This window comes from Tauraco erythrolophus, chromosome 7 (assembly GCF_009769465.1).
Source record: "Tauraco erythrolophus isolate bTauEry1 chromosome 7, bTauEry1.pri, whole genome shotgun sequence".
In the NCBI taxonomy this organism is placed as follows: Eukaryota; Metazoa; Chordata; class Aves; order Musophagiformes; family Musophagidae; genus Tauraco; species Tauraco erythrolophus.
In genome coordinates this window covers 40,743,123-40,887,301 of record NC_141471.1, presented here as the reverse complement: position 1 = coordinate 40,887,301, position 144,179 = coordinate 40,743,123, and the positions used below count along the sequence as shown (strand labels likewise).

The 144,179-nt window shown below is 40.5% G+C and overlaps 1 protein-coding gene across 3 annotated transcripts; it reads left to right on the top strand.

Moving 5' to 3' along the window:
• The first annotated feature begins 58,809 nt into the window (after positions 1–58,809).
• On the top strand, positions 58,810–129,580 carry SATB1 (SATB homeobox 1). 3 transcript variants are annotated; one of them, XM_086614478.1, is made up of 12 exons: positions 58,810–59,020; positions 62,836–63,012; positions 63,809–63,935; positions 64,663–64,786; positions 82,748–82,859; positions 85,549–86,003; positions 94,502–94,714; positions 103,141–103,296; positions 125,281–125,484; positions 126,014–126,109; positions 127,952–127,960; positions 128,770–129,580. In XM_086614478.1, the coding sequence occupies exons 1-12, from the start codon at positions 58,810–58,812 to the stop codon at positions 129,250–129,252; spliced, it is 2,367 nt and encodes a 788-aa protein (XP_086470604.1). In that variant the 3' UTR covers positions 129,253–129,580. The 3 variants fall into 3 exon arrangements, with proteins under 3 accessions (XP_086470604.1, XP_009984518.2, XP_086470606.1); XM_009986216.2 differs by lacking the exon at positions 127,952–127,960; XM_086614480.1 differs by lacking the exons at positions 126,014–126,109; positions 127,952–127,960.
• Positions 129,581–144,179: the final 14,599 nt, after the last annotated feature.

The window sequence follows — 144,179 nt, the reverse complement described above, 5'->3', positions numbered from 1 at the left end:
AATCTTGCATCCAAAGAAAGGATGTGTTACAGAGTGGTTTTTGAAGACCGTTTTCTGACTTCTACGTTAAATCAGCATTTTTAACACAACCAAACTAGCAACGTGGCAGTGGGAAGCCCATGTTTGTGCAAGGAAGGTAAGACTGTTAAGAGAAAGTCCAAAAAATCCCCTAAATAACACCAATATGCAAAATGGTATGAAACTATAATAAAAATACAGCTATTTAAGGGAATACGACATTAGTATGACTGGATGCAGAAAGAAAACTGATACACATGCATATCAATATGATGTTTAACCTCTTGGAAATCAGTTCAACAAACAGTGTGGCTGAAACTATTAGTCTAAACCAAAGTGTTACTACTTCAAATGCACAAATAGGCAGATTCAGACTAAGGAGCTGTTTCTCTGGTCCACAGTTTCTTGCTGTACTCTATACTTCAGGGTTGCTTGAGCAAAGTGAACGGATACAGGGGGAATAGGAATGCTTAATCTCAAAGGCAGCTGTATTTTTAAAGATATTTTTTAGCACTTCGTGATGTATTTGCCTGTGTCTGGAGACTTAAATATTTAAACAGGGTGACAAAGTTCATTTCAACCTCAATGACAGCCAAACCCCCTGACATCCCCCTTTTGTAATGTGAGCAGAATTTTCTTCACAGAAATAGCCTACCTCAAAGGAGCAAGGGGGGGGGGGGGGGGGGGGGGGGGAAACACACACACCAAAACTTCTGTTCCAACTTCTAAAGCCCCAAAAGCCTTTTCAATGTCTCTCTCAGCTCTACCTACTTTGTCACCTCACCCGTTTCCTACCGATAGCCATTTATTTTTCAAACCGAGCCGCAAGCACAATGGCCGTGGAACACCAGCTGCCCGCTGCAGCCCGTAACGCCGGGGCGAGCGGAGGGGCCAGCAGCTCGCCACCGCGCCGGGGACCGGGCGCTTTGTCGGCCGATCTCCGGCTAAACCTTCCCGGGGCAGCCGCGGCTGCCTCTCGCTTTCCCGAGCGCAGCTCTCGGGTCTGCCGGAGGGGCGTGCCTGTCCCGGGCAGACCCGGGGATAAGCAAGCGCCTTCCAAATGCGACGGAACCAGACACGCGGATCTGCCCGCTCACCCGGCGCGGCCCCGGGGGTTCCGGCGGGCGCCGGGTCGCCCCGCGCGGAGCCATCTCGCGGCCCGCCGCGGGAACGGCAGGCGGCGGGCCCGGCTGCACCGCCGGCCTCCGCGCTCCCGCCGGCCCCCGCTCCTCTCTTTCCCGAGGAGATGGGATAAATCCATCCCCGTTGCGGCTTTCCTGCGCACACACGTATGCGTGTACGCGCTCGGGGCTCGCCGTCCTCCCCGGCGTACCCCGGTCTCAGATGTGCACCGTGAGTTCGGCAAGAGCCAAACAGCAGTGTGGGTGCAAGTTAACGTCGTCTTTCCTAGCCAAAACACGGAGGGGAAGGCGGAGCAGTGTCTTCCTTGGGTGGGAAAAGATGATGGTTGTCCTCAGGTAAAGTGCTTGGCTTCTATTACGGCACTGTCACTGCCAGCCTGAGAGGAGAGGCAGGGCAGAGCTCTCACAAGTCCCATCCTTGCACCATCCCTTATTTCGAATTCCCTGTCCCACCCACCGCAGGGCCGAGCACCTGCGGCCATCCCAGGCACACTGCGAGGGGGGACCACACAGCTGCGGGCTGCGTCGGCGAGGGGAAAGCTCTTCTTTGCCTTTCTGACACTGGAGGGAGAAGGGAAGGACTAGCCTTGACTTAGAAAAGACCATTCAGAGGAAAGGAGAAGATGTTTGTTAAGTGAAATATGCTGTATGCCGAGTAATACAAGGGCACGAAGACGGTAGTGTATTTTGCGTGGAGAGTTAGTAGCAGACACACTGACAAATACTAACTGTAAGGGGAAATAACACCTCTTGGATGGCTCAGTCAAAAAGAGTTTAATCTGCTGAAAGAGTTTACTTTGTTTTTTTTTTTTTGTTGTTGGTTTTTTTTTGTTTTTTTTTTTTTTTTTTACCAGGAACAGGCAGCGGGTGCGTGGAGGGGCTGAGAAGAACAGGGCAGGAAGAGAAGTGTCCGGAGCTCCCCTCTTGCTGTTTCTCTCTCGTCGCAGTGGGGGCCAGCGAGCGAACCTCAGCGCGGTGGGCGGAAAAGAAACAGAAACCAACCCGCTCCCGAGCGCACCTGAGTGCTTGCAGCCTGCTTCTTCACGTGGTGAATCGTAAAGCATAAGGAAATGGGAAAATGGGAAAATCATGCCCTGTGCTCTTTCAGAGCAGTGCAGTTCAGTACCCTGCCAGACCTGCTTTTCCAGCACCGAAGTGTAAAAGATGGCTCCCTACATACCACATAGCTAACACAGGAGTCCCCCAGACACCATGTCTTCAAGACAATAATGATTGAAGCAGCTGATTACCCACTATTTTGACATTTATGTCCATCTTGGCCTCTCCTTCCTCCTTAGCTCCTTTCTTCCATAATCAGCCAAAATGGACATGATCTTCCATACAGTAGACAAGATTTTAATTATGTCTAGTGGGAAATGTAACAGTCACTGCCTCCCCATCATACAGCCATGCCACTGGCCATGGGAGTGAGTGGGGAGCAGGAGCTGCCGACAAGGAACTTCAGCTTTCCATGCAGCCAGGGAGAAGGCAAGGAAGTTTCACCTTCCCCCTCCGCTTCCAACTTGCCTTATGAAACAGCCAGTGCGGCTAAACCAGAACAAGAGGATCTTGTTATTCCAACATATTACTTTAGAAACAAAGTGAGTCTGACATGTTCCTACTTCTCCCGTACTGCAGATGGTTTGAAGATCATACCAGTCTCTGCCCCTCCATCATGCTCGTGCGTTTGTGGAGCTGCTTAGTAAAGTAGTGACAGAATAGCCCAGCCTGAAGAAATGCTTTGAAAACAAAAAAAGAGTGATCACCCACAAAACATTTGTATCCATTGCATTGCCTCGTGGAGCTGTTGGAATAAGCAGAAAGACAGCAGTCTTCAGCCAGCTTTCCCAAGCCAAAACATCTGCTGGTCTCCACCATTGTTGTACCATCAGAGCCACCGTAAATAGGAAAAATGTTCTTATCATTCCTGTGTGTGATACAGAGATGTGGGCTTCAAGCTCCTGCTTGGTGACTCTCAAGGAGCCCTGCAAGCCCCACGGAAACTCAGCCTGCCACCTGCAGAAAGCATCTTCTCTGCCTGAGGCAGCAAGTAACCAAAAGACTGTGACACACTCTGACATAGGTAGGATGGAGCCCATAAAAGCACTGGAGCTTTTATGCCCCCTCAGGCAGGGGGTTCTGGGGAGGTTTTCTGGCTCTGAGGGATGGCGACCACCCAGGCCGGCACAGCAAGCTGGCACAGGGCAGCTGCGTCAGCGTGACACCGTGCCCAGCTCGTCAGCTCTTCTGAGATAGTTTCCTTGCTGCCCTGGGTCACGTCTTTCTCACAAAGATTTTACAGGGATGTCATAACTATACATCCTCCCATATGAACAGTTAAGAATTAGAGCTTTCCTAACCCAGCACAATTATTAACATGAGAGCAATTAGATAGAAAGATCAAATAGCTTGTTATTAAAAGACCAATGAAGAACATAAAAATCTACCAGTTGGCATAAGAAATCTTGATTCCAGAATACTAAAACCCATAATCTGTACAGTATTTAGTTCATATCATATGATTTATATGCGATGGGATGTATTTTTCAAATTACACCTGTCCTGGGCTATGTGTGAACAGTACAATTCATCACGTAGGTCTCCAGGTAAAGGGGAAGTGACACCTAGTGTGGCTGACTTTAGCCTAATCCCACGCTTTTATGATCAGACCTTAGAATATTATTTTAAGTTCAGCTAAAACATTAATTGGAGATTCTGATTTATAGCTGATTTTTTTTCCTCATTGAACTGATAAAGTAAGCTATAATGAGAACTTTCTGGATGATAGATGTCATTCTCCTGAGCAGCGCTATTAGCACTTGTCCAGTCTCAGGAATATATATTAAAGAAAAAAAACGACACACATATGGCTTAGTGTAATTATGTAACCCTTCAGAGTAAAAGAAGTATTTAAGAGAACACAGCTTCCTAAAGCTATGTTTATCTCCTTTTAATTTCTATTACTTTTTCCAAGTCTGTAAGCTTTACATATGATTTCACATTTTGTCAAATGAAGTCGATAACACTAATTTCACAGAAATAAAGGCCAACATTCATAAACTACAATAACAAGCCAATACATGCCTGCGCCTGTGAATGGGAAGGGGGATAAGAAAAAGGCCTTGTTTTGGTAGGCAAACAAATTTCCGTTTGCATTTCACAAGGGATTATCATTAGTCTTGAGCAAATTCAATGTCTGTGAACATCGTGTGTTATTCTCATGGTCCACAGGTTTTGCAGAGCTAGCTTGACTTTGCAGACTTTTCTTCGATGTAATCTAAAACATTTTTTTTTTTCCTTCGGGAATTAAGACTGTACTGTAACTTAGCAGGTAGGAAAAACTGCACAACTACCTAATGTGCCAGATATTTCTTTGGAGCACAGGTAGAAGGAATTACTAGTATTCCTTTCGAATCCTCTGTCCATACTATCTAATCCATTCTTCACACTGTGTTCATATTTGTTTTCCCATGCTGCTTTCTCCTCTGCTACTTCTCTTGTTTTATCATTAAATATTGTTCCATGTGATCATCATCTGAAAAAAAACAAGAAACTAATAGTATTTCAGGATCAGAAATGGTCTTCGAATGATCTTGTAATGAGATAAAATGAGTTCACCCATCTCTAGTTGTTTTGCATACAATATTCTCGTAATAGTGAGAAATACCTTGACAGAATCCCCTTAATTAAAACATTCAACAAACTGAGAGCCTGTGGTGGCTAGCTTTGTGGATTAACACAGTACTGTTCCTTAAACAGTGGTTAGGTTTAATTCTAGGCTAAGTTGATGTGATTTATGCTTTCTTTAGCCCAGAAGTATTTTATGCTGTCTTGGCTCTCTGTTAGTGTACTTAAACACCTTCAGATTTACTTAATTACCCAGAATCATTTTAATTCACAATCATTGACCAATGTGTGAGTTACATTCTTGTTCCTTTACATGAACCCTCCACCCTTAGTCTATTTTACTATAAAAAGCTTTGATAACGTTATGATGTGATTCACAGGATGTGCTGTTGTTACACTAACAAACTCCTAGTGAATAGTGCAAATATTAAAGAATTATTACTGTGTTGTAGGAATCAATTACAATTTCTTCTCTTTGTAAGTAATGGTGGGTTTTGCACCTCTTTTCGTAACACATTTATTTTAAAGTGAAGACATACAAAAAACTACTGGCAGAAAGATACTTTCCTATTGAAAGTTACTACAGCTCGTCTGTAGGGAGAGAGATTTTCATTTAATAAAAAAAGTCCAAAAGAAAAAGAGGTCTTGTAAATAAACAAAATAAAAAACATTTCATTTTAATATCCGTGGCCCTTAACTGTATGTCATGGTTTAACCTGTCCAGCAACTAAATGCCATGCAGCCACTAGCTCACCCTCTCCCACTTTCCCCAGGGAATGGGGAAAAGAATTAAAGGAGAAAAGGGAAGGACACTGCTGGGTTGAGATAAGAACAAAATAATAATAATAATAATAATAATAATAATAATAATAATAATAATAATAATAATAATAATAATAATAATAATAATAATAATAATAATAATAATAATAATAGCAATAATCATAGCAATAATAATAATAGCAATAATCATAGCAATAATAATAACAATAATTATAGCAATAATTATAGCAATAATAATAGCAATAATAATAGCAATAATAGCAATAATGACACCAATAACAATAATAACTATAATAATATAAAATGAAATTTAATATTGATATAATAATAATATATGAATATACGTATGTAATGATAATAATATATAAGCCAAGTGATGCGCAATGTAATTGCTCACCACTTGGTGACCAATGCCTGTTCCATCCCAGCAAGCAATCCCAAACCAGATAATTCCCGACATCACGATCCTGGATGAGCAAGAGGCCCAAAAAGAGAGTGAGAAAGAGATAGAACTCTGACAGACCAAGAGTCCGAGAGAGCCCTCAGAAGAGAGACAGAATCCAACTTCCAGGTCAGCTCTCATCTATATACTGGGCATGACGCTGCATGATATGGAATACTCCATTGGCCAATTTGGCCCTCAATCCTAAATCTAAATTCGAATCATAAGGGGACTTGTGGGCCCTTTATCCCAGCCATGCTCCCCCCAGCCTGTTGTGCTCCTGCACACTGGCAAAAATGTGGGAAGCTGAAAGGTCCTTGATGTCTCAGCACCAACTATAAACATCAATGTGCTATCAACATTCTTCTCATAGTAAATCTCATACTAAATCCAAAATGCAGAGTTCTTCTAACTGCTCTGCTAAAAAGAAAGACTAATTCTGTCCCAGCCAAAACCAGGACACCATAAATGTAAAATCTGGGGGAAACTTTCCTTAACTGGCATGAACAACGTAAATCTAGCCAGAAGCACAAGCCTGCCAAAATGTATACCAGCCACTGTTTGTAAAAGTGAAAAGAAAATTAGCACATTGAGAAAGGAAAAACACATCTTTGGTGTCAACCTTTCTGCAGACTTCTCTGTAGCTGTAACAGTTGCTCTCCCCATTTTCCAGAGAGGTGTGATGGACAACAAGGAACAGAGAGTGCCTGGAATAAGTGGTGCATCTGTTTGAAGCTGCAGGCAGCAGCTGGGCTGGGTTCAAATGAGTTCGTTGATGGTAATTCTTGAAATGACTTATTCTTGGTGGTGTACTTTGATTAACTCTTTGAAAAAAGTTACGTTTAGATTTTATGAGGCAGGAACTGACAGTCATTCTGCAATAGTGTGGAAGTTTGTAGTTTACTCAGCAAAAGCTTGCATGCTGGTGTATTTTAGAAATATTGGTCACCTCAGTACTTGAGAATCCATTTTTGCTGGATTCTCTTAGTTCTCTGGAATGGAAATAAATTGCATATTTTCAGAGTCTGAATTTCACTTATTATTCCTCGTATTCGTAGAACTATGATCTGAGCAAGTTCTCCACTGTGCAGTTAAAAACAGTTATGAACTCACAACAGGCTGTCCCTGACCCAGCAAACTCATCTGGTTGGCTGAGCACTACCAGTGTAAACCACACACTGATAAATTGGAAGGATGGGATCTTTGTCTTGAGGAACAGACACAACTGATCCAAAGCCCTCTGATGCCAAGGGAAGACCCTTACTGTCCTCAGTAGACTGTGGATCAAGCTGTATTTTCAGATATGCCAGAATGAAAGAGAGCAATTAAAAACAGATTAGAAAACTAATGGCCATTAGTACTGTAACCTTAATATAGCATATTAAACTTTTTTAGTTGCATGATGTAAAGTTGTTAAAACCACATTTCTAAGCAAATGTGTTCAGGATCAAATTTGAGTCACGATCACTGAAGAATTATAACCACTAGAAAAAACACAGGGCATAATCTTAGTCTGCAAAGAATCAAAAAGCTGCTTGCAACAGCATGTGTCAGAGAAGACCTTGTTAGCTTTACGAGGAAGAGAAGTGATGCACTCTCGTTAACAGCTCCATCACGGTCAAGTTTTTCCTTGACCTGACTGCATCTATATTCTTATTGCTACCTGTCTTCTGTATTCCTTGGGCTGTACACATTTTTGTTGGTGTTAAACTCACATTCCCCAAGGCCTGCTCTATGGATTGAAGAGCTAAGGTTCCTTACATCTCTTCCACTGTCTTATGCGCATGTAGGAAGTGAATAATGTTCTTTCCATGATATGCCACGTGCCCACATCCCTGTTTTCAGCTGGTAGCAAATGCAGATCATTTAGCACAACGTACTTCACCTGCCGCAGAAGAACATGAATCCAGTTAAGCCGCTTATATTGTGCTATGCTGGAAGTGTCAGACAGTGTATCTATCTACATCTATCTATCTATATAATGCATACCATAGCAATAGGAACCAGAACAGGTCTAGCTGGTTTTGTTGCTGTTGTGATAACATTGCTACCTTGTGAAAGTTATTATGGGAAAAATCTTTTTGGACAATTTTCATTGTGAATCACAACCACTGCGTTTGGAAAACAATTAGGTGATGTAGATGAGAATTTCTCAGCATTGTAGTGGCCAGTAATACCGTTGCAACTTTTAATTACCAACATTCATTTCCACTTACATAAGGAAGGAATCAAACAAAATGAGGGTCATACAAATAGTGAAGAAATATTCACAGTTGAGTCTAATTGTTATTTGGTTTTAAGCGAAAAGTGTGGTAGTGATACAACACAAGGAAGTCCTTGTTTTTTTAAAAAAATATTTGTTAGACTCTCCGTTGATTTAAAGAAGCTGAAAAGCTAGAGGCTCAGAAATACTTGCAGAAAGTTAAGCAAATGTGCCTGAATGTTTGCATATTTGTGAGGAGCTACTTAGTTGTCAAAATTATCAGAGAGTCTGCCTTTTAAAAGTAATGAACTGTGTGCACATTTACACGTTCTTTTCATGGAGAAATACAAAGACAGCATCATTTTCCTGTGAATCCCTATTTGCTGCAAGAAGTTTTAAGTGTCATCAGCAACTGATTAAAGTTTCTCCAATGTTTTGCAGCTTCGTTTAAATCCACCCTATAGGATCTTTAAATGTCAACAAGTTATTTATTTCTTCTATGGGGAAAAAATTTAGTGCTGTTCCTTTCTGAAAAGTTCTTTCTCTCCTGTGCTTCCCATACGCAGTGGTACTAAAAGTACTTTAGGTACACAAGTCATGTATGCAATTTAAAAGAAACAACCTACCAGGAAAAAAAGGCAGTGGAACAAGCAGCTGTTTGTATCCACTAGGTGCAAAAAATGGGATCCGTAAGGAGATCTTTTCTACTGTTTCACAGGCAGCTTGCTCTGTGATGTTCATCACTGTTGCCATACACTTTGTTGGTTGAGCCGTTCTTTTGAGTTATACTGTAAAATTTCTCCTCCAAATGTCTGTGAAGGGCAATAGTGATTAAATCAGTACCTTTGAGAGGTGGAAACCCTGAGGCCACATCAAAATTAGTCTTGGTGACCAATACCTGACGACTCAGATTAAACTATACTTTTCTGAGAACCACATTGCAAAGCAACACAAAAGCAAAGGCTTTTCTTTCCTCCTTTTTCTTATGGCTAAAAGTTAAACAGAAAAAAAATGAACTACAGTGTGATGAGCTGGCTACCTTGTGATTCATTCCCAGTAACCAGAGAAAAACTTCATCTGACCTTGTGGATGTGTGGGGAGAGCTGTGACAAAGCACGTATCACTTGTGGTAGAGACTGCATCCTGACTGCAAAAAGGTTAATGAAAGTAGAGCCCGGGCTGTAACCTGCCCTCCCCGGTTAATCCAGCTGGTCATCTTATGAAAAGGGCCCCTTGTTTCACAGTAGAAGGGATTTGGTGCAAAATTTTAGGGAGGGATGTAAGTTGTCTTTAAATGATACAAAGGAGTTGGCAGCGAAGAAATTTTCTATTTCCTCCTTCCCACTCTCCACTTCACAGCTTGCCTCCCCCTGGTTGTGCCGACACAACTAGATGTTGGGCTGTGAGATAAACCAGATCCCTGAAATGATCCAAGTAAAAATAACCCTTCTGACTGTCTTACGACTGAAGTATTACTCTTGCAGAGCTCTTGGAGACCAATTTTAATGCTTATTTTATTTAAAATAAAAAAGACCAAAATGATTAATTATCTTAAGAGAAACACTACTGTTAAGCATTATAAAGCATTGCATCATGCCTTTTTCAATTCATAGATTTTTTACAGCCAAAAGGGACTAAACATTATGAAGATGATTTCAAGTTCATGGAGGATAAATGAATCAAATTTTGAGTGAGAAGTGAAAATTGACACCCTAAACTTACAACTATATTGGCAGGATACCTAAAAATGCAAGATTGCTTATTTTAAAAAAGAGAGAGTGAGAGCTAACCTTAATAACAAGAAAACATGCAAGACCAAGTGTAAGTTTTGGAAAGATAAATTTGTTCCACTTACATATTACTGCTACTTGCTAAAGCTGTCTCTACCTAGTTTAAAAAGATTGTTGAGAAAACCTGCTAAATAATAGAAATGAAAAAGTGTGTATTTCATACATGTGAAGCAGGGAACAAAAGAATAAGCAGATTACTTAATAATCGATGTCTGTTTAAATGCTTGGCAAGGATAACTTTAAAAGCCAGTGCTCAATGTCATGCAAGAGAAGAGATGGAAGGTCGTGGGACAGCTCCTTCGATAAAATGGCAATGGCGTTTTGGTTGTTAAATTATTTGTATAACATCCGCTGCGTTGTAACTCTGTTACTTTCACAAAATGTGTATTGCGCTATTTATGCTGAAACACTTTCTTAAAGAGTTGTCTGTGAAAGACAAGGCAATCAAACGTTAGCAGAAAAAAATCATTAAAAGTTCGCCCTTATCAGTGCCCTGATAGAAAGTGAAGTCTCAGAGGGGGTTTTGGCCCTTAATCTGAATATTGCAGCTTTCTGCTTTCGGTCTAGCATAGTTTCCTGGATTAGAGAGTGCAGCTACAAAACACTTATACAAGGAAATTTCATTTTGATTCCTGCAGCTGAGGAAGCTTCAGCATCATTTTCTCATCTGCTTCTCCACTTAATTTACTTACTCAGACAACTCCACTCGAGTTGAAGCAACCTTTCACCGGCAACATTCCAACTATCCGTCTTTTGGCTTCATCGCTATCAGATGGCATGGTGTAGTATTAGCCTGCTTACATTTTAGAGCCTCTTCTCCCACACGGTAGGTAGCTGGGACTTCTTTGGCTACAGACAATTGGTGGTAGGCGAAGCTCCACCATTTTCTAGAGGAATTTTCGAAGGAGAGTGAAAGATGCTTTGTATCTTTCAAGATAGAAAATAAGCCCAGATTTACTGAACGCTTCTAGATTGCAGGAAATTTTATAAGCCTCCTAAAGCTTAGCGTAAGAGAGAAGCAGAGGAGAGCTTATCTACAATGCAATATAGTAACTAAGATGCTTCTCTGTTTAAGATTATGGTGGTTTATCCTTTTCTGGAGCAGAAATACAACTTTTGAAAATGTTAGTTCCATTTGAAAATCATTTATTGCTGAGCTCTAATAATAACTTTTTCTTTAGAGTGTTATTTTACTCTTTGCGTATTCATTAGGGTCTTGTTCTCAGCCATAACTTCTAAGACCTAATCTAACATGAACAAAATAATATTTCAATAAAAAAAAAAGTTGAACTGAGATTAGAGCACTTGTATCTTCTGCAAACTGTTTGCCTCGGTGCCAGGTAATACCTTTCTCCTTCTGACATGAATACACACATGGTTATACTAAGCTTTATGTGGCAGGTACTTTGGCAGTATTTCTTTCCCACATCCATACTTACCAAAAATCTTTACAAAATGCTAATACAATCTGAAATGTTAGGAAGAAAATATCAAATAAAGGGACAATTTAGAAAGGGTCAATTTGCATTTCTGTTTACTGGTGGACTTTATTTTTTTTAAATGTGCAATTTTAACACCTACTATCTTAATCTGGATTCCAGGCCTTATGTGGCCATTGTTATAGTCTGGAGAAAGACAAGAGGACAGTGAAAGATTGGTTGAAAAATATTTAGAACACCTTCTCCCTCGTTTGTTACATCCATGTAATTATAGGAAAGTGGTGAGTGGATACCACTTTGCCATGCACCTGAAGCATTTTTTGCTTGACGGTGCACTGATAGTTTAGTAACACAGCCCCTACTGTGACTGACAGTTGGTTTTGGACTAAATCACATAAAATTGAATAGGAGACAGTGTCTATTGGCTAGTTCAGCCAAAGTCTATTTGGCAGAGTATATTAACCTTCATGAAGCTCTGCATTAGTGCACAGCTCCATACGATGCTTCTTTCTGCAGCACAGGGTTTACCCTTAGCTTGGCTATTAAAAGTAGCTAAATTTAGGCAGTGTTGTAGAAAAGTAGAGAATCACTGAAAAAGTTTCCTTCAGCTGCAATGAAGATTACAAGTGTGCTGCACACATCAATATGGCAGATGACCTGACAGAACTGGTCATTAAAACAATTCAGTCTTCTTAGGAAAGTTGTTCCTGGGATGAAAACTCAAACCTCAGCTCACTCAAAAGAACATTATTCTGGACAGTTGTTTCTATCTTTAACACCTTGGGAAGACAAAATGAGTAAATTAATACTGTTACTTCAACACTTTTGTCTATTTTATTTAGTATTTTCCAAGAGCCAGTTCAATGCCACCCGCATCTGTAAATTACTGAAGTGGAAAGCACTTAAGTCTGTTGACTGGAAAAGGAGCAAATACTGTATTTCTACTGGAGAAGCCAAATCTGAAGGTGATCCAAGAAATTGCATTAATGTAGGCTTCAGCCAGAATCACAGATGAGGCTAGTCATCAATCACCAGGGAGAAACGAGAAAATAAAACAGAAGAGTGAGAAGAGATTGGATGGAAACATGATATAAGTCCTGCCATCTGACCTCTGGCAGCAGATCCCAACATTGATGTGAGCTCCTGTGTGAGCTTTCCAGACCAAGTTTTCACTCTTCCCAAGGGTGCCAGGACCGCAAGACTAGGGCTCCCAGCTCATCTGCTCGGAGCCCGGGGAGAGAGGAGATTGTCATACCATGTATATAGGCATCCTTTACTTCAGGCATCTAGACCAGTTGCAGTTCAAGGTAATTAAAAGCAGGAGCCCAAGATTCAATTACTTTGTTCAGAATTAAGCTTCAAGTGCTTGGAATAATTTAGGGTAGCCAAGATATCAGTCCAAGGCTCTCAGGTATAGCACAGGCACTACAGGAGAGCTGTGCCCTTCTGCTGCAGCAGCTGCAGGCTACGCAGGTGACACAAGGGTATCTCAAATGATGACACAAAGGTATCTCAAATGGTGCTAGGGTCCTGCTTTCAGGCAACTGATCTGAGAGCCTCATTTCTCTGTACAGCCCACAGGAAGATGTAGGCACCTGCATCAGCTAGTTCAGGGCGCTCAAGTTAGACAACATGACTACATTCCTCAGAAAGCATTTACAGAGGCAGGCAGCCTTGCCTGTTCACCCTTGCAAATACACATCCTCTCCTCAGTGTTAGCGACCAATCAGCCCTGCCATCAAGTCTAAGACAGATTTGAGTCTACTTTGGGGGAATGGTGCAGTCCTCTCCTTCTGCTATCACCTGTCCTTCCCCAGGAGGGAACTTTATTGAAGTGAGGCAGTGACAAAACTGCCTGATGCTGAGCCCACAGCTTCGCACTGTCTTAATCCAGGCTGCTGACTCTCACCTCTTCTTCTTGGCCTCTCTTCTGATGCCTGAACAATTCACACAGGGTGGAGGAGAGATTTGTGTAGAGATGTGGGGAAAATTCCACACTTGAAAAAATACCAGGATGGTGAAAAGGGGAGATCTGTTGTACATGGGCTCTGGCAGGTTCAAATGTTCAATTTGAATGAAGCAAAATCAGGTCTTGTGTGGGTGTCTATCTTCCAGGTGAGTGCCCTAATAACCCCTAGGTTACTGACTTCTCCAAAGTCACCTTAGAACACTTGTTTCATCCTGATATAAAGAGGGAAATTTCTGAGTTTTTGGCAGGATAGTAAAACCACCCAGCTACAGTCTCAAGGCATGCACCCGCTCTCCATGGGAGGTGAGCAATCACGTTCCACGCTGTTCCCTCAGGTACTGGCCCCGCTCCACAGACTGCTAAGGAGGGATAATAGGTCTGTGGCCCCACCTCCTTCCTTTGCCTTTTTGACATCCTGCTCCCCAAATCTGAGTGACAACAAAGGCTAGTGCCGTAGTTCTCGGGCTGCCTAGGACACCCACAAGGCAGCCTGTCAGGTCCTGCACGGATGCCAAGGCTCGGCTGGGAGCAGATCCTCCACAAAACAAACAGCTCTGGAGACTCAAAAGCACTCGCTTTCGTTTCCAGCCACTGGCAGCATCGCCCTGGGTTACCTGAATTACTCCAGGGTCCAAAGTTTCCTTCCTACCCTGCCATTCCTCTCCTGCACGACACGTCCTCTACAGGTACCGGCCAAACCTCACCTGTTGGAGGGGTAGGAAGGAGGGGGAAATTGAACAGACATTGAGAAGGCTCATGCAAAGCGGAAAGATAATGACTGCTCCAGCCAGGGCTGGCAATCGCTGCACAAACTTCCCCGCGCAGCACTGCCAATGTAGCTCGCTCCTGACTGCGACACACCTGCTTGCTGAGAGCTGTGCTTCTCCGTGCCAGGGCTGCCCACCGCACTGACTGCCTGCCGCTGCGCCGCTCCGCGCGCCGGAACAATACGTGCGGCGGAGGGGAATCGAGCAACCCTGTTCACTCCACTTTTACATGCAAAGAGCCGAATTTAGACCTAGGGCTCTCAGCCTTGGTGTAATAACCCACTCTTTCACGTCCTTACCGCGGGTATGCATGCTCTGTACCAAAGCAGGAAGTCACGCTTTTCTGTCTGTAGAATCCTCTGCGTGATCTGCAGAACATCGCTGAGCTTGTTTTAGGAGAATTCATGGCTGGAAAATGATTTTCAGTGAATGTTTTATTAATCAACACATGCCAAATCATATCTGCAGGAAAAAAAAATAAAAATACTAAAAGAAACCCAAACAAAAATAATAGAACAATTATTGCTTGAACATTCTGATTGCCTATAAATTATAACTCTATTCAGCTCCATGACAATTTATGTTTTCATTTATGAAACCATTCTTGTTATTAACTTTCAATCTTGTTTACTGGGGAAAGTAGGAATACACCAAGCGGGCAAATCATTTTAAACCGTGTCTTGAAAACCTAGGGTTATGGTACATGGGACACATTTATTACTACTGTTTTAGAGCATATGATAAGTTTAAAATGGGGCCCTATTTCAAAAGACAGCGGTTGGTTAGGACAAGGCAACTTACCATGACCGCAGTTCCTAATGTAAAAGTGTCAATGTGCTTGGTATATTCATAATGTGTTTATTCTCATTACAGTTTTCAATTTGTCAGTGTTTTACTGGCATGCAACCACAGAGCATAGACTGCTATTGCTGGTTAACCTTGTTATTGCAGACAAGTTACAAGTCCTGACAAGAGTTTGATAACTGTGCCTACTTATTTTAAGCCATACATGAGGAAAGGGTAGGAGGTTCAAAGTAAGTTATGCTTTCCTGTGTGAGTCCCCATATGATCACTCAAAGTTACTGTAAATATAAAAGCACAAGTGCCTGATTGCCATTTTGTCACTATGACACTAGACAAGAAGATAATAAAAAAGAGAGAATCAAACATGAGGCTGAAGCTACAAAAGTGGAAAACCCTGGAGCCTCAGTCCTCTAAAGCAAATGTGTGGATTTAGTCACCTGTACAGGTGTTTGCAGGATGGAGGACTCATTCACTTGCAGATAATCTCCTGGAATCTATATCTCAGAAGAAACGATGACCAAACAGGTAAAGAGTGGAAATTACTATTTCTTATGGAAAAAATATGCTTTTCTCCTCCTCCTCCTCCTCCTCCTCCTCCTCTTCCTCTTGACATGTTTACTGCCTATTCATCTGCCTCAGCCCCTTGTTGTATCCTGTTGTAGACCAATTATAAACTTGCTGGGTCAGAATAATCTTTTTCCTATTAATTTAACAAAAACAAAACAGCTTGCAAAAAAAAACATCACCCAGCCCTGATTCTTGACTGAGGCCACAGATCACTGCTGGAATGTAAAAATAATCTTACTATTTGACCAAATGCCTCACAGTAGTTAAACAGTAAATATATAGTGGTGGAAAAAAAAAATAATTAAAAGTTTAGGCAGTTCCTGGCTGTGATTTCACAGATCTTGGTAAATCAGACAACGGTCTTACAGCTTCCCAAAAAGAGACACCTAAATAAAATTGTTTTGATATTCAGAGGCGTTGGCCGTGTGCTGTTCTTTAGAAGTGAGGATTTTGGACATGCAGCTCTACAATTAAAAGATTCATCTCCTATTTACATTTTGCCATCTAAATTAGAAAGCCACCAGAGACTGCCAAAAAAAAAAAAAAAATCATTGGAATAAAAAACATGAAAAAAGGTAAAAAAAAAAATAAAGCAAAAGTCATCGATCTTTAACAAGCATCTGCCAGTGGCCATTTGCACATCAATTCTGATTGTTGTCCTGCTGTGGAGAGAAATGGTGCTGCCCTGTGTATACCTTTGGTTTGAGCAGAACTTCCTTATCATTAAGGTCCATTAGTGTTCATTAGTGTCCTACAATATGAGCAGCCGACATATGGGAGGCAGAGCAGAGAGAGGCAGGATTCTGTTCCCAAACAGCATCTGATGCAGCTTGGAAATCCTGCTTCTTCAGCCTAGGAGCACGCTGTCTTTGAAAAGGCAGCATCTTACACATTGTTTCACCTCGATGGAGGTCCATTTTGCCAGAAAGTTAAAAAAAAAAAAAAAAATAGCAGCTAAACTCAGAAAGCTGTGGAGCTGCTGTAAAATTAAGAAAATCCTTTTCTCATTCATCTTTTAATGTTGCCTCAAATTAGATGGAGAGGAAAGATACGTTACTGGCTTCACCTTCACCCTTCTCCACCCTATCATTTAACCACAGAAAAGACTGATTTATAACAACGGTGACTTCTGTACTATCAAACATTTACAAGTTTTTCAGTCTGCAATTTTACCTCACATGAATAGATACAGTAGACTTAACAGGCTTCGAAAAGTTAGAACCATTTAATGAACTACTTCTAATGTGACTACACTTCTGAGAACGTGCAATACTTTCAAATGTGTTTCCAAGTGAAATAATACTTCTGAAATTTATTATAACATATATTTTTTTCCTGAAAATACAGTAAAATAATGCTTTAATTATTCTTAAGTATTTGAAAGCTGGATATTTTCTTCTTTGAAGCTTATTTTGACCCAAAATTAAAAAAAAAAAAGCAAAACTATCTGTTTCTGCATTTGTTTTTGCAGTCCTATGGATGTTCAGTGTTTATATACTCCACTTCGGAGTAGAAATGTCCTACATCATTTCACAAAACCTCAAGATGGAACACCTTTTCTTCTAAATAAATGTTTATTTAGAAAAACCTCTTAAGTACAAGCTCTCTGGTGCCATTTTTGCCACCCTGGTAAATGTTTATAGATTAGTCACAAGCCGCTGAACAAAAGCTTTGGATTGGGAGCCTGACTGAAGCACTGATAGCAACAGGCAAATTCATGTTTCACTTGCTGACCTTGTATCTGCTACTTTAATGGGAAAATCAAATGCTTTTCATTATTACATTCAATTTCTGTCCTATATTTCAAGCCGTGTCTAAACTCTGCTTCTTGAGGCTCATGCTGATGTGTAAACAGAGCGTTTCTTTATGAATCATAGAGAGATGACAGCACCATGGGTCTTGGGTAAAGTTCACACACTTGATGAACCTAAACCTTAAGGGACTTTTTGTTGGGTCTGTGAGAGCGAAATGGCACATTTAAATCGATTCTGTTTATATCCACTGCACAAAAGAGACTTATTTTTATATTCTGATACACCTCAGTATCAGGAGGTGAAACGTCAGGAGTAATAAGGAATAAAAGGGGTCACGGACATTCCACCAAAACAAATATACTTCATTATACACGAGATGCCCTCCCAGGGTTAATCACATTTTTAGCTCAGTGGCTGACAGTCCGTAGGGACTGTGGTGTCTCCACACAGCTGTGTTCCATAGGCGGCCTGTGGAATTGTCAGTGGGCCAGTAGATTTACATGGCAACACACTTTTTCAGAAAAAGATCGGAGTTTAATTAAGGTTGTTGGGTGTTTGTTTTTTTTCAAATGAAGTGACAAGGAGAACTTAAGAACGGACCTGAATAGCATGAGGCTCATTGCCACATGGTTCCTGCCCGCCTGTTTCACTCCAGTCATTGCCCACTTTGAAAATGCAGGCTGAGTCTTAGCCTGTTTCATCTCAGGATCAAAACAGAGTTCGGACCAACAAGGTTCTCTGAAAGAAAAAGAAAAAAATAATATAGTCTCAGTTGCAATCCTCATATTGCTCTTCAGGAGACCAAGATCATTCCATACATACCAATCCTGATCTGCTCAATGCAACTGGAGAGCCAGAGAGATCAGGCTGATTGCTTTGCACATCTCTGCAAATGAATGTTGGGGACAGGAATCCCAACAGAAGTTGCATTCACAAAATGAGCCCCCTACAAAAATGCAGGGAATATGCTGGAAGGAAAAGCCCTTTCCCTCAGTCATGCAAGGTAAAACCACAGCAGGTATTATCTTGCAGGTCTGTGCACTACCCGGACTATTCAGGTGTCAGAATGATATACTTCCCTTACTTATAGCAGAGAGAAAAGAAACAAGCTTTAAAACAAAGAAAAGCATTTATTCCATTTTTTTTTCCAGGTTTTAGATTTGGAAAGATGTGGCAGAGAAACCCTAAAGCTAGGGGAAAACAGGACGAGGGAAATTATGGCTAAATAATTAATGTTCTTACTATTACAGTCATGACTGATGGACTGAGGGCAGGCTCCTCATAATAAGGTGAGGTATATAGGACACGACAGAGAAGGGTTCGAGTGGACAGTAATACAAGTGTTACAGAGTAAAAAGGTAAGTTATATTCCTATGAGTATGCTACCTGCTGACATGGTTTTAAACAGCACTGCTCTCACTTAAAATGTGTTAAAGCACAGTAATTAGCCTGGGTTGTAGCATAGCTCGTTTTCCTAGTGTTAATGATCAGGATTGCAGGAAGAAAAACTATGAAAAACAGTTAAACTAAGTGCAAGCCAATATGGGAATACCTCCACGGTTTGTGGACAGACTGCCCTATTTATTGCAAAGGCATTAACTGTGACATCCTCTCATGGTGTTTGAAAGGGTAACAAGACTACCCTTAGCAAATCACAGTTAAGAAAGTGTGCAAGAACAGGCTGATTATCAGAATTAGCACAAATATTTTATTTTCCTGACAGAAAATAGTTGAAAGTAATAAGAACAAGTATCTGGTGCCAAAAAAAGGAATATCACTCCAGCATGGAATTCATCCGCCAGCTCTCAGATTTGAGCCCAAACATTACTGACGATTCTTTAAAAAAAAAGTTCAGTAACATATTTTTAAAAAATTCAAATGCTTCTGCAGTTACTGTTTGCATCCGGATCACAAAGAAGTATCAGAACGCGGAGGGAAAGGGCTGGCAGTCCTGCTGAGCAAGATGAAAACACAACAAGAGCTGGAAGACTCACGAAAACAAACAACCCCTCCCAACCCTGGTTTTTGGTGGATGTTTTTTTTCCACATTTCCCCAAACAAGAAATTAGGAGGAGTGTTCATATATTGAGGAAATTATCCCTACAACATTTGAGAGATTCTTTTCAATACTGATTATTGGAATGTTATTTTTTCCTACTTGCTGAGGGCATCATCTCAAACTCACTGAAATCAAAGGCACATTAAGGCAACCTCCTCCTGCCTCCCCGTTTTCTGAGGCAGGAAGGATCTGTGGTGGCAGGAGACAAGCCAGTTCCCAGCGGTGCCTGCTCTGGCTGCGGGGGCAAGCGAGGGTCCCAGGAGGTTGCACAGACATCTCCACCTTCCTGTTACAGGGGTCACAGACATCCACATCCCAGCTGTGCATCTCGCTGAGCCCTGGCCCAGCTGGGGCAGGCGGGTAGCTGCTCATCACCCTCCTCTGCAGAGAGGAGACATGGGGGTAGATGCCTGAGCCGCTCCCAGGGCGAGATCTGAGCAAGGAGCAGGGCTGGGGCTCTGGAGACAGGCAGAGGCACAGGTGTCCGCAGCCGGAGTGCCGGAGGGAGGGTCACCTCGCCAGCGCGGACCCAGATGGCACTGCACATGGCTCTCCCCTTGCCGAAGCCGTGTCCACTGAGGCAGCACCTAAGGTCACGGCGAGGCTTGGCAGAGACCTGACAGAGCTCCCTCTCCCCTCGCGGTTGCTTGGATTTTGAAGAGCGGTGGGTTTGCAGACGGCAATCTGCTCTCTGCTCTCCCCCGATCCGGGGAGGGATACCTGATGACCTTCCAGAAGACAGCGCCCACCAGCCTTTGCCTGGGGATGGCCGACCTGCCTGCTTCAGGTGAAAAATAAAAATCAAAACAAAACACAGCAGCTCTCGACAGCTAGGTGCTGCGCACCCGGCACGGCGTTAGCATCGATGCTCATCACGGGGCCTTCGCCTGCAGATACATTGCCTGGTCAGCCTGTTTTGATGCTCCCAACTGAACTAGCACTTCCTATCTCGTGTTTAAACATCTTGTTCCTCCTCCCCGCCTTCCCCAGCCACGCCAGTTGCTTCATACTGCAACATGTGTGCATACTGGTGGGCCACACATATGGGACCAAGGGTTTTGCAAGGGATACCGCAGCAACTGTGGGAGTTGGGGCAAGCCCAACGGTACATCCCACAGTGCCCCAGGGATGAGACTGGGACATTTCAAGGGTACTGTAAGGGCACCTCTGTGACGAGGATATGACAGGAATTAGAGAAGATGATCCTGTCTGGGTCACCCATAGTTAAGGAAGCCTTGAGAGGGACATAAAGTGACAGGAGAGTCAAACTCTTGTCCAGGGCCACAAACTCTGGGAGTTTTGTGACTTACACATAGATTTTGTGGGGCTTTTCTACGGGTTCCAAGAGCATGAAAACATGACTCAAATATAATGAATATGGTTACAAATATACATCACTCAACCTGAAGCAAGAGGGAGGGTGGACTGTACTATGCATCTCAATAAAGTATTAATATAATAGGAGGTGTACCAGCTCAGCTAATAAAACATTACTCGTTCTCACTGTTGAGTTTAATTTGTTGTTGAGGCACACACTAAAGGTCAAGCATTTCAGCTCATTTAAGGAGTTATGACCCAGCACCTTAAGAGGGCTACTGTATTCCAAAAGGCTGAACATTGCTGTTAATCACAGCTTCCCAGAAGGGAATACCATAAAATTGTTTAGTAAACAGTGCATCTGCATTGAATAAAGACAAAAGCACAATTTGAAATATTTGAAAGTAACTTTTAAATGAAAAGAAAAGGTGTGATTTCTTATTACACATTTCCACAAAAGCCTTTTCTTCCGCTATTAAGGTGTACCTTCCTGGGATAAATGTGTGGTTTACAGCATCTACATTACAATGTATAACTTTTAGTACTCACACTTTATGCTGTAATACATGCACAGACGCATTTTTTTTTTCTCCTCGATCTTCTTTTGGATATGATTTCTTAAGGCTTGTCTACACGGGGGAAGTTAAGCAGCATAGCAATTCTAGGATAACTACTCTGTGATAGCTCCCTGTGGACACTTCATTGCAATAAAAAAAAAGACTTTATTTGGGAATAATTACTCTGCATTGTGAGTGGAATAATTATTCTAGAATAAAAATCAGCCTAATTCCAAGATAAAGTGTATATACCCGTGTATATTTTGTTCGTTTGTTTGGGGTTTGGGGTTTGGTTTTTTACCCCAGATTATGAATACTGTACGAGAATAGCTCGAACATTGTCTTTTTCCTTGAAATAGTTATGTTAGGCCATTTTTCTTAAAGTTATGATTAAATAAAATATCTGTCACATGGATTCTTGTCAGTTTGAAATGCAATTTTTCTCAGTCCAAAATATTTATGTTGGCAACCAGTAACAGGCTGATGGGTCTTTCCTTGACGTGGTTCTTCCCATTCCTCAGCATATTCTTCAGATAGGAAATCTATAGCTGGAAGCCAAAGTGTTATGGATTCGATCTTGTGGGATCATGCTAACAGTGTTGTGTCTCTCTTTTCTCCCTAAATGCAACTTGTTATTTAGTTTAAGCAGTTCAATAATAGACAAAGATCAGAGAAGACCATGATGGTTTGCCTGTTAAGCAAAGCTGAACTAGCTCTCCACCTGGCCAAGACACAGGCCAACCACAGGCATCTCTCCTAGTCTCTTATCACTGATCTTCCTCCAAGTTCATTCAAGCATCCCTTGCCTCCTATATTTATGACCTCTCCTGCCTTTGTGTTTTAACTGGCTCTGCTCTCAGGCTGGGGGTGGAGTGAAATGTGTAAAACCACCTGCCCATGATGCTGTGTTTCCATTCAGCTTCAGGAAAGGTTTATTCAGTAATTAAAAACTCTCTTTTGCCTTTAGATGTGTCTAAGTATTTCTAGCAGAAACATAAGTCAAGCAAACAAATCCATTCCTCATTCATCTTGCTGGCCCGCCTTTCCCTTTTAAAGATATGTAATTCTGTTTGAAGGTGATCTTCAGGGTCCTTAGTCCTTTCATAATATGGCTTTTCATTTCCCTCCTTTCCCTTTAACATTCTCAAGGAGATCTGTGAGTGAAAGCTGTTTCAGATACAGAATATGTTCATGATGCTAATAGTGTTTAATGCATAGTCCAGTGAAGATATTTAAAGCACCACATGAACCATAAGGAGTTAAATTCAACTGGCTTCAATATGAATCAGCTTTATGTGCAGACAAATTGCCAGGCAAAGAGCAAACTGCAAATGTTGCTCCTGATTCTGTGTACACCAGCATTTTTGGTAATTTTTAAACATTCTATATTATCTTTTAAACAACAGATGGTGTTAATAAAATTATAAACCACACCCCATAAAATGCCAAACAGCGATAGCATTTACCACGGAAATAATACAAGGTATAATATTTCCACATTTATGAAAAGCTGAGCATGAAAAACATTCACATTGCAAAAGATAAGACCCAAAATACTCTTTTTCATTTCTTGTTAATGCAGCTTCAGCATTTTAATTAGTATCAATTACTGCGAATAGAGTTTTGGATGTGTTTTAACTTGTTTGAAAGTTTCAAAAAACAAAGTTTTTATTTGTTTTGTATTAGTCTCTCTCACTGCAAGTTCAGATGTGCAATGTGAAAAAAAAAAAAAATCTGCTTTAAGAAATAGAGTTTGCTTTGAATCATTTAAAATGAAAGAGATGGACGACATGTTAAGTTTTCTGTGAGCTGTGAGTATTAAATTACTTAATAAAGAAAAGCTAAATTTGGCAACGCTAAGTAAGTAATCAGAAAATAATAAAAACACTCTTAAATAGGGGACAAGTCAAAGCTCTACCAAGGGCCAATTCTTATTCCAGGAAAACTCACATTAACTTTGATTGAAGTGAGAGCTTTTGTATTTCCACAGATGGAAAAGCATACCGACTACTTCATGTAGAGATCTTATTCTACTGACATTTTTCAAAAGTTTATAAACTAGATGGAAACAGACTGGCTTTCCCTTTCAGACTAAGCTCGCAGTCTGAATATCACTCCACGAGAACACTACAGTAGTTTCTCAACTACGGTATGGAGACATATGGACAAAACAAGTGTCTTCTATACGCGCAGGAGAATGCCACCAAGCCTGTCATCACTTGGGTCATTCAGCACTTCCTCTGCCTATTTTGAGCCCAGCCTGCTGCCTTATCACATTATGCTGGAGGGAGTATCTGCTTCTTCTCTCCTCCATCTATCTTTTTGATATTCACAAGGCATTCCTCTTACCCCCTCGAGAAGCCCAAGAATCACGGCAGCTCAGCTACTTATCTTCAAGAAATGAAAGCAAAGTGTGTTTGCTGGAGAGCCAGGCAAGAAGTCTGGTATCGAGAATCTGAGCATAGCCAGACTGCAGCACAATGAAGCGTGAACCCAGTCAGACTCTGCACTTAATTATGGAAAGTAGTGATTATGCGGGATGAAAGTCCCGTCTCAGCTAACTGCTGCCAAGTCTACCTGTCTTAAGGTGTTCCAGCAAGGTGTGTGGCTAAATCTTCATAGCTGCACCCTCCTTTCACAGTCTCCTGTGGCATGTGTGCGTCTTCATTTTATAGTCTTCAGGGCTAGTCCTCCGAGTGCAGTTTGTATGAGTCAAGAGACTCACGCTGGCGTTACCGAGATCAGAATCTAGCCATTTGTATGTCTGAGCACATATTCTCCTTGAAACAAGTTTGTGGTAGTATATTCAGGAATGTTTCGCACTCGGGTTCAGATCTGGTTCCAGCTGGAGTTCCCTTGTAATGTTCCAAATCTCATTAAGTTAATGAGAGGGTTTTTTTTCCAGCAATTTCAACGGGATTCCCTGTTTCTGTGCCCACATCCTCAGCTCAGCCTTGCACATGGGAAGCCAGGGCGAGTGTTGGGAATGAGAGGCCAGGCTCCATCCCTGCCACTCCCTTTGCAGCAAGGCACTGAACAAGGCTGTCAGGGCAGACGTGCCAGAGGTGACCCATAGCCGCTCTCGCCTGCCTCCCTCACGCCTTGCCTTTCCCTGTTCCCCAGTTTCTCTGTGTTCTGGCACGGTCAGAGGTTTGGATTTAGGAACTGCAGCTAAGAAAGTTGCAAGAAAAATTAAACAGGAATTGTGCGTGTTACCAAGCTTGGGTAGAGCACACTGACGTTACAGTGATGGGTAACGGTGTGACCCCACCTTCAGGTCAAGTTCAGTCCTTCAACGTGTGCTCTTTTCCTTTCCAAGTATATTATCAAATTGACCTGTCACATCCGGCTGCCTTGCTGACTGTCCCAAAAATAAAAGAGATTGCAGACAGAAGAGATTGCCCTCAGATGAACTGAGGGATGGCTGGAAACCTTGCACAGCTGGTGACAAAGCTGACTTATTTTCATGGAAAGAAGACTGCAGCAATCAAGACGGTCAAACCAGTACCTTTAATGAGAACCCGATTCACCCACACAAACAAGTTGTATGGACTCAGAGATACGTATCTTCTCATATCCAAATCATATACTTCCTATTAGCACTACAATTATTACAGACTCACTAACAGAAGACAATCTTCCTAAATATTTATTTAGTGTTGATAGAATTGCTTACAAAACCTCTCTCTCATTCTGAGAATCTTTTACAAGACTCCCTTGTTCCCAAGTTCATTATAGCTACTTATATTATTACTGTAAATCTTTCTAATGCCTCAAATGTTTGGCTCTGAAGAACATTTTTATAATGAGGGTGGGGCAATGCAAAACTTTTCCTCTCCTAATTCATTGCTAAATTGTATTTGCAAGTTCAAATGCCAGAGTGATGAAATCACAATATTATTCATTGGATTTTGTTTGATTATTTGGTAGTGTTGTAGGGAACGTATCTATAAAACGACATGAAAAGCAAAGCAACAGAGCTTTAGGGGTTTTCCGGAACTTCTCTTCCGCACGCATCAATTTTACTGTATGACTGTCCTGAAAGATTTATGCTTTGTGTTTTGAGGGCCAGGTTTTAAACAGCTTCACAGAATAAAAATATTAAAATTTAAATGCAACTTTAAAAATGTGTGCTGGACCTTTGGGCCTTCTGAAGAGGTCAAGTTCAAGACACTTATAAAAAGACCATTCCCAGAGAGACTGCATGGGAAAGCCTATTAACATTACTGCTTTCCCTTTATTTCCCCTTTGATCATAAAATAAGGTTATGGGTGGCAAAAGCTGTAATGGTGGGAAGATCCCAAATAGGATAGTATGATTTAATCTACTGAATATAAAAAAAAAATCAAACCACCAACAACAATATGGTGGGTTATCAAGCAAGACTATGACTACAAAGTGCCTTGCTAAGGAGAAACAAAACAAAAAACCAAAAACCAAATGAAAAAAGCCCTGTACAAGTCCATAATAGGAATTAATTTTTTTTAAAAAAAAAAGGAAGAAGAAAGACTATTTTCGTTCCACTTCTTCTTTAATTAGATCTCATTTTGTTCACATGACAAAAGCCATAACTACTATTATTTAAAGAGTTCCTAAATCCTGAGTAAAAATAAACAAGTTCCATGTCTAGCATAAGAAATAACAAAGGACAATTATCTGTTTATGCTAGGGACATGCCTCAAAATCTCCATATTCCATATGGAGAATATCGAAACTCTCTTTTTCCTACTTCTGCAGGCCTAATTCTGACAGTGACTGATTTAAGGGAAGAGAGGGTAAATATACAAGTCTTCCTGAGCACTCCTGGGCTCATTTTCATCCAAACAAACTGGCTTTTGACTTGTTATATATATTTTATTCTAAAAGCTGGGGGCTTTTTCTCAATTTTACTCTGTGAGGTAAAATTTGGAAAATATGCTGTATGAACTGTCTTCCATCCCTGCTAAGGCCATTTTTTACTACGTGGGTATCAAAAGGTCCCTAGCACAAAATAGACTCAAGCTCATTGATTTTAAATAGTATCATATAAATAAAAACAAAATTTGGCTCTGAACACCTCTAGCAGAAAACTCTGTTATTGTCATGAATATCTTAAGTGTAATCGTTTTTCTTTTAATTAACATTCTAAAGAGAAGAGGAAGTTGGAAATCCAGATAAATCTGTTATGAGTCAATTAAGAAGCCAGGATTAGCATATGCAATCAAGATGGGTGCAGCAAGATTTCATGGAAGAGTTCATGAGGAAGCACCAGGGTGTATCATTTGCATGGGCAACCTCCTTGATTTGTGTTCTTCTCAACCTCAGTATTGTTGACTTGACTCACTGCATGAATATTGCCAAGCAGTAGCAAACCACGATTTCATTTTCCAGCTTGCACGGATACGGCTTACCTTGACATGCAGTTTTAAAAAAGACAAATCGATTGGACTATGACAAACAGTAGTGGTCCTTTTCTTCTTTCTGCAGATATCTTTTTTTATAAAATGTCTTTCTAAACCCCAGTTGTATAAATATCATCAGGAGATACTGCACACTGTCCTACTCTTCCTTGATCAGATAGATAATATTGAATACCCCTCTGGAATTAAAAGTGGGATACTTCACACATAGGTCACGTGAGCAAATGAAGTCTTTGTCAGGGGGTGATTGATTAGTGGAAGATATACGACGAGTTGATGAATTCACACTAGTTACTATCATGAGGAGTATTTATATTCTAAAGCCAATGTCAAGTTTACAAGATAATGTAGCTTTTTCTGTGTGTGGTAAAGCAAAAAAATACATGAGCTTTATGGGTACAAAGCCTGAATCCTTCAACATTTTTGAGCTGATGATTACAGAGTTGGATCATCATGGAGAATCTTCCAAGTCCACTATCCATGTTGTATCTTTTCTACAAATAAACTGAAGGTGTGAGTCTCCTGGGATGAAAATCTGGAGTTTTCCTAACTTCACAAAAAGAATTCAAAGGTTTTAAAGTCTGATACTCAATGGAAATAAAAATAAATTAGTATATATCTGTGATCTCAATTGTCCTGAAAAAATCCGTCCATGGCACTGCGGAACAATACAAACTTAGCACAGCTGCTGAAGGACAGCGACTACTGAACTCATTTCTAACATATGGCATGATTTTGCTTGTATCTACAAATTGATGAAAACTAAACAGTTGTTCATAAATCTCAAGCCTCAGTTACCACAGTTCATAGGAAGCCATCCACCTAATGCCGGTTAAGAAGACTATTTGTTTTGGAATGACTAGAACAAGAGTATAGAACATGAAGAAATAAGAAAAACTGAATTTCAGTCACCAAAGATAAAGCTGTGTTAGGAGAAGCTCATGTCTGCCCTTGCTGAAATTCATATTCAGCAGTCACGATAGGCTTTGCACAACACTTTTCCTCATATTGACCAAAATTTACATTGATATCAGTTTAACACAAGATGTGATCCCTTCAAGTTCCACAAAGCAAATTATACTACTTCACAAACTTACTTTCTTAATTCAAAGTTTCCTGAAAAAAATTACAATACTGTTTTTTTGTGAGTTTTTAAAAATATGCTGCACAACTGGAACTATTTCAATATGAAAGATGGCATGGCCCTGACATTGCAGTAAAGACTGATCACTGTAATCATGGCAATCATAAGCCCTTATTTTAAGACAGAAACTTCAAAGTATTAAAAGAAAAAGTCTACTGGACCTTTTTCTCTTCCTGAATGTTGTTCCATTATATTTCTCTAGATCATAGTTAATCTAAAAGGAAAAAAAGAGAAAGGAACCCTGTACATCAGAAATGCTCTACATGGACTACCTTTTTAGAGTGTGTAAATACATTAGAATATATCAATGTATATGAACAAATTAGGGTAGAAGGGTGTGTTTCAGAGGCTTTTCAATGTGGCACACTATTAAAATCTGTCTGAGATCTGTTTGGAGAAAGCAACAATTATATTTCTTATTAAAGAATACGCAATTACAGTCCTCTTTACACTTCCTGCTTCCTTCAACAATGAAGACCTGTCTGTACTGAAGATTATAAAGTCCTGCACTGTTTCACTAGGTCACCAGACTAAACAGGCCAATCCACTTTCACGGCAATTTATTCCAGATTTTCTCTTTTGGGCCAACTTCTTTCCTAGTAAAACTTGGCCTAGCTGGAGATTTACAACTTTGTCACTGCAGGAGAATTAGCCCCTGTAAAATTAAATAGAATGCTGTTTAAACTTAAAACACCAAAAACTTTTGTGAGGTCCCTAATGTGTCATTCTTATGTCTATTGTCTTTAAAACCTTTGTCAGACACTGAAAAATACCATCTTCAGAATTCCCAGTTTTCCACAAAAGTTATCACAGCCACAGCTGGTGCAAACTCTTTATGTGCTTAACCACTATTTTAGTTCCTTTTTGTTTATGATATTTGTCTGTCATCAGATAAACCAGAAAGTCTACAGTTCAGATTTCTCAGGATCATAAATGATTTGATTAAACTACAGATGTTAATTAAGACCCAAATCTGTATCTTCATGCATAGCCAGAATAACCAGCTTGTTAGCTAGGGAAAGCCCATGATATTTAGAATATTCCATATTGTAGGATGCAGATCACAAGTGGAAGGGTTCCAGGGCAGCTTTGTAACCTCCTCTTCAGTTGTATCAAGCAGGTTTGGGGAAGAAAACACACCATGGGACAGACTGTCCAAACTGCGTCCATACATGGCAAAAGCAGTTACGCCGTGGCAGGGGAATTCCATGCACTAGACTGCTGTCGTATTGTTACCTTTTTTTTGAGGAATATATTGTCCCCTGATTTGGGAAGTTTGCAAGTAGATAAAATGAAATTGTTTTAAAAGGAGAAATAAGCATTGAATATCATTACACTTTTCCTAAAAAAAAAAGGTCAAAATTTTAGCATGTATTTTCATTTTCATTTAGTTAAATTCCATAAAAACATAATTCCAACCTTGTATCCCACAGGACTCAAACCAATATGAGTGTCTAGCCATGCTAGCCATTACAGCTTCTAATGGGAAACACTTAGAGTGAGAATTTTCATTATAAGTAATATGCAATCCAACAGTTTCCTGTGCTGTCCTTTGTGATACAAAGTAAAAATGGACCAGAAACTCTACTGAGAGAACAGTTACCAGCAGATACTAAGTATTGGTGTTAATATGAAACCAACTGTTATGAATAAACAAATACTGATTTATATGGCTTATGGCCTAATCCTATAAAGGATTCTGGTGCTCCAAAAACTGTTGTCCTCCAAAAACATAGAATTTTTCAGCCTATGGTTCCCTACCAGGTGTCCCGAATGATTTTTTAAAAGGGCCAGTTTCCTGCGGTGTACACGGAGAGACACCTGAGCAGACTGGAACACAGCCAGCACTGTGTGTCTTGACCTCAACATAAACTGATTAGAATTAACCAAGGGAAAAACGAGGTTTGTCCCAAATCTAAAACCCTGCCTCCCTCTAAAGCCAGGGCTCTACATGAAGGTTACCTCTAAAGACAGGGTTCTATCCAGAACTGTCTGAGAAACGCCTCCATCCACTCCGTATCTGCACCCTGGTTCTTTTTATCAAAATAGATTCCTGTGATCTTTCCTTCAAAACTTATGTTTTATTAAAACATAGCTGGAGGAGAAGCCGGCTTCCCATCTCCCTCTATATAACGACTCTGTGATTAGAGCACTCATGCAGTCACGGGATTCATCTCTCCTGCCCTGAAAGGCCCCAATTCACAACTCCTCTCACCCCAGGGATGACTCTGACCATCAGGCTGATGGTTATTTTAGAAAAGGCAGTCTCGACCCTTCTGCTGAAACAGTACCCTTGAGCAGAAATTCAAGATTCCTTAGATCGTAATCTAATGTTTAGATTATTCCCAGGGCTGGGGCACACGCTGAGTTTTCTGGGTATTATTTCTGTTTCGCTATGTCAAACTGTTGTGAAATACACACAACGCCCTCTCAAAAAAAAGTCCCAGGTGTAAGTACCGTCATCACCACTGTGACCTTGTTGCATTTTGTCAAGAAGCCAGTTGTGTCAGGGAGTCTTGGGCATGCTCTAGTTGCGGCCAAGAGGTCAAGCTGACCAGGATACCTGAGTGGAGGAATCTCATGGTCCTGGGGTCCAGAGGACTTGGGCATGAGCATTCCTGAAAGGCTGCTCGGGAGTCCCAGGTGGAAAAGGAACTAACTCCAAGGCATCAATCATGAGAGGCAAATGTAGAGCTTTGAGGTTTAGGCAACTGCTTAGCAGAGGTTTTCTGAATCACACCTGTTCGTTCACATGCTTAAATTCCACCCGAGCCCCACATTTCACACCATCCAGACCCTCTTATTGACCGAAACACAAGTATTGACAGACACATCTTTGTACTCCCCAAAATATCTTTTTATTTATGAAAAAAAAAAGCAGCAGTTGCCAAGGACAGTTCACATTGAAAGCACCAAGTTGTTACCTTCACAGCATAATCCTTGTCACAGCTCAGTTGACAGACTGATTATTCAAAGTATGGTGCCCCTATGGTTGGGAATCATATCGCAAGGCTTAGACCTTTACACTAAAACTGCCCTGTCCGTAGATAAATCCCGAAGGAAGAATTGTGCTAAACCCTATTTTCACTTCACAATATTCCTGAGGTGAAAATATAACTTTGCAGAAGTACAATCTTTATTGTAATATTGTGACTGATGTCTTCCACTCCATGACAGAAACATTAGCGGAAGTAAGGCCTTACTAACTAGATGCGGTAAACTCCACACCAAAGACACGTTGCTTTAAAACTTCCTTATTCTGGGCATGTTCTGTTTAGGCCTTTACAGAATCTCTATGTTTCTAACAAGAAGATGTACTTGTGTCTCTAAACAGCTCAGTGGCGAAGTGTTTGTTTATCACACATAGCAGGAAAAGTCTTTCTACTTATCAGGAATACAAGAGAAAAACGTGATTTTTCTCTTATTTCTTCTGTTTTCATAAGCCTATTTACTGAGATATAGTGGCACACCTTGTAACTCCTAGTTAGGCATTCAGAATAGCAACATGACTATAAGTTAAATATAATTTGTGAAATATATGCCATATTTGATAAAAAATGCATGTAGTCAGAATCATATGATGATTTAATTTGCATAAATGTAAAACCTGAATTTATTATACACAACCTATATTTGTAAAAGTAGACAGTCACCTGGTTTCTCTCCACTGGTTTAATCTGGCAGTCCCTCACTAGAGGCAACAGAATTTTTAAAAGCAGCCAAGACAAACCAGACACCAAGGGGAAGAATAGAACAGACAGTGTGCAGGAAAGGTGGTTCACACAAATATTAATACAACTCCTTCAATCCTTTCAAAAATGATAATTTTAGACTGACAAAAGACGAAGAGGGCAGTCAGGCAAAACAGAAGTGAGTCTGATGTCATTTATGCACCTGCAACAAGTTGATCTCCTCTTCCGTAAAGCAGAAGTTTTAAGAGGAAATCTACAGGATGCATTTTAAGTAATCAAAAGATCATCTGTAACAGAGATGCGAAGGAAAAAGTAGTTACTATCTTGGAGAGAAGATGAATGGACTGGAGTACTGTGTAGCATCAGGGCCTAGAAATATGAACCTTCAATGAATGATTGGGGGAAACTTAACCCAGTCTGGAGATGGTCAGATGAATTCGTTGTTATTGACATGAAGCCCATTTAAGTGAGGAAATTTTCAGGAGAGACATTCAAGTCGTGAGGTGGCATAGGCCTAAGCTCAGGAGATTGGTGTTCAATCAACAAAAAGTGAAAAAATCAAAAGACTGCAGAAATATACTGAAAGCAGCAGCCACATTCAGAAAAAGTCATCTGAGTGTCTTCCACTGGGCCATCAGCCAGATAAAACACCAGACAAGGTTATAGTACAGCTGACAATGGCCACTTGCATTTAATATATGCACAGAAGGCCACTCCAACATGGTTGTATTTGTTTACCACCATTTTCATCTATGACAGATAACGATAATACTGGTTGGAACATAGTTACCTAAACCAAGTCGTAACATTTCACCAAGGTGCTGAGACAGCTATGTGTAGATAGTAAGCAGGGTTTTTTTTGCTGTGTTTCACAAGTACTAACATATAAATAGATTAGAAAACTTAGGCTGTTGTTTTTGTATGTTGAGTGAAAAAAAGACTCAAACATTATTTTCAGTTTTTGATGTGCTTAGCTTAAAGCAAACCATGAAGAAAGAAAGCAATCATAAAAAGTGCTAGGTGGCATGTAGTGTTTTTCACTGCTATAGCATTAACCATATACTGCAAGCTGGAAACAAACCATACTTGATATGCTATGTATTACTTGGGAATGACGTAAGTATCTGAGCATTACTGAGAGGTCTGCTGTTCATCTGTAATTTCAGGCAGAAGATGGCCTTCTCTATCAACAACGGGTCAACATAACTCTCAAGTATGTACATGTTCATGCAGCGTTTCTTCTTAGTAACGAACATTTCATTTCAAGCCCCAGCTAACACCAGACATAGAAAAAAAAACCTACATGTATTTACTTGGTTCCTGGATCTATGTGGATGGTTTTAACCCCATTCCACTCCTCGCTCCACTTCACTTCCCACCCCTCTCTACATCTATGTGGATGGTTTTAACCCCATTCCACTCCTCGCTCCACTTCACTTCCCACCCCTCTCTACTCATGTCTAAACATAAAGATATTTACATGTCTGAAAGGAACTGGAAAGCATCTGTGATATTTCCCAGAGGATCTGATAGCTCTTCTCACACAAAAGTATATTTCCACATCATTATGTCACAGTAGCACTTCAGTAAGGGGCATGTCAGGAAGAGCCTCTGACATAGTTTCAATTAGCAGATTCATCACTTTCACTATACCTCACTTGAAAGAGAAAGATTTGAACAGAAATATTTTCAGTTAATATCATTCACTTGAATCAGTTATGTCCGTAGTCCTTATAGGGTGGGTCATCAATAAGATGGTCTTTGGATAAATGTACTTTTACACATTGTTCAAAGTCCCTAAAACTTGTGGGAGTTTGAAATTATGTGGATTTCTGGGGCTCCTTGGCAGGTTCTAAATCCACAAATTCATGCGTGGATTATTGTGATTCATATGCCACTTTCATTTTTGGCAGGTAATGCTAGTGGTATTGGAGAACGATTATCTGAATGAGATCTGCACCCACTTCTCTCACATCAGGACTCTAAAAAAGCTCAGAAAGGAGCTGTCAGCATAAATACATAAAAATATATGTGACCACTTATTCTGTATAGCGTTTCCAGCCATAAGGGATGAGCAGGATGAGCTGGACTTTCCTATAGTTCCTGTAGAAGGTTGGGCAAGCAAATATCTAGGGGTGGACATTCAGGAAGAGGAAATATCTACATGTCAGTAATAGGAAAGTTATATTGTACGCCTGCTTTTTAGGCATGCCATCTACTCTCAGTCATACCATAACGTAGCTTTGATGACATGCCACAGCTAAAGGGCAGGCAATATATGTCTTGCTTCATTGACATGAATGACACAACTTGGTAAAACTCACTGCTTAATGATATAAATCGTAACTCTCAAACACAGTATATGGTTGTCTCATATGTTTTTCAAATTTTAGACCCAAGCTAAGTATTTTGATACCGAATGCACTGAAGGAGCATTATGGTGAAAACCGATGCACAGTAGGTAAGCAATAGCACCTTATCTACACTAATGCTGGACTTCTCATTGTATTGTGTTGGCCTGTAACTATACCGCAACATCCACTGCATATTGTTTACAATAACCTAATAATGAGCAATTCTGTTCCCATTACTGCTCACAATCTCATATTACATGTTCCTTATTTCCAAAGTAAACTGCCCTATGTAGTTGAAAGACATGATCATGCTTTTTAAAGAGCTGGATAAATCTTTGAAAAGGATAAATCTTTGAAAAGGAAATGAGATCTAAAAAAAGGGTGTGTATTTTGAATAATATACAAAATTGATGAAAAATAAGGTTTATACTACATTTCTTTTTTAAAGAAGTATTTTCCATGGCGCGCTTGAGGATCTTGGTCTAAATTCAGTTCCAGTCCTGGATCTACTTTCAAATCCATGTGCGGCCTCGGGCAAATGTGTTAATTTTCCTGTTTCAGTTTCCCTGCCTTTAAAGTGGGGATAACGCGACTAACCCAAATAGCTTAGCTGCGATTTATAAGAATGAGTAACTCAATTATCAGATTTCTGAGACATGAAACACAATTATTATTAGGATTCACTGACCAGCCAGTCAGAAGAGGGTAATACAAATAAAGGAGATGGGCCTTCGACAATAGAAGGATGCTGGGAGGGCAGCCAGTCCGTCTGAGAAGCTGTGCGAGGGGGCAGCTCTAGGGAGCGGATAGTTGGACTTGTAAAAGTGAGAATGCCCCCTTTGTACTGACTTTCTATTTATTACCCCATGTACCTAAAAAACATAAAAAGCTAAGTCCTCTCTGAGAAATGAATTGGTCCAAAGCACTACAACAAATCGGCTGCAGGCAAATAAATTTCTATCTGTGTAAGAGAGCTAGATGTTATTTTCTAGTGGAAATGTCAGAATTGATTAAAGACTTAGCATTTCTATTTCAAATCAGAGAGTAGTGGATGATACATCTTAAAGGGAGAAAAAGTCAGAGGCCTAATAACATGGAGATAATGGGGTGAATTAATTTCTGGTGTTGCTGTTGATACTCAACACATCGAGTCCAAATTTACACCATTCTACATAGTATAAATGGGAGTGCCTTTTAGTAACTATGACAAAAAATACTCTCTCCCCACTGGCAAGGTCAATATTATTAATTATTATTCCCATTATTAACCTTTGGGCTTGTATCCTGCATGGATTAATGATTATTCAATAACTGTGCGACAAGGTTGCACTTTCTAATAGCGATTAATAGAAGGACATGCCACTGGTTAACTAGGAAAAGCATTGACGTATCAACATCACGGTCTTGGTCTTGTTTCTGAGATACGCAAAGGTATCTACAGGAATTGAACCTGTCAATTCCCAGAGCTGAAAGAGGAAATCTTCCTTAAAGTCAAAACACACAAAAAACGGAGACTGGGCTGACATCCAGGGTCCCCTCTCTTCTCAGTCCCCTAGGGAGTAAGAAACAGCCTCGGCTTCCAGGGAAACCTGCACTCATTGCCAGGTTCACTCTCCAGGAGCTCGACTTCCAAATCCTGCATCAGCGAAGATGGGAAAGAAGGTCTTAAAAACAAAAGAGAGAGCAAGTCCCTCCCCAAGGAGAAGTTACATGCATAAAGACAATTCTCAAACAGCGTCTTTGAGGAGCACATGGTGCCAGGTGAAACACCAGGCGGGAGAACCGAAGCGGGGCTGCCAGGCGACGGCGGGCGGGCAGGCAGCGACCCCGGGGGACACCTGCCCTGCCCCCGGGCATCCCCGTCCCGCGGAGGCCGGCAGCGCGGCCGCGGAGCTGCCGCCTCAGCTGCCTGAGATCGCGGCTGGCCGCGGGGCGCTGCCCGCCCGGGAGGGGCCGCCGCTGGGCGCAGGGAGTAGCGGCGGGGGGGGGGACGGGGTGGGGGGGACGGAGCGCGGGGTCAGGTGTGGAAATAAAGGAGCAGGGGAAGGATGGAGAGAGGGGGAAAGCGGGGAGCCGGCCGGGTTGCGCGAGGAATGCAACCTGGGGGCGGAGAGGGGTTCTGGTCCCCCTCGCTGGGCGGGGGGGAGCGCGGCAGAGACGGACACACACACACATTCCCCCCCCCCGCCCCGGTACTTCCACCAAGTCAGCCCCACCGCCACGCGGGGCCGGGAGCGGGCGGAGAGGAGGAGACGCCGCGCACATACACACAGAGACACGCAGCCGCCGCGCTCCAGCCGCCGCTCGGTGTGTCCCCCTCCAACCCCCGCAGCCCCCCGCCACCGCGCAGGCAGGAGGCAGCAGGCGCGGAGCGGGCGGCGGCGCAGGGCGCGGAGCTCCCCCCGGCCGCAACCGGCCTCCCGCCGCCGCGCTGCCCCGACGGCACCGCCGCCCCCTCCCCGGGGGCAGCGCGTACCTCCCCGCCCGAAGGGGCCGTACGAGGCAGCGGGCGGGGGGGGCGCAGGCAGGCACACACACACACACACGCACACACACGCACACGCACACACCCGCACAGACAGAGGCAGGGCTGCCCCACGCCGGTACCTTGCTGCCCTGGTGTTTTCCGTCCGGGCTCCTCCTTGCTGAGGCAGCTCGGGAGCGGAGCCGAGCGGGCGGGTGCGTGTGTGTGTGCGTGTGTGTGTGCGTGAGTGCGTGCGTGTGTGTGTGTGTGCGAGAGCGAGCGAGCGAGAGCGAGAGAGACTCTCCCCCCTCCCCCTCCCCCTCCTCCTCCTCGCTCTCCTTCCTTTAAACGCCCACTCCTGATGGGTGAAAAGACAACTTGAACTTCAGTGCAATTAACTTCGCCGGCGCCTCGGAAGCCGGAGGTGTCGCCGGCCTCGCCCGCCGCGCTCCCATGAGTGAGTCGGTCCCTCTCCTTCGGCGTCGCTCCTCGGGGACGGGGAGGGGGGACGGGGCCGTGCCGGGGGCACCCGCCGTGGTGATTTATCAAGGCCGGCGGTGTAGACTCGGGAGGGCGGGCGGAGGGGAGACACGGGGCGAGGGGCTCCGCTTGGCGCTGCCGTTGCCGGAGCCTCCCGGCCGGCACGGGCTCACACCTGCCGCCGCGCCGCCGGCGGCCGCCGTCCCCGCTCCGTTCCCCTGCCAGCCGCCGCCTCACCCGCCGCCGATACGGGGCGAGCGGGTGGGGGGGCGGGGGAGCAGAGGGAAAAAAAAAAAAAAAAACAACTAAAAGTTTGGCAAACTTCTTCCCCGGCCCTGCGCGCTTCCCGGCAGCGGCGGGCGCTTGGCGACGGGGCGGCGACAGCCCCGACGGCGGGGGGCGAGGGGCGCAGCGCCGGGTCGGAGCGGGCGTGGGGGGCGCGGGGTTGGGGGGGAAGGGGGGGGTCGTGGGGTGGCGCTTCGGCGGGGCGCAGGGATTGCGCGGGCGGGCGAGCGGCGGGCGATCGTCCCGCCGGGGACACCTCCGTGGCGGTGGGTGGCACGTACCCCCCGCCCGCCCGCGGCACGGCCCGGCGCTGCCGCTGTCACGGGGAGCCGTGCCAGGAACTCGCCTCTCGTGCTCCAGGATTTTATTTTTGATTTTTCCGCTCCGTCTCCGAACCCGCCGCCCGAGGTTTTGCTCGAACCGCCGTCCTTTTGTCGCCGGCTCCGCTCGGTGCCCGGGGGAGCGCTCCTGACAGGCACCTGCCCGGTCCGGAGTTTCCCTCTGCCAGTCTCCAGGCTCCTCTGACCGCGAAAGAAACTTCGCTAAAATGCAAGTTTGATGAAATACTTTGCACTAGCTCCTGAGCTGAGATGAATTTAAACTGAGGAAAGCTCTCCGCTGGCTTTAGTCAGTCCAACTGAGCGCAGCGCTTCTGTGAAAATAACTCACAAATTCAGATCCAGAGACTCCGGGGCGTGTGATCCGGTAGTGCCCTTTCATTCTGGTCCATGCTACTTAGGTGGGAGTGAGCAGCCGTCCCTTATTTCGACTTTATATTATTTTGGTACAGTGCATTCGTATATTTGTCTGCTGTAGTCTGCTGGCAAACATTAGCATTCAAGCTTACATTTTTGACAAATGTGCAGACAGGAATAGCATGAATAGGCTTCTTAAATATTAACAACCTAAGCATCTGTTGTGAAACAAATTTAATATATTTACTCTGTTTTTCTCACATTGTTAGAAAAGGTTACAATAAGTGTAAAATTTCAGCTGTAGTTAGCACAAGGAATGCTTGGATATTTCACTATCTCTTCAAGCATTTAACACAATCACCAGATAGAAATGTGTCAAATCAGGCGCACTATTCAAAAACAACTCGAAACAGTAAGCGTAGAGTGTAAAAACGTGAATGTAGGATGTTCTCTGCAATTTGTATCTTCTAATTACTCTGCAGCACTGTTTGTAGAATTTTAGAGTGCTCTTTTCAGTCCCATATTCCTATATGCTCTTTAATACATTTATACATACACTCATTTTCTAATTCCTATTCTATTTGAGATTGTTATTGGCGTTACCTTGCTTTTCAAGTCGAAGCGATGGTTTGCACAGAAATGTCTAGTAACGTAGAGTAGGTAACAAAACGAGCAGGCAGAAAATGTAACGTGTTCACGTATAAGCATGCGTCTAAACAGATAGCACACACACATAATAAGGCGATAGAAGAGAAATTAAAAACGCTGGCTAGTATGCTATGTATGCCCACTCTTGAATACAAACAGCTAGTGGAAAAGAAACAACTGACTCCAAGGAATTCCTCCGTCCCTGGAATAAAACTATTCTGAGTAGAACAAGAGCACAGAAGAGTGAAGTCTCCAGAAGGACCGTAGAGTTATTTCAGGAATCAGTGCATTCCTTCCCTTTTTCCCACAAGTTCAAATATGTAATAAATAAGTCCTTTGTATGCAAAAGAGTTTACTGGAACAAAAAAATATTTAAATGGATTGCTTTTTGTGCGTACACTTTGAAAAACTGGCCATTTCCTTTTTATAGGCTTTGTTCTTAATACTTTAAATAGGAAAGTAACTCTCGCAGTTTCTCCTCTCCTGTTATTTTAGCGATATGCGTGAATCCTGACCTGCTGCGGTGCGCTCCCGAGAAAGGTGTGTAACTCACTAATTGGACGTAATGCTTTGGCAGAATGAGAAGCAGAGAGGGTCTGCCGCCATAGCCCGGGTTTGTACGGGAGCAGGGCACCTTTTTGGTTTGCAGCGTAGGCCCAGCGGGTCAGCTGATGAGCACCTGCCCTCTCTTGCTCTGCTTCCCAAGGCAGGGCAGGCAGTGCCAGCCCTGCCTGCAGCCCTGCCAGCATCCCACGAGCACCACCACGTTCAGTCGTGCCGGCAACGCGGGCGCATCCACCTCTTCAGCACAAAAACCTCTTTAGAGTAGGAAAGTCCTGAATAAGCACTAACTCACCCTACGTTTCAGGTTTGGGATAGAGAGTGGTTTAAACGTGTGCAGCTGCCGGTTAGAGGATGATCAGCTCAAGTCTGATATTCTTGGAAAAAAAAAACCCACCAAACCTTTTAATTGTGTCAACTACTCAATTTTTGGAATTATTGTCACCTTTTTATTGCCACCTATTTTTTAATCTAAGCATTGTCGGATAAATTCCAAGTCCTTCTTAAGGTTTCCAGCTGTATCTGGAAAAAAAAAATCAAGGAGATGGTTATTTTATTAATCAAATCGTTTCCAATATATAGAAAAAATATATTGAAAGTAGATTTCTGATTTAAAACTGGAGGAAATATGACTTCTGAAACGTTTTAGTCATATTTCTAGGAACTACACTATTTTAGCATAGATACTACTGAAGCATTTTATTGCCTTCTTGTATATAACTGCCATTCCTCTCTCTAGATATATTTAATATATATCCAGTGAAGCCACAAACTTTCCTTCTACAACAGTTTAAACACATCTGGAACATTTTACTTTCTTATAATTTATGTTAATAGATGTAGAGTGTATATACAATCTTCTCAGAAATCATTGCTTTTTCCAAAGGGGAATTTTTTTACTTTCAGTCAGGGAATATATTTATAAGAACAAAATAACTCAAAGTATAGGCAATTCTATATATCATTTTATTTTCTGTTATATTAGGTTGATTATATAAAGCTTTCATTTAGAGCAATGGGATGATGAAATTACAGAGGAGTGATTGGCTTTTGTTTTTTCAAATGGTTCAAGTTGAGGGCTGCAAAAATGAGTGTTTTTGGGAAAGTTCTTTGAGTACATAATATTTTTCATAGAATTCTGACAAATTAATTTAATAGAAAAGCCACAAGTCTCTTCACACGGGAGGCTATATTTTCAGGTAAAATGGAAGTTCTGCTTTTGCCATTATAGGCATCAGGCTTCAGTAATCTGCTCCTCTTGTGGAATGAACACTTTCTACTTAAAGCTATCATGCACCTACTGTTTATTTACGCTGCATTAAACTGACAGCACGGCAATCAGAGGAAAAATATGACTTACTTTCCTGAAGTAAACACCAGTTTATAGGTTAGTGCATGTATTTATATTCCTGTCACCACTAAATAATGGCTATCTCCATTTTAATATCTACCTGTGATGTTAACCAGGGCAGCTGGCCCTTCCTTGTTTAAAACGAGGGGAAAAAAAGGAAGGAGGGATGAGGAAGAAAAGAAAGTTTTGTTATCATTCTGCTCCAAGAGGAACTTAATAAAAAAGTGATTCGATATTTCTTTCTGTGGCATGTAGAAGCCAGTTTTAAAGACATAGTAATCAGTTTTACTTGGTGTATTTGAATTGCATCTCAAACAGGGAAAACAGAATTCCTTAACAGTATTTGTCTATCCAAGTCACTGAAATTGTATATTCAGGCAACGGCAGATTAAGGGCAGAAGCATTTTATTAATAACTGAAAGCACATATGTGTGTGTGATGAAAAATGTTCTGCAAATCTGTCACTATGCAATCAAGTGCATTTTTTAAACTTTAGTTGTCACAAAGTTGCTACTGATTCTAAAAAAAAAAAAAAAAGTAAAACAGTTTGACGGTTAAAGAGTAACTTACAGTTCTTATTGCTTGTTATACTGAAATTTTACAACTTTATAAAAGTCCATGTCAGAAAACCCTATTGATGTTACTTTTAATCTTGGACTCATGCATTTGAGTAGTTGGCATTTGACCTGAAGATAACTGCAGTCAGAACAACCCAGAGTTCGCAGAAAGCTTCCCTAAATGCTCCGTTGGAGGATTCCATTAATAACTTCTACCTGAGAGGTCCATTTTTTCCTCAGATTCTGAAATTATTATATTTAAAATTAAGTTAGCTTGTATGTCAGTTCCCATGTGAGCAGTATCATGAACTCTCAACAGCGGTGACCACAACTTGTAACTGTTACTTCAAAAAGGATGTACTATAATGTTCCCTTTAAAAATGTAGGTGTTTTCGAACATTTGCCATCCTGTGGCATCTAAGCTTACCACAGTTATCACCAACACTTCATTACTTAATTGATATCTGTTTTATTGCTTTGCAAATGTCGACTCTCTAATGGTTTCTGCACTGCATTATTCTCAGTAGGTATAAATCTTGATAGAGATTATTTTTTTGAGAGACTTGCCAGTACTGATCTCCTTCATATGTTTTGATCTAGTCCTTGTGCCCTGTAGCAGCTGTAATATACACTTAATCTGTGTAGTCTGGTGCAGTGTAGTAGCAATGGCATAGTAATAGTAAAGTACAGTAGTAGAGCATAGTAACACACCGCAGGCACCGTCTGAATTGTAAATTCCTCCTTTTAAACTTGCTGGGCCTGACTTTTCTCCCATGCACGCTGGTGTATCACTGCAGAGGCTGGTAGACCTTTGTCTTTACAGTTGTGGTAGGGGATCAGTGTTAGGTGTTCAGACAGGCTGAGGAACGCACTAACGCTTAGTAGATATGCCAAGGTCACCTTTCAGCTATCCATCTGGAATGCCAATAGGCAGCAATCTCTTTGGAGATCGGTTTTCCTGTGAGACTGTGTGCATGTGTGTATGCTGGGTTAGAGTAGGCTGTAGAAGGGCTCCTTTCACCGGAGCGTAGGCTAGCTCCTCTCTCTGAGCTCTTGTAAAGCATTGCTGGAAACACGTCTCCACAGCTGTAGGTTCATAAGAGTCAGCTCTTGCCACCTCGTGCTCTTCTCTTGTGAACTGCAGGTTAAATGACAGGCAGAGGAGTCTGCCGGCCTGCGGACGGACCTCAGTCACCCCAGCTGCACCTGGGTGCAGAGCATCAGGATGGGCCACATCTATCAGCTGTGTTGGCCTTGCATAACTCCCCGCGACTATCTGCTCTATCTCTTTCCCTTGGCACATTATGACATGATATGACCTGAGGAGATGAGGGAGGTGCTTTAAACCTCGAGTGCATCTCATCTTCCCAGGATCCTGCTCTGACAGGATTTATTTGGCCAGCAGCAATCATTTGTGTGTCGTTCCACTTGCTGCTCACTAGAAGAAGTGGTGATACACTGGGATCATATATACCTGGAGGATTGTCTCGTAATCTTTTCTGGTGTCTAGAGTCCTGGTTCTGGTTTTGGCCCTGACAAAAATGTGTGATCTTGGGTAAATAAACTGACCATGCCATGTTTGCAATCTTTAACGCCGTAAGCCTGAGTTTGAAAATGCTCAGCACTCACGACTTCATGTGAAAGAGGAGGAAGCTGCAGCACACAATCCCTCTATAAATGCGGCCTTAATATGCCCCTGGTTTATCTACCTGGCTATAAAAATAGTAATATATATGTTTCATAGAACACTGAAGGATTAATTAATTCTTTATATCTGTAAATCGGTCCTAGAGTGGAAAACATTGTACAGCGCAAGTGCAAAGAATCGCTGCTCTGAGCTCAAACCCACATGCAAAGGTACGACAAAGGTATTTCCTTTTCGGTAACTGCACTTAGAGTACGTGTCTGTTTGTAACAGCCAGGTAATTAAAAACATTTGCAATGAACAGGATGAAAATTCTAAATATTATACACGCCCTATATTCCCAATTCTAATGCGTTAAATAAAAGACAGAAAGAGAGGAGGGGAGAGAGTGAGCGAGAGAGTGTACGTGCACGCAAACTCACAGAAGAACCGAAGGCAAAAAATGAAGTGGAGAGAAATTGCAGAGTGAGTTTTAAAATGTTTATAATCAAAGACTGAATTAATATTTTTGTGGAGAGCTGTATTAGAAAGATTTAAAATCATTAACGCTTTTCAGCATAGGTGGCCTTCCTTGATAAATGTATGAAGTCTCAAGAATAATTAAAGGCATCTTAAAACTTAAAAAACGACAGTTTTAGCTTCTAAGGATTCATTGTAATATAATAATACTGTGTGCTTTTTAGTGTTACTTCTGCACTAGACATTTAATTACAGTCTTTGTGAGGCAAGTTATCTGTATAGTAACCAGTGCATAAAAAGAATGATATATACTTTTACATACAAGCTCTTGCTTGCCAGCTTTCTTTTTAAGATTATAGATTAAGATCTCCAATCCAGAATGTTCATGTCTTCAATGAAAATGACTTAATTTTACACAATTTTCGGGAGGAATGAGGCATTTACTGTAATAGTATTTCTTCCGTACTTACTCTTCTTTTTGCAATAATACTTGAACTGTTGTTTAGCAGGGTTTTTTCTTCTGTGCAAGGGCCCAAACTCAGCTATTCTTTGCCAGTTCAAAGGATAGATTTTATAATACCAAATGGAAAAGTGTGTTTAAGTTGTGTATTGAGAAGAAAGATTCAAAAAAATCTAAGAGTAGTTTGGTGGGTTTTTCACATGTACAGCTTAACATTTAGAGGTGGTTTGGAGATTACCTTTCCCATGTCAGATACTGAATGTTGTCTGAAACATGTTCTGGATAATGTAAATTTATGGGAATTGTAACTTGGTCCACACATTGCTGTGGAAAATTGAGTACACTTGCAAGAAAGATCAGGTGCATAAAATGAGAGTTTTTCTTTGGATACATTTCCAGATGCCTGTAATTGTGCAGCTTGTGAAAGGTGCTCCTCCACATACTGAACTTCCACAGTTCCCCGTGTTTTGCGCTGTGGTCATGGCAGGATGAGGCACAACGGGAACTGCATCCAACCATTTCAGAGCAGAGCTTTTCAGTCGATATATGTATATCCTCTTTCAGGTTTTGTTTTTCGCTTCTTAACTAGCAGTACTGAGAAGGAATGGCACAATATTGGTGTTGAGACCATAGTTTTGGTATGCTTTGTAAGAAAATCTCACAGTAAAATCAGTCAATCAATCAAAATCAATCTGTCCCAATGACTGTATTTGATTGACTTCATTTTTCTTTCTTTTTTCCTTCACTTGACTCGCTGAATACCATAATCCTTTTGGCCATTCCTGAAAACCTATAATTTTTTTAAGATAAAGGATGTAATAATTTTATAGTAACATTTTTATATTTGAAACTTGTGATTCCACTACTTTCTTTACTTGAACTGTATGTCCTACAATAAACTGACTTCTGCGTTGCCACTTAAAATGATAATTATAATACTTATAAGTCTAGTTATTATTTTCTAAGCATTCCAGAAGAATTTTATAAATACCATGCAAGAAAAGTGAACCAGTAGAGTTTTTTTATATGTGTGGCATGATGACAGATATGCCTTGAGAAGCATTATACTGTCTGATAAATTGCATTTTCAAGCAGTATTTCACATAGGTTCTGTCCCTTTAAAAATGCAGTCTCCTCTATTTGCCCTATTAATTGTTGATATGTTGCCATCCACGAGACAAAAATTAGAGCTGTAATTAAATAATCATGTGATGCTCCTTAGTGCCAGTGAGAGCAAACTCATTTTTCCAGGCCCTGATGGTCACTGATTATTGTATTACTACTGGCTTGCTTTATTTTTTTTTAATGGCTCTATATTGCTGGGTTACCTAACCACTGCCCTTCTTTTCAAAATTAAAGGAATTGAAGAACATTAAGTCACTTAATTGGCCAGTGGTCTACAGGGACACAAAGTAGTCATACCTTCTCTGCTTTTTGGTCACTCAATTGGTTCTACTGGGAGAACTACATCAGTGGTGTGGTTGCGTGCCATTTAATTTACACTGGTGTTTTGGCTGGGATGGATGCATATAGGGAATGCCAGGAGAATTACAAAAGGAGCAGGGTATTAAAATTCAGAAATGATTAAAATTGAAATAAAAGGATGCTGCTTCTTTGCCAGTACTCTGGCAGTCATAATGACACATAGAGATTAGTTTCCACCTTCATCTTTTCCTTCTTTCTCATTTCCTCTTGTTTATTGTTGACACATTTTCCTTATGTCTCTGCTTCTCAGTGCTTTTTTTCACTGTTACATATTCCTACTTTTTCTCTTTCCTTAAGCATGGAGAAGCTTACTTAACCTTATTATAACAATAACAGAATAGGTTATTAATATTTAATATGCACATGATTAAAATTTCCCTCTTAAACATAGGTCAGCTCTATTATTAACTGACATGTTATTTTTCATTAAAAAATTTTTATTCTGCCCTTACGGTTTCTCAAACACCCTTTACTTTGGTGGTGATTTAACACATAATGTTTAGAAAACTGTGTTAGGCTAGTGAAAAAAAAGAACTTACCAGTCATGGATAATCAATTATGCATGAATTCAGATATAACAGATGGAAACTGGTGAGTTAAAGTTTCTCTTTAGCTTCATGATTTTTTTGTTTTGTTTTTGTGACACCTGTCTCTTATGTATAGATAAACATCTAACATAGCATACTGCTTTTCATGCATCTTTGTGTTTTTTGCTTTTGGGGTTTGGGCTTTTTTTGTTTCTTTTTGGTTTTGTCGGTGTGGCATAAACTCATTTTCCCCTGTTTCTAACTCACTGTTTTTAATTTGTTTGTCTGCTAGCATTTCTATACTACCTCCCTTTTCTAGGGCTAAATTGTCCTGTGATGAGGCCAGCATTTAATCTTCTAATAAATTATACAATGTCATTTAACCTTAAAATTATGTCAGCACGATATTTTATTTTGTGTGAGTTCACTTCTGCCTTCAGCTGCTCATGGCCTATAGTGTTATGACATTAAAGCAACAGGGTAGACTGTGGCTGTGCATATATATTCATATATGCGGATACGCACATTCTTGTGATTGTGATACTTATATAGGCGTTCCCTCCAAAGGCATTAATTAAATTTCTTTCAATCATTTGACAATGAAGCAGATTGCCTTACTGCTTTTTATTAAAAAGTTCAGTATGGACTAGGCATAATATTTCTTTTGGTCATGGAAAGATTTTCACAGACTTAAATCAAGCAAAAAAGACCATAACCCCTTGTGAAATGCCCACAGCAACAACCAATTGGTATTAAGTACAAGAAGAGCCAGATATTTTTGCTCTCTCTTTCCACAAAAAAAAAACCCCAAAACCTGCAAGAGCTTTGAGCATGGGCCTGGATATGAGATGACAGGGTTTTTGTGTACTTCATTCATGGCAGTGTGTTGGGGGGATTCTTGTATTTTAAGGTATCCCATGTTCAGAAACACGGGGGTAAATTGATTTGGATGTTACTTTTCTATGATTGCAATGAATTGGAGTATTTCTTCAGCTGGCTCCACCCACCTTTGAAGTGGCACATTTTCAGATGTGACATGGAGAGATTTTCCATCTGTATACCTATAAAAGAAAATTAGTTGAGAGAATGCACCACATCTTTTTCATGAGCGGAATATTTCAAAATTTCTCATGAACACGATACCAACATTTCTGAAGAAAAAAATCTAATATAGGAAGGAGTTTGTAGTATAACCTGCCAGAAACAAATTATATAGAAGAGATCCTAAGGAAATGAACATGGACGCCGTGAAAATAATTAGTTTCAAATGTTGTTTCTCCTATCACAGCTGAAGCTCTGCTAGGAAACTTCATCTGCATGCCTCAGTTTCTTCTTACTCAGCTTTTCCCCTGATTTCTTTTTTTTTTATTTAATGCAGGAACTAATTTTTACACCCTTATTCAGGCATTTCCTTCTAGTGCTTGCATAAGTATAAATGAACTATCATAAATATTAACCTTATTTTGCTCTAAAAATACTGTATTCTAGTGAGTTCCCAACTGCTGCTGTCTGTCTCAGTTTATTTCCATTGTAGCCACTTAGCAGGAAATCTAAAAATATAGCATTTTTAGCAAATAAATACATTAAATACTTGAATAATTTTTTGTTAATTTCTCCCCTTTTTTTGCTGTTTTTCTAAATCAGGACAAGTATTTTGAACATTTACAGGGTACTTGGAGTAACATTTTGAAGTGACTTGGTTTTGCCTTATGTTGTTCGCATTTAAACTAAGCGTACTCTGACACATTTATAAATGACCTTTATCTTAGTGACACTGCATATGCTAAACCTTTTTTATGTTAGCCCTGAATATCAACATCTACTTTGTTCCTTAAAAAGAGCTGTCAATAACAACAGCTAATTGTTCCTGAAAAAAAAACTGTGAAAAACTCATTCATTTAGTCTTTGCTATTGTGGAATCACCTGAGTTAGAGACTGGAACAAGCCGTAGAAGAAAAAGCGAATTCGGCCAAAAACCACCAACTTTCAATTTGTTTTACACCAAAACCACACATTTTGCATATATTTTATGTACAATGAATATTGACTCCTGTCAAGTTTGGCCATAATTAGATGCACAGTTTTACTTAAAAGGTTTTGAACCTTAGAAAAAGTGTAGCAGAACCTGGGCAGAGTTCTAAGTTAACAATGAAACTGGAAACAGGACATTTCATGTGGTTTTGGGTTTCATAATGAAAGTTTGACATAGTTCAAGTCATCAATCAGTTCTAACCATTTCCTTAGACTTAAACTGTTCCATGTTTTCAATTGTTATCAGTAGATTTTATTCATACTATCAGGTCAAAGAAAAAGATGATTGCGTGTCCTATTGATGAAGTATTCCTATGTAACAAGTCACTGCGGTTTGAGCTCAACAGCGCGAGCATCTAAGCTTTAGCTAAAAATGCCTGAATAATCCTTCTGTAGTGCTAACCGCAATGGTTCAGACTGTTTTCTACCATAACATGCAGCTTTGCTTGGGCTGTGTGAAATTCCATCCTCACTCAGAACTGTTGGATTAAACTTCTGCATTGCTAAAGGCAACCGTTTTTTGACTAGGAGGGAAATGCAGTGGTGGGAAGAAGTCAGGACAGGGAAGAGAAGCGAAATCGGTCAACAGCGTTGTAAAATATTTTGGAGATAATTTGGTGTTACTTTCCTTTTAACAAGCAAAAATAACTGGACTCTCCTGATTTGTATGTCTGGGGATCATGGTTTACGTACTATTAAATTAATAGAGTATTCAGACACATCCCTAAAATAACTGCTTATCAACCAACTCTTCTTTCAGGTAACAATTATATGCCCATCTCATGCCTAGGAGTTATCTAGTGCTGTGATTAGGGTTTTAACAGAAACCACTCTTTTTTGATCTCCCCATATCCTACAGTTAACATCTTCACATGATAGGTCTAAAAATTATACCTCTGGGGAGAAAACTGTGAAATAAGTGACCTGCTGAACTTACATTTGTGACATAGGTAACTTGGCTGATCTTAAGATGCCAGCTTTTCTCCTTTCTTCCAGCTGCCTAATTGCATTAAATATTATTATATAAAGTTCTATTACATTTTTTTGTTTGTTCTTTTTTTATGGAAGCAGTTGGCTGTAGCTGCTACATGGAAATTACGAGCATGACTCATCAAGGATCTAGTGTACTGTTACGGATGGAAGAGGATATGGTCCACAAAACGTTGGTTTTGGGGTTTTTTTTAAGTTGAAGCTCTTTATTTGAAGCAGTTCTGAAATGCATAGTCATAGAAATATTGGCTTGTAGTAAATAACATATAGATAGCGTTTGTGGAAGTTGCAATGCTGGTACACTTAGGAAGTGAACTCAGCTTGTCTACATAGCAGGTAGAGACTGTGCAACTACAGGGTAAGATTTATGTGATTGATCCATTAATATTCATTGTGATATTTCATGGGAAAGTAGACACCTGTCTATTACAATTTCAACCAGCTAGGATTTCTCGTGGCAACCAGAGGTGAAAGACTCTCTGTTCTCATTAGTGGTCTTATTCACCCTTCATTTCATCATGCCAAACAGTTTTGTTGGGTTTTACTCTATAATTTTCTTCCAGCATTTTGCCTCTCTGACTCATTTGGCACCAAGGGGTGAACTGAAACAACTGTCAGGGCCACATCAGCAAGTGTATGTATTTACTTCAGTTGTACAAGCATCCAAGTCAAAATAGACATACATCTATGAAAGGAACTTATGCAAAATGGTGTGGTAGTTCGACTAAAAGCAACTTGTTTCATCCAAAACCACGTTCTGCATATTCTTATTCAACACTATTTTTAAATGAAGATCTGTGATTGAAATACACTGCAGAAAATGTTTGCAGGAGTAAACGAGTCTCGTCACAGAGGCAATCAATAGGGAGATGTCTGTTTGTATATGATTTTACATATCTGCAAGCTAGCTGAAACATCCAGCTACAAAATACTGCACCATGGGACACCGTGTAGATATCTGATACTTTCCAAGGGATTTGGGGTCCGTAAACTAATGAATGCACTACATGTAGATATATATGTAGGTTTTTCACCTCTGATGAATACCGTAAGGATAATTTACTTCACTTAATAAGCAATTAAGTGCAGTTCAATACAGCTGACTATTGTAAGTTAAATATTCATTTTACGTAACTGTTTCAGGACATCGTGTGTGAGAGAACACAAACGAGCAGAAATTGCTCATGCAAAATGTGAGAGGGGACGACAGCTTGTGTGCGATGCCTTTCAGTGCTATGAATTTCATTTCATAGCACTTTTGCTTTTTGACAGGCATCCTATCCAGGCTGGGGCAGGTTGCAGTCAAAAAAATCTAGGTTGGTATATAACTTTTGAGTTCAGCGTGGGGGATGTCGCGGAACGCTGTGATTCACATCGGTGCGCATCGGATTCTTGGGTCGTATGTAAATCGAGATTGCCGCAGTCAGGTTGGTTAAAGTGCGTGAGCGGTGTCAGGCAAGTGCTGCCGTTCAGGGCGAAAGGGAGGGGAAGTCGGTCTGAGGCAACTGAAAAACAGTTTCAACCCGAGGTACAAAACTTGCAGGGCCGCGGGACCGCGTCCGCGCCGCAGCACCGGCTGTGCCGAGGCTTGCACAGCCGGACGTGGGGAAGGACGGTAGGGCCCATCCTTCCCCTTAACCTACGCTTCTGGCTAACCCGTGCGGCAGTTACCGCAGTTAACGCGGGAGCCGTCTGCATTTGGGCCACAGATGTTTACCTTCAGAAAGCCACAGATTGGTATTTTCACTGCCTTGCTCTCCAGCAGTTACCGTTAGCCGCAGATGTGCACACATCAGCCCTTGCAGTGGGGGAAAATGCGTTCAAATCCTCACCGGAGTGAGTTTCCCGGCAGCCCCGCTGCCGCGGCACAGCTCCGCATCACCTCCAGCACGGGCTGGGGCTTACGACTTACCCAAAAGGCCGCAGAGTTGTCAGAAGTACGTATGTATAAAACCCAATCGGCCTGATCTCTCCAAAGAAATCTGATAAAAGAGAACACACAGCCATGCTGGTTTTGCTCTGCTGCCAGGTCATTTCTGTTTGCGTTGCACAAGAGCCAAGCCTCAAGATTTGGGCCCATATTTCCTAATTTATTTTGAACAAGAAAAGATCTGGGATAGAGACCTTAGGAGGCACCGAGGCAGCATGCCACACTGGAGAATTTGTTTTGTTCCGCAGCTACTGAGACTGCTGCTCGAGAGTTAATTCACCGTGGAGTTGAAAAAATGCAGTCCAACTTTTTAAGGATTTGTCTTACTTCAACACAACCTAGTGCAAAATGCATTTACATATCATAAACACAGTGCAACAACTTTGTTAAGGATTAGTAAGCTTTATTAAGCATATATTTGTCTGCTATATGTTGACAAGAAGCTATGAAAAATATGACGTTACCATTGCCACATGTTTAAGTGATTGCCTGCATATGTATCCATGACAATATCTATTCATCTTCTGTTCTTTATATATGTTTTTATTATAGACATCTTTATTCTAGTGGAACATTTTAATATCAAAGTTGACACACTGAAGTGCAAATTGGAATAGGTCAAATGAAAATCAGATATCTGTATCTTGAATTTATTCCAAGTACTTTGGTATTGATAAGAGAAATCTGATTGTTGACTATATGTCAAGACGTAGCAGCCTTCAGTAATTCGTGCTTTCTGCTCAAAGCAAGGGTTCCACGCTCAGCCTTCCAAGCCTGCGGTAAATACTTTACCAGGCATAAGCAATGTACGGGAATTAGATTAATCCATGTTGTAGGGAGTTTATAAGGTTTAGTACATATATGCAGTTTCAAGAAGAAAGTTATTTTCCATAATCATTTATCTCAAGCATAGGAAGCATATGCGTGATTATATAATTAACAGAGTATTTGTTTGTCAGTGTTTGGTTAGTGTGCATAATAATATCATTATTAGGCCTTCTGTGCTCCTGTATTATCGGATTGTTATCTCCCTGCTCCTTTAATTCAATGCCTCTGCTCTTCAGATTAATCACTTTGTTTTAATCTGAACATTTTAAGGTGTTTTTTTGACCATGAAGGGAACGGTTTGTGAAGCAAAAGTTGGTTTAGAACAGATTTTAACCTTTTTCTTTTTTTCATTGTTATTGTCGTATCTGATAATCTTTTTTTTTTTCAAGGTGGTGTTTTAGTCCCAAATCTTGTTCCAAATCATATTTTAAAATATCTGCTCTATTTTAATCAGCTCTGCATCTCTCAAATTATCTTCGCTGTCCTCTTCCTCTATCACACTGCAGGCAGCATACTGCCAGCTGAAACTCTCTCATCCTTCATGATTTTCTTCTGTAGCGGTCAGTCTTGCTCTCTGCTAAAGTCTACTGTATCAGGCTTTCCTGAAAAGGATGAAAAATGATACAATGTCGATATTTTCAATTTTCCCTGCAAAGTTTGAATGCAACTAGTTAACACCAGTTTTCCTCCAAGTATTAAAACTTACTGGCAAATAATAATTCTCTATTTTTTTATCTTCTTTTTTTTTTTTGAGGGATTGTATAATAGTAAATCTTGTTGGAAAAGGATTGGTTTCTGAATTAACAACCTGCTAGACACTTATCCCTTGATCATATGTTATGGAAGATGTCATCTATATTTTCCCTTGTTTTTCTTTGTGATACATGTTTCTTGTTTGTTTGGGTTTTTTGTTGTTTTTTTTTTTGTGGGTTTTTTTTCCCCTTTTCAGCATTCTCGGTAACAATCTTAGCAACCTTTTTAAGGACATGCAACATATATACAACTTTCCGTGTTTCCTATGTGTTCCACCTGCACTTGCTCCACTTTGACTCACAGTATTATGTAACAGTGCAATCATTTTTGAGCATTGCATTTCTTTGCTTCTGAGATTATAATCTATTTTGTGCATTGCTGAAGATTATAAATATTTCATGTATTTCACCCTATTACCGCTTTCTTTTTCCTGCATGCCCTGTGTGCTGTTTGTGCTTATTTTGGTAAACGTCTGCTTGTTTTACCTAGTCCTGACGCATTCGGTCTTGTTTTATAGTAAGTAATATACGAGTGGCGATAATTCTGCTCTTCATAGATTTATTGATTTGCCTTTTCTTTGTTGCGGGGCCACGCTATTTTGTGTACTGCAGGATTGGTATTAGCCTCCCCACTTCCCTACTTTTGCTGCTGCTTCAAGTTTGTATGTGCAGTTCGGTATGTTTTGGTTTTTTTTGTTGTGTGTCTGTTTGGTTTTTTTAAAGTTACCTACCCTGGACATTTTGGCTACCTATCTCCCTGTGCAACAATTCATGTTTGCTTTGGCTGATGATGCAACTTTCCTTTTAGACACAGTATATTCAAACACTGCATTTTATCAATAAAGAAGCTTAATTTTTCTCTTATCTCGTAGCTTGTACAAACTTGTTGCTTTCAAGTTTGTCTAGTTGGGTTACTTTTTTTTTTCCCAAGTGCATTGTGGGAAAAAAAGTTATGTCTGTCTCGCAGTTTTTCATATCGTCAATATGTTCCCACCTTTTAGTTTTCACCTTTCGGGTGGCTTTCGCTCCCGGTCTGCAGACGCGACACGGGGACGGTTTTGTAACGTCCCGCATGATGGCGGGGCCGCAGTGATTCGCCGTGACGGGCACGGAGGGATCGACTACTGTTACCTCGGGTTCGCTGTCGGAGGCTTTGCCCAGCCACGGCGCCCACCGCCTCACCCTCGTCGCCTGGGTGATGCCCCCTCCTGAACAGGGACCGTGTCCCCCAGCCTCTGCCGCCTGTTAAAAACGTGCCCGGTGCTTCTCCTTCCCCTCTGCTGGTATCGGGGGGGGGGGGGGGAGAGGAGGAGGAAAAACTTCTCTCTCCCCACGGACCCTGCCGGCTCCCCGGGGGCTGCCCCCGCCGCGCGCGCCGGCTGACCACCCCCCCCCCCCCCTCCTCCTCCTCCTCCTCCTCCTCCTCCTCCTCTTCCTCTTCAGCGCGCACACGCCGCACCGCAGCGCGCGGCCGCCGCCGCTGTGCACCTGCCCGCCGCGGCCCGGCCCGCGCAGCCCCCGCGCGGAGGGGCGGGAGCTGCGCTGGCGCGGCGCGCTCGGCAGCGCCGGCAGGATATTGTTCAGCCTTCACCCCCGCCCCTCCTCCTCCTCCTCCTCCTCCTCTTCTTCTCCCCCCTCCTTCGTCCCCCCCCCGTTCTCCCCACACCACGCACCCGCCGGCTCCCCCCTCCGCCGCAGGCCCCCATCTGCCATGTGCGTGCGTGCGCGCAGGGGGCGCGCGGCCGGCGCTGTCTGCGCGGCGCTGCTCGGCTCGGCGCGGCGGGCATTGTGCGCGGCGCAGGCAGGGCCGCCTCACCCGCACCCAGCTGGCTGCAAATTCGTGCGCGCCCGGAAGCCGCACGCCCTCTTCCCCCGGCCCCCCCGCTCACCTACCGGCGGCGGCCGCCCCCCCGGCCCGGCCCGGCGCCCCCTCCCCGCTAATCACTGCAGTCCCCCTCTGCCACCTCTCTTCTCCCGAACCGCCCCCCCCCAACCCCGCCGCCGCCTCCCCTCCCCCACGCCTCTCTCCTTCACCACCACCACCTCCTCCTCCTCCTCCTCCTCCTCCTCTGCCACTTTCTCTCTCTCTCTCCCAGGACGTGTCGGATGATCCGGGGCCGCCGGGGAAGGGCTCCGGGCAGCAGCAGGGAGGCTGCGTCCTCCTCCCGTCTAGGGCTGTAAAAAAAAAAAAAAAAAAAAAAAAAAAAAAGCCGGTGGCCTCGGTGTTATTTTGTATTAAAATGAGGAGGAGGAAGAAGAAGCAGCGGCAGCGGCGGCAGCGAGCGGTAGCAGAGAGGAGGAGAGGAGGCTCTGAGCAGGGGACGGCGGCGGCAGCAGCAGGAGGAGGAGTAGTGATGAGTCAACTAATAATTTAATGGGGACAGAAACAGAGAGAGGGGGAGAGAGAGAAAGGGGGGGGGGGGGGGGGGGGGGGGGGAAGAGAAGAGCAAGGCAGCTCCGTCCGGGGACACACACACATACATACACACACACACACACACACACACATACATACATATATCCATCCATGTAACATCCAGCAACAACCACCAAACCGGCCTAAATAACAACCATAGTCAGCCAGCCAGGGGAAACGAGAATTAAAAAAAAAAAACAGAGAAAGAGACAAAAAAACAAAGCCTACCATTATTATTCTTTCTCAATTATAATTATTTTTTTTGCTGGCTTGGTTTTTGTTGTTGTTGGCTTTTTGCAATCTTTATATTTTATATTTTTTTACCCCTTCTTGTGAGTAACTTCTCGGAGTTCCCAGATTTTTTTTTTTCTTTGCAGAAGCAGAACCAGTTTTTTGTTGCTTTTTTCTTCTTTTTTTTTTTTTTTTAAGAGAGAGGGTTGTTTGTTGTTTTTTTTTTAAATTACAATTTCTCCCGGTTTTGGACTCGGAGGGAGTGAAACCTCGTCACTTTTTGTAGTGGTGGTGGTGTGCCTTGTTGTGTGCGTGTTTCCTTCCTCCTCTCTGTTCTTTTTCTCTCTCCCCTCCTCTCGCTCCCTCTCTCCCCCCTCACTCGCACAACAGCCCCCGGTAAATGAGAGGAGACAGGTCCTCTCTGCTTTTTTTTTTTTTTTTTTCCCCTCCCCGGACCGCAAAGGCGAGACTAAAAGTGGCATTTTAGTGCCTTTTCCTGCAATTTTCTCTACACTTTTTTTTTTTTTTTTTTATCTCCAGTAGCGATCTCTGGGGCTGAGGTTTCCGCAGAAAGTTTGGGGGCTGTTACGGTGTGTATTTTTGCGGAGGGGGAGGGGAGCGGGCTCCTTCTGTGTGTGCTGCTCCTCTGGGTGCCTATTGGAGAATAATAGTGTGACAACCTAGAAGTAGACTTTCTGCTCTTCACACTGGATAGAAAAGCTGCCTTTTTTTTTTGCTTTGCCTTTTTTTTTTTTTAATAACCCCCTTTCTCACTTGCTCCTGTACGCATTGGTTTTATTTTTGAAAGGATAGCTAGACTTCAGTCACCCTCCACCTCAATTTAAACCTGCTACTTTATTTTTTAATGATGATTATTGTGATTATTATGAATTCCTCGTTTTGAGCGTTACACTTGTCTGATCAATTTGATCTTCAGCTCCTTCCTCCGTTGCTAAACCTCGAAAACTGACTCTCTCAAAAGATATTTAATCTGTATTTTTTTTTTTGTCCATTGCCGGTTTTGCTCATGGCTACTCCGTTTCTCGCTATCTATTTTTGCCCCTCCCCGCCTAGAGGAAAATAGCAACAAGAAAAAAAGAAAGAATAAGAGAATATTAGGGGAAGTAGTCCTCAGGTCTGCTGCCCCCCCCTCTCCCCCCCCTCCAAAAAGGGGGGGGACCTAGCAAACATCAGTCTTGAACTTCTTCCTCTTCAAGAGCTCGGGCTGCAAAGGAAACCTCCTTTGTTTTTGTTGTTTATATGCTGTCAAGTTTTGAAGTGGTGAGTTTCGGGTCGGTTTTGCTAATTTCACTCAGAAAACTGCAGTGTTTCTGTTTCTAGATAAGTACTTTGCTTCTTTGTCTCTTTAAAAGGTCACAGGGAAAGCTTGGCCTGGATTGTGAGAGCCATATGGAACGGATAAGTGCGGAGCCTCTCTCAAATGTGATTATGGGTTTTTATGGGGGAGGGAGGGAAGAGGAGGGGAAAGGCATGGGGAGGGGGCTGGTTCGGGAGGAGAGAAAGAAATAATATCATACCGGCGGTGTTGCATCGCGACAAAAGGAGATACCGCACCGACTCTCATTCAGAAATTGCGCGGTGTGCCCGTACGTGTGTGCTGTCTCTGGGAAACTGTGCCTTGAAATTGTGCTCGTCTCTCGATGCCTGTGATGAAAACTTGTAGTTGTGAAAGATGCCTAAATGCGAAACCCGGGGAAACTCTTTGGCCTGGAACCGGCGGAGACGATAGTTCTTCCCTGCAACCCTCTCTCTCCCTGGGCAGGCCACGCTGGTTGTTGCTCATCACTATTCCAAACTGAGGTTTCAGTGAACTTTAGCCTTGGGCATGGAGTTTAAATGAGTAAATTAGGTGTTTTATGTGCATGTAATTTTGCTTTGTAACATAAAGCTTTTTACAAGATGACTAAGCGGTGAAAGGATGCCGATGGGTGGGTATTCTCAGGCCAAGCGAAAATGACCCATTTGGTGTTCTGGTTGTAGTCAGTGCATTAACTAAACTGCGATCTATCACTTTTATTCACTGTACATGATGTAGTGCGATTCTGACTCATGATGACTAGATACTTTTTGTAGCAAAGAACCTCGGTGCCTTAGAGTACTTCTGAAGTTGCCAAAAGTGACAAGGATTTTCTTGTTCCAGGCTTTTTTGTTTTGTTTTGTTTTACTCTTCCCCCTCCCTTTTTTTTTCTCCCCTTTTTTGTTAATCCTCTTACTCTTGAGGGAGACCAGTCTCAGAAAAGCAGCCCTATAGAATGTTAGTGTCGTCAGAAACATCGGAAGATGTTAACGGTTTCAGTCTGTAATTCTTTGCTTAGGCTGCAGTTAACACAGTTAAAAAAAAAAAAAATCTTTTCGGAAAGTGGCTAAAATAGGCACGTTTACTGTTAATGAGACACACGACCTAAACCAGATGGGATCAAGACGAATGGTAAACCTTAGCCTGTCACCTTACAGCATAAGGAAAAATAACGATTTTCTGAACTTCAGCTATTCAGTGGCATTCTTGAGGTTGCTTGTAAACGTTCAGATTAATATATTACCTCTTTCTTCACCGTGTTGGGAAAAGCAGCATGGTGTTCAAACAAGAAAAAAATAGTTTACAGGTTTGTCATTGGCATATATACCAACAACATAGGAGTATATAAAAAAATCCCAAGATACTTAGGCTTTAATAGCTTTCCTATGAAATGTGCAGAAAATGTATTGAATTACTAGGCAACTGAAAGAAAGTAGCAAGTATCAGATTCACGCCAGTCTTTCTAAATAGACTTCCTCAGTATTAGTATTTGTACTTGCTAATGTAAATACTAGTTCATAAATTAATGTCTAGTCACCTGTCCTTAGTGATTATGTTATATACATAACATAATTGTCAGTGTAGTCACACCTTTCTCACGCAGAGAAAGGTAGGGTAAAATACCTAACAATCACGACAGCACTGATGAATGAAATGATAATCAGAAAGATGTCTCTGTTCTCAGCAACTGATTTTTTTTTATTACTATTTTTTTTTAAATATACTTGGCAAAACAGATTCTGATGAGTGACAAAAATCCTCAAAACTTACTCCGTTATTTTCTAGGCTTGGGAGATTTTTAGTGATTTAACTGAAATTGTTATTCATGGACGGAGGTTTCAAAAGTTTATAAAAAGGGAAATATAAGCATGCTAATGTACACCTTTTCTTAATTCGCTGTTGAAATTACTTCTGTTTTCTGGTTTCAAATAGCTGTGCCAGAGGTAATTTAGCATCACCCAGGGTTTTGGTGTGGTGTTGTTTTTTTTTTTATGTTTAAGGGCTTCAAAAGTACTGTAGATATTGTGGCTTTTTTTCCCAGCATTATGTTTGGTGAGATGATGCCTTCTCCTCTCAGTTATTTTTCTTAATTCAATAAACTACCCAATTTAACACTTAAAGCTTAAGATCTGAAAAATTTCATATGCATATTTTGAATTTCGCAAAAGTTGATAAACTCTTTGTATAGTATTGGTTAGGAAACTCAAAAGCAACTGTCTCCTGCCACTGCTTTCCAAAGTTAAATGTGAAATTCTCTTCTAACTTTTATTTTTAAGGGGGGAGGAACTGTAAATGGACAATATTCTCCCTCTCTAATAAATCTGTTGCTCCCTCAACTAAAGTTTAACAATCTCTATATTGTTGTGCATCCGTTTTTTTAATTAAGTAGATCAAGAAATGTTTCACTGGAATCTTTTTCTTTCTCTCTTAACACAATAAAAACATGCGGGATTAATAACAAACCTTTCTGTGAGATTTGTTACAATAGCTGTGTTGGAGCACGTACCTTGACAATCATCATCATTTATATGAGTCTTAGTCTCTCTCAGATTTAGTAGAATATCTCTGAAGATTTTTTTTTTGAAGGGCTACTCTAGTTGACTTTAAAGAAATAATTCCACCAGATTATGATGCGATCTCTCTGTAAACTGGGGTATGAGGTCATTTTTGGATAATAAGTTTGTTTCTTTTAAAAGAGGAATCTTCTTTCTAGTTAAAATAGTTACTTATTCTTCTTTATGAGCTTACGATACATCTCTCTCTCTGTACATGTGCAGGCTGTGTACGTATACATATGCGCACACGTGTACAACATATATATTTTTTTTTTCTGAATCATGGCAGGTGATCTTTAGAGGCGGGACTGAGTATGGATCATTTGAACGAGGCAACTCAGGGGAAAGAACATTCAGAAATGTCTAACAATGTAAGCGATCCGAAGGGTCCACCAGCCAAAATTGCGCGCTTGGAACAGAATGGGAGCCCATTAGGAAGAGGAAGACTTGGAAGTACAGGAACTAAAATGCAAGGAGTGCCTTTAAAACACTCTGGACACCTGATGAAAACTAATATTAGAAAAGGTAACACTTTTGATAATTCTGCATTTGAGAAATATGATTTATAATATTTGGGGGGGAAAGCATACTTTTGCAGACTCTACTTCATTTATATTTCAGGATTAAATCTCCATTCTAAAATACTATATATTCCCAACTCTGATATAAATCACATTTGGGAAAAGTAAGCTTCATGCTTGGGTGGAGCATCTTGCTTTACAGGGTGGAGTCTGGTTTTTGTTAAGGTAAAGGCTAGCTGCCCTGATTAAAGCAAATTCTTACATTGAAATAGAAGTAATATGATGCATTAATTCTTTGAGTAAGTGTTGGGCTAAGAAATGCAAAAATACGTAAGAGTAAAGACCGAACCCCCAAACCAAATTCTCGCCTTTCATCTTAATGATGGTCCAAGGTTGGAAGGGCAGCAGTATTTCCATAACAGTTGCAAGTTGGTTTAGAGGAGAGTGTAAATCTTTAGGTATCACATTGGAAAAGTCATTTATGATGTCAATCTTTGCAGTTTATTTTCTTAAGTACAATTCATTATTGAACAATGAACAACTTGGGTGTCATATTTTTCAGTGGCTGGTTTGCTGTAATTAGACATTTACACAAGGAAAAGGCACATTTAGAATCATTGATGTTTGTATATGGATGGCTTTTGTTTGCATCGAAAATACTTTTAATGGACAATAATCTATAAATTTTGCTTATCAAAATGTGTAAGTCTTTTTATCACGTCCTTCAGACTTGCTAATTCAAATCAAAATATGCTGCAAGTAATTTTGCATTTGTTTTAAAATAGTCTCTACTTTTCTCAGGATAATCAGTGTATGTCTATAATCCAGATTTTTCTTGCATTTGCTAAGCAAAGTGCAAAATGCAACCAGGACTATTAAACGCAGAAAGTTAGAAGGCAAGGGAATTTCATTGTGTCTGATGCATAACATTTATCGTACAATCATTTATTTTTTTCCTCGGTTTGGCGAAAACAAAGAATATATTGATCTTGAAATGAACAGACACAGCAGTCCGTATTGTTAGATCTTTATCTATTAAAAATGGAAAAACAGCACTTCAGCAAATTCTTTGGCCTCTGCTCATGATTACCCTATTTATTGATTGTTTGCCAAGAATGTATGCATCTTAAGAAAGCCAGGGTAAGAGCATTAAAAATATAATTTATTACGGCTTTTCAAGCAGAGTGCATTAATATTGTACAGTGAAGCAGTGGGGCTGTATAAAAAGGACTTTCTGACGCCTGCAAACATATAAGTTCCATAAATTCCTAAATAGGAGATTTCAGCTGTCTCTGGTATTATGTGATATTTGCACAGCAAACTTTAATGCCAGGACAGTTTTAGACAAGGATTCTACAGACTTCACTGCTCCTTATGGCAGACGTGCTGTTTACACAGACTCGTAAACCTTCAGCAAAAACTCTAACACTGCCTTCAGGTTTAAATCATGCTGTATTTTTAGCAGCGAGCGCTGACCAATGCTCTCCCCTTTAATACTAGAAGGTTATGAAGTTGCTGCACTTGGAGGTCTTGCCAAGTACTAGCAGGAGCGATCAGCCAGCTGAGATGGTGCTCTCCTGTATAACATTTTTCACATTAACAGAAGGACACTAGTGACAGTTTGCTAAAAGATTTAGTGGCTTGATTTGTAGTCAGATGATACCTGTGTCACACTGCCAGAATCCACCTCTGATAATCTACGCTGTACATCAAAATTTGGCCAGGAGGTTCTCCCGTGTTGTTTAAAGTACCACATTTTTCGGAACGCTGTAACTCACGGGACCATGTACCTGGCAAAAAGTGTGCTGACGTGCAGCGAAGTACCTGAGCATTGCTAGTTTTGTGTCTGAGCATAGCTTAATTTGTAGGAACTGATAAGGGAAAAAACAAATACGCTTTAGCTGGTTTTGAGTGTATCTGCGCTATTTGTTAAAATGAAGCTTTGTTTACATTTTATCTTCAGGTACTAGCAGTGAAACTACTTACGAATTTCGAGCCCTTACTCTGAGTCAGACAGCAGTAGGTCAAACATAAATTGTGAGAGCCTGGAAGGGGAAAGAAAAAAAAAAAAAAAGCCCACTACCTTTTTACAGATGAAGCATGTGTGTGTTTTAGAAAGCTGTCCACGGTTTAATTAAAAGCAATGAAGAAATCACCAATTTGCATGTACTGCTTTTGCTTTGGTCTTCTCTCCCTTCCTGACCAGTCTCGCTTAGATTTAAAAAAAAAAAAAAAAAACACAAGACAAAAAGAGAAAAAAGCTCCTTCCTGCACTACATAAATATTGGCAAGCTTTTAGTCTTGTCTTTCATGCTGAGCCTATTGGGCAAACTGGAGTGAGTTTGTGAGCTTTTCCAAGTGAGCCTGAAGGGTTTTGTTTGCCAGAGATTGACTCTCTGGTGAACAGATGTAGTTTAAATATACGTGCTTAAGAGGTATCTTTTTTATCATGACTTCTTGCTATACATTAGAACACAAATCAAGAGACGTGGTCTTAAAGTGTGTGTCTATTGTCAAGAGTAAATCATCTTTTTCGACTAAGGTATGCCTGGTGCACCTTAGCAGGTTAGGAGGTTTCCGTAAGTCTAGAGGGCAGTGGTTATAGAGGCATTAACATTGTAGGACTAATTGGAGTTCCTGGGTGCCCTGTTAAAATAACCCTTGTCATCATTTATGCTAAAGATGATACCCCTCTGGCAGGCTGCCATAAGACAGTTCTGTACATCTGCTTTTAACCCTTTTGCTTTCTCTCATTAAGAGATCCTAACCTGTGCTGCTGGAGACAGTGGGACAGGACCGGGGCCTAAAACTGCGGGTCCGAGGTTATCGTGTCATCCGTGCCCGTCTGGGAAGCAGGGAGGGATTTTCACCAAGTCTAGAAATCTGATTGCTGGGAGAGACTTTGTCCTTAAAACAGCTCAGGTCATTTGTTACTTCTCTGTCTGTTGTCAAAAGAGAGGAATAAAATATTTAAAAAAAAAAAAATAAAAAGCAAAAGAAAAAGCCAAAGGAAAGGGAAAAAGGTTGTTTGCTTCATATTCTCACAGCGTAGGGAAGGGTTTGTCGTATGATGCTATGAAACTAGAAATTAGTAATTTCAGGCATACCAAAATAGCAATGAATACCAGAAATGTGGAACGTGAAGTGCGGGAGGCAACAACAACAAAAAAGCCCAAACCGCAGGTACACTTCTTAAAACGGTGTTGAAATCATGATTTGTTTCTTAAAGATGCGAGTGAAAGTAGTGCTCAAGTGCACTCAATACATGAAGCACGAATTAGTGTTAACTTTTGCCTTGTTTCCTTGTGTACTCTTTTCAGAGCGAATGTATAACACGCAAGGTGATTTGTTGTTGATGTTGAAGGCAATTAAATATTTTTGGCAGGACTAAGAAAGTTTTAACGTTAACGAACAAAATTATGTAGCTGGTACTAAAATGGCTTACAGTGAAGACATCTGCAGTATGTATTTAGGTTCTCATGCTGCCTGCTACTCACAACAAATCAGGCAGGACAGAGAGAATCAACTTCTCTTCAGTCAACCTTGTTATTTCTATAGAAGGTAATTCTTTAATCTGTATCTGATCAAGCGAGATAAATTTGCATTTCTGCTTTTCAGAGACGTATGTTTTGCAGAACTTTCTATTTTTTGGGGAGGGTGAGGAGAAAGGACTCAGGGAATATGTTTATCAAATATTTGTGATGATTCTTGATGCCTCCTCTGCCTGTTCGTACAGGTTTTATTTACATAACACTGTATAGACCCACCTATTCTACTATAACTCAAGTTTAATACGTTAAATTTAATTTTTTTTAATAGGAAGTATGCTTCCAGTTTTCTGTGTAGTGGAACATTATGAAAATGCCATTGAGTATGATTCTAAGGAGGAGCATGCAGAATTTGTGTTGGTGAGGAAGGATATGCTTTTCAACCAACTGATTGAAATGGCATTACTATCACTTGGATATTCTCACAGCTCTGCAGCCCAAGCAAAAGGTAAATAAGATTACGAAATTGTATGATAAATTATGTTTGTTTGTGGGATCTTGGGGGAGGGGCAGAATTTCTTTCAGGAGTGCAATGCAGGTTTTACTTCTAGACTTCTTGCAGATTCTGTCTCTATTTTTTTTTCTTAATATATTTTTGTGTAGTTAGTGCACATCTTGTTCATGGGGAATGTGGAGGTAGATTCTTCTTTTTTTCTTTAAAGAAAAAAAAAAAAGACTTCAACTGAATCATTAGTATGCTTATTGACCTTAATAATCTGCTCCACTGAGGATCCACAAGGAAGTGTAAAGCATATTTGAGCAGATGGACTGTTGAGAGTCAACTTGCATTTATGACTGAATATCCAGCTCTGTTTCTTTTATTTTATTCCTGATGGTTTTATAGACTGCAAGTATTTTTTTTTGCGTACTCAGTCCTTGCATTACAAAATCCTTTCTAATTTGCTAAGAATAATGCTATTATATCATGTCCTGTTGAATTCATGGGAACTTAGGAAAATATACTTCTATACATATTAAAAAATCTCTACTGTAATGCATTTGTATAATTTCATAGCATAGATAAAGCGTATCCTTGGTGGTGTGTGGGTGGGGGCTTTCTGGGGGTATGTTCTTTTGTTTTGCCAGATTTAAGAGGCTAGAAACAAAGGTGGTGATCTTGTTAAAATCAGATATTTCTTTTGCCCCTAGGAATTAACAGGTAAATTACTTTTTTTTTTTTTAATTTTATTTTTTCCTGCCCTTCTTGCCCACTCCCCTCCCCTCAAAAAATAAAAATCCCACAGGGCTTATCCAGGTTGGGAAGTGGAATCCAGTTCCACTCTCCTATGTGACAGATGCCCCTGATGCTACAGTAGCAGACATGCTGCAAGACGTGTATCATGTGGTCACACTGAAAATCCAGTTACACAGGTAAGTTGCATACCAGTTCTGGGACGTGAACTGTTACTTGTCTGCTCTTACTGTTAATATTGCTTGTATTTAATTCCCACTGTGCTGTGTGCTCAAAGTACAAAGGCTTATCTAATTCCTTTTTAGTTTCTCTAATTCTTCTTTAACTTATGGTATACTATTGCAGAGAACTTTTATAGCTCTGATACATAGATTTTCTTTGGATATCTCATTAAAACTATATTGCATTTTAGTCAATTAAATGATGCATTACAAGAAGGCATTTTACATAAAGTTTACTTAAGAGAAAAATATTTTTGCATATCATGAACAGTACCATCTGTGTGCATTTTGTAAAAGAATGACTTGCTCACACTTATTGTTGCTGTCTAGGTTCTTAAATTTCACGGTAACAAAAAAGAAAAAAAACGGTTAATATATTAATGCTTTTCATGATCAGTCGTGAGAAAGCATTACACCTTAAATTGTTTTACCAAGCGCATCAGAGCAGGAAGGTAGAAGTAACATGAAAAAATAGTCGCCACATGCAGCTGATGTATAATTCATGCATCAATACAGCAGATGTGTTGTATAAAGTAATTAACTAATCGGAACAATCAGGAGACCGAGAGCAATCTCCAGATGCATCTGCTTGATGCGCAAAATGAAATCTGTCTGTCTTAAAGGAATGTTCTGCAGCAGGATGCAATCTTGTAATAATCCCTTTTCTAATCTGTGTTTCAAATAGTTGCCCTAAACTAGAAGACTTGCCTCCTGAACAATGGTCTCACACAACAGTAAGAAATGCTCTGAAGGACTTACTGAAGGATATGAACCAGAGTTCATTGGCCAAGGAATGTCCCCTTTCACAGGTACTTAGCATAACATGTAATAAATAATAAAGCACTATAGGCAACGCTGATGTGAGATTTGAGATTTCTACAGACCGTAGCAAGTAGTACCCGTGGAGCGAATCTGCCAAAAATGCAAATTCATTTGACCACTTCATGATCTTTATAAATACGCCTGATTCATTTTGAACATAGTCTTGCAATGTTTCCCATGGGGAGTCATGAAAGGTTGTTTACACCAAACTAAAATTGTCTCACAGCAAACTGGATTTTAACTGGTTTTTCTCTTCAGTCTTTGAACTGCTTTGATGTAACTACTTTTTTCAAGCACGTGTGTTCAGGATGTTAAAAGGCTCTTTACTTACTGCTGTCAAACGTACTATTGAATCTGAATGCTTGTTAGATAACCTACAGTAGTTTTAAATGCTAATTCATAAAATGAGACAGTCTTTGGCATGCTATATAAGGAGGGAATAAAGAATAAAGCTCTTTGGATGATGTGTTGTTGTTGCAAACAACCAAAGGAAAATCAACCATTTATTAGTTCTAATCAAAATATACCTAAACAAGAATGAAACCTCAGTTTATGCATTACTGAATATTGAACTGACGCTTTCCTCAAGCCTCAGTCGTATTATTCTCTTTTGCCATTCTTTTTGTCATTCTTTTGTCAAATTATTGTGAAGGTGCAACTTATTCTTCTATGCAGTACAGTGTTCAATGATGCTGTGGTGGGAACGTCGTATTTATTTTTACCTTTTAAATTTTAAAGTGTAATTTGTTGTGGTGCAGCAGAGACAAATTCAGTATACAAATAAATGATGCTAATTGTGGTAGGGAGGGGAAAAAGGAAATTAAGGAAGTCAAGGTATTTTTATGGGGATTTTATTTCTCTTGCTCAGAATATAGGAGTCCTTGTCTCCGAAAGACTTCAGTTAATCTATAGAGGACTACTCTCTTTCTCTGTCTGTCTTTCCAGCGGATGTATTAGCAGGCTGTTTTCCCATCGCTTTTTCTCCCCTATGGTTAGATTGTTTTCAGTGATGTGACTGCAATATAAGAAGTTTTGAAGTGGAAATAATCAAAATTATCTTCACTGGTTGCAAACCGTTCTGGTAATATATGTCTGCGAAGTTATCTTGTACATACCTACTATAAAAGCATGTGAGCTTTTGCACTGCTGCTTTATAGAGGCTGCAGATAATTTGGGATTTTTCTCCATTTTAATCTAATAGTGCTAGTTTTTACTTGAATAGTAAACTCTATCGAGATGAAATATTTCATTTCTATTTGGACACAGTGTTTCATATAGCAGCTTCTGTATATATGTAAATGATGTAATGATAAAACAGAAAAAAGTTTTTAAAAGGAATACTTCACTAGAGATGGTATCATGCTACTGGAGACAATTCAATGATTACACTCTTTCTATAAGTTGTTTTTAAACCATACTGAATTTTTATATACTAATCTTAATGGAAAAAAAAAAGTCTTGCTAGTAACAGCTCTTGGAGTTAGCACTCTGAGATGTCTCCAGATTACTGAACTCTGATTTGGGACTGTTTGTTTACTGTTTTGCACCTCTTTATTTGTAAAAGGATATACTTAAAGCCATGAGCTTCTTTCTGTTGCTAAAAGCATGCTTGTTACTTTTGTCATTTCTATCTTCACCAGCGCTGCGGTAGTTAGGTTGCAAGAATTTAAACAGCTTCTGCTTTTTTTTTCTTTCTTCTCTAAAGACCAAATCACGTTAAGCTTAAAATATATTTATTTATTCTTAACTTGTGGAAAAACAAGCTGTTACAGCGATTGATTGAGAGCCCATCAGTCAGTCTAAATCTTCCTGTTTCCCTTTGGAAGCTTGAGGGAGGACACTTGATCTGGTGGTGTCCTTTTCACATGTCTAAATTGATCTGAATGCTTCTTGTATTTGCCTAATGTATAATTAATTGTATATCACTCCTATGGAAAGGACACTGATTTAAGAGCACCTGTGTTTTGTTAAACGTTTGGAGAATTGCCCCGCAGAGGTATGCTGCTGCAACAGAGGTGAGAAGAGCAAGGCAGAGGTCAGGAGGCAATGTTTCCTTGGAGGGTCCATCAAAACGCCAGGATGGGGAGACTCTTCTGAGAGCAGAGAAGTGGTCTCTTCTGTTATATACTTCCACAGGCATAGGTAATGCCATATGAAGTGCTTCATCACAAATGCATACTAATGCAGTGACACCGTACCATAACTTATTAACACTGTTATGGATGTAATTTATTAACCACAGAAAAATGACTCAAAGTGGAAATGAGAGTAGTTATCGTTTTCTGTCACTGTCATTAGCAGTGCTCTGTTTTGTGTAGGTATGGAAGGATTTGTTGTAAAGTATTCAAGTTGCTATGCTCAGTGCGTAGCATCTCTGAAGCCCCGTTTAAGCATGGAAAACTGAGAATCATCATCCTCACTTAGAATTTACTGTATTTTCCTTATTAATCTTGCGTTTTGTTGTTTAAAAAATTGCTCGTATTTATTCAGAATACTGACAATCTGTGTACTGCAAAAAAACCCAAGTGAACTATTATAATAGTGCAGATATATTGAATGGCTTGAAAATAGATAAGCAAACAAACTTTTAGATCCAGTTTGTCTTAATTGTAGAGTCCTAAAAACTTAACAGCATAATCTATTTGAGTGGGTTTTCTTTTTTTTTCTCCCCCCTTCTAATTTTTTTTTCCATTTGCTTTCTTGTCCAACTAAAACCTTGGGACATACAGGTATGGACTCTTCATGCCTTCCTTAGCAAAATACCACTGTGACTCTTGCTCTCATTAGGACAGTTGAATACATGGTCTCTTTTGAAGCTACTGTAATTGTCTCACTCTGTGACTGCTGTGGCCACCGCCAAAGGCCAGGTTTATCTCTCGCTATGTGAGCCTACATCCCAGGGGATCCCCATTGACATGACTTGAAGTCCTCAGGATGGACCAGAGCAAATGCATGTCTCTCAAATACTGTGGAATTGCAAGCATCTATCCAGAGGTTTAGTCTCAAATTTTTGGTATCAAGCAGGCAAGGTAAAAGGAGGCTGCAAATTTTGCATGGAAGAGCCAAGTCTGTTTTGAATTATGTGCTGCAGTGTGTATTTTTGTGCTTTAACTTGGGTTTGCAGATTTTATTGCTAGAGACTAGCAGCGTACGCAGATGCCAGCTGAAAGACTTCTCGCGTTTGATACGTAATACCATTTCTGCTTCATCTTTAGACCTCTTTTGATGGGGAAGACAACTTGGAATTTAATCTAGGGCTCAATTTTGGGCCATCTTGTGCATTCCATTAAATCGGAGCCTTGTGAGTGGCCTAGATCTCGTTTCCCTCCTGTTTGGGCTCTTTAGTCTCCAAAGGGTTGTAAAGAAATTGTTCTACCATCAGTTCTTATTTCCAACCCCTTGCACAGAAGCTCTACTCTACGTCAGTCTGTTGGGAGCTGTTCTAAAGTGATCAGGCAGGCAGGCCTGTTGCATTTATTTATTTAATGTTCGTCCTTCCATCCCTTTACTCAGCCTTAGTCCTAGCATTTTCATGCTTCATTTTCACAGTTTGCTCTGTTTTGATTTTTAGTGCAGAAGTCTTTTATTGCTTCCATAGTTAAAATAACTCAAATACTACAGACTGTATTTATACTGTTATTAATAAGGGTTAATTTTGGTTTGTCCCTATCAAATTATCATCTCTCTCTCTCTCTCTCTGTGTATATATATAGTTAGATAAACTTTTATGAGGGCGAGGAGAGCAACATGGGCTATTGGCCCAAGAAAAGGCTAGAAATTCTTTTGATAATTCTGGAACAAAACTCACTGTGTGCTTTTTGAACATTTAGATGTACCCCTTATCTTGAGTTCCTGTAACCTTTTCCAAGAAAGGAAGATAACAAGTCACCTACCAAACGAAGAGATTGTAGAGATTAACCAGTATCTGGGCACTGCTTTGAAAATATGGTAGTGATCAAATGACATTGAGTTTCCCACTGGTGTTATCTCACCTGAATTTTTTCTACAAAAAGATTTTCTAAATGACTGTTGTTAGTATTCACAAACAGGCTTGGGTTTTTCAATTTTTTTTTTTTTTATTTTGCACTTTATCAAACCATTGCAAAAGCACTTCTAAAGCAAGATAATTCATTCTTTCTCTTCCCTCATACTATAGCTAGCCTAACTCTCAGGGCAACCAATGGCCAGTGCATTATAGATGAGAAAATCCAGGCCTGATGTATAGTAGAATCTCAGATCTCATGGTTCATAATGTGTTAAAATATTTTGTAGGGGATATGCAATATTTCCATGGACTATATCCAGAGTCTGTGATACTTACAGACATAGTAATTTACGTGCATGGTATTACTATTTTGAATTTTTTTGAAGATATTTGTATGCACCCCCACCCCACCTCTCCCCCGAAGTCTGTAATGTCTTTTACATAATCTTACTCTTGATGATAAGGGAATCACATTTTTTCAGTTAGAGGGATATAAGCTTGCACACGTATGAACACATAGAGCAAGTGCTGATATGATACCGAAGTCTGAATAGTTTTGCACTTGTGATAAGTATAGCTATCCTGACGGCGTTTTGATCAAACTCCCATGCTGTCATGAATGATTGTCTGCATCTGACATGGGCACAATGTAGATCATATACTTTCCTTTTTGTTCAGATATCCTGCCCTGAATTTGCATGCTGTTTTATGCGGGTGTCATGCAGACTCTATATGATCTGGCAGAGATGCCAGACAAAAAGCTTGCTTGGAACATCGGTGTTTCTCAGCTCACCTGATCTGAAGGCACTTGGCCATCCTAGCAACTAAGCAGTGTAACAGAAATTCTCTCACATTTCCTCGCTGCTGTTCTGACCCCCACCTCCCTCCAAAACCCCAACCAAAAAAAGTTACATTTGCTGAAATGAAAATTTTCAGACCTATAAATAACCAAGGAGTCAGCTATTAAGAGTTGCCAAAATACATACTTTCTATGAGCAATTTTTAATTCATACTTTACAAAACTGGAAAGTGTTTTTTGCCCTCCGCTTTCAGTTTTACCTGCCTAGACCTGAGATCAAGTCGTTGGATTTCTTTGTTGCTTGTGATTCTCTTCTCTCTTTTTCTCCTCCTCCTCCCCTCCCCCAATAATTAATAACCTGAGTAAGAAACGCAGCAAATTTTTCTACTTTAGAAGTTACTGTACGTTAGATTTTAAAGATGTCATTAATTATTTCAGGGAAGTAAATCCTTGAGGGCCTGGGCTCAGGTTTTGGCAGGCAGGGCCTTTCAACCCACCCCTCAGTTGCTCAAGAGCATTCGCTCTGTCATCTCTCAAGCTGACGTGGTATCTGGGTTTTTAAAACATTTTCAATTAACTGCTGAAATTTGTGCCCCTAATTTTTAGTCATCCTGGTGGAATGGGCAGTACAGAGCTGAGTGCTGATGGGATGGGGAAGATAACATACATGTGTTGGGAGAGCTATGTGAGGACATACGCAAGATGCTCAACCTTTTAATTGCTTGATCTTTTGATCACTGATTTATGTTCTTTAGATGCATCTAAACACTCTCAGCATTAAAACTATGCCAGTCTATATATTAAAGGACAAAATATATAGCTATTTTTTTCTGCCTCTTCGTTAGAATTAACTATAATGAGGATGTCAAAGTCCCTTTCCAAGATGGTTATGGGGTCTGGACTTGCTGTAGGGAGGAGAGGAACATACCTTGTTTCTCAAATAAATGCAGTTTCTGACTTCAGAGGACTCTGTAACATGTCAGCGTGTCCCTTGGTATCTGTGCTCTCATAAGGTCTTGTGTTTCTGCTTCTGAAAAAGTGGAGGAGTCCAATAGAGGGATGGTGCTAGTGCTGATTTTTTTCCTTTTTTTTTTTTTTTTCCTTTTTCCTCCCGCCCCCCCCAATCCTAAAGTCTGCTGTATAGAGATATAAGCAGCTGTCTTCCGCCAGGCTCTCCTGTGAACAAAGTACAAAATTCATGCTTTTTAAGGGAATAACAATTTTGAGACTTTGCTCCTCGCTTTGTGTGCTAACAACTTGGGATTGTATCTCAGCAATTTCAAGAACTGTGTCGTGTGAACGATTATCTGCATCATACGGACTTCAAGTTTTAGGGAAGTGACAGAATAAAAAAGGAACACAGCGCGTTTTCTTATGATATATTTTCCTTCTAAAATGTGCACATGTTGTAAAACTGAGCCCTACTCGACTTCTGTTTTCACTCAGTGGTCCTGAGAATGGTATATAGAATAACTTACATTTTAAATATTTGCAGTGATGCTGTTCTTTTTATATTTTTACTTATATATATATAAATGCCTTTTTTTTTTCTTTTTACATTTAGTGGGTTAAGAGGCAGTCAAGTAATGCACTGCTACAAAATTCTGTATTCATTCATTCATGTTTCTCGCATTCTTCTTAATGCAGTCATGGCCGAGTGCGAACCCTGATTTATATTTTTTTTCCAAAACTTTATTAGAGAGTTAACAAGCCACTCCTCCAGTGTTCTTTAAAGCAAGATTGCAAATAAGTCTTTTTTTTTTTCCTTCTTATTGGCAAATTGTTGACTGTAGAGTACTGCACAAGTATAAACAACATGAGAGATCCTTTAACATAACATGAGAGAGCCTTTAGTCGCTTTGCTCCCTAGCTTTGGAACTCATTGCCAATTGAAGTAAGGAAAGCTCTGGCTGTTGGGACTTTTAAATCTAGACTTAAAAGTTATTTGTTCTGTTTAGCATTTTTAAAATGATTCTATTAGGAATTGTATGTGCTTCAGTTTTAATTTTAACTCATAATGATTGTAAAGCACCCTGGGATGCTTGCATGAAGGGCGCTACAGAAACCCAAGATTGTATTGTACTGTGTTGTAACGTATTGTATTATTACATGGTACTGGAGTTGGACCACGGACAATTCATATAGAAAGCATTTGAATACTTAGTAAAGATAAGGAGAGTGTGTGTGTGGGGGTGCTGTCTCTTCTTGCTTCTTTTCCCCCTTTTCTGCCAGTTATTTTATTAAACTAAATTAACATGGCAGTTATTCCCTAAGAAACGCCAGCGTAATTTACTGCTGCAAAGGGGCTCAAAATGTAAACCAGATGATAAACTAAAAATAAAAAAGTCCACATTAAGATTTAATTGCACTTCCCTTTCTATATTACGTTCTTATGTAAAATACATTACAAAACAGTACTTTCTTTATCACTTCCTTCACTTTTAACTGAATTTCATTAACAATAAAGAAATATATTGTCTCTATTTCAGTAATGTCACTTGACAGTTAATCTCTTAACTTGATGTACATGTCTTTAAGATTTTTTTTTTTTTTTTTCATAAGGAATATGATAGCACTGACTGGAGCCAAGTATTGCACAATCATGTGATTTGCAAGTTTCCCAGCTCGCAGCTTTGCCAGTGCAGGTCAATTCACACCTGCCACACTTATGCCATTCTGGTCCTCATGTTGCTTTTCCTCGGTGATTGTCAGAGGTAGAGAGAGTTGTGCGTGTGGCTCCTTCCTTCCCCCCTCCCTCCCTGCTCCAAATGTGTGGTAAACCTTGTGCATTGGAAGTGTCTGCTCAGGAATTAAATGGAGTTTAATTTCTGTCCATTAGGAAGCTGCTATCCACATCGCCAATTAAGCCTTCTATTTAAAGGGCGAGTTGATACGTATGTCTACATCTTAATCACTGCTGCGACTGGTTTGCAGGGACCTTCCCTGACTGGTTCAGTTATTACTAGGAGTGGTGGGAGGCACAGGGATCAACGTGGTTATAAAACCTACCCGAAAGCTGAGCAAACTCTGTAGGTGCTGTAGCGTTGCTGTCAGCAGATTTAAAGCTGAGGTACGTCTGCGTTAGGGGACGCAGGGGTGTAGGCATAAAGATGTGTCGAGAGAAAATTACTTGAATTCGTAACAATTTTTCAGCTGACAGGGTTGAAAGCAAAGCAAGATTCGCTTATTGAGAGGCAACGCTAAGAGACAAGCAACCCTCACCTTGTCAGACCACACTCTTTGCATGTGGTCACTGTGACCGTGACTTAGAAGAAAAAAGATACGTTTCTCAGACTCTGAGCAAAACTCTCAAAGCTTTCTCCCTTCCTCCCACTTTTTTTTTTTTTTTCAATTAGTAATTGGGTCCTTCCTTTTTATTTCCAAGAAACGTGGTAGGAAAACCTAAGATGAGGGTGAGCTTTATCTCTCTTTCCTTGGACGCTTCTTTAAGAACAGCACAACTAGTATCAGATTCCCCTGGTGCCTTGCAGCAGTGATCAGACGACAGGTTTTTCAGGACAGCAGCAATCTCAGACCTGCCTCACTTCAAGCCATGGAATAGAACACTCAAAAGGAAAAAGTTTTATTTCCCAGGGGTGCGAACAGATGAAAAGTTTTCCTCATATACACCTGTCTCTTAATTATTTTTATTTTATTTTTTAAGTACTAAGATTTCCTACACTGAGAGTTGTAGTTCTTTCGTAAGCTTGCGCTGGGAGAGGGGGGAAGCTCTGCTAAAGCATAACCTGTGTCTGGCTGTGCCACCTTTTCAAAGGATTTGGTATTTTTAGTATACTGCCGTGGGAAAGGATGGGTTTCGTGATGATGAAAAACTGAGGCATGTGCAAAGGACATTAGTGTCAATGGCCTTTCTAGGGATGCAGAGCAGATTTCAGCTCCCTGAGTTTACCTAGTGTGTTTATATTTGAATTGCAGAGGGTTATGTATGTATGTATATATATGTATTCACATATATATATACGCATCACAATAAAATCTCACCAACGTATACTTGCCAGCTAGTATGTCCCCAAGCTCTTAGAGATGTGTTCCTTATTGTACACTTTTGTAAGGAGGAACTTTATGTACTAAACCTAGTCTAGATATATTTGTTTAATTTATATATTTTAATATAAGGGGTAACTAAGAAAAATTTTTGAATAATTAGACCCTCAAAGTGCGTGTGTATATACCACATATAGTGGAACTAGCTGGAACATGTATCTTTCAAGATACCATCATTGAATCTTGCATCTTTTTATGAATTTTTCAGAGCATCTATACTTTTCACAAACTCTTGTCAGAGAAAGGCAGCAACACAGAGGCGAAACTAGTATCTTGGCTAACATAGCTGCTTAAAATGCCACCTGCGTGTGATTTTACTTAGCAGAAGTTAAGAATCCGTAGCAAATTTCATACTATAACTCATTTTTCTCCTGGCACATTTTTACATTTTTCTCAGGACAGAAAGTAGTTTGTTCTGTGCTTTTAGCAGCATAAACATCCTCATGGAATTTGGGTCTATATGATTAGGAATAATCAGATGTACAGGTGGCTCATAAAGAGGCACATGGCCTGAAACAATAAATCTGACACTTAACCATTTAAACAAAGGATAGGCAAGGGATGTTACATTTGGCACTAGAGGGATATTTAAGCAAGCAATCAGAGGCATGAGAGATGCACTGACTAGGAGCGGAAATCAATGAAGTTCAAACTAAAAGCTAGTCATACTTTTTTTTAAAAAAAAAAAAAAGTACATATCTAGAGGAAGATTACCATGGGATGTGGTGAAAAAGCCAGCACAAGAAGTCTTCAGATCAATATCAGATGTTTGCTTTAGCTCAGCCATAGGTAACTGGGCTGAATTCAGAAAATGATAGATGAACTTTAGGGTCCTTTTTTAATGTAGAGACCAAATAGATGCTCAAAATGGTCCATTTTGGTTTTAAAAATCTGTGAAAACTTATGTAGAAAAAGGAAAAGAGATCAAAGAAAAGGCTTATCCTAAACACCAAAAGAAATTCAGCAAGACAACTGTTAGTGCTACTGAGTCTGATGACTTCTTGTCTGGACATTGTGCCTTAGGGCTCAGCTTCATGCCAGACATCTGATGCTTTGCCTAGCAGAACAGTGGAATCCGAGAAGAGACTTACTGAAAATCACGTCCTATTTCCCAGCAAGGAAATCTTCCTTAACGTGGTGGATAACACTAAGCAATTTTGAAGAGCCTTTTACAAAAATTATAGTGAAAACAACCATTGCAGCTGGTTGAAGATAGAACAATTATCAACATCTCTATCAGGAGAATGTATATACTTCATTTTTGTGGAAAAGTTTTATGTGCCCAAAGCTGAATTTAATGCATTAATACATCTAAAATGTCTCCTATCGCACAAAGCATTTGCGTTGGGATAGTGTGTGGAAGCATGTGCATTAGCATTATGGATTAGCATTTCTAGATAGGAAACAACTCAGAAGCATTCTGACCTAGCTGGAACACAGTGGTTGGAAATCAAAGCAATCTACCTGAGAAGGAAGGCTGAAGGTGTCTCTTATTCTGGAGTTTCACCAGATCAGTCTGTGAGATCTCCAAGGCCCAGCTACCCCAGCCTTTATTCCTATACAAGAAATGCTGTTTTTTCCTGTCCACGTCCTTTGCGCAGGATCTGGATTGTCCCCCTGGGCTCCAGCTTCCTCTAGTCTTCTGCCTTGCATCCCGAGGAGAAGAGGTGAGCATAGGTGCACCAGCTTCACGTCGTGCGTTGCCTACCATAGGAGCAGCAGCAGCCTAGAGAGAGGCTGAGGACCTTGTCTCCATATTTCGGGACTGGGAAGGAGGGATGGAACTTACCCTGCAGTAGCTCAGCTCTGGTCCTGTGGACTTGAAGTCCAGCCACAGTTGGAGCACGACTTCTTGGTTTAGCTTCATCCAGCAGAAATTCTGCCTCTGCACCCCGAGATAGCTTTGTGGTGGGCACGAAAGTAGGAGCAGCAGGGAGAGCCCTTGAAAAGGTGCATTCCCAATTTGAGCTAAAAGAGCAGTTTAAAGCAACCTAGTTACTTCATAACAGCTTTTTCAAGCAGATTCCATACTAAAATGGATAGTGCCTTCTTTACCTGTGGAGCTATCAGGTTTCAGACCTCTTCTGGCAAAGGCACTTGCAGAATCAAAATCTTAGGGGTAATAATTCACTTCTCAAAATATAGAACCATTTTCATTCCATGAAGTAAACCAAGAATTAGCTTATTAAATACTGATTATTTTGCATTTATATTTTATCAAGATTGATTTTAAGAAGGGTTTACCCAGAACTTTTACTACTAAGTACCTGCCATTTGCAAATGGTGTGCATTAAAATTCAGGATTCTTAAAAAGATTCATGTTGGACATCTGACAACAAAGACAAAAAAACACATTATGTCTCCTTATCTTTTACAGGTTGAGGTTGTGATTTCTTTTCTTTTTTTTTTTTTTTTTGTTTAAAGTCTAAGGCACTATGCCATAAAGCTTGTAAAGCAGTTATGAAGTTCTTCATATCTGAATTAACATTTCCCACCTACCTATCTTTTTCTCTTTTAAGCTTTTAACCTTTGTAGATATAAGACTAGTCTCTTGGGAAGCAGCTTTTTATTTGAGCTTTATTTATATCCGTCAGTGGGAGATGCTCGGAAAACATTGGTAAAATGCTGCTCTGTCATGCAGCAACTGGGAATTTACGTTACAAAATGGTTAAAATAGTGCAAGGATCAGTTCCTTCAGATGCTGAATCCTCATTTCTGATTTTCAAAATCTTGTCATCTGTGGGTATATTTCTATACATATATAAATATATATGCGTATATATGATTGGGATTATTTTTGTTTCATATCTTCCCTCATTACATTTAATGTAGCTTTATGTTTACATTAATATGTACATTTATAATACTTAAAATAAGGCAGAAAAGGAGGAGGAGATAATTTAGGCTTTACAAGGATAGGAGAAAGGAGGAAAGACATGCTCATGTATTGGAAGAAAAGCTTGTGCCATCATTTTAAATCTGCCTTTACGCAGTTTTAACTTATATGACCAGCATTTGCCATGCAGATCCTTCCTTCTCCTGACCCTGGCAACAGTATGGAGGTCAGATAGCCATCCAAGTGCAATGCCAAAGGCACAAACAAAAGTTGTTTTTTTTTCTTCTCTGTCCATCTGTGGGTTTTTCCCTTATCCTACGTGTTTTATAGGGCATATGACAACAAATTCCATTGTATTACTTGTTATAGTTCAAGGTAATGGACCAAGGAATTTAACATAATTCTTCATACACAATTAAACTGTCCATTTCACGATTCCTTGTCCAAAAAACAGCTAGTGGCTGGATATATTTGGTCTGCTTTTATTCGGAGTGGCAGATGATAATTCTCTGCCGTACCGGAACACTAGGAACAACGTTTGCCCTGGTTGGGTTTGTGCAGTACGTGGGCTGGCGTAGGCTCAGGCAGGCTAAAATCTTTTGATTTGGGGATAATCTAGTGTTATCCGGTTGAGGCTTGAATGTTCCCTTCTCATTTGAAAAACGTTAACGTAGAGCCTCCTGAGAAATAAGCACTCCTAAGAGTTCGGCTTGTATTAAAACTGATGCTTGCAATTTTCATGCAAACAAAAGGCACTGATAGTGGCTAGGATTGGGGAAACAAAGTTCCTCTGTCCTTTATGAAAAGATCCTCCCCCCACCCCCCCAAATCTTTAAGTTCTGTTCTGTTCTGCAACTTTATCACTATTCAAACTAGGTCTAGGGACAAAGGCTCATAGCTTTTCTCTTTTTCTTTTTTTTTTTTTTTTTTTCTTTTTTTTTTTTTTAAAAGGCGTATTAGGGTTGCAGCATTGGAACATGCTACCCTGCTGGTAGGCATGTAAAGTGGAGGATTTATGGAAGAGAAAATAGAAGAGAGCCTGAAAAGTTTGGCTTTAAAAAATGGAGCCAGTAGTTTGACAGATTGTTCAGTAAATGTTCATTTTATTGAGAATTATAAAAAAGGTGCTTAACGTCTCTGTGCCATTAATATAATACATTAAAAGGTTACTGTCAAGATTAGTGTTTCAGCTCTGAAAATTGACTGTAGGGTTTATGGGCAGCACTGTTCATATTCTGCTTGGAAGATGAGGTATCTTCTACTTATCACTTGACAAAACCATTATGCTGTTACAAGGCTTTATACTGAAAAACTTGATAAATAGTAAAACATAAATAAAATCTCATTTGAAAAGCAGAAAGCTGTTTGTCTTATAGCCAGATTTAGCAGATGCGGGTTTGAATGTAAAACAGTTGTGAAAATAGCCAGTGTCAAACTAGTGCAAAATTAAACTTGTGGGGTGTTCTGTTTTCAGTGTCTGTTATTGTTGAAGTACTCCATTTCAAAAGCATGCATTCCTTCCTACAGAAAAAAAATCAGATTCCTTAGTGGAAATTAATTAGCATTCAGAAACCAGATAGCATGTTTTTGGGTATTCATGAGATCTCTGTTTGAAAAAATGTTTTTAACTTGTAGAAATGTGTTGCAACACACAGATGGGAAGAAAAAGAAAAAAAAAATCTCTTTAGCAAGCACTGTGTGTAAAAGGAATATTACATTTTGCACGCTCCTGATTACCCTGTGTAAACAGTTTTTGACATCTGTCTTTATAGTTTTCTAGGAGAGGAAGACTTTGTTAAAAGAACCATTTTTATACGGCAGTCACCATTTCAGTCTTGCTTTACCTGTATTATGAAAGCAGATGGTCTGCATGTCTTTTGAATATTTATAACTATCAAAAACAATCTCTTGCTATTCACCCTTAGGCTTATGAGATGTCAGGACTGTTCTGGTTGAAAAAAAATCATCTTGGGTGTTTACAGAAAGAGGATTACATTAAGCTGAAATGACTATACATTTTCCAGTTTAATATTTGTCCATCAGCTGTTTAATCGTATTTAGATAATTGTGTAAATAAGTTGTTGCAGCCCTTGCCCCTTCCACTGAGCAGGCTCGAAGCTTTAAACACTGATGAATGAGTCACAGAAAAGCTCGAATTTTTTTTTTTTCCTAGTTAAACAACCTGGAAGGCCTAAATAAGTTTTGGTTACAATGCTCCTTTTGAGGGAGGTGTTTCATTTGCAAAGGCATCCCCAATATCTAATTCAGCTGAGTTGTTTTAGGAAGCTGCTGTGTCTGTTGCTCTCTGCTAAGTCTGTTAGCATGTATTTGTTCTGTGTAAATACCGCAGCCCAACTACCCCTTCATGAGGCATGAAAACAACGTCATCCTGCCCATATAAAAATAATTTTAAGGTTATTTAGGGAAAGTTTTGGGACTGTGGGGGTTAAAAGCTTTTTTGACTGGAAGCTGAGCAATCACTGATAACAGATTTTGCTGTGGTTGGTTGATTTGGCAGAAAAGCATGAACAGTTTTGGTTTAGATGATTGAATTAACCTGATTAACATTGTTTTTGTTGTTTTGCGAAAAGGACAACAGTAGACTTTTAGCAATGGTCGAACAATAGTTCACCTGGTTGGAGAGCAGCGTTAGAGGCAATGGCTCAGAAATGCTTCCCTTGTAGCATCTGTGGTGGTGGCCGTGGCCACCAGCCACCATGAGAGGCTTGGGTCGTCCCCGTGTCTTGCAAGATGCACCATGCGTTAGATTCTGGCACCATACGAAAGGTGTCTGATGCTACTGTTATATCGGGTTTTATCTGATGGTCGTATCGAAAGAGTTCTGCTTGAGATTGAAGAGATTTCCCCAGGAAGTTCCTCAACTTCTTTGAGAAATGATGGTGTCTGGCTTTCAAATCTCTGGTGTTTAATCTTCCTGAGAGAATGGGATTTGGTTCAAACTACGCTGGGTGAACCTCAGCTGAACTTCAGAACGAATTCTACCCCTACCTCCACACAGTTGTTGGATGCCTAATTATAATTAACTTATTTGGCTAAAAAAAGAGCACTTGGGCTGTAGCAGATGGTATCATTCCAGAATAGTGGGATTTCTGTGAAGGTGGCACCATTTCAGATGAGATCTCCCGATTCTCAAACAGGACTGCAAGTGATGTGGTTGAGGGGGAGGAGGGATGGAGAGAGGGGAAAGAGGGAAATTTGGGATCTTGAAGCCTCACAACTTACTTTCAAGGATAGACTTCTAGGAGATATGTTAAGACTGGGGATCTGTGACTGTTTTTTGCCTTCTATCTATTTTCTTTGAAACGTGTGAAAAAGAAATCAGATTATGAGTGATGCATTTGAATATTTGTGTGACATATTTACATTCGTCATCGTTGTACATGGAAAGTGTCTGCTTCTGTGCCTCACAGATAAGGAATGCCTATGTACAGTAGTACCTGAATATGATGTGCTTCAAATAAACAATCATTCTAATTTTTATTATTGGTAAGTATAAACCAAGACATGGGGAGCTCCTCACGTGTAGTGACCCCAGAAATAAGAAAAAAATCAGTATGCCTCTAGTCTAGATCATGGATCTCTGAAGATCACCTACTCATAGGGTTAATCTTCAGTTTTAGGCCCTAAGCATAGTGGACATTTGTATATGTAGATTACCATTAAAACATACAGGAATTCTACAGCAATAAGAGTTATACAGGAATTTCTATAACAAAGTGCATCTCTCTGCACTGATGTGACTGCAAGTTTGATGACAACGTAATAAATAAAGCATAGAAACAATGAAGTTCAATGTTGTCAAGTTATTTTCTGAGTTAACAAGGTAGTAATATTTTATCTGGCTTGTAAAATTTTGCCTTCAGTGAATTAGTAAATAAATCATTGATTCCTCCTGATGAGGATTCTTAGTGTAGGTAATATCACTTGAATGTTTGTATGAAGTGTTCTCGAAGAAAAAGCAGGATAATCTTGATTTTAAAATGTGTTGATAATATCTGCGGTGGTTTTTTGGTTTGTTTGTTTGTTTTTTTACCTACTTTGAAGAACTGGAGTAATACCCCAATATTAGCCATCAGAGTCTAAAATTCACATTGTGTCAAAGCAGCTAAAATTCCTAGCAGTGTTATTTTAAAAGACCAGTCCCCTATTTGGTTGTAAAACAAAGTAACTGCATTAAATTCATTCCTGAAGAGGCAAGGGATGCCACAAATGTCACAAACTGCCATCTCATTGGCATATCTTCTTTGTAAAATCACATGGGAGGCATGACTAGGAAATCCTAGACAAATACCTTCATCAATAATAGGTAATTTACTGAAATCATTATTAATATACATGTTTTCATACTAGAGTTATTTAGGCAGGAGAAGACATCTGAAAGGGGCAAAGTAAAATGAGAGAAAGACACCTTGAAGTCTAAATGACATCCACAAAATATGCACAAGCTAATATGGGATGATGGCCCGTTACATGTGCAGTTCCCCATTTTGCACATGCAGATCTGCAGGTTTTGCATGTGCAGTAGCTGTGCAGTCGTATAATCTACCAGTTCAGATCCAAATGACTTTTTGAATCACACCTTCTGTGTCATGTGCCCATGTTTAAAATGGTTTAATCTGTAAAAAAGATTAAACAATAATTTTGTACCTATTAGACATTAATGATACTGCTATTATATTGGGAATTGAAATTGGGTTCAACTGAGCTTGGTTCAGGTCATGCAGACTGGAGTTGCAGTAGTCTATTAAGATTTCATTCCCCTTTTATACCACTGACAAAAGTCTTCTAGCTAATTTCAGAAATGCCAGATTAATATCAAGGAATGGTAAGAATTTTGGTGATTCAGAGAAACATTAAAATAGCTGCCTTGTGAGTAGAGGGTATCCACATTTGGCATAAATAATGTTGCCTCACTCTAGCAGTTCTGAGCCTCCACACATAGCTTGTTACTGAGTAATATGTTAGAAAATGGTTATAATGAACTTCACTAAAATCAATAATCAAGGTACTTTTACTCAGAACCTGAACTAGCCTTGTGAAAGAAGACTTATAGTAATATTTATTGCATTTTTACTCCAAACTTTCTTCCAGTGACTATTGCAGTTTGTGTAACAAAGGGTTGATGCTGTGCATCGATTTTACGACAACACAAATATAGCTAAATGTTACATGCTGAATAGCAAAGAAACATGATAATCAGGGCTTTGTCTTCTTGACTGTCATTGTTTTCTCAATACACTGGACGATTCCTGTAGTTAAGCTAAAAGTAAATACTTTCTACATAGAAATCTAAAGGGTGGCAAAGTTCAGTCTATCGAAATTACATTTGCTAATTTTGTTGTTCATACATCATACACTGAGTATAATTTTCAAGTTGGAGCATTATCTCATTTTGCAAGGCTTAGTCTTAATTGATTTTGTAAAAGAATTTACTGGAACTGAAAGTTTTATGCATTGTGAATTCCACTATTTTAAAATTGGTCAAAACTGAGCAGAAGGTAAATTTATCACTGTAGCTATCTGATACCTCGAGAACCTTTGAGAAAAAATCATCTCTATCATCCTTTGGTCTATTTTACAGCTAATATCCAGTTACAGAATTAGACATGACAATAAGAGCTTTTCATAAGCCTGTTTCTGTGAGTCACTTAAAATATTCTGTTTAAGAAAAGCAAGTCTGGGTTCATTTTAGGTTATTACATACATATTTATTCTACTACAAACCCCCTTATTTTATCTTACTGATAAGTCATTCAGACAAACTTTCATCCTACAGTTTTCTGGGGTCTGCCTTGTGATAAGTGGCACAAAGGGAATGGACATGGGTAACTTGGGGGGCATTGCTTGCATTTTCGAAGTCAGTGTAGGATTTGTATGCCTGTGAACTGTGAGGATATGTGGAGGGTCAATCAAATTTAAAAGTAGAAATAGTACGAACAAAATGCACTTTTGAGATTAGCATCTTCAGTCCAGAACCTATCCCATTGCCTGATGTTTCTTGGTCGATAACTTTGTTCTTCCCTTAGTACATCTGCTTTTTTTGCTCCCTATTACAGTATGCCTTGGTTTGTTTTTATGCTCAATTAAGGAGTTTTTAAAAGGCTTTGGACAATAGGATTAAAAATGCAATATGATTCTCATACTCTAAAAATACAGTGGTTTCAACAATTGAAATAATTTGTGCTTTGACTTGTACTGCTCTGTATTACAGATTTTTTTTTTCCTCTCCCCTTTTCACACAGAGTATGATTTCTTCCATTGTGAACAGCACTTACTATGCAAATGTCTCAGCAGCAAAATGTCAGGAATTTGGAAGGTGGTATAAACATTTCAAGAAGGCAAAAGATATGATGGGTAAGCAAAAAAAAAAAAAAAAATTTTGCCGTGATGGTGGATACATACCATTATGTGTCACGTTGAGGTCTGTCACAGTCATATAAGAAGCCAGGTCCCTTCATGGTAAGTTTAGGATGCTTTTGATGAGTAGATGTAGAAAGTACATATATAGTGAAAGAATTCATTTAAATAAATATTTGCTATTGAAACAGCCAAACTGACTTGGGTTGCCAGAGATGTAAAGCTGTCATTCTGTAAATCTAAAGATCTTCCACCGCCCAGAATAATTGTTTAAAAAACCTGTTCCTGGAACTGTGAGGGACTGATTTTTTTAATGTATGCATTTTTTCTTGCTCTGGCTAATGTATATTTAAAGAAACAGACTTCTATAACAATCACTGCCTTCCAGTAAGAATGCTATAATTTTATAAATTCATATCTTTCTCTAATTTTGGGACCCTGATTTCAATTCATTTTAACAAATAGTTGCTGTGACAATTGTTTGCTTGTTGTAGTAAGCACAAGTAAATTACTGGAGAAAAAAAATCCATCAGTAGGACATATTAATTCTGTAATACCTTTTATCTTTCTGTGTTGTCCCTTTTAAAACTATTTTTTAAACCTGTTAACATAATTTTGAACACTTTGTCAGAAAATTTCTATGTAGTTTTCAAGAGAATGAAGAAATGGGACCTCAATTTGTTTTGAATTTTGAGCTTGACTTACCTTTCAGTATTTGAAGCAAAATCATTCATCTACCAAAACGGGTTCCTTGCCTTTTATAGCTTAAGGCTGTAATGAAGACAATGCATCACTTTTGTGATAATTGCTTGAATTACTATTCAAGTGAATGGCCCACTTGGGTTGATCTCCACTTTCTGCTAGTGAAAAAAGGCAGCTTCTTTCCTCTCTCTACGTTGTACCTTCTGCGCAACACCGAACCCTTCTGAGACCACCGCAGTCGGTGGTAAGACTTCACTTGGTCTCACATGGTCCATGTACGAGGCAGCAGAGCACCTGGGTGGCGGAGTGACCTTTCCGCAGCATCCTCTCCCACCTCCATTGCTGCAGAGCTCCTGCATGGGGCCACCCCTGGAAAATTTGCCTTACATGACCTGCAAAAACAGGTTCACCATCCATTCATTCGGGGGCAATGAAGCCAGTGCATAGGAAAGATGCGCGTGTGTGTGTGTGTATTCCTGTGTAACCTAACGCTGGGGAGAGAGACCGTGCTGCCCCCAAAGCCTCATGGATGAGGAGCAGCGGGTGCTCTGCTGGGGGACTGATCCAGGCTATGGGCACCAGACCTCTCTGCCAAACAACACGCTTTCTATTTTTTGTTTGTTTGTTTGGGTTTTGTTTGGTTGGTTTTTGTTTGTTTGTTTTTGTGTTTGGTTTGTGTTTTATTTTTCTGACCATGATAGGACCGAGGGGGAAGCCAAGGCTGCGGGTGGGAATCCAGGTGCCAGTTTCTTCTTCCAGCTCTCATCCTTGTGGAGGAAAGGGTGTTCTTGCACTGAATTACTGTTATTGAAGATCATAATTACTACAAAAAGCTCAGACACTGCCCTTTTTAAAAAAAAAGTGCTTTACTTGTATAAGAAAAAAACTACTACAACACTTTTGTGAAGATACTGGAGTTTTGATTTTTAAATAAAGCATATTTTCTTAAAGCTATTTCCAGACCAGCATTGCTAAAGCTCTAGAACTGACATTGTTCAAAACGAAAAAGTTACATACATTGATAAAAAGGAAACTCCTTTACATCAGCCTAGAGTTATTTTATATTGTCTTATCATACACAAGAGGGGAGCTGGAAGCACTCTTGTAGTTTAAAAAACTGTCTTGTTAATTAAAAAGGAGGGTGTGTCAAGGCAGATGAGTTAATATAAGAAAAAAAAATCAACCATGTTGCAAGTCACTGAAAAAAACCATGCATACATGGTTGCAAGATAAAGCAGCCCATCTGTGTAATTTACATAAATTATACTAGTTCCTAGCAGTCCCGTACAATTGATGCAGCATCTAGAAATCCACACCCCACGCTGCTTGTTACAGATTTCCAGTGGCTGGGAACTGCAGGCGTCGCGAAGGGGACACCACGGGTGGAACAAAACTAGTCACCGGGCGCTTCTCTCTCTCTGCTCGGGGTGCGCTTTTCCGTGACAGCCCTCCTTACCCTTTGCGCAGATGCACTCACCGCTTCACCTGCATCTTCTGCAGTGCACGGAGTGGTTTCCCATCTCTCGTCTTTGCCCCCTCTCTAGTTGCTTGCTACTGTGCCCGGAGCCCCCCGCATCCATCGTGGGGGGGATGCGCTCTGCGGCCGCGTGCTTGCGGTTCACTTGTGTTGCACCTTCGCCAAATTCTCAGAACGTTACTCCTTTGCCATGCGTGGTTTCCAGCACACGGTTTTGCCTCTGATGTTCTGCTGGTTTCTCCAAGGACCCAGTGATGATGACAAGCAGTTTGTTGGATGTTTTTTTTTTTAAATATATTCACTACACCATTATTTGTAGGTAAATCTTGAAGGCAAATAGCCCAGCAGTGATGTTATGGGCCTGCTGATCGAGGCCGGAGAGTACAGTAAGCTTGAACCTGAATGCACCGTTTTGTATTTCTTTTTATTAGCATGTCTTACGAGGAGTGTGAAGTTTGTGATTTTCAGTCTTACGTTGGCTTTCTCAATGTTTCTTTTCCACCGTAGTTGAGATGGATAGCCTTTCTGAACTATCCCAGCAAGGTGCCAACCATGTCAACTTCGGTCAGCAGCCGGTCCCAGGGAACACAGCCGAACAGCCTCCGTCCCCTGTTCAGCTTTCTCATGGTAGTCAACCATCAGTTCGGACCCCGCTTCCAAACCTGCACCCTGGACTTGTATCTACTCCCATTAGCCCTCAGCTGGTTAATCAGCAGCTGGTAATGGCCCAGTTGCTGAACCAGCAGTATGCAGTGAACAGACTTCTAGCCCAGCAGTCCTTAAACCAACAGTACTTGAACCACCCTCCTCCTGTCAGTAGATCCATGAACAAGCCGTTGGAGCAGCAGGTCTCAACAAACACAGAGGTGTCTTCCGAAATCTACCAGTGGGTCCGTGATGAACTGAAACGAGCAGGAATCTCACAGGCAGTATTTGCACGTGTGGCTTTTAACCGAACTCAGGTGAGTTGTCTATTTTCCTTATTTTTTTTTAATCTAAAAATTAATCCCTTCTTTCTCTCTATTTGATAATTATCACCTTTTAAGTTTCTCTCCTCATTTCTGCCTTGTCACTTAGCTCCTGTGAAGGAACCACGCTTCCTTGCAGGACCGGTGTCCAAGTTGCTACAGTACAGAAATCTTTGGTGATTGGTTTGTGGAAACATCCGCTGTTCTTACAAGCACCTTGATTCCTCTTCAGATGTGATGGTGCATGAATGGCCTTCATGAAAGGAAATGAATGTCTTTATGCAGAACCATTCACAAAGTCACCCAACAGGTTGCCTTATGTGTTGCAAAGGTATACCGGTACTGACCACGTGCACACACTGAACAACTGGTCTTCTTTCACAGGTGTACCTGACATAGTCTTTTATTCTTGTTTGCTTTTATTTTTATTATTTTCTAGTGAAAGTCTTAATAACATCTTTTCAGGCTTCTGAAAAGATTAAAAAATAAAAGCTTTATTTTTTGATCATCTACTCTTTTCATATATTTTTATAGTTTGTTGCAAAACCAGTAGTTGCTGAGATTGCCAGTGTCCACGTCAGAACATATACTTCAGCTCTTCGATGCAGAAAAAACTAGCCCTAGCAAAGCTGATAAGTAACACTAAAATGTGTTATTTTTTACACCTGTTTTAGAAGCTAACCCTGTTATAATTTATTCTGCTCTATGAATTTAACTTAATGCCATGTTGCATGGAGTTTAATCAAGCAGAAATTATGGAAGAAATGTCAGTATATCCAATGCAAATAAAAAGATCTCAAAATTTTAGAAATCCGTTTTAACAGAAAATAAAATAGGATTTTTTTTTTTTAATAGGAAATATTTTAAAAAGACGTAGTTAAATTTGCTTTGGAATCCACATTTTAAAACTTAAGGAACAAGTATTTGTCCATTGTAGAATATAGTGATAAAATAATAATTTGGACTTCTCTTGAAATGTTGATGTTTCTCCCTGCATAGCTTAGAGAATAAAAATTTTGTTTCAAATGCACTGATACTAGGCTTGAATTTGTATTTGTAATTGTTCTGAATTATTATTGCCTTAAAAATTCTTACATCATCCTTTAGATAAAAGTAAGTAGAGTCATGGAGTGAATTGTCTGTAGAACTTGTGTGTGTCTTTCCTCTAAATAGCAGAGGAGATTTGCAAGATCTGAGTCTTTCATCTCAAATTTCATGGGATACATGAACTCATACAAGGATTACTTATGTAAGTCAGGTTCAGGCAGTGTCAGTTTTTAGATTTACAAATAAGTGACACAGAGTTTCATTTAATGCAATGTTTAGTGTTTTAACTATTGATACTATAAAGGATTGAAATAATAATAATAATAATAATAATAATAATAATAATAATAATAATAATAATAATAATAACTCTAAGTTGCTGCGGTTTGCAACTGCCATCTTACCTGGGAAAAAAAAACGAGCAAATAATTCAGAAAATAAATAGTTTATGAGATACTTCTTTCTCAGACTTGCCTAAAAGCAGCTTGGTTTCTCTCAGCTTCCTCCCCCCTCCAAAGTCATTTGTTCCTTTTTTGTCAGCTAGTTTTGTGTACAGCTTTTTGTCTCTATCATTGGTGCATGAACAGCATTCGTTACCTGAAATACAAGGACAGCTGGTTCTGACTGGACGTTGAATTTATACGACACAGTATAAGAAGATGCTCTTGAGATATGACGAATGCAACTGTAGAACCAGATTTCTAGTGCAGATACTGTATATATTTTTCGTACTACAAATGTTATTAAATATTTGTTTGAAGTTCAATTCTTCCACAGACATTGTGGTTAACCAGCTTGGTAATATGTGGTCAAAGTGACCCAAAACTGGGAGGAGACCTCAAAATGAACGTTGAAAACAAATCATGTGAAGAGATATGAAATAGATATGTAATATACTTTGTCAATTTTTAACCAAATCTACTTGAAAGTACGCAGAGTACTATCCCTATATCCTACAAATCGCGTTAGCTAGTCAAATTAGTATTTGTGGTTAGTTACATAATATTTTGCAATATTTGTTATGTATTGTGGCGAACTTAGGGAACAGAAAGGGAGAATACTTGGAGCCTAGGCAGTATTAGCCTCAGTATTGCCAAGAAGTATCTCAACATACTTTTAATATGAAGCAAATCCCCACTGAAGTCGTAGGTACTGAAGGAGTTTGTTGTAGGTACATTTAACTTTGCAAACCTGAAAATTGTTAGTTGTACCCACAGTAAAAGCTAATGTCCAAGTATAAATACAGGTAGAGATACCTGTGATTCTTATAAGAAAGCATTTAAATTTGTTTTGCTTGCTGTACTTCTGAATTTATCTCAGATTATTCAAGGATACATCACATTTAACTAAAATTAGGGCAGCACTTTAATAACTGCTGATATTTAGATGTTATTTTCTAATATCAATGTAATATCTTTTGTCTTTTTTTTTTTTCTAGAACAAGCAAAAATGCTTGTTTAAATTCAGCTACTGTTTTCTGAGATAAAAAGCTAATTCAGGCTTACCACTGACATTTTTGAAACTGTCATAAGCATATTTGAGCCGTGTCCAGGGACCATATCATGCCATCGGTTTCAGAAGGCAGAAGATCTCACTGAAATCAGTTAGGAGTTCTGCACAAAAAAACCCTGATGTCAAGATACGGTCTCAGATGAGGGGAGAGGTTTGCTTTCAGCGTGACAGTTAAGGAAGGATGTGAACTATAAACTGAGAGTAATTTAGCATAATGTTTTGGCAATAAAAATGGACTTTGGTTAAATGGGCTGAAGGTGTTGACACCTCTTGTTTTACAGACTTGTACTCTGCAATATGGATACAGAATTTTGTGGGTTTTTGGATGAGAAGAGGGGGTTCTATCAGCTTCATGTGATAGTTCAACACTTGTCCCTAATTTCCAGTTTTTGATTTAGGAGAAAAATGTGGACTAGAAATATTTTTGCTTCCTCCCAGCCCAAAAGAATTTGGTAAAATTATTTCTGAAAACTAGGGTGTCTTTTTTTTTTTTTTTTAAATTATCATGTATTTGTAAGGCAGAAAAGAATCCTCAGCTGCACCTCAGCAAATTGAGAGAATGTCCTTAATATCTTCTTGGATAACTTCCCCCCTACCTTTAACTTCAAATTGGTAGTTTCAAAAATGCGTACTTCTCAGGAACGTGCCTTGCAAAGTTTAATCAAAGACTAGCCCAGATAACTACAACTTGAATGAAAATGAACATCTATACAGACACAATAGAACAGTTGTTGTAGGGAGCAGAAGTGGTTTCAGAGGGTGGAGTGCCTCTCCCCATGAGAAATTTGCCAGTGGTCCTTCTAGGAAGGCCTCAGAGCACAGTGGGGTCTGAAGTTTTATTTGTCCTTCAGCAGTTGCGATTCCAGCTCACTGGCTGCAAAGAAACAGATTGAATCCTGTTAGCATCTCTTTGTAGTGTACCGTGGAAAAGTTTGTTGAGTCAGGATTTGCGCTAGCTCGTCTGAGTTGCACCTCAAGCACGGCCACCAAATTTGCCTACCGGTCTCTCTGTTTGCAAGGGTAATTTTGGTAAATTGAGCTGCTTATGTTTCAGTTGCCGTTTGACCAAATTAATAAACATAATGTTTTTTCCAGCTGATGTCAGGGCACTGTGCAGTCACCTCCGCTCTCTTGAAAGAGAGAGTTCAGTTTTTTCCTGTGCTTTACTGGCCAGAAAATGGCATTTGTGACCAGCTCGCTGGCCCAGGTGGCCCGCAGCAGCCGCGGGGTGATGGTGCTGATGCATCGGGGCAGCCCCCCAAAATGCTGTGCCCTGCACCAGCCTCTGCCCCAGCCTCCCGGCAGCAGAGAGGCTTAGCCTGCTCCTCAAAATTTGCAGTTCCACTGGGAGACTCTTTGCTCTGTTTTGTTCTTGAGAGAGCTGGAGCGGAGCATCAGCGTTTGCTCGGCTGAACCACCTTTGGAGCTCTAACGAAATAAACAAACTCCTCTCCCATTTCTGCCCTGTGTTTGTAAATGTAAACATGACTCAGGAAACGGGAAGCTTGGGTTCCCCCAAGCAAAGCCGACGTTTGACTGGAAGGTGTAGCTGGACCTGGTGCATGGCAGGGTGACGCGTACACGCTGCGCGAGCGTGGAATTGGGTTGGTCATGGTTGTGGTTGGAACTGCAACTCGGAGCCGCCCATCTCCGTCCCTGCCTGTGGACACCCTCAGCCTCGACATTTGCTGCGTGAACTTGGGTGCTGCTGTGCGGAGGTGACCTCTCAGCTTTGTCTTTGCAAAAGGAGGGGCAGTGCTTTTTGCTGCTTTTGCCATGTCTGACTATTGTTAATTTTTCTTCTTCCCACCAGTGACAGTTTTTCATCTCAAGGTTTTTGAGTACTTCTCGGTGTTTCTGGCAGATACCTTTTCTCTCCCCCTGCTTTCTGCTTCACCCCCATGCTTGTTTAAAATATTAACTGCCAGGATACATTGCCATTTGTTCGTGTATAATGCCTTTTCTCATATGTGAAAACTTCTGTGTATTTAGGACTGTGATCATGCTAATTCTGAGTAATTGCTATTTCGAGGGAGAACGCTTGGATGCAGTAAACGGCTCCATGTAATTTTAAAACAAAATCTAAGTTTAAACAAACCACCTTCTCAGGCACCTTTTTTTTTTTTCTTCCACTTTGTCTTTGGCACGCTTTATTTTCCAGTAAAATGAAAAATGAAGATGGATTATTCAAAATTGATAACAGTAATGGACCATCATGTAATGTTTTATTGAATTTGAGTTCTGTAAATTATGTGGTAGAGAGAAATTTGCCTGCTTAAGTATAACAGAAATTGCCACTATATTCATATAATTCTTCGTAGTGTAATTTAAGAAAAAGCACACTATCCATATCACTATTGAATAAAAGGTAAAAAGGTGCTATTACACTATCATGACAGCTCTCCTCTTGCTACTAAGCGACATAGATAAATGTGTCTGCTTATAACTTACTTGGCAGGGATCCAGGCTTGTGGGTGGAGCTTGTGAATAATTTTCCACCTGGACATGGGATGGGAGCACCCTGCAATGGAGAGGGATAGCGTTCAGGGATCTTCTGCGTGTTTTGGGGAGGTTTGGGCAAATTACATTTTTCTTTCTGGAGCTTTGAAGTTCTATCAGGCTGATAAAATCTATTTGAATCAGTGATTATGTTCAAAGAGGAGACAAACTGGGGGCCAGACAGTCAGTGTTTTTGTTCATATTGGCAGACACTTTTGTTTATCTCCATTTTTAAAGAATTCATAATTAGCTTTTGAAAGCCCTGATAATATTTATTGAACATTTTTGTGCAATTAGTAATGAATCATACTTGTGATGACATGTAAACTTTTTTTTTTTCAATGAGACCTGGTAACATTTTAAGAAAATACATTTCCAATGCAAAAAGAATACAAAGAAGGAACAGTGAGGAGGACTCTGAGCCTAACAGTGTTTATGCAAAACAGCATTTAGCCTTTATGCAACCTGAAGAACAATATCAGGAGATCACACCGAGACCTGTATCTTGCCAAACCAGTTCAAGCCTGGTGAAATGAACAGTAAATCTCTGCATGTCAGCATGGGGCAGGATGTGAGAACTAATATTTTCTTTCTAGGATTTTCCTGTTTTACATCTTGGCTAACAATCTTTAGCTGAAGTTTTGTGCTCAGAAAATTGAAGCAGTTAGCAATGAGGTAATATTTGAAGCAGGCAAATTATATTGTAAGACTCTGCCTGCACCTCATACTACACCTTATTTTTCATGTTATTTCCTCACATATTCTGACCTTTAGATTCAAAGCCCCTAGAAGCAAACACCTCCTCCTTGCTTTCTCCTCGCTCTCTCATCTCCTGTCCTCTCTCTGCATCTCTGTGTCTTCTGCTCTGCTTCCAGCTCATGCAGAGTCATGTATATGTATACTTAATGGCATTTCTGATCACCAAGAGGTGTTCTGCAGCAATGATTATACTGACAAGCGCAGGAAAAATACAAAAACCAATTTTCTTTGTTTACTTATTTCACTGAGGGGGGGGAAAGTTATACAAGAAAAACAGTCTTTTCTGCTTTTTTTAGCTGCCCACTATGTGGCAAAGGATTATAAGAGCAAATATTTTCTATTATGGGCTAAAGTATTTTTCAAGGACATTTCCTGTGGCTGACAGTGGGCTGACTGTCAGTAAGGAGTCTTCTGCCAATGACCAGTCCACTTGAGTTTAGTTTTTCTTTCTTCTTTGTAATCCTTGTGCGGTTGTTTTCAGCACGGTACCAGTCAAAAATCACATGTGTTTACACCTTCGTCATACATCCTGTGCTCTACAGACAGCTTTGCCTTGTCTCCAATGGCACAAAATCATTGTTCTTCCTCCCTTGGAGGATGGGTTGCGTAACCCTAGTCCTGACAAACGGTAGTAACTGTGGCTTTGAGTACTTAGAAGTAAAAAAAAAAAAAAAAAGAAAAAAGAAAGACAATAATTTAATTTCCATATTTTCTAATAAGTAAATTTATTATTAGACTAATCATTGAGAAAATTTTTAAAACTTAAACTCTACTCAAATGCCTCTTCTGTCTGTAACTCATTTATTTACCTTCTGAGTAGTTTCCGTCTGGATAGCAGAAAAGAGGAGGGATGAAGAATAGTGGTAAGAAAGTATCCCCTAGGATTATTATGGGTTTTTTTAATTATTCCTCCAAATAGTTTTTCATGCTTAGTGCTGGAAAGGCTGTTTGTGTTTTCCATCCCATTTCTCTCGTACGTGTGCTGGCACAGACAGGGCCATGAGGACCACACTGGCCTCATGACAGTGGTTAACACCTCTGTCCTCATCACCCCTGAGAAATGGAGGAGTGACGGGGCACGTACTGGATGGGCTCTGACCCTGCCTAAGCACAGCTGCCTGAGAGCAGTTGCTTTGCAGCAGCACCTTTGTAAGGGGCTCTCCCAATAGGAGAGAGGAGACATCTTCCATAGGTGCTGTGAGCATCAGACTTCCCTACAGAGGAGGCAGATGCTTGAGCCGTAGCTTTCTGTTGTACTCCCTTAGGAATGGATATCTTCAGGCAGGATTGCCTCTCTTAGTTTTAGCTTTTTATTGCCTGCCTCCCTCCCTCCCTCCCTCCCTCCCTCCGTTCACCCCTCCATTATCCCAAATAGCTTACGACAGTTCTTTAGGAAAAGAAACATTGGATTGTGCTATTTCTTTAAAATCACATCCATGTTCCCTTGTTACACTAGCAATAAAAGTCTCTCATACCAACCCTCTACTTGTCCCAGTGTGGCAATGGCATTTATTCTTTAAAGAAGTTCACATTTGCTTTTCAAAAGTTAGTTTTCTTACCACCACCTTGTTACTTCAAGACTGTAGAGTGTTTTGTGTGCCTGACGTATTTAAAAGGAGAATTTGTCAGGGGGGAGATTTCAAGAACCTGTTGACATTAAAGTTCCAGTTGCACTCACAGGTTCATAAATATTTCATCTTTTAGAGTAATTAGGTGTCCCAGGCTGCCAGGCCTGCTCCATTGCTGAGAAGCGATATGAAATGATTACGTAGGAAACCTGATGTGGTCTGTATAAACTGCTGGCGGTGTGCTGTGGTCTGCAGCCTGCCCTTCTCTGCCTCCCTGCTGCCAATGCCCTCTCTGCTCTTCCCCTCTCATTCCCCAGCGCTCGTTCTTGTCTGTCAGTGCTGGACTCTGAAAGTGGTCAAAGGAAAGCAATGGTAAATGAACTTAGGAAATGGGACCTGCACAGCAGGTGCTCACATAAATAGTCCAGGTGATGGACTGGGTGAGGGTTAGAGTTGTTCTGGTGAGGTGGGAAGAAGAGGAGGCTGAAGGAGGGGGAGCATCCAACAGCAGGTTTCCTCACTTGTTGTTAAACTCTGATATACAAGTCTCAAAACAAAGTGTTGTCTTATAAAAAAATATGAACCTGAGTCAGTTAATCAATACTTTAAGAATGTTACGAGTTTATTGTCTCAGATTAGTTGTGAAATGTCACTTCCTTTCAAAGAGCTGTTTAATTTGCTAGAAATGTGGAAAGCTATTTTTTTAGGTTGGCTATGTGTCTTTTCTGGGAAGCCTGAAAACACCTCGGTGCCATACTTCTGGACTATCTGTATCACTTTTTCTTAACGTCTTGTGATTGTCTGTCGACTGTCAAAGATTTCATGGCAAGTTAAGCCAGAAAAAGGAAAGAGACCTCTCAGGCAGATTCAGTTTATGTTGCATGTGCAAACATGCTTAGTATAATTAAGGGTACAATTGAGGCTCCCTTCTCTGCTACCTAAAATGCCATATTCCTGTGTGGAGGGAATAGTGCATTTGCTGCTCTCCTCCTCAGCCTAGTGGAAAGAAGAAAGAGGATCGATAAGCAATGGCTTTGCTGAGCATGGTTTTACAGGTGCTAACCTTGGCTAGGTCTCCAGCGTATTTTTTTTCTTCCCTCCCTGTAGGGCTTGCTCTCAGAAATCCTCCGAAAGGAAGAGGATCCCAAGACTGCCTCGCAGTCCTTGCTGGTAAACCTTCGGGCTATGCAGAACTTCTTGCAGCTGCCAGAAGCCGAACGAGATCGAATTTACCAGGACGAAAGGGAAAGGAGCTTGAACGCAGCCTCTGCCATGGGCCCCGCACCTCTCATCAGCACACCGCCTAGCCGACCGCCGCAAGTAAACCCCTCCTCTCTCTCCCAAGATTTGCTCCTTGTGTTTTCTCCCTGTCCTGCCAGGCGATACCTGTCTTAAAAAGAAGGAGGCTTTTACTGTTGCGTTTTTTAGATGCTCACAGAATCATTATTTGCACTAAATATCACAAATTAAATTTAAGAAATATAATGGATGATAGTAGCAGTTTATTACTACCTGTTTTCTAGTTTTAAGATAAATTCTACCTATTGTGGCCCCTACAGAGTTTTTTGCTTATTTTATTGAGATACAAGTTTTACAGGGCCTAGAAGATGCTGACTTCTGGCTGTCTTTTTTGTTTCCTCGTATAATTCTCAGGTATTGTTTTTAATGTTAGATGTTCAAATAGGGATTTTGAAGGATTTGGACCACTAAATTGAGTGGGAATGAAAGCAGAAGTATGAGTATGTCATATTGCCTTAAAAATTATCTTCCAGAAAATGAACAGGTAAAACTAAAGGGATGGGGGAAAGAAGACTCCATCCCAAAATGCTGGGCACACTTTCATGAGGTCGAGCTACTGACAAATGGATAACATAACAGACTTGCTATATCCATTGCTCTGAAAGATTTGGATGTGTTCATTAAAGCTTCATTTAGTATTTATTCAAATGAAACTCTTCTTGATTTCTGTAAAATCTAGTGGAACCATTGGTTTAATTCTCAAAAAATTGTAAAGTTTGATAGAGTGGGATCCAGATATTCAATAGTGTAGTCTTTGTGTCTATCAAGGAAACTCTGATGCTGGTTCAGGGTACATGAGAAATACAGATGTGAGCCATAGGAATGTATAGGGTTTCCCCAAAGAAGAAACATGGTTGTGAATGAAACAATTAAAAAACTTGTACCTTTTCTGAAATACTCTGCATTGCTCTGGCTCAAGGTTGTACCTATGCAAGGACAAAACAAATTGATTTGAAGATATGTGGGAACCATGCTGTATACACAGTCTAGATTTGCTGTACAAGCAAGCCTTTGGGATTGTGGGAATTTTGTGATAGTTGCATATATAAAGACAGAGCAGTTTTTTGCTCACCAGGCTTAGGCTTGTGCCTATGGTTATATTCCATGCTCATTCTGAATGCTATAAATTCCTCAAGATTATTTTTCTAGTTTTCCTGCAGCTAAGGATCACACTATGGTAACGAATAACAAACTTGTAGGAAAACGGAAGACAGAAGATAATTTTGAGCTGCTGCAGTACTTTTCACAAGAAGAGAAAAAAATTTTAGCAGAAAGAACAGACTGTGCTGATGGTCTAGTTTTGTTATCAGTAACTGAGTTTAGTCTGCGAAATCCACTATAGATACTCTTCAAGATAAAGGATGAGAATCTATTTACATAGCAATGCTTTAGTGGGAAATAGTTAAATATAGATAACTGTGTTTAAAATAACATTTGAGTTTGTTTTAATATCTGTACCTGCTCCCACAGCCCAGGTAATTCAGAGCAAAGGCTAACCCTCCTTCTTAACTTATCTCTGCCAAGGTAATGTCTCACTCTGTCTCAAGTGGTCTTGGGCAATTTCACAGCTAAAGAACAGAGTTAATTACAGGACCTTCCAGAAGGATGTCAAGTCAGAGGTAGTCCTTGTACTGGTTTTAATTCACACTTTTAACTGTATAAATCCCTTGCAACCAGAAAGAAAGTGAGACTTAGGAGTTTTCTTAAATGACGAAACATACTGCAACATACTGCAAGTCCAAATTTAGGGGTCAGAGTGGGGGGGATCTGTCTGTATCTGCTGTGATCTTGTTCATAATTACATTTCATTTTTTTAGTGAGTATCAGGAGTATAGTTAACCTAATGGCGACAGTTCAAAGTGGAAATAGCATACAGTTTGTTTTGATCCTTCTCAAAAGGATCAAATAAATTAACAAGGAAACCTTATAGACTAATACTTGAGGTCTACAGAACGAAAAGTTATTTTTCTGATTGGTTTATTGTTCTCTGTCATTCAGCAAAACATAGGCACTTTACCTAGTTGATAGATCAAGGATGCAGAAACCTCTGAGTTGGGTTTCTGTGCAACCTTTTTTACTTGTTGCCGGAATTACCCACCTATAAAGACGCGTAGCACTTGCCACCAACTACTAAGTGTTCAGAGCCCTGAGTTTGAAAATTGAAATATCCGTGTTGGTAACATAAGTACAATACTTAATGCTAGAAACCGTAATGAAATTGTTCTAGTTGTTGCACTGGCAAGTTTAACTTTAGAAATTGTAGCAGAAATAAATTATAGTCAGGATACTGCAAAATTATTAATGCAGACTAATACTCTGATACCCTCCAAAATGTCCACAGTTTATTGAATATTTGATACTAAGGAAATAAAACTACTAGTGTCCTTACTACTAAATTTATTATAAGCAATTATTTAAAGTTCACTTTACAGGAATACAGCATAATATTTTTCTAGCTTCTGTGAGCTTCTTGGATAACTATTGAAAGACAAAACAGACCACTTATCCTGACAACAGAAGTTACACAAGAGCCAACATATTTAATATTAAATCTTTAGACCAGCGTAACATTTGAAACAATTAAACTATGAAACCATGAAAAATAGGAGCTAATATGCCACACATGAAGGTTTATTTTGCAATTGCAAGTTATCAGTTTCGGAAGGATGTGAAAATAAACATCCCGAAAAGGATCTATTTTGCATTTTTGTGTTGCCAACTGGTGGCCAGACAGTAGAGCAGACTTAACCATTTAGTAGCTGAGCTTGTTCTGTGTGAATTTTGCATACTGTTGTGTGCAAAAACAGAAAGCGTGACCTTGGAGGTCTGATAGGATAGTAGGAACTCAGCAAGCATAAACCCTGGTGCCTGAGCTAGAAGGAACTGTGTTGAATTTATCTCATTTTTACAGCATTCTTACTAGTTGCTACTTGAGCTAATGTATCTGGATTGTTTCCAGTTCCTTTTTGAAATCCTTTAAGAAGCTCTTTGTCCCCCTTACTTCTTCCTTTCTCTCTGACTTAAACAAAAGAGCAAAATCTTACTTTTTTTCTTTCTTTTTTTTTAATTGAAATCATTAGCCTCTAATGCATGAGCTTTTGGGATGCGTGTATAGCCCTCTAAACTGGTCAAGTTGTAAAAGTCTGCCACTGTCTTCCACACTGGCAGACTGAGCGCAAAGAGACAGCATACACAATTTTTCCTTGGACGTTGTTCATCCTGCCACCTCCTGGGGTAGAAGCCTGTATGTCAGGCTCTTTCCTGGGGCAGTGGGGTTTATAAACATTAGCATCTCCATCAGATATGTACTGCATGAAGACAGAGTTTAACCTCTCCAACCCAGAAGGAAGAAGAAAAGGTCCTTTCTTGTTCTGTTTCTTTTATTAATTTTTTTTTCCCTCTTCAACACCTTCGTCTTGCACATCACCCCACTGAAGTCCTTTCTGGGTATCCCTAAGTCAAGTTCAGAGGATGAGTCTATTACACATTGTATGGGAACAAGAGAATGTGAGGATACTTCAGAGGATGCTGAGTTTGAAGCTATGTTCAGAGTGGAATGAGTTCCCTAGGGAGGTGGTAGGGATGGCCTCTCCCTCTTTTCAGGGCACTTCAAGGTGTGGGGGGAAGTGGACTCCCTCCTCCTTAGTACAACTTGAGGGGAGGACAGTGACAGGTGACCAAGTCACAGATTTTCTTCTTCAAAATATTGTGATTAAAACTTGTTAGCCATCCTGCAGTTATGAACAGTTCCTTCTAAGGACAAGTAATCTCCATTTCAGGAAGGCTGAGGAAGAAATCCTTCTTGCCACCCATATTCCCCAAAGAAAATTTGTGCTTGAGGCCCATCACTATTCTGTGTAAAAGCAGAGTACATGTAACGTCAAGAGCAGAAGGTAATTTTAATAAGGCAATGTTTGAAGAAGTATCCACGAACCTTGCGTGAGTCATGGTTCTGGGTACTCAATTGACAAAAACCTTCATTTTCATAAATATAATCCTGGCCTCCCTCTGTTTACAAAGATAATTTACAGCTCCTTCATGCTAAAGCAGTTTCAACTTGAGTCCCAGAGATAGGATGTCACTCTTGAAAGACTGGTCTTGAGGAGGACACTGCTTTTCTGGTGTTTGAGGACCAGTGAACCTCCATTGCAAGGAATTCTGGATGACACCAGCTCCTGTGAAACTTGATGATGGAGCTGTGGAGTTCAAACACATGCACACACCATACGTCACCACCAGCAAAATTTTTATTTTTCATTCTGCAAAATCTGAGATTTAGGTTGATAGTCTTTGTGCCAAGTTGAATTTTAATGAAAGTAAAAATGAACAAAATAATAAACGCAACCCTCTTACTCCCCCATGAAAGCCACCATGGAGGAGAGTTAATGGAAACCCGGACACTTAACTATAACTGCACTTCCAGGCGCCACTGTAATAATGGAGTAGTAAACCTTGTCCTGATAAAAGCTATTCTGAAAGCAACAGCATTTATTGTACCTCCTGTGCTATTTGCAGATCAGAACTGAAAAGTAGTTTGTTTTGCCTGGAATGAACTACTTTATGAATTTTAATGTACGATGTAATATTAAAAGCTAAACCAGGATTAAAGAAGATTTTTGTTCCCAAGCTAAAACAGTACTTATGAGAATGTGTTATAAAAGATTTTTTTGTTTCAGTTTCGATGGGGAAGAAGTGAGCTTCCATGTTTGTGAAAACTTGTTCAGATTGATTATTCCTTCTACAACAACCTGTCTTTTGTTTAGGAAAGTTGAATTAATCCAGAACTTAGTGCTACTGTAATCAGTCTTATTTGATAAGAAGCTATATCTGGGCAGGCCAGGAGGAGATGGATGTGTTATTTTTCTTTCAAGTACTTTTAAAAGACTAAATTGATTGGTGATAGGAAGATGGCCTAATGAATTTCTGATTCTCATTGTGTTTAATTTGTAAAATAATGCTCCTCTTTTCAGTTGGTGCTTGCAAAATTTGGTTACTGTTAAAAAAAAATTTAGCTGATCTATGGTTTCTTTCCGAAACCAAAAATGTGGCTATAAATGTGGGTGGAGTGGGAGGTTGTGCTTAAGTGTGGATGAGATAAGAGATTATGTTTTGTTTTATTTTTCTCTCCAAAATGAATACTTTTTCCACCTCCTCTCCCAAGTCCTGAAGTTGCATCGTAGAGGGCTTTTTTGTTTTCTGTTGGATTTTTTTGAGGAGGAGGGTGTTTTTTCAACCCAACCTCAAACAGACTCTGTCTTGAGCTCAATTCTAAATTCAACACAACAGCCTAGATGCTTGCTATGTATAAATTATGAAACAGTTTTATGTATGGATATTCTCCAAGAGGTTAATTAGCATTATTGCATGGAATTCATCAGACCAGAACAGACCAATGGTCCATCTAGTCCAGCCACAGTCTATACCTGATCTTTGAAGAGAAATTATTAAGAAGCGGAGGAAGAATTTTTATACTTGGCCAATGATGTAAATTGGAGAGGGAGAGGGTATGGCTGTGAACAGTGACTCTTGATAATCCCCAAACCCATCGTTTTATAACTTTAAGACTTTTATTCTTCTGAAGCTCTTTGGGCAAATATGGCTTTTTGATAAAGATATTAGTGTTTTCTATTGTTCACTTCCTAATTCAATATCAACAGAAGCCAATAGAAGTTTGTTTGTTTGTTTGTTTTAACTTCAGTGACATATTAGATTCTACTGAGTTTGTTGTGCCTGTATAAACATAGATGTAATTTGTCAACTAGACTGAGGATTTTCAGAAATTCCCCTGGGTTAAATGCATATCTGTATTAAATTGGGCTGAAAAGCACAGACCAAGATGCACAGGTTAAATTATGTCTCCAATGTGGTGTGTGAGTCTTGTTTTTTGATGATCTGGGTGTTCACATCTCAGTTAAGTGGTCTATGAAGTACTACTAAAATGTGAAGCTGTCTTTTGAAGCTAAATAGCAATCAAAAAGTCAGTGTGCTTACAGGAGAGAGAAATTTCAATCAGGATCACAAGAACAAAGTGTTTCCTTCCCAAAAGATACCGTGGACTTGTGAAGGCCAGCTGAGTACCTTCGTCTTCTCATCTTCCCCTCAGGACCCTCAAAGATTAGTTACAAGTTAGAAGTATTTCTTTGGGAGGGACTGAAATAACTTTGCCAGAATTTAAACCTGAGGTCCAAGAAAGTTTGTTGACAAAGCTATTGCTTTTTTATTTTCTAATTTAGCTTAGCCTGATTTTTATGTGCAACATGCAAGCAGAGAAGGCTGTCTCCATTTGTACATTTCACATCCCCATTGGTTGTTAGTTATCTTATAGGGAGTCCTTTTCAGTTAAAGGTTATAAAATTGCCACTGATTTTGTAATTTTCAAATTATTTCACCGTATGGTGTTCAGGAGATGCACCTGCGGCCCCGTGCTGATTTGCCCAGAGAGAGGCATGTGTTTTCCTGCTCTGAGGTGGGAAGAAGTCAGGTTTGTGGTGCTGCTCCTCACACTGCCCACTGCCAGGTGCCTCGAATGTTTCTGAGCAGCTGTTGACCCAGGCTTGGCCATCCTCTGCTGCAGTGTTGCCTGTAAAACGTCACGCTGCAGAAAAGGAAATGCCTCGCTCCCCAGGTCACGGATGCAAAATACCAGTTGTTTTCTGATTAAAGCAAGTCACGTGATAAACTATATGCCGGGTTCTGGAATTTTTGTTCATTTCCCTTTTCATTTAGGACTCCTGTTTTCAGACACCAGAAAGTGCTAATGCCTGCCAGGAGGAGGCAGGTGGAAGTGCATGTGGACGCCTTGTTTCTGCTGGGGTTCTGCCCCTTGCAGCTAATGGGCATGTGTTAGCACAGCTCCTGAAGAGGCTGATAGACAAATCAGACTCAGCAATGCACTCCCAGTTTCTGGGCTAGATTATTTTATCTTAAAAGCACTATGGAGGGTAGTTAACACAAACTGAGCGTGACATTTCTAGGAAAAAATGGGCTGATGATTTGCCTAAAGTACATGTCTCACCCAAACCCTTTGACTCGTATATGGTGAGACTCGTGACATATGAAAGCTCATAGAGAGTGAGATTAGAAGATGAATTATAATGTTGTCATGATTTCCCTTTGAACCTCAAGGGACTTTAGAGCTCAGGAAGATGCTGACTTGCATGGGATTAAACTGATAGTGAAAGTGTGGTTTTAAACACATACTTATGAGTAGGCTGAATCACCCTCTGGAAGTGTCAAGCTCTGTCCATTAGATTTAGAGGCAACTTGAATGACTAACTTAGACTAGATATGTAACTTGTGAATGACTGAATGAATTCAACTCTCAATGACCTCAATATGAACCAGCAGGTTTGAATTGAAATCTAAAGGTTTGGTTTTGCATTGTCACCTTGTGGATTCTTGGCAGAAATCCAGTCTTTCCTTTCCTCTGGTCCACTTTAGGATTAGTGGTCCATTAGGTCCACTCATCTTGGGCAATCGTTGCAAAAGTAGCTGCTGAAGAAGGACGTTATCCTTAACTATTGAGAACATTGTAGAATAAACTGAGTACCTGCTATTTTTTGTAACTCTCAACTGATATTGCAGAAACTGCACTGTAACCTTGCTGAGATGATTCTTGGTGTTGAAACATCACTTCCATCATTTCCAGAGGATGAAGGAAAGGATAGTCTTCTGCACATCATGTCACTACTGATGTATTTTTTGTTGTTTTCCTTAAATGGTGCAGATGCAGCATAGAGGTGGTAGTGTAATTATTCTGTTTTGTTTTCATGTTTTGTTTTTCTTTTTTAACCTGAACTGCAAGAAGAATAAATATTTGATGTATGTAAGTGAAATCCAACTAGAATTAATAGTTTTAAGAAAGCCCTATCTTGATTCATGAATGAGTGGTTAAAATATGCATTGTTCTAAATTGTTGCTTTTTAAAAGCAGCTTAAGACTTAAACTAAGAAGATAATATTTTAAAAAGTTAAATCTAAAGCCACAACTTCTCTACATTATTATACATTTGAGTGTACCAGACATAAGGCATGAATCAAGATGTATCTGTCAGGTTTCTATTTCATTACAGATTCCTTTTATGCTGCATTTACAATTTTTACTTAATTTGTGTGGGGCAAAGAAATCATGTAAGGATTCACAAGTCTCTACAAGACTGTTTGACAGGTTTCCACCTAATTTGTTTTGTGACATTGAAATTCACAGTGGTCAGTTACTGATAACTCGTGTTTCAGATGCACTCACCTGTTACAATATGCTGAATTTTCTTGTTTCCCAGTTGCCTGAACCACAGATAACTTATAATGTTATATCTCTGAAAAGCTGAAAGAATATCAGAGCAAGATTGAATAAAAGGAATAAAAGGGAAAGGGGAACTACTTAGGGAGGGAAAGAAAGGAAAATAACTTTTTCATAATGAAAAATGTCTCATAAAATATATTTTCTAGGTCAAAACTGCCACTATCGCTACAGAGAGGAATGGAAAAACAGAAAATAATTCCATGAACATTAATGCTTCCATTTACGATGAGATTCAGCAGGAAATGAAGAGAGCTAAGGTGTCTCAAGCACTGTTTGCGAAGGTTGCGGCAACCAAAAGCCAGGTAAAGTTCCCAGGGCACAACGGCCTCCCTGTCCTATGTGATTATTTCCCCCCACCGGTTTTGATCTGTTTCTGTGTGAGTTGCAGCAAGCGGCCGGGTTAGCACACCAACCCAGTAGCCAGCTCAGAGCTCCATGCTGAGTCCCAAGGTAACGTCTGGTTGCCCTTGACTGGGCAGGGTTGAGCAGCAGCTTCCCGAGACACATCCCTCCCTTTTCGCTGCCAGCGAGATGCCTTCGCCTATGGGTCTTGCATGGCTTAGGAAGCATCGGGTTCATCAGTTCTTAGCTTGCGTGGACGTGGCAAAAGCTATGGGCGAGCTCTATGTATTGCTGCCAAATTCATCTCAAGACTTTGGTGTTTTGCAATTACAAGCGCCCTAATGAGGAACGCTGGGGTTTTGGTTCTTGTGAAAATATTTAGTCAGACCCACTGGTGAGGCTGTGCATAGGAGGTGTGGCAGCACTGTCCACGTCAAAAACAAAAACACCCAACAAATTACAGTTATACAAGTTACGTCTGATAAAACATGTGTGATCTTTGTGGAATACGATGGCTACTTGGTTGCCTGTGCGTGTGCAGACATATATTGCAGATTCAGTTTTAAGCCTTTGTTGTGTGGTTTCCTATTCTGTTTTCTTCAACTGAAGAATTTCTGTCAGGTTTAGTGGCAAGAGAGGGAAATCAGCAAGCACTTGTTGGGTGTGATTATCATAAGTGACATGTCTTCTGAGAAAGATTACTGGAGTATGCAAAAGCATTGATTTAAGTGAGAATGTACTCAGGGAGTAAAGGAAAAGCATATAGAAAAATGGGAAAGACTAGAACCATGGTTATACCAACGCTTGAAAGAAATGGTAAAGGCACTAATGCTTGCAGTGTTGAATTTTCACATTAGATTAAATTTAAAGTCCACTTAGTCACTATTCCTTTACTTTTCTGAAACGACTTCATAGAAAGATACAACGTCTTCCAGGGAAAGCTGGTCTAATCAGTTAGACCAATGTTTCCTGGGCCGTCAGCATTTTAGTGCTGCTTTTCTTTTCAACGGTCTTTAACTTTTGTCTTTTGTGTTTTCGCATTTTGGAGCTTTCTGTACAGAAAGGATGTCATCTTTTAAGTTATATGCTGTAAGGAGCGTTTAAAGGGATATTTTGGAAATGTTATATCAAAATGATTAAACTCAAGCTGTGGACTGTAAAAATTATAGCTTTATAGGCCACATGCCTGCCTACCCTTCAATCACTGTCAAAGTGATAATTTCTACAATAATATGTTTCTTTTATTGTGGGATTCTAAACACCAAGTGCTGTTTAAACATTAAACTGAATTGTTTATGTTAGTGCTGTACTCAGTGTGTCATACATCAGGCCACTATAATCTCCCATGGAATGTAAAAATTCTGTCATGAATCATGGCTTGTATATCAGAAATTACTGTAATTTTGATTGGAAATTACAGGGGTCTTGAAATGTTTCTAATTATGATAGAATGTTACAGCAGCTTCCAACCTGTGTGCTCCTCAGATGTCTTTATTTACATGTCAAGACTTGGGGTTAGAGAACTGTCCGTTTTCTACACCTTCCCCTTTCCATTGTAGCTCTCTGCAAAACTAAGGTATGAAGCCAATCTATTAGTCCACGTAATTTTGATCTGAACTGATTTGTGTGATGGTATATTTATTTAAGTACGCGGTCTTAAAATTTCTATGTGGGACAGCTCTTCCAATGCTGACTAAAAGAGACAGGTAATCAAAGTGACGCACAAAAGCTTCCAAAGGATGCGGTGCAGTTCTTCCTTAGAGTATTGGTACAAAAGTTAGATTCTTGTGCAAACTTTACTGCCAAGTATGGAAAACAAACAACACCTAACATGTAGTTCTTTTCCCTTTTAATGTGGAGATTGTGCCTGTATTCTCACAGGTTATTTTTCTCCCCAGTTTAAGCAATGCAATGTTAATTTATGTGTTAAGCAACTTTTCAGGTCTGAGGTTGGCCAAAATGTCGTTTGTAATAGAAAGCTGCTTCACAGAAGTAACTTCTTAGGTAAACTGGATGTGTTGCGTCTTCTATAACCGTTGACTACTAATCAGCCAATTAATAAGCTTTAAATATGTAGCAAAGTCACGTATATTAAAGGAGATATCTGTATCATAAAAAATTCTGCATTGGAACTTGTCAACAGTGCAGAGGAATATTTCTTGGGGCAAAGAAATCTCCCTTGCACAAAAAAGAGGCTTATTCAAACATGTTCTTTAAAAGAACCGCTGTTGAGAGAGGACCGCTGTTGAGAGAGGACCATTGTTGTTGGTTTTTCTTAATTTGGGGATATTGGTTTCCTGCTCAGAACTGGAAAACCTGGGATACTCACTTCCAGTTATAGTGAAAAGTCTGGAGGACCTGGAGGACACATATTAGAAAATGATGCGTTCGTTAACAGTTTAGTTTTTAAAATTTCTAAAATTGAACATTGCAGCTCTTATCTTATTTTGGATATCAAAACTTGATTAACTCCTGGAGGTAGTCTGGAGTTATGGTATAAAACAGTATGTGAGCTGAAACAGCTCTGCCAGTGGACAAAGATAGGCGTTTGCTGGAGGGCCTTTTTATTTTTTTAATTTTTTTTTTAAGGAGTTGATTTGGATCAACATTAGATTGGGTGCCTAAGCAGCCAGCATCTGCAAGGTGGCTGGGCTTGCCTGAGCCAAGAGACTGCAGATAATGTTCTGCTGACTGGAGCACTTTGTACAGAAGAGCTATTAAACGATGTGCTACAGAAGTTTCTATTTAGGTAGCGTCGAGGTAAAAATCGAGCATCTTCCCTTGCGCTGTGTTAGTGCCTTTGGCAAAGTTACCAGATTGATGGAGGACCATATATGGACCTGATGCTCAACAAAGCAGCTGGCTACAGGGGCTCGGTGCAGCAGATGTCATAGAGCAGGGCAAGGCAGGGGTGACGGGAGCAGGAAGAGATTGCAGTGATATTAGTGAGACCGTGCTCTGGCTTAGGTGAGTGATGATTTGCGTACTTGTAGTTTCACGGTGCACCTTGCTGGCGGCTTGTTGGCCTTCCCAAAGAAAAGGGACTATCTGGCACGTGGGTTTGAACGAGTTTGAGGACTTAGCTAGAAGATTCCTTCAAATTTTGAATTCTTTTCCTGTGTAAGAATGTATGCGTTCTGTACGTTTTTTAAAATTTCTGTGGTTTTAAGGATCAGTATATTACCTGCAGAATAATTCAAATTCTGTTAAATTCAAAATATATATCTTAAAACTTACTATGGTTATACTGAGGAGCTGAGGAAGATACTGTAATTCAAATTGCTTGAATACATCGTATCATTGGGGAGTTTTAGAATTGTCATTGGCAAAACACCTAACCTCAGTATTTAAAATCTTAGACTTTTATTGCAAGTTGTCTGCCTAATAGGTCTACGTGTTTTTTTTGTTAGGTTACGTTGAAAAGAGAGCTTCAGAAAAATACATGTAAACAGAAGACAGAAAGGTTTACCAAGTGCTTTGTGTCTGCTCCCAGGTTGTTTTTTAGTGGTTGAATGGCGATACTAACAATATTGTTTAATACAATTTAATCAGCACACCTGAATAAGTCAAAATTAAAAGAATCCACAGATATATAAATTTGTGTGGTATGTGTTACTTTTACAATTTAATCATATTGTGCTTTTATTAAATTTATAACCTGACAGCCTGATTCAAGTAATTATGAAAGCACATTCTTAATTTCGTTATTTTTTTTTAAAAAAAAGTTGATTTGTGTAATGATCATTAAGGCATCATGGTTCAGTAACTGTGCATTGGTTACAATGTTTTCATGTGGGAGCCAGGGATGAGGGTTTTTTCTTGATGGTGACAGATGCTGAAATCTAATTTTATTCCATAAAAACAAACAAACAAACAAAAAAATCCCCCAAACCTAAAAGCCCCAAGAGATAAGGCAGATAGAGACTTGTAGGGCTGCTGTATGTTTTCTGTTTTGAGAAGTTACGTTTATGTTAATGGCTTATCCTGAAGTGCTGCAGCCTCCATGTGCTAGTTTGAAGTAGGGAGGAAGCAAAACTTTGCTGAAAATCAGCTTACATTTCTAAAGCTTTCTCAAATTCAGGAAATAACGGTTTGCAAAAACTGAAGTAATATCAACTTCCATACCTCTGAGAGTCCCATGTGCTACAATGCAAGGCCATTAGCCTGTGTTATTATACCTAAATAAGTTTACTTTATAGTAGAATAAGTAGGTAAAATCGATAATTTTCTGCAGCATCAAACCTGCTGGTTGCTGCGTGTGGCCAGGTGGTGCCGAACGCCCCCCCTTATCACCCAACCACAACGCTTGTATGTTGAAGGCGAGACACTTGGCTCTCACAGAGTCACGCTCCGATTTTAATTTTGGTATAAAACTAATGGAGTACTACCCATACCTCCAGAAACCTCATCTAATTACAGAGAGTTTAGACCCGTTACGTCTGAGCTGTTGCACTGTGTTGCCCAATTTCCTGTCCTCCTGTCCCCATCCTTCACTTTGGTTAGGCAGTTAGCCCCTTGGAAATGAGTAGTTCTGCATGCAAAGCATGGAGGTGAAATCAGTGGTTCAGACTATTGCTAGAGACTCCATCCTAAGCTGTCGGGCAAGTATTTTGTGCAGTGATGTTTTATTAGAAGTGTTCGACTTTCTGCCTTAGTGTGCACCTGGAGCATCCTCCTCTGAAAGGCTGCGTGGGAAGCGCACCGGGTAGGCATTAGGCAGAGCGTCTAACGCTCATGAGTAGATGGGAAGGAGTTAAATGGGAAGGGAATGCTAAACATTGGCACTAAAATTGCTTTTGGCATGCAAATACCATGCTTTTCCTGACATAAATATTTTCAGAATAGGCCATTAGAGTTCAGGTATATAAAACCCTGCTTTTACTGGAAATTTTAATGTTGTAGTAAACCCAGAGATTTATAGTGAAAAATTGATGTCTGTTATCTCACTTTTATCTTTTTAACCAGCAGTTTTATAAATGCTGTATCTTTGATCTGGCTTTTTCCATCTAGAGACTAAGCTATATACTCTAATAGGAAAGTCATTTTTAAACAGCTTCCCACACTGAACAAGCACGGTATTGTGGATCTGGCACGAAGATGTAACATGCCATTACCGCAGATATAGAATGATCTATTCAACAATTTTCCAGTGGGGGGAAAAGAAACCTTTTTATCACCAACAGTAACCCTCTGGTGACAATGTGGCTTTGAGAGGGGAGTCTTAAAATTTATTCCCAAAGCTGGTTCCTGGGGCACTGCACCTCAGACTGCCCTGACGGGGTCCAGCCTGGGGGGCAGGCGGAGGCTCAGTCCTTTGCCCGTCACCCCACGTCTCCGTCAAGTTGTCTCCCGCCTTTGTCTCCCTCAAAGCAGCTGAGTCACTTCCTGGGTTTAAATCTTGGCTTAAAAACCTTCTTTCCCCCCTTCCTCGGCATACAATGGATTGTCTGTGGAGCGGGGAGGAATACTACATGGGGAGATGCGAGGTGGAAACGAAACATGCTCTGAGATCTGCTGTCATTTCAGGGATCCACCTGGAAATAAACCCCTCGCCCTCACAGGAAAGCGAGATACAGTAGTTAGAAAACATTAGCTGCAGAAGTACATCACACAACAGCCTCTGTTTTTTTAAATTTTATTTTATTTTCCTCCCCCTTTCCACCCACTGGCCTCGGGTGTCAGCGTGGACGGGAGAGGAAGAGTGTGAACTGAGAAAGCAAGGCAGGCATCTGCGCACGAGTAAGAATTGCCCCATAAAGCGGCGTGTCATTCAGGGAAACTGTGAAACTTGGCAGATAGAACTGATTTGTTTCTTTCACAAAATATCGTGTTGCAGAGATGTAGTGTGTTCTGTCTCGCCTGGGTTGGAGGGAAAGATTTTCGGGTTTCTATTGTGGGAACAAAACGAACTCTTAGAGTGCTCCAGGTCCTTCCTTTGCCCCATGTCTTAATTTCTTTTACAACATCTCAGAAATAAAGGTTAAAACCTCAGGAAATGTTGTTAGGATTTTTTTTAAAAATTAATTCTCAGAAAAATGGTAGAAAAATTGAGTTCAGTTAACTCGCTTATCGCTCGATCTGAGTAGACCTGGAGATGGGCCAGCATTGATCTTGGCCATATCCCACATTATTGGTATGACCTTGGTGGAGTGGGTTGACTTCAGTGAGTCTGGGGTTCCCGCTAGTAAAAAGTAGGCAGCAACTTCTTGAATCAACCAAGATGCACTGAAGAGGAACCACCTTAAAATCTCCGAGGTGGATCCTATCAACGCGCAATGGCCCATGGAAATCTGCAGAGAGGGGGGGAAAAAAAAAGAAAAAGCATTAAAACCTGAAATAGTTCAAGTCAAAGAAAAAGGTACAAAATGGAAAATACTTAACTGGTAAGAGGATTATGTTGACCTCTTCAAACAGCTCCTGGGGGCCAGGCAGCCCTTTAAACACGTACAGCGAAGGCTGAGTCTGTTGACACACCAACGGAAAAGCGTACTTCCCGAGCGTGTGTTACACGTGGGGTCAGATTGGCTCTGGCTGGAGATTCCCAGCCAGGCGGGTGGCAGCGGGAGCTGTTCAGACGCCACTTACAATCCGCATAGAGGCCGTTTAAAGAACTGGTAGCAGCTTCAGGAAACGCTGTATCTTTGAGCCCTGAGGAGAGCTTCCCTGGAGGGACGCGGCACACACCTGCCCTGCCTTGGTTGGGAATTAATGCCTAATGCTATTGGCCTGCAGCGCATCCTCGGGAGGCGCTGGGGCCAGGACCGCCGGGCGCCAGGCAGGATGTGGCCCCGCAGGTGGCCAGAAACAGCAAAGGGGGGTTCTTTGGATGATTTTTGTCTGGTGGAGGGAGCATGAATGTGTGGGAGAAGCTAGGAGAAGTGCAAGTTTAAGTCATTAAATGTACAAATGAAAAAAGGAGAGCCAAGTAGAGAAGGCTCTTTACAAAATACAAAATTCTGTTAAAGCAGCAAGACGGCACAGCATAAGGAATGTTTGGTACATGTTATTGAAACCGAAAAATCAGAGTATGGAATGAATTATAATTTAGCATGATCCATAATTTTACAGTTTTCATTTTGAATTATTTATCTTATATGATTTGATTAAAGATAAAACTGACTGACAAGATCTCGAACATCTCTGCGTGTCTTAATGACAAATGAAAAAAGTCCACATTATAACTTCACTATTTTAAAATTTTTATTTGTATTGTTTCTGTATAGCTCCCTTGTATTTTCAAAGCGTATTTCAGATACGCATTGTGTACACGCGATTCCATAACCCATCAGGCTTCAGTGTTGCCTCAGTACCTCTGATTCAGTAAATCAGATCATAGGCAGCATGCTGTCATATAATAAGGTGTCTGATCCTTATTACCAGTTTGTTGATGCACAGACTCCTTCAAATTGACCATTGCAACACATGGTTTCCCCTGAAACTAGCTGTGATAATTAGCGTGGCTCTAATGAGACAGAATGTCACTGATCTTGTGCTGAACTGTCGAGTATCGACGCTACGGATGGGAACTGTCAAAGCTTGCCATCTGTGACAGAGCTTGGCATATTCCATTTGCAAGGTAGAGCATGCTCAATAGACTGTTTTTAAACAAATGGTCCATTTCTTGATTAGGGCTCTGTGTTCTGTTACTGTGGAAGACTTTATATCATAGTTAAACTTTTTTCTTTTTTTCCCTCTTTTTCTTGCTGGGGTAAGCTCATTAGGAAATGAAAACGTTACTAATTCTCAAAGCGGTGCCTTCAATATTCTGTTAGCTTTTTGGGGAGAGGTGGGGGGTTGCTGATCACATATTTATTTTTCTTCTTCTTCCTCCTCCCCCCATTATCTTAATGTAGTTCTTCTAAGGCTGGCACTTCCAGAAGGCTTTTATCTCTTTTTTTTTTTTTTTAAGCAGCGAGGGATAGGGACGGCGTAGTTTTGAAGGATAGAGGAACAAAAATTAAAAAGTCTTAGATGACGCGCAGCAGGAGCATGTGAGCCTGGGATGAAAGATTGAGTCGGTCAGGAGAGTCGGGCGCCTGGGCTCCCGAGACCGGCCCTGCAAAACGCCGTGCAAAAAGTCCAGCGCTGCTTATCATTCCAAAATATGCTTTGTTGCTTTTTATTTCCTCCTTCTCTGGCAGACCACACAGGGCTTGTTCTGAAGAACATTTTCACTAATCTGATCAGGCAGCCAAATACGCCGGGAAAACTGCTTTAATGATCCCACTAATTACCTCAAGTCAATATGAACTGTATTATTAGACTGAGGGAAAATATTCCATTAGGTCTCCCCCTTGGGAGTTTCTCCGCTTTGTGATGTCACCGAAGCCTTCGCCCTCTCGCTTGTAATTAATTTTATTTACACACGCAGGCACGCACAAGGTCACACCTGCACAACCGGAGCTGGCCAGGGAGCTAGTGGCACTCAGGCTTAATCAGATCTGTCATAATTACCATTCTGCATGTTTCTGACACACGCTGTGAAATATTTCAATTTAACTGCCGCTACCAGCACAACCAGATGTAGTGTGAGTGTGGCTGCATTGGAAATATTATTCCTCAGGATAAACTCTCTCCTCCTCCTTTTTCCTCCCACCCCCTCTCCCTTTTACAGCTAATGTGGCACAGAAGCTGATGTATCCTGTAAATCTTGAATGCAGTGCTAGATTGATAACAGCAGATTAGACAGTTTAACCACAAACAGCTTGTTCATTTTTCACAAATGAAAACCACATGTGGTGTAACTAAAATTTCAGGCTCCTTTTTTTTTTTTCTTTCCCCCTCCTCTTTGGTTGTTGTTTCCTTTTGTGTGTGCATGTGTGTGCGCGTGTGTTAAGGTCTGCCTTTTGCTGTAAAGGAGTGAAATAAAAGCCTAAACATATAGGAGGAAAGAGATGCTGCCGTCTTTGGAGATTATTTCTCCATGACCTTTATTAAAAACCTTCCTTGCTTTGGCAAAGAAATATGATACCGCACGGGGGTTTTGTCTCTCAGTCTGAGACTTTCTAATCTCTGGGTTTTATGCCCACTTATTAAAGAAGTCATCCTACTGTGCTGTTTTTCAAAATGACATGCCAGCAAACACCTTGCTGTAAGAAGAGCTTCTAAGCAAAAATGTGGTCTTCACTGCTACCTGAATTTAGCAGAAATAAAATTTTCTGCCAAAGTTTTTCACCATGAATTTTGTCTCTTTGAAAACTCTTCCCTTTACCTCTTCCTTTGGGGAAAAGGTACTTTTTAAAAAAGAATCTTCAAAGTGTCTAGAATTTTGGCAAATGGAAAATCGATTATTTATTTTTTTATTAAAACATTCCAGTATTTCATATGAAAACAGATTATGGTTAGTTTCCGGGAAACTAAACGTTATCTGTAAATTGTTTTCCTTTTTTTTATAAACCCATTTTTTCAGTTAAATTGTTGAGTTTGCCCTAATTAAGTAGCCTTCAATACTTAGTAAGGTGGGTTTTTTTTTTTTGATCACTGTTGGCTACTTTTCCTACACAGAGAAAAAATTAATGCAATTTTGATAGAAAGTTTTAATTATAAGGTTCTATAACAATTCTTACAGCAAGGAAAAGAATATAGGTGTGCAGAATGCAACTGAGCAGATTCCCCAGGTATTGTCAGGCGAGAGGAGTGGTGCAGTGCATCTGATAGAAATTCATCAAATCTAATCTGTAATAAGACTTCCAGGGGAGGTTTAAAAAAAAAAAAAAGTAGCTTTGGTAAGAGATTGTTTTATCTGTTGCCAGTGATTTGTGATGCAGTGGCAATATTGAAAGTGCAGGAGACGGGGAACTAAGACTCAGTGTTCAAAGTCAGTCAGAAGAAGGTGAGCAGGACAGTTTTAAAGAGCTAGTGAAGGCACAGTTTGTAGCAGAAAAGTCGGCCACATAGATTGCCCCCTAGACTGCTGCAGAGAGGGTTAAAGACCGATGCTGGTGCCACTGGCCCAGCAGTTACTGACTGTGTTACTAGTCCCCCAGAGCTGATCTGGAGTAGGTCACCGTAGGTGTGCTGTCACTGTTCCTTCCTGCAACGCGGTGCCACCTCCGTTACGGAATTCTCTGGGGTCCATGCAGACCACGAACAAAGGGGAAGGCTTGTCCTGGAGGGGCAGCCGAAGGCCTGGAGGTCTGTGGCTGCAGCGGTCTCAAAACTGAGTCTGCAGCAAGGCGAAGAGGAGGACAGGAGGGCCATGTTGGAAGAGATAATGCTGAAATGAACCATCAGGATTATTGAAAAGGTCCGGAAATCCAGTTCTTATTTCTTCACAAAAATATTCGAAAAATGTCGTGCAGTTGGGAAGCACTGGATTGCCAAAAGAAAAAAAGCGCAGCATCCTCTCCCACCTCCTTTGAGTCTTTTATTTTTAGTTTTTCTTTCTTAGGTAGAGGTGTTTCAGTTCCTACACTCCAGATGCGTGAATCGGCTCTTCCCCAGGCAGCACCTGCTGTCTGCCTGACAAGAGGTGCTGTTTCTGGCAGGATGGATTTTCTTAATCTCTCTTCCTGCTTTCCATATCCTCACCTTCTGTTTTGTTTTCCTCTTGCCGCCTTCACTAATTCCTCTCGTTACAGCTCTCTTCTTAGCCCTCCTCTGACTTTTTCCCACCCTGTTCCTCTCCCGTGTATCCCCTCACCATCCACTCTCGCTCCATCCGCCTCTATCCTGTCCTACCGCTGTCCCCCGTGTGCCAGAGCTGCGCCTGGGACATTCCACCCCAGGTGCATCCCCACGCACCCCGGTGCTTTGCACGAGCATCCCCTCGTGCGTGGGGCGTAGCGTGGGCTCCCCGCACCCTCAGGCTTTGCTGGGTGCTGGGGAGCCAAGGGCTGGCTGCCGGCGCCGCTGGCTTTGTGGGTGAAACATCATTCCGTTCCCCGCCTGGCAACTCAGGTTTAGCTGGGAAAAGAGCCACGTTCTTGATTTCTCAGGTTGCTTGTGCCTGTTGTGGGCAGAACACCGGTTCGGGAGGCTTTAGATTCAGTGTATCAGTGTTTTAACGTGAAAAAAAAAAAAAGCACTGTTTAAAAAAAAAAAAAAAAAGAAAGCAGAGAAAGTCTGAGTGAGCCGTAAGAGAGTTAATGACGTACGGAAATGAAAACAAAGCTGTAGTGCCAGAGCCGAGAGGGAGGCTGAGGAGTCAGCGCAGCCCGTGGTTCCCGGCAGCGGGGGAAGCGGGGCACCGGGTAAACAGCGCAGGAAACAAAAGCGAGCTCAGCCCGTAACTAAACAGGAAACGGCGGGGTGAAATTCCTCCTGAAAAAAAACGAGGGCTGCTGAATGTGTCACTGCAAAGAATAAAGGCATCTTCTGCGCACACAAACGTGCAGCAACGGTCCAAGAAGCGGTTTGTTAAAGGAGCAACCGATTGCAGTGCAGGTGAGGGGTTGTTGGGCGAAGGAAGGAGTAGGAAATAATAGATAAGCGTTTTTCCCCTGAATGTTAAACTGAATGATTCAGAACATACAGCACCTGAAAGAATGTTACAGGATTTCTAGGTGCAAGGTGAGAAAGGAGACGATGTTTTATTCCAGATAATTTTTAATCTCACCATTCCTAATGATTTCTTATTGTGGCCATTTTTTTTTTATTTTCCTCAAATTTAATCTCCAACTCAAACTTCAGATTTTTGGTTATGAATTACCCCAAACTGTTGGCATGTAATGAATAGACTAGTGCAAGCACACAGCTAGCTAAGTGGGGAAAAATTCCCATTTGCAAATATTTATCTCATTCCAAATCTGCCAAATTTTATCTGAATCCACATTGTTATTCAGCGGTCATCTTGTTTTTATTCCTGTACGGTGTCACGTTTGCTTACTTCAGGATGGCATTTGAGAAGCAAGTGAGAATAGTTTTCAGGATCTTTGTGAAGATCACTTTGGACTTCGTGGTCCTTAGCAGAATTCCGCGAAGTTTTGGACCTCAACCGAGCAAGATTTGCACACGTAGCAGTTATGTCTGAGGGTTTACTTAGGCGACTGGGTATTTTGCTGAGCCTGATGCTTAGCATCTCTAGTATATGTAACATGCAAAAGAAAGCTCTACAGATAGAAGAACTTTCCACTGTTTATATAAACCCAGTTCTTTTTTTAAAAAGCTATGAAGGGCTTAAATGAGATTCTTTTTATTTTTGCTTTGGGACGACTAGTTTGCTTCACCTCTAAGAAATCGCTTGCTATTCTTACTGAATATGAGGAGAGAGCCTAACTAAAGGGATTGATCCTTTTTGCCTGGGGAAAGGGGACAGGACAGACGGCTCATGGCATGAAGAAGCGTGGCTGATTTAAGGGCAGAAGCTGCTGCCGAAGCTGCCCCCTGCCCCTCCAAGTGGCTGCTGCCACCTGGAAATAGGGCTGGGGCTTGGCTTGGCTGGCACTTTTCTTGGCCAGTGTGGAAAAGTCTAACGCTAAGCACTGCTCTCTCTAGGAGCTCTTCCCTTGTGCCTGTTCTTGTCCCCAGCCTGGTGGCAAACTACTGGAAAACAGTCTTGTGTTGATTCCCACCCTTGGCCAGCCAGGAGGAAGAAATGCGATCTCTCCAGCTTCCCTTTTGATCCAGCTTTCCTATTCTTTTAAGTCTATGCCTCAAGCAACTGTGCTACAAATAAGGGTATTTTGGCTTTCTAAGGGCTTCGGTGCTTTTTTTTTTCCAATGAGTGAGATAGATGCTTCTGACTGCTCCTTTCTCATTTGGCGGGAGGTGTTTGTCTTCCACAGGTGTGAATTTTAAAGATTTTTTTAAACTGCATGGAGGTAATGGGTGTTATTAATTCTCTTACTGTTTCCGTGGTTAACAAAATCTGGAGGAAAGTTAGGGAAAAGTTTCTTTTCAATTTCCTCAAGACTCCCCTCACCCTTGGCATTATCAGAGCTTTACGTGTTCTTTACTACAGAACTGAGATCCACAGAAGCCAGCTGAGCTGCAAGAGAAAACTTAAAAGAAATTTTCTTGGAATATTTAAATGTCCAATTCAAATCTAGATGGAAACATTTAGTTAGACTGTAAAAATATGAAGGGATGTTTGAGAACGGATTTGAACTGTGTATGTTTTGGAATGATGTCGCGTGTTGGAACATCTTGTCAGCTGAACTGAATTTACAATGAAGTCCAAATATCTATGAGCCTATGATTTCTCGATGTGTGGTAGATCTTCTTGTGATCCAAAATGAATTCTGGAAATAAAAAGCTTACGACAAGAAGACACAGATTTAAGTTACTCCCTCTGGGAAATTATAATTTAAAAAAATAATCTGACAATGTGATATATATACATATAAGTAATTATGAAAGTGATGCTTTGGCCCTATGGCCTTTTTACTAGAGGTCTTTCCCTCAAAGCAAATGTTAAATCTCTGTAAGCAACGTAATAATTAACATTTGCTCTTCACTTGTAAATTGATAGCAGTAAGAAAGATTTTTAAAATTGCCAAGCTCTTTGTATTAAATACACTTCTCTAACTAAACTGCAGATATAGCTGCCATAAAAAAATTGATTACATGTTGAAGAATAAATAAATATGGGCTATTAAGGGTCATGGTTGGATTTAGGGTTGTATTTACTTTCAAGGGAAGCATCGGTATTGCAGTGAAATCAGTACTTCTCTCTACTTAAATAAAAGATAAAGGGCCATATATTACCAGTCACCCTCTGTGAAACCCACTGACCCATTTTATATGCGTGTACTATAAAAAGTAATGTACCAGACTAAGACTGACTTATTTAATAATTAGCAGTTGTTTTTTCTTGTTTAGATTTTTTTTTTTATTAAGGCCATTTTGTCACCCGTGTCTCGCGGTTACAATGCCACTTGAATCGTGTGCATGAAAGAGGAAGGATCTGGAGTAGAGGAAGGCAGAATAAACCTGCACCCACTGTTTTTTGAATCTATTACTTTTTTCCCTTCTTTTTACATATGAATGTAGTTGCATTTTATGTAAGATTTTCAAAGGCATGCATATTATATTTTTGATTAGGGCTTGTGCCTATCTATCATTTCTAGGCTATTGAAGGCAATACTGTAAAAAGGATACATTTGAACAAGGGAAAGGAAAGGTGGAGGAGGCTGTGAGCAGAGAGGCCAAGCTTGGGAGAAGCCCTTCCTTTAGATTATTCAATGCCCTTTGTACTCAACTAAAAAGTGATGATACTTGTGTTTTCAGTCAGTTTTAGAGTTACGGGTTAGGTTTTTTCTTTCCATGAGTGGTGGTACATCTCAGGTGCTCATACACAGGGACAGGGAACATACCCACCAGTTTTGATATAGCCTCAGACCTTAATCCGACAAGTTTTTCAGTAGCACCGGCTCTTAGCCACTCACTGTGGCTCCGGGTAGAGGGAGAGGTCTGATACGGCAGACGAGATTGCAGGAGCAGGGCCACAGCTCTCCAGGCCGTTTTGGTTTTGTACTTGTTTGCTGCTTGTCATTGAATTTTACACATTGCTTTAGCAAGTTTCCTTTTCCTATTTATTCGTTTGGATGTTTACAAGAATAGAAATATGTATTTAATTTTTAAGTGCTGCAGCTGGAGAGGAGAAAAAGCAGAGGGAAGAAGAGATGTTAGGAATCCTTTCCCCCTACAGTGTCACCAGAAAAATTGAAATTAAATACTATCAGTACCACAGCTAGCTGTTTGGTCATTAATTTTTTTTCACAACTCAGAGAAGAGGTGGAGGTAACATCCAGACAGATGGTGCAGCTGAATAATAGGTTGGATAAGAAATTTAAGGAAATGGCATAATCTGTTTCAGTATTCTTCAAAGGAAGTTTTTCCTGCTAGTGAAGTTTAACTTTCTTCTGAAAAGCCCGATGAGGTTGTGGGGTTTTCAGTTTGTTTGTTTTGCTAAATCTCATCTATTACAATGGCAGATACAGATTTACTTAAAATTCACATCTGGCTTCCCCTTTCAATGTTCTAGTAATGAAAGCCAGTGAAATAGATAAACCAGGAATATCTGGAGATAAAGGACAGCTTCAGGTTTCAAACTTTCACTGATTTAGGGGGATGCTCAAAGGCAAAGCCTGAAACTTAAGGCTGATTAGTGTAAATAAAATACTAAGGCAAGCATCTTTCTGGGGACATTTATTATCACTTTAGGCCACGTCTCAAGAAGAGGCATTTGTATTCTGGTATTTCTAGTCATTTTCTGCAACAGGCTGAAAACCAACTTTTGGTTCTTGAATTAAAGATACACAGTTTTGTGAGCAAAATAGGGAAATCCCAAAGTATTGAACACTCCCAGCAGTTTTTAAAATTGCTCAAGAGTATGTGCCTCACAAGTCAGTTCTTAAAATTACTTGAAAATGTAAGCTAAACTGAAAAGATTTTCACTAACAAATGTGTTGTCTGGTATCAAAAACTACTAAGTCTGGTAGATTATTAGTTTTCCTAAAATTTTATAAAAATATCCAGTAGCCCTTCTTTTAATAGTCTTCAGTTTAGGTCTATTCATCTTTGCATGGGAGATAACCAGGACAATTTATGTATTTTAGGAAAGATAAAGCTGCAGTCAAAATAAATTTTCCTGCAGTCAGGAAATTCCAGAAGAACATTTAAGGCTAAAAAGGACTACTGTCATCATCTAGGCTTGTTCCCATGTCTGAACCCACAGGTATTTCACCCAGAAAGAAGTCAGATTTATGTAATCTCAGCCTGAAAATGAATTTTGAATTAAATGCTCTGTTCTTACCCTGTGGTGGGTATTGCTTACTGTATTTTTCCAGATAATGCAAATGTAACACAAACTATGTTTCCCAGGTAAATTAAAGCAGCATCCGTTGTTTCTTATGTGTCATAATTGTTTGTGCTCAAGTGACATTTGTTTATTTTGCTCCTCGATGCCGTATGCATGAGCTTACTGACTCAGAACCCCCTGAATTTTTGATCCTGTTGAACACTCTGAGAAATCTCGGTTGAAGGGTTTAATGTGTTTTCCAGTCAATGTGTAGGGGAAATTTGGCCTTCTCAATTTAAATGCTGGAGATCCTTTCATTGCATTATGGAAGAATCTTCTCTAAGCAGAGATTATTCTTAAGAACTTCATAACATTTAAAGGTTAATATGTTAGGTAAAGAACAATATCTTAAGACAAACATTTTTATTACAGGACATGAAGGGATAGTTCTGATTAAATTACATGATTATTTGAATGGGAAAGAAGACAAAGTGCATCATTTCTTGCCCTCAACTTTAATGCCTTTAATCAAATAATGACCTTCTGGAAATAGTTAATTTTAAGCATTTGGAAAGATCAATACCACTTTGCCACCAAAAAATGGCCCAGATGATGAAATTTGATGTATTTAAAGTACCATTTCACCCTTTTAACCTAGTAAATAATTTAAAATGCTTTCAGTACTCCTTTGCTACCATTATGTATCTCGTTCAAAGTATTATGACTTTTCCAAAAGCAACCTTTCTGTACAATGAGCAGCTTACAAGTTTAATGCTAAAAACTAAGACTATATGCATATACTGTAGTGGTGATGTCAGACTTTTTCTTCTCTTTTATATGTGGATTCTGTTTTGAAGAGAAATGAAAATATCTATGATGAATGCAGACATTTGGAACAAAAAATATTTTTTGTATGGCTTTTAAAGGGGAAAAAGTCAGTATTTAAAGTTTAGTTCATGAGTTCTTTTCCTTTGTTTTGTTTATAAGCTTTTGTGTTAAAGGTGAAGGATTTGGGTTGCTTAGACAATTAAGAGACCATTTTATCAAGTGTAATTTCATATCTGTGTTCTATAAACTGTAGTGCCTTCAGCATTGTAAATAAAAAAAATTGCCCTCTATTAGCATGTTTGTGGGCAGATTAAAAACAGTCTTCATTAGCATAAGTAACACTTACAGATTCTTTTAAAAGTAGAAAATTATTTGCTGAATGATAAATTGCTAGCTTTATAGTTAGTTGCTGAAAATGTGCTCATTCAAAATGCCTACTTTAGTTTAGTCTACAATATTCAATTTTTTTTAGTTAGAAGTACTGTTTAATGGATTATGTACTTAGTCTTTGTTCACAGTAGATGCTGAAATGCTATTCGCACTTTCCGCTAAAATGTTTGTATAAAATACCTCCCTATTTAGACTGATTTCTTTTAACACCATATATTTTTATTATACTATATGCACCAGAGAATGATACAAAATAATCTTAGATACACTATACCAAAGAAACACTGTTCATATCTTAGCATCGATACTCTAAAATGTTTTGCCGCCTTACGTTCAAATTACAGCTCTTCTGAAAAAGGCTGTAGTCTTTGTTAATTATTCTGTAAGAAATATTCATCATTCGGCGAATTATTATTGCTATAACAAATTCACCAACAAAAGAGTTCAGTTGTTCCACCTGGAAGCCCTTTCTTCCCAGATTAGGTGTGTTTCTTGCTGATTCAGAAAGCTTTGCCCAGAGAACATGTTTCATGATTGCAATGCTGCCCTCTGTGATCTAGTTAGGGTTGGTATTTACACCTAAAGTGCAGATTTCAAGTATCTTTTTTTTTCTTTTAATAAGAAAGATACCAGAATGCAAGAATAGTTTGTTAGAAACTGTGTGAAAGAGCAGAAGGTTTTATTTAAACACAGCACGGGTCAGACTGAAGAAAATAGCATTTGGATACATAGATAAAATACGTAGATGCTTCCTTTAAAATAAACATGCTCATGGGTCTTGCAGAGTCTAATGTTTGGCAGTTATCCTCTTTGCGCTTTTCCTGCAATGGTTTGGCAGTTCGGCTTTCACAGGTTTTTTTTCTGCTAATGTCTTATGTTTCTTTACTAAATCCCCATCAGAAAACTAGACAGAAGACTCTTATTTATTTTAAATATCTTAGATTTAACATCTTTTTTTTTTTTCACCATTTTCTTGCTTACTGTAGCAAGACCTTTGCAGATGGTACTTGGTTACTTGAAAGTGCATAACAGTATTTTCTTTGTAGCAGATGGATTTAAGACTTTTAGTTCCCAATAAATGTAGGTTTACAATACATAACTTTACAGGATTTGTGTTGTATATAACAGGTTTGAACATATTATCTCAGAATTCATCTGCATGGCATTTTCAGCTTATCCAGGGCCCATGCCAGTATTTTAAGTAATAGGGAGAGCATAGTGATTGATAGCAGCTAAAGGCGTGATTTTGAATAGAAACAAAGGTTTTAGAACAGAAGGTGTCAAATTAAACTTTGTCAGTTTGAAAAGTAGTAACATCCTGAAAGTTCTCCAAACATATTTACATGTGGCTAATGTTTATATTTTGCTTTGTACTCTCTTTATATTCAGTGTTGCCTGGCAAATTTACTCTGTTTTAAAATCGAGGTTGTTCCTAATGTCATTGCAGAGTTTTGGGGGGTTTGCCTTGCTGCATGGATATATGAGCTTAATTCTTTTATGGCTGTTTTTTTAACAATGTACTATATATGCTGTATAAGCCAGTTGTGATCTAATCTGCGTCATTAATATTTCCATATTATTTTGTGGTCCTTTCCACTTCCTGTAAAACTATAAAGACCAAAAAAAAAAAACAACCAACAGTGGCCCAAGCCCTTCTTCGGCATAAATTGTTTGATCTAAACAGAAATTGCTCTAGACTTAAATGAGTGTAAGAGGTGAAGAATCAGCCCTGTTACGTTCATTTGTAAATTGAACTGCATTAACTACAGCAGTTCATACTTCTTTAGATCAAATGGAAGCAAAACGTACAAATTTTACAGAACTTAAAATTCATGGTTAGAAAAAGCCTGTATTATTACTTTTCCTAAAATTTACAAAAACATTTCATACGTTCTCATTTAGCTGACTTTTATGAATGAGCTTTATGTTGTATACAGAACTCTGAACCTGAAACCAAACAAAAATATTTATGGTTTTGTTTGTTTGTTTTGAACCAAAAAGAAGCATATTGATATAAAGTTTTTAGTCTCTTAACAAAGTAAACCCCACAGCCTCTGCCATTCACTGTCTCTTCTGAGAACATTTGTGAGACCAACTTTCAGAAATAAACCATGAAGACCAAAAAATTTTTTCTATCCTTGTGATTTTAGAAGAATTAGGTTGGTTGCTTCCATATTGCCCATCATATGTTTCATCAGAGTACATCTACTTCTTTAAAAATGTGACGAACCCAGTGGAAAAGAGACATTTTGGTAGAATAGCAGTCTATTCTGTGTACTGTGTCAGAAGCATCTGATTTCAGTATCTCAAAATCACTGCGTCTCTGAAAGGCTAGCAGATACATGCTTTAGGTTACAATTAAATCATTTTTAGATAAGGAATTAGAAGTATTATTTCAGTGCAAAAGTTGATAAAAATATACTGGAAATACAATGTTAGCCATCAGTAATTACTGATGAAAAGGGGAGAAGGAATTTCTTAGTTAACAAAAACTGTTGCTGTGAAATCTATTTAATCAGCATAAAATATGATTGCTTAGGAATTATTTTTACAACTGGACGTTACAGAAGAGTTTCTACTGTCTTTTTTCCAGTAAAATCTGTGATTCACGTGGTCACCAGACAAAATATGTGCGGCTTTTAAATGTGTGGTGCGATTTCTTTTCCAGTCTCTCTGTCTACCTTAGAGAGCTGCCATGGAGGGGACAGGTTGGCTTTTTTTACTTTTACCAAACTGCTATTATAGTCAGCTCTGCTCTCTGTTTCACTATCATTAGAAAGAGGACCAACAGTTTCAATGTTAAGCAGTGCAGACTCCAGACAACAAAAGGACAATTTCTATCTTTTGGGGCGGGCTGTTTGTTTGGAGTTTTTTTAAATTAAAAATTTTATAACTGCATTTTAATTAAAAGATCTAGATTTGTTTCTCTTCATCAACTTCTCTCCTCCATCTCCAACAAGCAACCTATGCTTTCTGGTTGCACCTCTTTTAACTCTCTGCAGAAAACTAATACTGCTGATGAGCACAATCCAGCAGGCATCCCCGTGGAAGCAAGGTGGGCAGAGAACCGCCAGCAACATGTTGATTTTGTTACGGGCAGGGAGAGTTTGTGCATTAGTCTGCTAAAGCTTCCCAGGGCACCTTATAACGAGGAGGGAGAATTCGAAGACCCTCATTACTGTTTTAAAACCATGCCATACGATTCCAACTGGGACAGGCTGTGTGTTACATGCTCTATATGAAGGCCTTTGGCCACGTTTCCCAGTCGTCTTGCTGAGCCCCACATCCACCTTTCACATATGGTCAAGGAATGGGGTGTTCTCCATCCCTGGGGTGCAGGGGGGGCCCTTCTGCTGCCACGCTTTCTCCCCTCTCCCCTCCCTCCCTAGCACACCCAGCAGATTTTGGCACCATTTAAATTTTTGCTTTCTCAGCTCTGCTACCATCTCTCTAACATTTGTCATTTTGATTATTTCTGTTTCTTGGGGGCATTTTCTCCTGTGTCATTTGTTCAGTTTTCTGCTTATATCCAAGAAAGTATACTTCAAATTTTTATGCACATCTCACTAAATGTTGTCTTATACAATATGAATGCATTAGGGTTATTTGTTTACTTTCACCTCGTCTGATCGTGGCAATATTTTTACACTGCATTTATTAACATTTAGCTAAAGATATGAATGTCTTCAAGAAAATACATATCTATATTGTATCTATGTGCCTATTGTATCTAGTAGTAAACTAGTCTAGATAAACCATTTTTCAACTACCAGTACATATAAAAAGGATCTAAAAACTTCTGTATGTTTATATTATTTGTTGATTCGATAAAATGTCATATATCTTTCCTACAGCATTAAGAAATAAAATTGCATGGATCTAGTTTTGAAAACAGATCCTTGAAACTAAAAGAAAGGAAGTATGCAGGTTTTAGACATGTAATATTTTGTTTCTAAGTTTTAACATACCAAAAAAATCGCTGCTGATGCACACTGTGCTAGCTAGAGCGTTTACACTCTTCTTTTAAAACTACCAGTGCACAATTAAGAAAAAATCCTCAATTAAATTTTAAGAAGACATAAGAAAACAATTGTTAAATTTTCAAGATGAACTTGTTTGTCTCTTTCAGAAGCAAATGAATAACCGCTGCATTTCTTGCAGGGAGTTCTGTAGCCAGCTTCATAGCATGTATCCCAAAACCATGTCTGAATTAGAGTAGGTACACTCTTAGGCAACTTGCTGTCCTGTGATCTGGAAATGGTATAAAGGGTATATCAGAAGTTTGAGCGTATCTTGCTCTTCGCTCCAAGCTCTAATAATGTACGTAAAACTGAGAGACTGTTTTTTTCTGTCTCTGTGGGAAAAATCCTGGAACAGATAATCATCTAACACTTGAAATAAGTTCACCTGCAGAGGCACCTCTACTCGTAGCAGATAGGAAGAAGATATTACTTGCCTGCCTCTATTCAAAGGATTCCTTTCTTTTGAAAGGACATTAGGGAGCTCCTCTACCGCTATGATTTACGTTAGGCAGCCATGCAGTCAAGGCAGATGTTTGATGTACTTTCTTGTTTTGAGTAGTAGTACTAGGATTTAAAAAATTACTCAGCAGGCAATCTACCAGCTCCTGAAATAGCGGTGTTGATGCGCTTGGATGGGTGTAGCCTTCCATAAAAGAAAATAGCCGGCACAGAGAATATACTGGCGTCGGTGAAACCCCTGTCCTGTGGAGGGGAGCATGTATGGGATTCTGCCTTCATCAACCGTTTTGTTTCTAAGAAAACAACCAACAGTGCTGTGGTGCGGGACCAAGGGGAAGGTGCTTCCCAAAACACTGGTGGTTGGTGAGGGTCTGTGAAATAGTGTGGCAGCTTTTTGGCATATGGATGTTTGCTTTGAGCCCAGCCTGTGCAGTGAAAGCCCTTTCTTACTGGGGGAGAGCGTGAGAGAATGCAGTGCTGCTAAAGTACACCTTTTGCCCTCATTTTGCCCCTCGTGAGGTGAGGGGGAAAAAAACTAATGTTTTGCTGGTGTTATCTTCAAGGGGTGGCTCTGTGAGCTGTTACGTTGGAAAGAAGATCCCTCACCAGAGAACAGGACCCTCTGGGAGAATCTCTCCATGATCCGAAGGTTCCTCAGTCTTCCTCAGCCTGAACGTGATGCCATTTATGAACAAGAAAGCAATGCAGTTCATCACCATGGTGACAGGCCTTCCCACATTATCCATGTGCCAGCAGAACAGATTCAGGTTAGTTTACCTTGGCCAATCCCGCAGAGCGCTAAGTAAATAAAGCTTTAAACGGAGCAAAGGAAATTAGTGTTTCTTTCCTCCCAGCCAGGCTAAACGCAGGTCTCCCGGTACGGTACAAGATAAGAGCACGCTGCTCTCTGCCACCGGGGTTCAAAGGAGAGCGCGTGCACCCACCCACGGGTTTTGTTTCGGTTTAGAGGATTTTTGCAAACGTACGTGGATGCGGCAGTGCAGAGGCAGCCACATGCCGGGCAGGGCGAGCCGCTGTGCCGGGCAGGGCGAGCCTCCGTGCCGGCTGGCCCTGGCCAGGCGTCAGGACCGAAAGGCAGAGGCGTTTGGCAACCAGCTGTCAAACGCTGGAGCAGCAACGTGGGAGGACCTTGTTGCGCTGCTGCTCGAAGCTGAGTTTGGACCCTCAACAGCGGCGGCTCACCCTGGGTAGGAGCGAAGGGAAGGGGATTCCTCGTCCCGCTTTAACCCCAGTCGAGGCTGGGGTGAGTCAATGTTTTGTTTGTTTTTCCTTCAGAGCCCCTCTCCCACCACCCTTGGGAAAGGAGAGCGTAGAGGCGCTTTCTTACCAGGCCTGCTGACCGCTGGACCTTGGCTGGGTGCTGCTCCGCAGGTGAGCTGGCACAAGGGCACCGTGGCAGGGAGAGAGAGGAGGGGATGCAGGACCCATGCCACGGGGCCTGGAAACAGCTGCCCTCGTCCCCGGGGCAGCCCCGGCGGTGCCCCCTCCTCCAGGGGCTGCCACCCACCCTGTGCTCGCATGGGCACTGCCAGCCAGGAGCATGGCTGGATGTTCCACTAAATATCATAGCCCAGGTCGGCAGCGCGGGCTGCTGTCTCTCTGAGCTGGGGACTCTAATCCCTTCTTACGAAAGACCCGAGGTCAGGTCAGCCTTTTAACGGCTCCCTCTTAAAGGGCGGATGTCAGCCCGTGCTTCCCCAACCTCAGCTGAGACCCAGTGTATCATTTGTACTACCTATACAGAAAAATATTTACAAAGCTAGGAAGGATAGAGTTATCTCACAGCCAGAAACAACACGAGTGTATATTAAAGATAAAGCAAACTGAATAAGACAATCCCTTAGGATATCAAGTACTAAAATAATTGTGAAAGCCTGGAAACTTGCTGTTTGATTTAGCAAAAAGAGAGAGAAAGATCTATATTAAGTAATAAAACAGCACTTGTTTGAAAATGTACATTGTTTTTAATAAAATCGCTTCTTAAGGGGATAAAAAGAGAAGCTTATGCACAGTATAAACAGTCAACCACTATGCCACTTACTTAGATTTTCTTGCCTTGTTGATAAAAGTTGTGTGTTTGATCTCGCAAATATTATTCACATAAGCAGTTGCATTGTAATCACTTAATATGACTTGTAAGAGTAAGGATTAGGAGATTGGGCCTGAGTTTTGTCTCCGCTCTTCTACACGGTAATTGTTGTAGATGCATAAATATGTAGCTAAGACACAAGTTTTCAAACTGAATATACAAAGCCTCCAGTTTTGTAGGAATTTAATGTGCTGGGAGTAGTCTTGAATCTCTTTGGGATTGAAGCCTTGAATGGGACTGCTCACAGACCACAGAACGTGAGAGGATGTGAACAGGGATGAGAAGAGCTCTAATGCCACTAGTGTTTAGGTCAGATCTTACAATAAGAAGATCACTTAAAGCAGTGGCTTCTGAACCGGGTGTTGACGCCTACGCGAAGTCTCCACAACCACGAGTGGCACTGCAAAACGGACAGAATTATAACTCCTCCAATATTTATGGTATTTGTACAGTATTTTGTGCTTCTTAGGGTCTGCAAGTGAGCTGCAACTGGAAGCTTGGAAACCGCTAGTGACAAAAAATTGTCAAGAGGAGACTCGCAAAGGGAAATGAAATGTAGTGATAGCAACTGCTTGTTTTGCTGCTGTTGTTTTTTAATAAAAACTGGTGGTTGGTACCATATGACAAGAAATTTGCTGATCCAAAATATCTTACTAACCAGCGTTTCCTGTGCTGTGAAACAAAAGAATTGTCAACAAAAACAGTAGCTGATAACTTTACTTTTGATTTTAAACATGATCTTCTAGTGTACTCTACTCTGGTGATAGATGAGAAAAACATTTCTGTCCCTAGGGCTCAGTGCCTCACCTTTTAAGAATGTTTCTGAATCCATGCTTGCAAAACTTCATTTTAAGCTCTTGTTAATTATTTACATCATTATTTGCTTTATCTTACTCTTCTGATGTGCATACTGGCTCATTTTTATTGCCTGAGTTTCTGGAATGCAGCATGTTCCCTTCTAATAATAATAGTGCAACTTATTTAGAGCTTTGCATCTTAGTGCTTTATAAATATTAACTAAATAATCCCCAGCACAAACACAGAAGCAAGTAAATATGTTTGTTCCTTCTTTATGTGTTGGGATACTTGAACGCAGGCAAGGCAGACCCTTTCTGAAACCACAGGCAAGACAGGTCAGAGCCAGAAGGGGAAAAACAGGTTTCCCACCTCCAGAACTCTTTGTCCTTGCTGAGGCTGAGTTTGGTAGCGGGATGTTAGGCGCTTCCAGCTAATGCGTTCTGTCGTAACCTTTTCAAGTTTGACGAGGCTTCGGTGCATGCTAAGGTCAGATCAGCAGTGGGATGTTTCTACTCTTAGCTGAAACGCTCTCCTTCTCCCTGATCTCTCCCTGGTCAACTTAGTCCAGCTATTGCTACAGATTTGCAGCCCGTGTTTTTGGGCAGCAGCTGCTGTTGCTGGCAGAGCTCCTGTGCATTTGCCCTCATCTGGCACTTTTCTCACTTTGCCCTTGCTGTAGTCCTGGCTAAGCTGGTCAAGTTAATCCTACACTATGTCACCTACTTAGCATTTTGTCTTGTCTGCACTTGACTCATGGAGCATGTTCATTAAAATTTGTCAGCTAAACTGCATCATTGTCCCGTCATCGGCACTTTCAGTCAGACAAAGAAAGCCAGAGCGTTTCTTCCACCTCTCTGTATGTATCCCACCATCCCTTTATCCCCTGTCTCTGCTCGCATGCGTACAGACACGTGCAAGATATGCAGGGAGTTACTAACTCATGTTTTAATTCTGGTTTAGCAATAATGGGCCTTTTTTTTTTTTCCTTTTTAATTTTTGCTTTTTTTTTTTCTTCCCTTTTTGTTGGTTAAACTTGCTAAGCCTTTGTTTATAGCATTGCAATTCCCCACCCCGGATTTTCTTGATAACACAAAATATGAGCAAGAATGCATGTACAAAAAGAATGCTTTGCTTTGTCTTGCAGCAGCAACAGCAACAACAGCAACAACAACAGCAGCAACAGCAACAGCAGCCAGGTCCCAGACTACCCCCAAGGCAACCGACAGTAGCATCACCAGCTGAATCTGAGGATGAAAATCGTCAGAAACCCCGACCACGAACAAAGATTTCTGTTGAAGCCCTAGGGATCCTACAGAGTTTCATACAAGACGTAGGCCTGTATCCAGATGAAGAAGCAATCCAGACTCTCTCCGCTCAGCTTGACCTGCCCAAGTACACCATTATCAAGTTCTTTCAGAACCAGCGATATTATCTCAAGCACCATGGGAAGCTGAAGGACAATTCTGGTTTGGAGGTGGATGTTGCAGAGTACAAGGAGGAAGAGTTGCTCAAGGATTTAGAAGACAGCATCCAAGACAAAAACGCAAACACGCTTTTTTCAGTTAAACTAGAAGAAGAGTTATCGGTAGAAGGGAACACAGAGATTAATGCTGAATTGAAAGACTGATCTAAAAGTATTATTTTCTTTCAACAGTGCCACTGGTATTTACTAATGAAATGAAAATTCCATCTTGCGTTCTGTCAAAAACCTTTATTATTCATTGTTTGGCCAATGAATCTTCCAAAACTTGCACAAAAGTTGAAAAAAAGGATAATGCAGACTGCACTAGATGTTTTACTCTGTTTTACAAACTGCTTCGCAGCAACAGATGAAGCGTTGAGGATTGTTTGATATTAATTTGTGTTCACTGGATACACTGTGAGTGTACCCAATAAGCATGATACCAGTGATTTTGATTCTGGAGCCTTCAGACAAGCATTACAACTTTTGTGATTTACTGTTTTTCGTTTCTGTTTTGTTCTTGTTTTTTAATTATTACTGTAGCACTCCACACTTGATCTTTGGAAACTCACATTTATTTAAAAAAATAAAATAAAAAGAGTTTGTTACTCTTGTTCTATTGTATGTTACAAAAGAACTATAGACTGTGGAATGCAGTTTAAAGATAACATATGCCAACAAATGCCTTGTATTATATGGCACTGCCGTAATTCAGATTTGTTTTCTTTTGGAAATAAAGGTCACTGTATTTTTTTTCCATTCTCATTGTTACATGGTTTTAAAGAAAATGAAAAAGAAAATGTGAAACACAATTTAGTCCTCATTATTTATTTGTAGATCCTGCAGCATCATGTTGTAATTAATTTTTTTGGAAGTTTCCGTTAAATGTAATATTGCTTCTCTTGTTATCATACTGATTTTTTTTTCTATTTATAAATGTATTTTGATGGGCAGTAAAACAAAGTGTCTTAAAAGTTTTAAATAGAGAAAATGTGCTTTACACAGTTGCCTATAAAAAGTGCTCTATGTTATCCAAGCAATTCATACTATAAGCTTCACTCTTATTGTTGTATGCAATTTTTACTATCATGCAAATAAGCTTAGGTAAATAAAACTAATAGATCACCTTAGAAACTTATGCAATTAATGTGAAAATAATTGATGTTTGCAATGTGTCTTCCTTTGGTTTACAATCAATTTTAAAGCTACAGCTGTATAAATTTTCTGTATAAAGGTGTATTTCTTTTTTATGAGTTTATTGCTATGAAAACACCAGTTATTTTGTTACAGCTGGCTGTTTTTATAAGTGTATCACAATTTTCTTTATGCAGAAATGTTCTGACTAGGAGTGGTTATTGACTGTAACTACACAATTAAAATTGTTTGTATGGTATGATATGGCAGGGTTTGTCTGCGTATGTGTATATCTGGGAGGAATAACTTGCTCTTAGTGCACATCGTACCTTCTTGCCACCACTTTAAGGATGACATTTCAATTGTTCTCCTTCAAAATCACAGACAGATTTTTTTAATGACCTTCTTAAAATTTGAATTTAGATAACATACTTCAAAAAGAAACACAGTTTGGTTATGAAAATCATAACCTGTCTTTTCTTGGTTTAAAAACTTGCCTGCCCAACAGAGATAGCAGGATATTATTGAGTCAAAAGGCTATCAGGCATAAACATATTTACAGTTCCTGGCAGTAAATGCCCTTATAATGGATACAGCTGGTTCTATTTTACACTAGAATTATGCTAACACTATTCCTTGCACTAATGTATAAACATTAAAAAAACACATTAATAGTCACAAAGTAAATAGGAGAGATGGGCTTTGCACATAGCAGTCCTCTTCTAAGCAAGATTATTTTTAATGATCTCTAATAAGGTTCTTGATAAAGCCATAATAACTGGTGAGCTCTGAATTTATGTAAGGCTCATGTCTAGGCTAAAGAGAAGTCTGCAACTCAAAGCTGTAGAGTACACACTGTTGTTCTCTTTTCCTAGGAGAGAAACAACTTACACCCTCTGCAATTTGGGATTCAAATTCAGCTCAGTTCTTCTAAAACTACTAAAAGTTTGCAAAACTCAAGATGAGTTTCAAAGGCATAAATGACTCTTCGGTTGCAGCAAATTTCTCGGTTTAGTTTCATCAAGTTCTTTAGGAAGACATAGAATTATAGAATCATAGAATGGTTTGGGTTGGAAGAGACCTTAAAGATCATTTAGTTCCAAGCCCCCTGCCATGGACAGGGATACCTTCCACTAGATCAGGTTGCTCAAAGCCTCATCCAACCTGTCCTTGAACACCTCCAGGGATGGGACATCCACAACTTCTCTGGGCAATCTGTTCCAGTGCCTCACCACCCTCATTGTAAAAAATTTCTTCCCTGTGTCTAATCTAAGTCTACCCTACATGCGTTAGGCAACAAAGCAGGTTTCATTTCACACATTTAAAACTGCTTCAGGTTGCACAGGTCCTCTGTTGCAGCACCCTTGGAGTTCACTGAGCAGCTCCCAGCCGCAGCACCTCTCGGCTGCGCCCAGGACCGTGTTGGGAATGCACCATGATTTGGGCTTGGGATCCAGTCCAGTTAAAAGAAGAGAGCCTTGGTACCACTCTGGGAGGGAAGCAAGCTTTAGTAAGAACACGGATGCGTAATTTGGCATTGCGGTCTAAGGGAAGGACAGTCAAACGGTGCCCTCATTTAAGGGACTTGTAGCTATAAAGCTGTTGATAGCCCACAGCTATGCTGGTTGCAAAGGGGCAAGACCTAAGCCTAGTCCAGGGAAGTCACTTTTGGATTTCTTCGCTTATTTCAAATGGGATCGTTGCTTTGTACAGCCACACAACTGCTCGGAGATAGGACAGATCCCTGATCACAGCTGTGGGACAGGGTGACATGTAGCTCAGACAATGCAAGCTGGTTTGGTGTGCAGGACAATACTGCTGGCACCCGTGGGCTGGCTGAAGTGCCGAGTGACCATTGCAGTAGGGTTGCTTAAGAAAAAAATATAAATCACTTTTATACTACTATGCGTGCATGTCCAGGGTAGAAGGGAATGTGAAGGAAAGGCTTTCCTGGAATATACCTCTCTTTACGCTAAAAGTTAATACATGCAGCACTCCTAATACCAGAAGCAGGGCAACAAGTCTAATACCCTATAAAAGCATAAGAAGAAATATTTATAAAATTGTCGTTGCTATTTTGAAAGCAATTTCCTTTTCTTTTATTCTTTTAAGTTTTATGGGTGCTGAAGTAGAGGCCATGTGCGCTTGCAGATGGTTGTTATAGCTGTTTCTGTTCCATTATCTTCATTTTTCTTTCTCCGAGCCTAGCTGAGGTTATCTTCCAAGTAGTTCAGCCTCTGTAGTCACATATAACCTGCACAGAGGTTGGAATCAGTGCATTTTTGAGTCCCAGTGGGTGGGCTGCCAGTACAGTCTTTTAACTTGGCCTAAGTGACCAAAAACATTATTGTTAAATCCTCAGCAGCATTTTCAAAGGTGATATGGGTATTAAGGATCTCAACTTTATGTGGATGCGAGAGATTTATACTGTTAGGAGTTAAGCTACTACAAGTGTATGCCACCTTGACTCATGTACCAGTCAGACTACCTAAAAAATCACTTTATGTCCCGTTCTGTTCCTTTTTCTCACCATCTGGTGTAATTCCACCAAAAAAAACCCTTTCTGTTTCTGCAAAGATTAAGAAATCGGACTGGACTTCTATAATGTAGAACACAAATCAAGACATCAAAATATTATTAGTTGGGAAGTTGTTAGGATAACTCACTGAGTAGGACTTCACTGAGAACGTATGAAATTAGTATTTTGTGCATACTTAGGGAAGTATGGGGAAAGAATATTACTTACTAGGAATAAAATTAAAGCTGCAAAGAAAGCTGGATGCCTAAAAAAGAGCGAACAGAGTGCTGAGTAGGGGTGGCAGGACTTAGTTTTTGCTATAAAACTGAAGTTAAGTATTTACCGTGTTTTATGGTGTTTACCATAAAAAGTGGAGTATTTTTGCTCCCTGCTGATTCCCATTAATCTATATTTAACTGACGAGATTTATGTGTATATGCTAGAATCCCCAGAGTATGTTTTTCAAGCCTGAAAGAAAACCAGAGGCCCTAGATTCCAAGAAGTCCATGGCCTGGGGACAGTCTCAAGGCCCAGTCACACATACAAAGGTTGCTTATCTTTATATAGACTCCCTACCCTACAATGCAGGATTTTATATTTGTGTTGTGTATAAATACTTTAAATTGGTCAGATGATGCAGACAAGAAGTCCAGTTTCTAAAGTGGAATATTCCACTTAATTTTTTCTTTTAGTTGGGAGGGTGCAGCAAATGGAGAAAGAAGAGAAGGTTCCCCCAGACCAGTGATTTTGTTTCAGTGATTTACTGCATCAGTACCTGGGTTGTGTGCTGGGAAGGCACCAAACATCGCTACATTCATTTGCCAAAGCAAATGCCCCATATGCTAAGAGCAGTATGAATTACGTACTACAGAAGATCTAATTGAGCATCAAGTATTAGCCATTCTGCTTAACGTACTGAACTTGTGCTTTGATGTCAGGTACATCGCAGAGACCAAAGGTGTTTTGATTTTTACATAATGATTTATATTGTGCTTTGAATAACAGTCCCACAGCAAAGCAGGGATATAAATATACTCCCAGGCATTTTTTTGCACACAGATGTAATTTTAGTTAGGTCTCCTCACAGTGCCTTGTGTCCACACAGTCTTTTTCTACAACAAATGAGCTAATAATTCAAACTGCAATAAGTGATCCTCCTTGGAGCCGGAGCAGCGCTACTTGGCAGCGAGTTTGTTTGCTTTCAGGTTCATGCGGGAACCTTCCCGCCCGCTCTGCTGCTGCCAGTTCTCCTGCTATCCCATGCCGCATTGTTTCACATTGGCCTGGCCCAGGCACCCCTTCCTGCACTGGGTCATCTTGCCCAAATGTCATATCTCCTGGTTACATGCCAGGTATATGTGCCAAAGTTTAGTATGAGGCAGCAAGGACTGTATGTGTCTGATGTCATCTACCCTTTAGCATCATTCTGCCCCTCTATTCTGCTCTTCTGCCCCTCTACTTTGCTTTCATGAGACCCCACCTGGAGTACTGTGTTCACCTCTGTGGTCCCCAATATAAGAAGGACATGGACCTGTTGGAGCAGGTCCAGAGGAGGGCCACGAAGATGATCCGAGGGCTGGGGCACCTCTCCTATGAAGACAGGCTGAGAGAGTTGGAGTTGTTCAGGCTGGAGAAGAGAAGGCTCTGAGGAGATCATATAGCAGCCTTCCAGTATGTAAAGGGGGGCTACAAGAAAGCTGGAGAGGGACTTTTTACAAGAGTGTGTAGTGATAGAATAAGGGGTAATGGATTTAAACTGAAAGAGAGAAGATTTAGGTTAGATCTGAGGAAGAAATTCTTCACTCTGAGGGTGGTGAGGCACTGGAACAGGTTGCCCAGAGAAGTTGTGGGTGCCCCATCCCTGGAAGTGTTCAAGGCTAGGTTGGATGGGGCTTTGAGCAACCTGATATAGTGGAAGGTGTCACTGACCATGGCAGGAAGGCTGGAACTAGATGACCTTTAAGATCCCTTCCAACCCAAACCATTCTATGATTCTATGATTGCCATTCACGCTGGGAGCTCTGCAGAGCTGCTAGAATAGACCACTTGCATTGGAAAAAGAGTGACAACTGGAGCAAACCCACCAGCAGGCAAGTAGTTTCTGAACTGATGGTGTAGAGAGGGCAAGGGGACACACGTCCTGGAGAGGAGCAGAAAAAGGAGAGAGGAAGGTGCGAGGGAAAGATGGGAGCATCAGTAAAGTCGCAATAGCTACCCTCTCATGGAGGAACGGGCTCCTTTTGCAAGCCATGCTACAATGATGCCCAGAAATACTTCAAGGTACTGCCAAGAGTCCATAGAAAACGTTCCTGACCTGAAATGCACAATGGTGTCCAATCACGGGATTTGCCTTGGCAGGCAATATCTAGGATAACACAAAAGCCTCTTCAGCTGTCTGTGGCAAAAGAGGTCCCCTAACAGTTTGTCCTCTGGTACGGTCCCTGCGTATAGAACGTGCAGGATTCTTTTAATCAGCTGCAGACCGACAGCTACCATGGCAGCTGCAGTTAGGACTCTCTTTCCAGATTACTTGCTTACCCACACAATATGCTAAAGCAACATCTAGGCTGTAAACCCTCTCATTTTCCTCCCTGATCACATCCAACCATAAGCAGCACGTTTGCAGCCTCTAATCTACTTTTCTGAGCTGTTTCCTCCAGCCCAACTCCTCCTCGGACCACATGTGCCACAGGAGTTAAAAAAATCAAATGTTTTGTATGACCCAGATATTTGTCATAGTGCAAAAGAATAGAAAAAAAGACATTATTTCTGTGGGCACACAGAGTTACATAAGCACACGTAGTTCTGAAGTTTTGGGGCAAATAAGATGCTCCAAGAGGCTTCGGAGAGAGGTTTCCTACTTCTATAGTCATCTCAAAGCATCGGTCACAATGATTTGAAATTGTTGGGGCCAGAAAAATTCATGCAGACTCCTACTAACCTTGCAGGGGAGTTTCTCCCAGAATGGAATTTAAAGCAAAGAGCGCTCTGCTTTGTTGTTCTCATTACAAAATTAACAGTCTTTGCAGGACCAGCCTTACAGACGTTGTTGCCCTTCCATATCCACATTAAAGCAGGACACCATCTGGGTAACTAGCAGTGCTGCCTGCAGCTGTGAGTCCCTTCTTGCCCCATTTGAGGGGGCTCCCCTGCATACAGCATCCCCCAAAGTGACTTAACTCTTTTTTACCCTCCCATCATCAGCTTAAGCACAGCCCTTCTTCTGCAGTCAATGTTTTTACCTGGGGAAAGCAATTTAGTAAATAACTTACCTTAGAGCAAACCATGGCAGGGAAAGGTAGAGGAGAATGTCCTTTCAGAAGTGTAGGAAAAGTGATTCTTTATCATTATCAACATGACAGCTTGGACTGGGAAATAAGTGCAGGTGGTGTTGTTGGCTTGCCACAGTAAGCAAAATGCTATATCCCCAGTCTAATAAGAGTTTAATATCAGCTGAGAGACTGAAGGAGACAGAAAAGGGAGAAAGGTAAGAAAAAAAATCTAGATAAAAATTTATGGGGGACAGTCATGCCTAGAGATGACCGGAGAATTGCAAGACTAGTTTAAATTAAAAGAGATCTGAGTTAGCCACTAGGAAAACTAAACGAGGAGCACTTGTGGTTCACATATGGGATGTCCTGCAAAAAGCATAGAAAGAGCAAATAGAGTTAAGAAGTTGTTTCAGAGGAATGACTAAACAGAGAAGGCTTGCAAAATGGTAGTGGCAGCTTGCTTCTTTAGCAAATACCTGCAAAATCATAGAATCATAGAATCATAGAATCATAGAATCATAGAATCATAGAATCATGGAATCATAGAATGGTTTGGGTTGGAAGGGACCTCAAAGATCATCTAGTTCCAACTCCCCTGCCATGGGCAGGGACACATTCTGCTATACCAGGTTGCTAACGCCTCATCCAACCTGGCCTTGAACACTTCCAGGGATGGGGCATCTACAACTTCTCTGGGCAACCTGTTCCAGTGCCTCACCACCCTCAGGGTGAAAATTTTTTTCCTTAGATCTAATCTAAATCTGCCCTCTTTCAGTTTAAAGCCATTGCCCCTTGTCTTATCACTATATACCCTTGTAAAATGTCCCTCTCCAGCTTTCCTGTAGGCCCCCTTTAAGTACTGGAAGGCTGCAATAAGATCACCCTGGAGCCTTCTCTTCACCAGACTGAACAGCCCCAACTCTCTCAGCCCGTAAGTGGTGTGTGGAAGGTGAATATAGAAAGAAAATTCAAAATTTCTTGTAACATAACTACAGGTAATGTTGAAAATTATCAGCTGGTAGGATTAAAAAACAGAAAAAGGGAGCAGTTTTCCACACATTGAACTGCAGAACTCACTGCTACACCCCCCATCCCCTTCATATCAAAAGCACAAATGGCTTAAAAAAAGTTCAAAGAATTTGTGAAAGCAAAGGGATGATCTGACCTTCTTTTAAAGAGGCCAGGGACTGCTTTCTACTCTGTAGCACTGGACAACACATAAAGATTACGCTATACTGTTTCTTCTGTGATTCAGTGATGTTATCCATATGGACAGTGTCCAGCATCCAGCCAGCGACATGGTTGCTTTGAGTCCTCCATAGTCACAAATGAGATGAATTTCAGTGGGCTGAAGTTTGCACTGTGCTCTTGATCAGGCATGCTAAATGCAGTTTATGCACTTTATTCTCTATCATCTTGTTCATAACTAGATTTTAAAACAACTGATCTGAATAATTTCATTGAGGAGAGGGTCACCTCATATTTACAAAACATTCCCTCCCACACACGCCAGCATAAAAATTCATACCCAAATCATTTTGGTCATTGCCATGGTACCAGTGCAGTCACTACTCACAACTATGCTCTAACTGCAGCAAGAGTAAAGCAAGGCTCCTTTGACCCCTTTCACCTACAAAACTGGGCCATTTTTTATCATGTAGTACCACCTTTTTTTCAGGCTCCCCTGTGCACATCCCACTTTCATTCAGGTTTACCTGACCTGTTCCTTTCTCGTCTTCAAAAGCCCACTGGGAAGGTTCACATTGAGGAAAGATAAAGAAGGTCTTCCAGGATGATTGGAAAAAAAACCCAGATATATATATTTGCGTCATCCCCTCATGAGACATGGCTCCCCGGCTTTTTAGAGTGGGTTACGAGATGGCTGGGAGAAGAATCACAGGAAGGTACTGGTTTGATCCCAGGGCTCATCCAGTTGTCACTGGGCTTTCTGCAACACACTCTGGGGAGCCACAAGCAGAGGGACAGTGGCTGCAGCTGGGGGTACCTCCCCAGGGCACCACGTAGCATGTGAGCACAATACGGCTTGCAAGCGCACTGTTGGACGAAAAAAGCACCGTGGGAAAGCAGATCAAAGCAATCTGATTGCATTTCACATTTGATACAGCTCATTCCTGAAGCCAGGGTGAATAGCCTAATCCAATGTATCATTCCTGTGCAGGCAGACCCTCGGGCTGGCTTCGTGTCCCGTGGAGCACTGCTCCAGCATGCAGCATCTGCCACCGTCTGCCCTAGGGCTTGGCTTCAGTCTGCCCTCCTCCTTTCCACCTCCTTTTGGGAGATGCTTTGCACAAACTTTGAAGGCCAAAACTCAGGCTGTTTCAGGCCCTTCAGGACATTTATTCCCCTGCTTCTTCCCACACTACTTGATCTTTGATCCACACTCCTGACCTTTAAAGATTCAAAGGCACAGATTTCCAGTGATTTAGCTTCAATTTTGCATGCTCTTATTTTTGCAAATACAAGTCTATCTGCTTACCCATTGTCTCCCCTGTTTAATCAATACATCAGCTGTTGATCACAACCGCTGCCAGACAGCCAGTAGATGGGACAATTATTCTCACAAGGACTTTTAAGTCCAGACTTTTAACCCACTGGGTCCAGCATGGAGCAGCTGCAAGAGCTCTGAGTAGCAGCTGCCCCTTTTCTACTGCAGCTGCTGAGCCTCTCTCCTGATGGTCTCCAGCTACTTTGCTTGGGCAAGGAAAAAAAAACTACTTTCTTTTCTAGACATCATAGTATAAAGGCTTAACTCGCTGCTCTAAGAAAGGAGGTGGAACACCACAGCCAGCTCCCACCACTGTGGTCACGATGGAGAGTAGCCTGGGGCAACTCTACCTTGCACTCAGCCAGCAAATGAGTAAGAGGTACAAGACACAACAGTAAAGCTTTCTGACTACCAGTTTTCACACCTCAGCTTGTTGTTAAAGAGGCATTGGGACAGATATTCCTACAATCTAAGATATCTGGAGCCATTTCAGACTCAGGATTCTACAGCTCCTGGTTTCCAACTTACCTGCTGAGCAAGGGTCTATGGCAAGATTTGTCAAACCTGCCTGCTGAACTTCACTGGCTGCCTTGGAGCACGGCTTCATCAAACCCATTGCAGTATCATCAAGAAGAAAAACCAAGGAAAAAATGTGCCACATGTCATAAATAGTTATTCTACCAAGGATGACCATTCTACCGAGGATGACCAAGTGATTTGATACTAACCTTCACCCTTTTTAAGACACACTTACGGCCACTGGACTGTACCTATTCACCTTGCTTCCCAAGGATAAGACTGTATTTGCGCAAAAAAAGTGTGTGGCCAGCACATTGGCTCAGCCACCTCAGCCCTCAGCCACCTGACTCCTTACAGAGGTTACCGGCCACTAAGCAAAACTTGAAACAGTCTTTGTGTTGCTCTGGCTTTTGGTAGGAATTGGCCTTATATTCACCCAGCACTGAGACCGAGGCTAAAAAAATTTGATTTAAGGCTATACTATCCCTCACCTCTTTGGTTTTGCTGTAAGCACTGCTTGTCAGTATCAAGCTATCTGTACCACTAGAGTTTAGGGCTATGAAGTTATGGTTGCAAAGTGTTACTGCTGCTAGTAAGAAGTTGTATGCAACACACAAGATGAGCAGCTGTAGCTGCAGTTTTCTGCCTGGCCATGTGGTCTTTTATCCAGGAAGACTGGCAGGCATTCCCATCATCAGGGAAGTTCCCTTCTTCTGCTGATTTCTCCTTCCTGGGCTCTGCCAGAGCTTAACTGATGTGATTCATTGAGGGAAAGCAAGAGAGAAAATGAATTCTGCACCCCCAGTCCTTTCACAACATCCAAATGTGAGCTATAGGGCTGGCTACAGGGGCTGGAAATTGTTTCAGGGGAATTGTGCTGACTTCTCTCACATGTTCACATCTGGCTGTGTATCGACAGTTTTATCAAGGCATCTTGTTGCCCTATGGAAGGATCCCTTTCAGCAGGCAGGCGAGAGGATCTTTCAGCACAGGGTAATAATCCCGTCCACTGGGGCTGTGTAACAGTGTGTTAATGGCCCATTGCTGAAAGTGCACTAGGAGCAACATCACCAGAGACAAGAGAGGAACAGCACAGGGAAGAAAACAAGTGAATGGGAAAGATTGCCTTGACACTGAAAAAAAGATGGAAGAAACAATAAAGTGAAGAGTGAAAAAAGGAAATAAAAGACAAATAGATTACAGAAATATAAACTAATGACTGACAAGTGTCGAACCCCTCATCTATACTATTTTTATTTCAGTATTTCCTCCCATGTTTCACAAATATTTGCTGGTTTTTCACTCAGCTGGTAGAAAACAAATAAAAGATCTTTCCTCCCCAGTGAAGGGAGTGTTTTAAACTTTGATAGACTTGGATTCTTCTAAGTTCTTTTTTTTATTATTATTCTTTCTTTTGGGCTCATAGGCATGAGATTTATCTCATCCACCCATGGGAAGAGGGGGAGGAATGGGTGGGCTTGACTTGTGCTAACTGTTGGCAACAGTTGTTTAATTTTTTGCAGTGTGCACCCAAGTATCATGAGACTGAGCAAAATATAAATAAATATGCTCTTTGTAAACCCCATAACATCTTTATGTCCTACGATACCTTCAAATCATGGAAAAACACATGTTTGTTTGTTTGTTTGTTTTTTTAAAAAAGATTTTGGTGGAATGCTACCTCCCATTGCTGTAAACAAGGTCAGGAGGCCAAAATTAGTCTGTCCTATTTTGCACAAAATAGTCAACAACTTAAGATGTTTTTGCAATAATCAGAAAATTATTGACCGGTGTCAACACCCCCTTTCTGATAAACTGTTGAAATGTTAATATTCTTGGCAAAATTGTTTTTGCTCTAATTACTGTATCCATCTGCTCCATAAGATTGATTATACTGTGAGAGTGTTTGTTCTCTTGTCTCCTGCAATGATGGGCCTCTCCTTGGCGCAGAAATAGTCCTGCCTCATCTTTACACAGAGACGAATGTGCAACAGAAACCAAACCAACACTCAGCCCCAATAAAGCCGAATAAAAATTCCTTGAAGGAGTTGATACAATACATATTAACGGGCTCTTGGATGCATCATCCCTTGGAAAACTATTGTCCTGGCCCAGATGAAAATAGCTGGCCTTCGTCCAGCACAGGATGTCAGTGACCAGAAAGGCCACCAAAAACCTGGAAGCCCACAAATGCTGGCGTATCTGCAGTGTTACTGATCCAGCTGAGGAGAAGTTTGGCTAGTTGGCAATGTCCGGCCTCCTCTGCACCAGCTCATTGGCAATGAGCAGCTGAGTTGTCTGAGGAGCAGAGCGTTTCCTTTCTTACCTTCCATCAGCACCTGCAAAGGCTAATGTTACCTGGATTGGATTGGTTATTTTTGGAGCCAACACATAATATACGTGCTGTGGCATGTGTCGATAAAGACTCGATGTAAAGTGATGTCTGGTATTAATCATTATTAAAGCTGATTAAAACAAAGCAAAACACAACAAAAAACCCATACATTGTCTTATGTAAAAAAAAAAAATCAGTGGGAAATAATTACTTTATCAGAAAAAATGTTGTTTTCTCATGGCAAGTCTGGAAGAATTTCAAAATTGCGTTTCATTTTGAACTGGTATTTCAAAATACATGCACGAAAGAGTCATGTAAACTAAAAAAAAAAATAAAATTCTTTGAGCATTCTTGCACAGCTACTGAACTTTTTCATTGGAAAACAATGCTTTTCTCACACACACAAAATCAAATTCAGCAAAAACGTTTATTTCAGAAATACAATTTTCAGTAAAAAAAAAAACCACACAACCAGCTATTCTTTTCCAGATACTGAACTGTGTAGTAATGTCTAAAGCGTTCAAAAACCACTAAGACTCTAAGACTCAGGCTGAGATTGCTTTCAGGTTTTTAATTTTAAAAAAGATTCTAAGTCTTTGTAAAAATCTTCCAAGTTCTTGACTCCATAGCTTGCACTCAGTGCATATGCTTATCCTTGCCGAAAGAAGCTTAAAGGCTAGAAACTTCCAAAAAAGAAGAAGGAATTTCTAGATGTTGAAGGGATGACTTTTCCACAGTTTTAACCCTTTATTTATGCCAGCAGGGAGTACTAAGTTGTACTTAGCTAGCAGAGGTTGCTTCCAGTGCCCCAGATAATGTACCATGCAGGAACACTTTCAGAAGTGTTTAAGAAAGAAAGAGGAGAAGACTAACAAAAATTTTCTTACTAGATTTATTGGAGATAGCATGGGAGACTGACTTTTTTTCCTCCTCAAAAAATATTTTGTATGCCTGCTTGCTTAGTGTATTATTACACTGCTTAGAAATTATTTTTTTTTAAACCTGAGAAAAGTTTCAGTGGAGAGAGAGTGTCTGCAGCCCAGCCTTGGCGTTAACATCTCTCTCTTGTCTTCTGGGCTTACTTTCTCCCATTTCTTACAGCAGTTCCCAAACTTAAGAAGACCCAGTACAAAACCATATCACTGCTACCATTGCCCAGAGCAGGAGAAATGCAGGAGGACTTTCTGTAGGATAAATGTAGTAGAAGTTTATGCAGACTTCTTGCTACAAATAGAGTTTCTCAGGCCTGGGCATGAAGCACCCAAGACAACCATTCTGCCAGCATTCCCACAAGGCCCTTCTGTCCTTGTGTCTGGTGACTTTCTGCCCAGAAAAGACAGGGTTTGGCTATTGCCAAAGCCAAGGAGTGACAAAGGTCCCTTTCAAAATGAGCAGTTGTAGTTCGGTACCTGGGAGACGTAAGCCTGGGATAACTTCTGCTGAAATCAGTAGGGATTTCCAATCAGATTTTGAGATGACAACTACTTTTAAATTATTTTTTAAAATCTTTTTCAAGCTGTTTTTCATCATGTACTTGTTTAGTCACACCAACCCTAAAAGGGCAGATAGGATTCTAGCAAACATCGTGGGAAATCCATCACGGAAAGAAAGTGTCAGTGTAAAGAGTATGCTCCTTTCTCTCAGAAAGGAGAAAGATTGAAAGCTACAATCTTTAACTAGGACAGATACAAATACCTCAGAAAAGGACCCTGACAATGGTGATGACCTCACGTTCCACAAGGAGTCACTGAGAAATATGGAAGTCCAAAGAGAAATTAGGGTTTCTCTAAACATCCAGCTGCTACTGTTACTCTCTGTGCAGGGATCTGAGCACTTTCTCATTGTCCTCTGCACAAAATACATGGAGGATTCCAGCGACTGAATTAGGCTTGATAATTTCCTGTCTGCCTGCAGACTCAGACTGACATCCTGACGCTGTCCTACACTAGAGGACTATTTTAAAAGCTGCCTTTACAGGCACACTGGATGTAATGCGGTTTTATTTTTAAATGAAATCTTTGATTATGGAGAACAATCCCATGGCTAGGTATGCATGCTACAGAACCACAGAGTCTGTGGGGGACCATGCTTATCGCTGCAAAATCGCCTTCTCAACTGTTCAGCATTGCTGCCGTGTCATGCTACAGTAATAACTGCAGATGAAGAGCTTTTAATTCATTGATAAAAGCAGAAGGCTGGAGTAGCTGGCTAGCTGTAATGAAGCTTATTATTCTGCAGCTAATTTGCCGATTATATTAGAGTTTTATTTCTGAGCACTTGTACCAGAAGACAGCATTATCAACACAACATCTAAACATAGAAGGTCCTGGGAAGAATGTTAATGAGCTATCACCTACCTCTGCAAAGGTCCCCATTATTAATAGTGAGTATCCTAAGCATAGATCAAAAACTCTCCCTGAAGAGTGTGCAACCTGTGTAAAGTATGATTACTCATTTGGAACATAACCAGAAAGTAATGGCTAAGTCATGTCTCATTTAAGAGATTGTGGTTTCTTTAATGATGGTAAGTGGACGAGGGCTCAGATGAAGCACCCTGGCCCAGCAGTGGGATTCCCACACGCCCCCAGCAGTCCCAACCACGAGCTGAAGCCTGATCCTGAGAGAAAAGCTGCACATTAAGGAGCACTCTGCTGCTCTCTATCCTCTGCCTTCTTTAATTCTCCCGCTTCCTTATTTTACCATCTGGAGGCTAGGAGCCCCTGAAGACTACTGAAACATGGGATCTGATCCTTCCTCCTACCCCTACCACTGACATCCCCCAAAAGCCTGAAAGAGGATACTGGCATA

What these genes read in the sequence shown, in the direction of transcription:
- SATB1 (XM_086614478.1), top strand. Translation starts at nt 58,810, where the DNA reads ATGGATCATTTGAACGAGGCAACTCAGGGGAAAGAACATTCAGAAATG. An exon ending in GAAGGCAAAAGATATGATGG is followed by an intron (nt 82,860 to 85,548) that starts GTAAGCAAAAAA and finishes TTTCCACCGTAG; the next exon opens with TTGAGATGGATAGCCTTTCT. An exon ending in TTGCGGCAACCAAAAGCCAG is followed by an intron (nt 103,297 to 125,280) that starts GTAAAGTTCCCA and finishes GTTATCTTCAAG; the next exon opens with GGGTGGCTCTGTGAGCTGTT.